General features: G+C 42.6%; 21 non-coding genes across 21 annotated transcripts; 19 read left to right on the top strand and 2 right to left on the bottom strand.

Annotated features, from left to right (window-relative positions):
- The first annotated feature begins 8,222 nt into the window (after nucleotides 1–8,222).
- Nucleotides 8,223–8,293, top strand: TRNAG-GCC (transfer RNA glycine (anticodon GCC)). The gene has a single exon. It is a non-coding gene; the product is annotated as a tRNA-Gly (tRNA).
- A 29,855-nt stretch (nucleotides 8,294–38,148) lies between these two features.
- TRNAG-GCC (transfer RNA glycine (anticodon GCC)) lies at nucleotides 38,149–38,219 on the top strand. Its single transcript has one exon. It is a non-coding gene; the product is annotated as a tRNA-Gly (tRNA).
- A 9,120-nt stretch (nucleotides 38,220–47,339) lies between these two features.
- TRNAR-CCU (transfer RNA arginine (anticodon CCU)) lies at nucleotides 47,340–47,412 on the top strand. The gene has a single exon. It is a non-coding gene; the product is annotated as a tRNA-Arg (tRNA).
- A 1,670-nt stretch (nucleotides 47,413–49,082) lies between these two features.
- Nucleotides 49,083–49,153, top strand: TRNAG-GCC (transfer RNA glycine (anticodon GCC)). The gene has a single exon. It is a non-coding gene; the product is annotated as a tRNA-Gly (tRNA).
- A 2,891-nt stretch (nucleotides 49,154–52,044) lies between these two features.
- TRNAR-CCU (transfer RNA arginine (anticodon CCU)) lies at nucleotides 52,045–52,117 on the top strand. The gene has a single exon. It is a non-coding gene; the product is annotated as a tRNA-Arg (tRNA).
- Nucleotides 52,118–53,789: 1,672 nt separating this feature from the next.
- On the top strand, nucleotides 53,790–53,860 carry TRNAG-GCC (transfer RNA glycine (anticodon GCC)). Its single transcript has one exon. It is a non-coding gene; the product is annotated as a tRNA-Gly (tRNA).
- Nucleotides 53,861–56,485: 2,625 nt separating this feature from the next.
- TRNAR-CCU (transfer RNA arginine (anticodon CCU)) lies at nucleotides 56,486–56,558 on the top strand. The gene has a single exon. It is a non-coding gene; the product is annotated as a tRNA-Arg (tRNA).
- Nucleotides 56,559–58,253: 1,695 nt separating this feature from the next.
- TRNAG-GCC (transfer RNA glycine (anticodon GCC)) lies at nucleotides 58,254–58,324 on the top strand. The gene has a single exon. It is a non-coding gene; the product is annotated as a tRNA-Gly (tRNA).
- A 2,522-nt stretch (nucleotides 58,325–60,846) lies between these two features.
- TRNAR-CCU (transfer RNA arginine (anticodon CCU)) lies at nucleotides 60,847–60,919 on the top strand. Its single transcript has one exon. It is a non-coding gene; the product is annotated as a tRNA-Arg (tRNA).
- A 2,615-nt stretch (nucleotides 60,920–63,534) lies between these two features.
- TRNAG-GCC (transfer RNA glycine (anticodon GCC)) lies at nucleotides 63,535–63,605 on the top strand. Its single transcript has one exon. It is a non-coding gene; the product is annotated as a tRNA-Gly (tRNA).
- Nucleotides 63,606–66,479: 2,874 nt separating this feature from the next.
- TRNAR-CCU (transfer RNA arginine (anticodon CCU)) lies at nucleotides 66,480–66,552 on the top strand. The gene has a single exon. It is a non-coding gene; the product is annotated as a tRNA-Arg (tRNA).
- Nucleotides 66,553–69,157: 2,605 nt separating this feature from the next.
- On the top strand, nucleotides 69,158–69,228 carry TRNAG-GCC (transfer RNA glycine (anticodon GCC)). The gene has a single exon. It is a non-coding gene; the product is annotated as a tRNA-Gly (tRNA).
- A 2,583-nt stretch (nucleotides 69,229–71,811) lies between these two features.
- Nucleotides 71,812–71,884, top strand: TRNAR-CCU (transfer RNA arginine (anticodon CCU)). The gene has a single exon. It is a non-coding gene; the product is annotated as a tRNA-Arg (tRNA).
- Nucleotides 71,885–82,784: 10,900 nt separating this feature from the next.
- TRNAG-GCC (transfer RNA glycine (anticodon GCC)) lies at nucleotides 82,785–82,855 on the top strand. Its single transcript has one exon. It is a non-coding gene; the product is annotated as a tRNA-Gly (tRNA).
- A 2,941-nt stretch (nucleotides 82,856–85,796) lies between these two features.
- TRNAR-CCU (transfer RNA arginine (anticodon CCU)) lies at nucleotides 85,797–85,869 on the top strand. Its single transcript has one exon. It is a non-coding gene; the product is annotated as a tRNA-Arg (tRNA).
- Nucleotides 85,870–87,995: 2,126 nt separating this feature from the next.
- Nucleotides 87,996–88,066, top strand: TRNAG-GCC (transfer RNA glycine (anticodon GCC)). The gene has a single exon. It is a non-coding gene; the product is annotated as a tRNA-Gly (tRNA).
- A 5,780-nt stretch (nucleotides 88,067–93,846) lies between these two features.
- Nucleotides 93,847–93,919, top strand: TRNAR-CCU (transfer RNA arginine (anticodon CCU)). The gene has a single exon. It is a non-coding gene; the product is annotated as a tRNA-Arg (tRNA).
- An 8,514-nt stretch (nucleotides 93,920–102,433) lies between these two features.
- Nucleotides 102,434–102,504, top strand: TRNAG-GCC (transfer RNA glycine (anticodon GCC)). The gene has a single exon. It is a non-coding gene; the product is annotated as a tRNA-Gly (tRNA).
- A 2,893-nt stretch (nucleotides 102,505–105,397) lies between these two features.
- On the top strand, nucleotides 105,398–105,470 carry TRNAR-CCU (transfer RNA arginine (anticodon CCU)). The gene has a single exon. It is a non-coding gene; the product is annotated as a tRNA-Arg (tRNA).
- Nucleotides 105,471–123,865: 18,395 nt separating this feature from the next.
- Nucleotides 123,866–123,936, bottom strand: TRNAG-GCC (transfer RNA glycine (anticodon GCC)). The gene has a single exon. It is a non-coding gene; the product is annotated as a tRNA-Gly (tRNA).
- Nucleotides 123,937–127,167: 3,231 nt separating this feature from the next.
- On the bottom strand, nucleotides 127,168–127,240 carry TRNAR-CCU (transfer RNA arginine (anticodon CCU)). Its single transcript has one exon. It is a non-coding gene; the product is annotated as a tRNA-Arg (tRNA).
- Nucleotides 127,241–144,179: the final 16,939 nt, after the last annotated feature.

Below are 144,179 nucleotides of genomic sequence, written 5' to 3'. Positions count from 1 at the left end.
CTCATCTGCTCCAGGCAAAGAAATATATATATTTTTTACGTCAATCCCTCGCAAGATAAAGAAGACGCACTTAGACAAAAATCAAAATCCGAACGGATATAAAGCATAGAAAAATAACCTATTAGGAGAATAATTTACATTATTTTACCTATCATCTATTCTTCTATTGAGACTTTCGTTTTAGGCATATTGAAAGGAACTGAATGACTGAAGCTCCCTAATGACCAAGGTCATTCAGTGTGTTGAAGGTGGAAGAGGGAAGGGGAAGGGGAGAGATAAGAATAATGACAAGTAACTGCAGAATTACCTCTGCTTCCGTGTAAACGATTGCCCGGTTTCCAAGAATTGACCCAGATAGCAAACAATAGCTCCTACCTGTTAGAAACATTCCATACACTACTTTATAATGGTTATTCAGTAGTATATTCCAGTCTATCCTGAAAAAAATGTCTAGAGCTTATTCTGATTTTTATAATACGAAATTAAAATGAAAATTACCAAAATATGCCGTTATAATGATATTTTGTTGAAAATATGCCATAAAACTTAAGAAAGCCTAAATATGCATTTGTATGCCCAATAAAACATGTTTAATTTTGATCATCATGCTTGGAAACGTGTTGAAAATACAAGACTATAAGATATAATGTTAAGGGAAAAAATATGACTGGTCATAGAAATCCGCCCCCTAGTAATTAGTAACTGTGGCCATTTATAGCTGAATAGACTTCTGTGTGTGTGTGTGTGTGTGTGTGTGTGTGTGTGTGTGTGTGTGTGTGTGTGTGTGTGTGTGTGTGTGTGTGTGTGTGCATTTATTGGGTCATCCAGAAAATAAATTGAGTAACGAAACAGACGGAGTTTTATTCGCAACAATATTCTATGTTTGTTGGATAGTTAGAAAGTTGTTGGTGTGCTATGTATTCTAGAGTTTTTAAGAGCGTCGATTACATACCTACTGTCCATTGCTCAACGTCTTCAGATGGTGATCTTTTTAAGGGAATAAGACTAACGCAGCTTTCCACACAGAATAAAACGTGCCAGTCATATGATTCAATATATGTATTACTAGCAGAAGTACCCGTTCTTCGTACGGGTTGTCAGAAACTGGCTTTAGTTACTCATACTATCGGTGTGACTGACTTCTTTAGATATTTATATCACTGGTGTATTTACTTAAGTACGTAGAAATTATTTGTCAAGTTTGGAATTATAGTGTATCTTCTTCTTCTTTTCTTCATGGGGCCTCTAAATATTAGTTCTTAATTAGCGTCGACCTCTAAGACCTTTTTCTACCATGATTTTCCTTCATTCCCACCTAGATATACATGCTCCCTTCACAAAGCTGCAGCTTTAGTGTAAGTATACTTCCGCTAGATAGTACCACAAATATAAATATTATTGAAAGTATTCGTTTGATCCGACATTTCGTAACTAATATAAATGATCAAGGAAATACGCGATGCATAAAAGGAACTACTATAATTGTCGAGAATTATAATTCTCATGTCGCACATCATATCTGCGTATAAATGGTGAGAAATTTTTTCAAGTCAGTTGTGTACAGTATATAGGTTTTCATGGTTACAATGATCGTAAAAGTGGACCAAAATATCGGCACTAATAACATCAGTGATACTACTACTCCATTATTTGATAGAAAATAGTTTAAACTATAGATAACAACATTACATTACACCCCTACACATACGGTTGCCGTCAGGAACGGCATCCAGGCGTAGAACAGGGTCAAATTCCCATGTGCTACGCAGTTCGCACCCGCAACCCCACAGGCGTGGATAAAGCGATAGAAGAAGAAGATAGTCATTTTAAAAATTCACCCGCTTTTTATATTCTTTTCATCCCTTTAAGTGGCTTTTCAAAGAAAGTATGTTCATTTTTAAAGGAGATTCCATGTACCAATTTTAAAATCTGTAATTCATTTTTTGAGATATATGTATCCTGACATAAATACTCCTCCCTCACTTCTTTTCACACCCCTCCCCCTTAAGTGGATTTTCTGAAAACGAATATTTGTGTTCTTTTATTTTTAACGGGAATTCCAAATATCAATTTTCATGTCTGTAACATGTTAGGTTTTTGTGATTTATTGTAGATAATTTCGCTGCTGTAGAATCTCTAAAGAACCCGAGAAACAAGGAAATGCCATTTGGTCCTTGCTTCAATGACGGTGAAATCCTGACATTCACCTCCCAGCGGTAGAGAGGGGGCAACGACTGCATATAAAAATAATATTTTATATGCGGGCGGCTAATGAATGAAGGGACCTATTATCTCCCGGGATAAGGAGATCCCCTATACCAAGTGCCAACAGTCTCTTTGAGAGTGGATGAGCGGGTATGGGTAAGGGCACTCTATTGTCCTGGGGACAAGAAATTGTTCCCAAAGGATATTATTCTGTAAATTATGTGAGGTAAAAGTTACTGCCGAAAAACGCTTCTCTGTGCAACAACACTGTAATACTGTAAAACGTAAGAATTGTGTAACTAGATATTCTGCACTCGAAAATAGGCAACGTCTGCTATTCGAAACCCCGACATCAAGTTCTCAGAGTTCACAATTTTCACAAGATCTCATCAAGATGATGGTTTCGTCTAACATCCCTTTAAAGAAACTTAACAGTCGAAGCTTCAGACAGTTTCTTGAAAAATATACAAAGCATCCTGTTCCCAACGAATCTACTCTCAGGAAGGACTATCTGACCCCTTCTTATGAAGAGATGTTGAATATAATAAGGCGTGGCGTGGGAGACAGTAAGATATGGGTTTCAATAGACGAGACCACAGATGTGGGTGGAAGATATGTAGCAAATGTGATCGTTGGCACGCTGAAGGAAGACTGGCCTGGAGATACATTCCTCCTGACATGTGAAGTGCTAGAGAAGACAAACCATTCCACCATTGCAGTTCTCTTCGACAATTCAATGAATCTGTTGTAGCCAAACGGGGCAAAGAGAGAGCACAGTTTTCTATTTGTAACTGACGCTGCTCCGTATATGGTGAAGGCAGCCAAGGGACTTAAAATGCTATACCCGAAAATGATACATGTGGCATGTCTTGCACATGCCTTGCATAGGGCAGCTGAAGAAGTTAGAAGTAGCTACCCTGAAGTTGATAAATTAATATCGAACTGTAAGAAAGTGTTTGTCAAAGCTCCGCTTCGCGTTCAGAAATTTCAAGAAGAAGCACCTTCACTACCCCTACCTCCCAAGCCAGTTATAACGCGATTCAAATAACATATGTTTTGTGTATAAATTAAAACTGATTGAATATTGAACAGTGAAATTAACTGTAGTGTTTACGTCTTCCACAGAGTCCGTCCTTGCCTAGGAGTATGCAGTGTAACCTTAACAAGTTCATCATTTTAGTTGATTTTGGGTTTAAAGATTTCGAAGAATTAAACATTTTAAACATTTTTTAAACTGTAAATTAATTTCAGCCTGTAGCAGTCGTAATAAAAGTGCTTCTATGTAACGTAGATGCTATTCATTAAGTCATATTTTGAATTTTATAGGTCATATTTTTATGTTTTTAGGTCATAAGTGCATACATATTTCATACATTTTTAGGTCATAGAAATCCGCCCCCTACTAATTACTCTCTATCTATATGCCCCTCTTCCTTGCGGCACAGCAGGCGGTCCAGTCCGTTGCTCTATCTGCGGACGGTTAATCCTTATTTTTACTTCTCCAAGTCTAGTCACCTCATAGAGCAGCTGTGTGTAGACCGCTTGGTCTGAACGACGGATTACGGACCACTCAACACACGATGACTGATCGTTAATAATAATAATAATAATAATAATAATAATAATAATAATAATAATAATAATAATAATCGTATGGCCTCAGCTACCGCGTGCAGACATTTAAATTTGACGCCATCTGGCTGTCTGTTCGTCAATTTCGACGTTCCGTTTTACTCTATGCCCATTAGATGGCAGACCGTGTAAACCGAAACTCTCTTGGGCGTCTATGGCTGAGATTTTAATGAATTTTTACATGCCGACATGGAGTGTCGAATAAACTTTTTTCCGCCCTTCAAAAATCCGACTACCTCTGCCGGGTTTGAACCCGCTATCTTGGAATTCGGAGGCTGACACTCTACCACTCATCCACAGAGGTTGCTACTGATCGTTGATTCGACCCCAGAGACAGTCCAGTAATTCACATATTCACATGCAGTGAACAACGAAATAGCAACAGCTTAACAGCATTAGACAGCAGGACGTTACACACAGCAGCGAATATTAACACAGTTCCATTTACCCTCCCACTCACGATAACGGTTCCTCTCGCTGATTCACGGCGATCCTCAGCCCGCAGAAATACACAAACACACAGTACTCTCAGGTAGTACACGTGTTCCGTTCCGTCTTCTCCAGCCCACCTACTCACTGGATTCTCCTACACCATAACAACAGGTCCTCGTTCAGACCTCGGTGGGACACTAGTGACAGCCAACACCTCTGTCGCCCTCAGCCCAGTCACTAAACCTCGACACAGTGAGTCTCACACTGACTTCACGACGGATTCCAATACTGATCCCGAATCCAGCACTAACTCTGTCTCCACCACGGAGCTCAACACTGACTATAGCTCCACCACGGAGTCCAACTCCTACCCTAGCTCCACCGCGGATCCCAACTGTGACTGACCGTCCGCTGCTAGCCTCCCTTTTTATAGCTCGGGTGATTTGAGCCAGAATTTTCGCGAGGTGACTAGATGCAGAAAATGTCTGAGCTCAACACTGACTATAGCTCCACCACGGAGTCCAACTCCTACCCTAGCTCCACCGCGGATCCCAGCTGTGACTGACCGTCCGCTGCTAGCCTCCCTTTTTATAATTCGGGTGATTTGAGCCAGAATTTTCGCGAGGTGACTACATGCAGAAAATGTCTGTTGAATCTCCAAGAAACTCATAGGTAGGCCGGCTGACGAGAACAATGCACGGAAAGGCCGACCGCACACCACAAGCCGGCTGAGAGATCCCAGGTCATGTGAGTCACTACCCCTTCCTGGAAGTACCGAAAGGAGCTACCACGGGGCTGGCATGTAACAATGTTCTTGATGAACACCAGGCTGGTTTCCGACGCAACCATAGAACTATAACCATACTACTTAAGGTTACAAACGACATTCGAAATGTGATGGACAGAAGACAAGTTTCAGTCCTAGCTTTTCTTCTTTTCTATTTTGACTCAGTTGACACAGACATACTACTTTTCAAACTGTTTAATCTTTATCTTTTGACAAACAGTCTCCAATGGATGAACTTATACCCCCACGGTCGTCAGTAGTATGTAAGAAGTAACGATAATGAACAGTTACCCTGGTGACCCGTGAAAGCTGGGGTCTCACATGTGTCTGTCCTCGAACCACATCTATTTTCCGTCTATATCAATGATATTACGTCATCGGTCAGCAGCTGATGACACCAAATGCTGTCGACCACGTACAATTACCGTATATCTGCACTATGAACCGGAAAGGCTAAGTGATGAAACTCAGAGTATAGTTATTTGATTTTACTGACAAGCATGGACCTAGACTAAACGTAAAATTTCAAGCAATAGTTATTTCTCACCAATTACTTTATTCAAGAACCATAAACAACGTTACCTTACCAAAAATTTGCCTAGAAAATTCATCAATTGATTTCGGTGACTCCGTTAAAGATCTTGGCATTATCACAGACCAATCATCTTTTACGGAAGCAGTACATTATCAGTGTTTTCGGAACAGTGTTGGTTATGCTTACTTCCCTCAGAAGATTCCAAAATATTAAATGAACGTTTCATTTTCACTTTGACATCACATCATTTCGACTACTGTGATGGCGTGTACAATGACCTATTATTATTATTATTATTATTATTATTATTATTATTATTATTATTATTATTAGTATTAGTATTGTTCCGGAGTATCTGTGGAATGCAGAGGTGAAAGAAGGTGCGGGCTGGAATAGGTCTATCCACAAAGCTGAGATATGAATTAAAATTGCATTAAAGGTTATATTTTTGAAAATATCAAAACTTAACAATTTTCACATAAAATTTCAACAAATAACAATTCAGATCAGGTACAAGACCAGGAAAGCCAAGATTTAGAGACAATTTTACAATCTGGGCCTCGAGCCCTAGTTTTTACAATTTCTGAGCTCTCAGCTCACAACCACATATTTACCAAAGGGCAGAAAACCCCTTGCTCGAACCTTTGAATATCAAGCCTCTCTGAGGCCTTTTACCACAATTAAAAGAGCTGACCCGCTCTCAATGTCCTGAGCCTATCAAAGGCCACAACAGACTTTACCATTAACTGCCCTCAAGGCACACTTACAAAGAAACAGGGGTATCTTGTACCCAACCTACTGGGCCTTAGTAGAAAAATAACAGGTTAAGTTAATGGCCCAAAATGCAAAATGAATGGAGGCGAGAATTTGCACTCCTACATGAAACTTCTTAAAACCTACGAGGCACTAGGCCGATGAAGCAGGGGCTATTCCCAAACTATGGAGGTGACTCGTATACAGAATAAATTTAACACATTAAGGAAGAGTAGAAAAACGGTTACGAAAACGTAGTCACCTCAAATCAAAAATGAAGGGGAGCTCTAGAGGGTAAAGCACTCTCTAGCCCAGATTTACAGTTAAAGATAAATGAAGTTTTTACAGAATTCTACATGTTTAAGAGATAGGTTACATGGTAAAGGTTTCGGACCTTCCCCATGGGTAAAACTGCTGAGCTAGCAAGAAATAAAGATGTTAAGCGGCCATTACCTTATTGAAGATTGCTGCCTGAAGAAAGAGGCGCTTCCCGCCTCCTGTTACACGTCCAGACATTAAGTTAACTGTTGATGATGTGGCCGAGAGACAAGAAAATCAGCAGTTTTTATACCCTCGAGGAAAATTCGAGACCTTTCATGAATAAAACAGCCACATCCACATGCTTGTATCGGCTGGCTAAAATTTACACATCAAAATTGAAGAAGAAAGAGACGATTGGTCAAAAAATAATTACAGAAATAATTGATTGGCTAACTTCAAAACTGGCGGAAAGAAAAGATTAATATTGCCAACCCACAAATGAAAGAACGAAATTTAGTTATAGGAAAACTTATGAGTACAAAATATCTTCAAGAAAAGTTTCTTCACTTCGCACCAGGGTGCATGATTATAGTTTTTAGTAGAGACATCTATAAGAGAATGTCCACACTTCTTGATCAATGGAAAACAAAACAAGTGGAACTCCACACAGTATTAACAACACAAAATTTACTGTAGTGACATCTTCTGAGACATTAATGAGTTGATCCAGTTTTTAAAGTTCAGAGTTTCTCCTGTAGAGGAGTACTTTAAGGCGGAAAATTCAAATGTGCGGCGTAGAGGTGTACCAGCCGGTACAATTATTATTATTATTATTATTATTATTATTATTATTATTATTATTATTATTATTATTATTATTATTATTATTATTATTATTATTATTATTATACTGGGCTTGGCAGACTGATGTACTGTAGTAGCACCTTCTGTCTCAGCGAGGAAAGGAGAGGGAAAGTATCTGACTCCTCGTTTCCCTCGTAAACCTGTCTATGGTACTTGTTGAGGATCCAACTAGCTTCCGAGTTGAAGGCTTAATATATCATTATCATTATGTTCATATTTCTATGATTACGTGTAGGGATGTTACGTGTATGCAGTACTGTACGGATGTATGTTTGCACGACGTATTTACGCACCACTGCAGTATGCTGTATACCGTATAAGGTTAATTTTCCTTCATACACAGGCATACCAAAATGAACGCAATGGAAATTGTTCTATTGGACTGCATATCCATGCGGGGCTGGAAGGTGTGACTAGTCTTAAGGAAAATAATAGACAGGAGGATCATTGAGATACGAGGTATTGCTTCTTAGGCGTCGATATGGATTAAAAAAACACATGAAAATTGTGAAATATAATTATTATCGTGTGTCTGAAATTCTTTAGTTACCAAATCACTCTACGATGTTCAAAAGTCATCAAACCAGACTAATGAAAAACAAACTATTAGTGTCCATTTTCATTGACTGGGAATAGCTGAGGTGTGTTCTTGAGTTACTCGCGATATGTTGTATCGCTTCATACAGGCAACTGCGAACTAAACGTGTCAGCATTCCTTACCTTAGAAAGTAAACATTTACAGCAGAGGGCAAAGCATCGGTGGTTCAGTGGTAGAATGCTCGCCTGCCACGCGGGCGGCCCGGGTTCGATTCCCGGCCGATGCAATTTTTTTATTTCATTTCCCTAGCACGATACTTAACAAAATTGCTTGTTGCTTGTTGTTTTAAGGGGCCTAACATCGTAGGTCATCGGCCCTTTAACAAAATTAAACCCATGTGTTTACAGACTCCTTTTAAGCTAATGCCTGAAGTACAAACTGAGATGAGTTATAAGAAAAAAAAATCAACGTAATTGATTATTACTAATGGAATGATCCGTGTAGCATACAGTAATTATATAATAATACACTGATGGTCCCTCAGTGGAGGAAATGACTCTGAAACACATCATGCAGCGTCTGTTCTCCATGTTCAGGGCGACTGCAAACAGCGCCTGTTCTCCATGTTAGGGACGGCTGAAAAAATGCAAAAGGCAACGAGAAACCACTGCATCATACTTTCCAAGATAGGCAACCATGGATAGGAGTCAAGATAAGGATTTTTTACTGATCATGGGCTTCGGAACCCAAGATCCGGCAGAGGAGGAAATCCAACAAACAGCAATTCCCCTCAGGTCGTTAGTATACCAAATCCTTGTTACAAAATCCACAAAAACTTGATAAATGTAGATTTTTGGAATGTGAGGACACTTTTGAGAGTGGGAAAATTAGAAGAGCTAAAAAATGTGATGAGAAGGAACGATATCAATATTCTAGGTATATGCCAAAGCAAGGTGGCAGGGTAATGGAAACTTCTAATCTGAGGGAATTCAGAATTATTTACAGCGGAGGAGAAATATCTGGATTGAACGGAGTAGTACTAATCATAAGTGCAAAGTTCTCACGTAATGTACAGTAATAAACACTTATCACATCAGTGACAGGCTGTTGATGATAAAGCTGTGTAGTTGGCCTACAGACTTGGTTGTCATCCAGGGATACTTTCCCACATCCGCCCATGGTGACGAACAGGTAAAACTATTGTATAAACAAATCGACGATCTATTCAAGCTGACCAATGACAAAGACAATGTGTTATTAATGGGTGACTTCAAAGCAGTGGGTGGCTTACACAATGACAAGAAAAACACAGGAAAATTTAGTTTAGGAGAAACGAACCATAGGGGTGGGAGACTCTTAGAATTCTGTGAACGACACGAAATGTTAGCTACAAATACACTCTTTCAAGTGCATAACAGAGAGCACCACATAACATCAGACGATTCCAGATCGATTACATTTTAGTGAAACAACGTTACCGGAATAAAGTTACATCTAGACACAATTACCCAGGCCCAGATGTTGACAGTGACCATAATCTTGTCCTAGCTAAATTCAATACCCAGCTAAGAAGAATGCAGAAAACCAAAAAACCAAGTTAGCATTTGGATTATCTAAATAATGAAGAAACTACGCAACTATTCAAAGAGAAGACCACTGAAGTGACAGCAAGACATCGAGAAGAATTAAGAGGTTGGATCAAGATAAAGGATGGAATAGTAGAGGCTGCAAATGTGGTTTTAGGTAAGAGAAAACTGGAGCAAAGAAAAAAAAACGCTGGATGACAGATGATATATTAAATCTTATAGAAGACGGGAATAAACTTCGGAAAGAAAATAAATTGGAAGACTATAAAACATTAAAAAATCGGATCACAAGTAAATGTAGAGAGGAGAAAGAAAAGTGGGCAAAAGAAATAGCCGAATAAATTGAAAATGATACAAGGAATGGAAGACAGAATCAGGCATAGCATAAAATTAAATCCCTTCAGTACAAACCTAAAACAAAATCCACTCTGCTGAAGGACAAGGATGGAAACCTAATGGTGGATAATGAAGACGTATGTGAACGTTGGAAGAATTTATAGAAGAATTGTACGGTGATAAAATAAAAATCAGAGATATAAATGAGTTAACATGAGGATAGGGATAAAATGGGTCGTCCGATAACTAGGCAGGAATTTGAGAAAGGCCTGTCAAGATTAAAAGAGGGAAAGGCAGCAGGTACTGATAGTATAACTTCAGAACTTTTGAAAACTGCTGGTTCGTACATGAAGGATTATCTTTCTAATGTCATTGCATTGTGCTATAAAACAGGAGAGATGCCAGATGACTTTAGTAAAAGCGGAACAATTACCGCCCCAAAAACAGGAAATGCTGTGGTATATAGTAGTTATAGAACGATCTCAATCGTATCCCATGCCTCAAAAGTACTCTTCAATATAATAAAGAACAGGCTAAAACTTAACATATAACAGTACTTACATGATGATCAATTTGGTTTTAGACAAGGCAATGGAACGGGAGGAGCAATCCTTGCATTAAGAATGATACTGGAAAGAAGGTTAGAAGTGAACAGAAAGGTGTTTATAGCATTCATTGACTTGGACAAAACTTTTGGCATGATCAACTGGGAACTATTGTTTAAATGTACGAAGAAAGTAGGAATTGACTAGAAATATAGGAGGCTCATCTATAAAATTTGCCAGAACGAGTGTACGAATGTAGTGGTGAATGGATGTACAAGAACGGCAAGAATTAAGAAAGGAGTGAGGCAGGATTGTCCAATCTCACAATACCTTTTCAGTTTGTTTATTGAAGAAGCAATGTGTTTTAAGGGAAAGGACTAAACGAATAAAGACCGAGCTCGATAGTTGCAGTCGCTTAAGTGCGTCAGTATCCACTATTCGGAAGATAGTGGGTTACAACCCCACTGTCGGCAGCCCTGAGGATGGTTTTCCGTGGTTTCCCATTTTCATACCAGCTGTACCTTAATTAAGGCCACGGCCGCTTCCTTCCCACTTCTAGCCCCTTCCTGTCCCATCGTCGCCATAAGAACTAACTGTGCTGTGCGACGTAAAGCAACTTGTAAAAAAAAAAAAAAAAAAAAAAAAAAAAAGGAAATGGGAAAAGAATCCACAGTATTAGGTTTGTTGATGACATTTCCACAGTAGCAGACTCTTAGAAGAAATGAAATACAGTGTTGACTGTTCTGTGTGATACATTGAAACATTAGACTTAAAATCAATATTACGAAAACCAAAATTTTAGTTGTGAACAATGATGGCAGGCAAGTTAATACAAACATAATAAGAAAATACCAAATTAGAGCAAGTGCATCTTTTCTGTAACTTAGAAAGCATTAACAATGAAGGCAATAGAAGCACCAAGGAAATTTAAAAAGAAAAGGAATAACTCTTGCTAAACAGCCATATGAAAATAAAATAAGTCCTTTAACAAATACCCATATAAGTTTAAAAACATGAAAGGCTTTTCTAAATCATTTCTCTCGAGTGTACTAATTTAAGAATTCCCCCTCCCCCCCCCCCCCCGCTCTACTCTATTGACCTCCTGAAACTGAGTGGGCCCCGTTCCAGTCCTCGTAACACGTTTCTCAAATTTTGTGGCAGAGCCTGGAATCGAACCCTTGCCTCCGGGGGTGGCAGCTATTCGTCCTGACCACTACACCACAGAGGCGGACACCTGCGTTTCCTTAGTTACCAAATCACTCTACGCTGTGCAAAAGTCATCAAATCTGACTAACGAAAAATTATTCTGTGGTCATCTTTATTGACTGCGAATAGCTGAGGTGTGTTCTTTAGTTATTCGCGATATATTCTGTCCCTGTGAACTAAAATCAGCTGGTTTTTGAAGGCAGTGTAGGCGGTAAGAACGGTAACGGTAGACCAAGGTATGAATAAAACAAGCATATTACAGCAGAATCCGCCTCTGTCGTGTAGTGGTTAGCATGATTAACTGCCACCCCCGGAGGCCCGGGTACGATTCCCGGCTCTGCCACGAAATTTCAAAGGTGGTACAAGGGCTGGAACTGGATCCATTCAGCCTCGGGAGGTCAACTGAGTAGAGGTGGGTTCCATTCCCACCTCAGCAATCGTCGAAGTGCTTGTCCGTGGTTTCCCACTTCTCCTCCAGGCAAATGCAGGGGTGATACCTAAATTAAGGCCACGGCTGCTTCCTTCCCTCTTCCTTGTCCGCCCCTTCCAATCTTTCCATCCCCCCACAAGGCCCCTGCTCAGCATAGCAGATGAGGCCGCCTGGGCGAGGTACTGGTCATACTCCCCAGTTGTATCCCCCGACCCAATGTCAGCTCGGTTTGTTCTGGGTGATTTCCGACAAAAGAGTAGCGTTACAAAAATGTTGCAATGTTTGGGTTGGGAAGAAGTGGGAGAAAGAAGACGAGCTACTCGACTAAGTGGTATGTTCCGAGCTGTCAGCGGAGAGATGGCGTGGAATGACATTATTAGACGAATAAGTTTGAGTGGCGTCTTTAAAAGTAGGAAAGATCACAATATGAAGATAAAGTTGGAATTCTAGAGGCCAAACAGGGGCAAATATTCACTTATAGGAAGGGGAGTTAGGGATTGGAATAACTTACCAAGGGAGATGCTCAATAAATTTCCAATTTCTTTGAAATCATTTAAAGGCTAGGAAAACAACAGATAGGGAATCTGCCACCTGGGCGACTGCCCTAAATGCAGATCAGGATTGATTGATTGATTGATTTATTGATTGATTGTCTGAGTCATCAGTCCATAGACTGTTTATGCAGCCCTCCATGCCACCCTATCCTGTGCTTATTCGTAACTATCGCATCCTACATCTGTTCTAATCTTTCTATCTTAACATGTTTACCCTCCAGGGTCGGTTTTTTTCCTCCCACTCAGCGAGGGATCCCACCTCTACCGCCTCAAGGGCAGTGTCCTGGAGCTTCAGACCTGCTAATCTGAACAGGAGCCTTGGTGGGGGATGGGAAGATGGGAAGGGATAGACAAGGAAGAGGGAAGGAGACGGCCGTGGCCTTTAGTTAGGTACCATCCCGGCATTTGTCTGGAGGAGAAGTGGGAAACCACGGAAAACCACTTCCAGGATGCCTGAGGTGGGAATCGAACCCCCGCTCTACTCACTTGACCTCCCGAGGCTGAGTGGACCCCGTTCCAGCCCTCATACCACTTTTCAAATTTCGTGGCAGAGCCGGTAATCGGGCCAGGACCTCCGGGGGTGGCAGCTAAACACACTAACCACTACACCACAGAGGCGGACAATTTGATTTATATAAATTCAAAATTAGTAGTAATAGCAGTTGTGTTTGTGGAGAAGAAGAAACTGCAACTCACCTTAATTTTGATTGTCAATTCTTCAGCAAAGCTAGATATATTTTGGAACAACGCTTAAATTGTTGTACAGTAATGTTAGTCAAACCTATTTTTAGGATGTTTCACAAGTTCTGTTGTCTGAATGATTGTTTTAAGTTTATACAGTTTATTTTTAGAAACAAAATAAGAATAGTTTTTCCTTTTCTCCCAGTTTAGTTAATTTGTGTTTTTCATGGATAATAAATAAATAAATAATAAATGTAAACATTTGCAAACTAAAAAGAATGCAAATAAACAGTAATAATGAAAAGGTTTTGATTTTTTTTAAAGTGAAGGTTGTACCTTATTACCGTGTATGGCCTCTTCTGGCATTGTACATGTATTTGACACGGTGCAGCATACTTGCGATCAGGACATTGAGGTCATCTGGAGGGGGAAAATCCCATTCCATCCGAACATCTATACATATAAAGTAGCTTGTCCTGACTGACTGACTGATTCATCATCGCCGAGCCAAAACTACTGGACATAAAGAAATGAAATTTTGGATATATATTCATATTAAGATGTAGGTGCTCGCTAAGAGAGGATTTTTGGATATTCCGTCGCTAAGGGGGGGAAAAGGGGGGTAAAATTTTAAAATTAGTGTGTCTATATCTCAAAACTTTAAAAGTTTACAGATGTGAAAATTTGTATTTAGAATCTCCTTTAAAAATAAGGAAACAGGTATTTTTTTGTTTTGAGACAATCCCAATAGGAGGGGTTAAAAAGGGTGAAAAGTGCGTTGAATGCCTTTAATCAGGATACCGGTACTTATATCTCAGAAACTAAAGATATTACAGACCTCAAAATTGGTACTTTTGATCGCTTTCAAAAATAAAGAAACACGTATTTTTTGTTTTTGAAAAATCCAATTAATGCGAGGGTGAAAAGGGGGGTGAATTTTTAAAATGAGTGCATTTATATCTCAAAAGTTTTTAAGTTTAGAGATGTAAAAATAGGTATTTAGAATCTTCATTAGAAATAAAGGAACACGTATTTTTTTGTTTTCGGAAAATCCCAACAGGATGGGTGAATAGGGGTGAAAAAGGGGTTGAATGCCTTTAAAGAGAATACTTATATCTTAGAAACTGAAGATATTACAGACCTGAAAATTGGTGTTTGGGATCTCCTTTAAAAATAAAGAAACGCGTATTTTTTTGTTTTTAGAAAATCCAATTAATGGTGGGGGGTAAAAGGGGGGTGATTTTTTAATATGAGTGTATCTATACATCAAAACTTTTAAAGTTTATAGATGTAAAAATTGGTATTTAGAATGTCCTTTAAAAATAAAGAAACACGTATTTTTTGTTTTCGGAAAATCCTAATACGAAGTGTGGAAAAGGGTGAAAAACAGGTTGAATGCCTCTAATGTGGCTACTTATATTTCAGAACCTGAAGATATCACAGACCTGAAAACTGGTATTTGGGATCTACTTTAAAAATAAAGAAACAGGTATTTTTTCGTTTTGGGAAAATCCAAATAATGGGGGGTGAAAAGGGGGACGAAGTTTTTAAAATGAGTATATCTATATCTCAAAACTTCTAAAGTTTTTAGATGTAATAATTTGTATTTAGAATCTCCTTTAAAAATAAACAAACATGTACTTTTGTTTTCGGAAATACCACTTGGGTGTAGGGGGTAGTTAATAATGACTGAAAATGGTGTTGAATTCTTTTAATTAGGCTACTGATATCTCAAAAATGAAGATGTTACAGACGTGAAATGTGATATTTGGAATCTGCTTTAAAAGTAAAGAAACACGTATTCCCGGAAAATCCAATGAAGGGGGGGGGGGTTAAAGAATAGAAAAATTAATTGACTTATTTGTATGAGAATACATAAGCTAATAAAAACTAATGTTGTTACAGACGTGAAAATTGGTATTTGGATCTCCTTTATAAACAAAGGAAAACGCGTTTTTGGGGGGAAACCATCTTGGGGTGTGGGGGGGGGGGAGTGAAAAGGAGTTGAATTCCTTTCGTGAGGACACATAAATCTAAAACTGAAGAAGTTAGAGTCGTGATATTTGGTATTTAGAAGACCCTTTAATATTAAAGAAACAAGTATGTTTTGCCGGAAAATTCACTTAGGGGGAGGGGGAGGAGTTTGAAAGGAAGTGAAAAAAGTGAATTAATTTTATGGGGACACTTATATCTCAAAACTGAAGGTAATAGACGTGACCACATTGGTGTTTGGAATCTCCTTTAAACATAAAGAAGCACGCCATCTTTTCATTCTTTTGGGGGGGGGGGTAAATAAACTTAACAGCGGTGGGTTGTAAAAGGACGGAGACCAATTGATTTTACTGTTCGCAATGTACTTACAAGGAGCCTCCGTTGCTCAGGCGGCAGCGCGCACATTGTCAACAATTACAATGGCAGCAGATGTAAGTTACCGCCAAGTAGCGGTCTTGCATCTTGCTGTGGGGTCCAGAACATCTATACTAATAATAATAATAATAATAACAATAATAATAATAATAACAATAATAAAAATAATTCTTCTGGACCGTCGCCAAATGTGCGGATCCCGCTGGAAACGGGTCCTGGACGGGTAATGACTAATAATACAGTCCGGCCGCGGGTTCAGTACCTCCAAGGCACTCAAGAAGACACCACGCCGGTTCTCCTGAAGGATTTGATCCATATCAAAAATGCTTATAGGAAAAGATGGCAAAGATTTAGGGACCCAACTGACCGGGTGGAATACTTGGACCTAGCCCGGGAAGTACGAAATCGATTGCTGGAAAGAAAGATTGAAAAATGGGAGGAAACTTGCCGTAATTTATTAGAAAACGAGTCAGATCGCGAATTTTGGCGGATTCTCGCAGTAAACGAGTCAGATCGCGAATTTCAGTATAATACCGTAGCGAAGCACGGGTATCTTGCTAGTCTATATATATAAAATAACTTGTCCTGACTGACTGACTGATTCATCATCGCCGAGCCAAAACTACTGGACATAAAGAAATGAAATTTTGGGGATACATTCATATTAAGATGTAGGTGCTCGCTAAGAGAGGATTTTTGGATATTCCTTCGCTAAGGGGGTGAAAAGAGGGGTGAAATGTTAAAATGAGTGTGTCTATATCTCGAAAGTTTAAAAGTTTACAGATGTAAAAATTGGTATTTAGAATCTTCTTTAAAAATAAGGAAACACGTATTTTTTTGTTTTCAGAAAATCCCAATAGGAGGGGTGAAAAAGAGTGAAAATGGGGAAAAATGGGTTGAATGCCTTTAATCAGGATACCGGTACTTATATCTCAGAAACTGAAGATATTACAGACCTGAAAATTGGTATTTTTGATCTCCTTTAAAAATAAAGAAACACGTATTTTTTTGTTTTTGGAAAATCCAATTAATGGGATGGTGAAAAGGGGGTGAATTTTTAAAATGAGTGAATCTATATCTCCAAACTTTTAAAGTTTGCAGATGTAAAAATTGGTATTTAGAATCTTCATTAAAAAAAAAGAAACACGTACTTTTTTTGTTTTCGGAAAATCGCAATAGGAGGAGTGAAAAGGGGTAAAAAAGGGGTTGAATGCCTTTAATGAGGCTACTTATATCTCAGAAACTGAAGATATTACAGACCTGAAAATTGGTGTTTGGGATCTCCTTTAAAAATAAAGAAACACGAATTTTTTGTTTTCGGAAAATCGCAATAGGAGGAGTGAAAAGGGGTGAAAAAGGGGTTGAATGCCTTTAATGAGGCTACTTATATCTCAGAAACTGAAGATATTACAGACCTGAAAATTGGTGTTTGGGATCTCCTTTAAAAATAAAGAAACACGAATTTTTTGTTTGTGGAAAATCCAATTAAGGGGGGGAGAAGGGGGGTAATATTTTAAAATGAGTGTATCTATATCTCAAAACTTTTAAAGGTTATAGATGTGAATTGGTATTTAGAATCTCCTTTAAAAATAAAGAAACACGTATATTTTGTTTTCGGAAAATCCTAATAGGAAGGGTGGAAAAGGTTGAAAAATGGGTCGAATGCATTTCATGAGTCTACAGTACTTATATTTCAGAACCTGAAGATATTACAGACCTGAAAATTGGTGTTTGGGATCTTCTTTAAAAATAAAGAAACACGTACTTTTTTGTTTGTGGAAAATCCAATTAATGGGGGGGGGGGAGTGAAAAGGTGGTGATTTTTTAAAATGAGTATATCTATATCTCAAAACTTTTAAAGTTTATAGATGTAAAAATTGGTATTTAGAATCTCCTTTAATAATAAAGAAACACATATTATTTTGTTTTCGGAAAATCCCAATAAGAAGGGTGGAAAAGGGTGAATAATGGGTCGAATGCCTTTATTGAGTCTACTTATATTTCAGAACCTGAAGATATTACAGACCTGAACATTTGTATTTTGGATCTACTTTAAAAGTAAAGAAACACGTATTTTTTTCGTTTTTTGAAAATCCAAATAATGGGGGGGGGGTGGTGAAAAGGGGGGTGAATTTTTTAAAATGAGTGTGTCTACAACTTAAAACTTTAAAATTTACAGATGTAAAAATTGGTAGTTAGAATCCCCTCTAAAAATAAAGGAACACGTATTTTTTTGTTTCCTGTAAATCCTAATAGGAGGGGTGTAAAAGGGTGAAAAATGGGTTGAATGCCTTTAATGAGGATACATATATCTCAGAAACGAAGGATATTACAGAACTGAAAATTTGTATATGGGATCTCCTTTAAAAATAAAGAAACGCGTTTTTTAGTTTTTGGAAAATCCAACTAATGGCGGTTAAACAGGAGTGACAAATTGGGGTGAATTTTTTGAAAGACTATATCTACAGATTATCTTGGAAACGTAAAATGTTACAGAAGTAAAAAGTGGGTGTTTGGAATCTCCTGTAAATGTAAAGAAACAGAGGCGATTTGTTTTTGGAAACTCCACTTAAGGGGAACTCAAAAGGGGTGAAATTTTAAAATGAGAATTTTTACAGTATATCTAAAAAAACTTAACATGTTACAGAAGTGATAAATGGTATCTTTTATCTCTATTAAACATAAAGAAACGTGTATTTTTAGTTTTCGGAAATACCACTTGGGTGGAGGGGGGGTTAAAGTGACTGAAAATGGTGTTGAATTCTTTTAATTAGGCTACTGATATCTCAAAAATGAAGATGTTACAGACGTGAAATTTGATATTTGCAATCTGCTTTAAAAGTAAAGAAACACGTATTCTCGGAAAATCCAATGAAGTGTTGGGGGGGGGGGGGGGGTGAAAGAATTGAAACATTAATTGTCTTAATTGTATGAGAATACATACATCTAATAAAAACTAAAGTTGTTACAGACGTGAAAATTCGTATTTTGATCTCCTTTAAAAACAAAGAAAAACGCGTTTTGGGGGGAAACCATCTTGAAGGGCGGGAGTGTAAAGGAGATGAATTTCTTTCATGAGGACACATAAATCAAAAAGTGAAGAAGTTAGAGTCGTGATAATTGGTATTTAGAGGATCCTTTACTATTAAAGAAACAAGTATTTTTAGCTGGAAAATTCACTTGGGGGGGGGGGGGGCGGGGAGTAGTGTGAAATGAAGTGAAGAAAGTAAATTATTTTTATGGGGATACTTATATCTCAAAACTGAAGGTAATAGACGTGAACATTGGTGTTTGGAATCTCCCTTAAACATATAGAAACAAGCCTTCTTTTAATTTTTTTTTTGGGGGGGGGGGAGTGGGGTGGTAAATAAACTTAACGGCGGTAGGGTGTAGAAGGAGGTGAGACCAATTGATTTTACTGTTATTAATGTACTTATAAGGATCCTCCGTTGCTCAGGCAGCAGCGCGCTGGCCTCTCACAACTGGGTTCCGTGGTTCAAATCCCGGTCACTCCATGTGACATTCGTGCTGGACAAAACGGAGGCGGGGCAGGTTTTTCTCCGGATACTCCGGTTTTTCGGCCATCAGCCATTCCAGCAACACATAATAATAATAATAATAATAATAATAATAATAATATTCCGGACCGTCATCAAATGTGCGGACCGCGCTGGAAACGGCTACTGGACGGGTAATGACTAAGAATGCAGTCCGACCGCCGGTTCAGTGCCGCCAAGGCACCCAATATAACACCACGCCGGATCTCCTGAAGGATTTTATCCATATTAAAAACGATTATAGGAAAATATGGCAAAGATTTACGTACACAACTGACCGGGAAGAATACCTGAGCCTAGCCCGGGAAGTACGAACTCGATTGCTGGAAAGGAAGATTGAAAAATGGGAGGAAACGTGCCGTAAAATAAGAGAAAACGAGTCAGATCGCGAATTTCGGCGGATTATATATCTAAAACAATAAGCATTCAATTATAAATTTCAGTATAATACCGTAGCGAAGCACGGGTATCTTGCTAGTCTCTAATGAAATGTGAGAGTGTCTGTGGAAGTCGTGGACGATCAAAAACAGCCATTTTCAACCTGGAAAATCGTTTCATGTCCGTAGAATTAGCTGGACAAATCATAAAGTTGATGTGTGCTCTCACATGATGTCCTCACTGACGCACCTGGTTGAGAACGAGCTTTGCAGTCGGCGAAAATGAATTCACACATTCATCCCTGAAGAGTTGTGCAAATGATCGAAGAATTTCTATCGTATACCGCTAGGCAATAAACGTTCTTAGAATTTGCATCAAAGGTGTACGCCGGCCGCGTGTAATCCCAACCGAAAACATAGTACCACCACCTCCAAATGAATGCACCTCTTGAACATGTTGGTACTTTCCACCGCGACCTTTATGTCTTCACGCCCTTTGCGGTCGTGTACCTGGGCTAAGTGATATCCTTGTTTCACCTGCAAACATAACACAACGCCATTCATCCAAACCCCAATTAACCCTTTGTTTACAGAATTATCTTCTATATACTAAAAGAGTTTACTAAAACAGCTTTGGCAAATCCATCCATCCGCTCTATTCAACCGATTTACTTCATTTTTGTTTTATTCTCTTCGGAATTATTTGCCGGTGAATTATGAACCATTGATAGGTCTCTAAGTTCAGTCAACTTTCAGCAATCATAAAATCAAATCATGAAATGATCACTCCAACAATTGGAGGCGTAGTCTTACCCTAACCCACAATACATTCTGTACTTAACAGGTTGCTAAGCGACCAGCACTTGGAGACGCAGCTTATCAAAGAAAAAAAAATAGGTTAATATTCATTCGATTGTTAAATATGCTACATTTTTATTTATTTAGTCTGATTCAGGACACCCTAGATTTGCCATAAGACACAGAATAATACACAATAACAATTTTGAGGGAAGATAAAAAAGATTAATGTTTAAAAAATAGGTTACAATTAATACAATTAATAGGTTACAATTAACCATGTTAAATGGCATGAACTCCATATAAATGGTGACGAAGAATCGAAACGGAATATTTGATGAGTGAGACGACTATCTCATCTTGTAGGCTTCTCGCTAGTTTACATTTTTGTCGCCATGTGACGAAAGATTTGGGAATTGTTCCCCTCGCGCCAAAGAAAAGTCCAGTCACCGTAATTTTTTAAGGTTATACGACTCAAGAAAGAAAGGGATGGTTGGATTATAGATATCCTTTTTCTCATTGTCTACGTCAGTCGGCTGAGAGACTGAAGATTCAAAGCGTACCGTAGGATCAATAATTTCTGCTTCGTTCCTCCCTCTGCCAATCGCTATAATATCAATCCTGCGAGTGCCGCCTCCTTCGGCGAGGCAGTGGAGTTCTTCGTACACTTCTAGATTTTTGAGACGAAGAGCATTAGCAATCAGGTTTCTGATGATGTTATGTTATGTTGTTGACAATTGCTGCACATATCCTAGTATTGGCATGCTTCCCGGCAACCAGAAGAAACTTCAATAATGTCAGAATTTTAATAATTTTAATATTTTAAAATAAAATGTTCAACTTTTCCAGCCTTTTTAACTGTAATCACTGTTTCCCTTATAAATTCCAAGTTTACAAGAATTTTCGCACTTTTCCTTTTTTAAAGTGTGTATCAAAACTCCAGCTACAAAATGAACCTCAATCATTAACATAGACTGTGATTTGGATTTTTTCTTCACGTTTTTATTCTGAGCACTATAAAATATTAATAGCTTTTTTAATAAAAATGTTATATAAAATCGAATTTAAATCCTATTGATCTGAATGAGGTACAGATTGTAGTACAACATTATGGGAGGAAACTCTGAAAAAATCATAATTATCCGTGAATCAGAAAAAGAGTTATGAAAAAAACCGTGATATATTGTTAAAAAGGCGGGAAATTTTGAACATTTTATTGTAAAATGTTATAATTAGAATTTTGACATTATTGAAGTTGCTTCTGATTGCTCTTACGCATGCCAATCCTGGGGTATGTGCAGCATTTGTCAACAACGTTTGTAGCATTTATAACAATTGAATGAATATTTTCCCCGTGTTGAGCTAGGTCTCCCCCCATGTTCTGACATATGTGATTTTCATCCCTAGTGATGTCATTGAATGCAGCCATGTTTGATTACTATCTGCCAAGCCAGATATTATACACTTCCTCTGATCACGGAAGAATACTACATTATTCCCTGCTAGATACCTTTGATTCACTAACCTTTCCCAGCTTCCCATAGTATGGTTCCAGTGTATGGGACCCTCACCAGGATTACTTGATTCAAGAACTGGAAAGAATCCAAAGAAAACCAGCTCGATTTGTTCTGGGTGATTTCCGACAAAAGAGTAGCGTTACAAAAATGTTGCAAAGTTTGGGCTGGGAAGAATTGGGAGAAAGAAGACGAGCTGCTCGACTAAGTGGTATGTTCCGAGCTGTCAACGGAGAGATGGCGTGGAATGACATTCGTAGACGAATAAGTTTGAGTGATGTCTTTAAAAGTAGGAAAGATCACAATATGAAGATAAAGTTAGATCAAGAGGACAAATTGGGGCAAATATTCATTTATAGGAAGGGGAGTTAGGGATTGGAATAACTTAACAAGAGATATGTTCAATAAATATCCAATTTCCTTGAAATCATTTAAGAAAAGGCTAGGAAAACAACAGATAGGGAGTCTGCCACCTGTGCGACTGTCCTAAATGCAGATCAGTATTGAATGATTAAGGCATCAACTCTTCCAAATATATTCAAGAGATGGCAGAGCGTTCCTGATAACTTACATGCTGCTAAGAGAAGAAAGTCTACGTACAACCCAACGACATTAAAAATATAGACTGCTAATCTGATGGCCATCTTTGAATAAGCTTGAATCATTGACAACCATGACACTTGAAGGCAAAACATATGCTTATTAGGCTATTAATTCAGTAGAATAAAGTCAGGCGAGGATTGACCAGAGAGGTCTGATAGAAATATTAAAGCGATGAAGCTGGTAGAATACCGTATGTGGAAGAAATGCCTGTAAGCAGTATTCATCCATGGGAAACAGGTAATAACCGTCCAGATATTATTGTGCGAGTTTTCCCCACGAAAGTTAAAGAACTACTACGACTAATTCATGAAGTGCAAATCTTTGGTACAGTTAGGGCATTTCTGTACACAGTGGAATTCCAAAAACGCGGTCTGCCCCACGTTCATTTACTACTGACGTTTGAAGAGGATTGTAAATTTCGAAATCCAAGTGATATTGATAAGGTTGTGTCAGCAGAAATTCCAGATCCTTCGAATAAAGAACTATTTGCTGGTGACAACGCGTATGGTCCATGGTCCATGCGGTCATCTCAACCCCTGTTGCGTTTGTATGGCAAATGTAAGAAAGATTTTCCCAAGTCATTTCTTGAGGAGACAAAAGAAAATGGAAATGGCAATCCACTATATAAACGGCCAGATAATGGACGAACTATACAAAACGGATTCGGGGATAGCATGTTGAAATAGGAAATCAGTTCATCGTTCCCTACAATCCTTTCCTTTAACAATACTTCCAAGCCCACATTAACGCAGAAATCTGCTCAAGTGTTCGCAGTATTAAATATATATTATACATAAATGTCTGCAAAGGCCATGACTGCTGTAATGTACACGTAGCTGCAGAAGATAATAGGCTTCACCATGATGAAATCTCTCACTTCTTGAAAGCCATATATGTTGGTCGATCAGAAGCTGCATGGAGGATATTTGCGTCCTCTATGCATGATCAATCACACACTGTAGATTGTTTGTCAGTTCATTTACCAGACTCCCAAAATGTCTTTTTTTAAAGACAATGCTCCTGATGATGCGTTAATTCAAGCACAGTTACGTAGGCCTAGTACCAAGTTGATTGCATGGTTCAAGTTGAACAGTAATCCAGATACACTAAATCCTTATATATATCCGGAGACGCCAGTACATTATACACGGAAGGGCAATCAGTGGCACAAACGGAAGAAGATCATACTGTAGGTCACATGTGCATTGTTTCACCATTTGATCAAGAACGGTATCACTTACGTTTATTACTATTCCATGTAGTAGGTGCTACCTGTTTTCAGGATTTAAGTGTACATTCTACTTTCAAAGCAGCAGCCGTAGCAGGTGGCTTAACAGTGAATGACTCTGAATGGCATAATTGTTTGAAAGAGAGAGCTTCATTTCAAATGCCATTTCAGTTGCGACAGTTATTCGCTTACATACACGTTTTTCTGATACCATGTGATGTTTTTATTTTGTGGCACCTCTTTAAGGATTATTTATCTGAAGATTACTTGCATTCTTACCCTGAAGACGTTGCATATCAGCTGGCTCTTCAAAAGATCTCTGAAACACTTAAGCTGCATGCATTTTCTGTCTTCTTTTGATCTGCCCCCCATAGACAATTTGTTGGTGAACATGGAAATAAAAACTTGGAAAAAAATTATGAACAGGAAAATTTCAGGAATTTGGTGGTAAAAGCAAATGAGAACAACGTGCCTTCATGGATGAAATTAGAGAGTTGATATCAAGGTTTGATCCAAAAGTGAGTAATGCTTACTTCTTGCTATTTGCTTTACGTCGCACCGACACAGATATGTCTTATGGCGACGATGGGATGGGAAAGGCCTAGGAAGTGGAAGGAAGCGGCCGTGGCCTTAATTAAGGTACAGCCCCGGCATTTGCCTGGTGTGAAAATGGGAAACCACGGAAAACCATCTTCAGGGCTGCCGACAGAGGGGCTCGAACGTACGATCTCCCGATTACTGGATACTGGCCGCACTTAAGCGACTGCAGCTATCGAGCTCGGTGCTTACTTCTTAGACGGTCCAGGTGGCACTGGAAAATTTTTTGTGCACCAGTGTTTAATAGGTCTTTGTGAACAACTTGGAATCGACGTTATTTCTGTAGCATGGACTTTAACTGCTGCAAAGTTACTACCTTGTGGTCGTACTGTTCACAGCCGTTTCTAATTGCCTTTAAATTTACATGAACATTCAGTATCGATGCTAAAAGTTGTGTTAGTACATATATCACACCCCCGAATTATATGTAGAAGTTATAGATATTATTGTTAGTATTCGATTTATTATTATTATTATTATTATTATTATTATTACTATTATTATTATTATCAGTATTTCATTTGTATATTTTGCCATTTATATTGGTAAGCTGGAAGATATCCACATATGTAGGTATGAGTAATTTGTTTTGCATGAGTGGGAAAACATTGCTTTAATAACTCTGGTAATTTGAATGAGTCATATGGCTACCCCAGTGTTTGTTGTGATGTACTTGTGTCGGGAAATTCATGAGTCATGTATATATCCCAGCCTGATGAGATGAGCTTGTTGTTGTATTAGGAAAGTTTGGTGATTCATGGAATATACCCCAGAGTTTGTTATTGTCTTGGGAGGAAGAAGTAGTTCAGGGCTTGGTCTTGACAAGAGGTTCACTCATGATTGGTGGGCAAGCACCAATCCAGACGTCTCATCTGAGAGGAGGGGATGTTGATGTCTATAAAGGTTGATCATACGGTGGCAACCTAAGACATTGTATGGGACATTGTAAGGGTGATTGTAAAGGTGAAGGTAAAGGAACGAGAAGGAAGATAACTACAACTACAAATACAACTGACGCACTGTACGGGAAGGAAGTGGTGCTGATACACGGTACTGGAATGACACGGCTGCAATGGACTGGACTTCAAACGTTCGTGGAGCGTAGTCTTGTTATGTTCGTGGAAAGTGGCTGATTGTGGAGAGTGCTTGCGCATTAAGTATTGTAGCACTTGTGGAGGCCTAGCATTATATGTTGGTGAAAGCTATCTCAGACTTTCCGTAAATTTATATGTTGAGGATCGACAGACGTGTGTATATATCTTTACAACAAGTGTTAAAATATGTGAACACAGTAGTACAAGGTACAGTATCTGTGTGATGTGATAACTGCCGATTATGAGAATCGGTAAGTCGAATTGATATAGAGACAGTGAAGGGTATTTATCTTCATACATGTACATTGTTCATCGGACTATCTACAAATGGTAGCTTAGTTCTCGCTTTCGTTTTCCCACGATTTTCATTATTATTGTTGTTGTTGTTGTAAATATGGAGTCTTCCAGCAATATTTTATGTGTGTATTATATGTATAATGTTGTATGTTGATGAGGTGCTCATGCACGGAATTTGTTAAGAATATAGTTAGCTATTTTAGAATCAGTGTTATTGATGAACCTAGGTGCAGTTCCTACCTAATTAGTCGTTTTCAGGAGGTTAGGTAAGGCCTGCAGCAGATGTACCAGTACGCAGCATTATGTACACGCCCTGGGATATAAAGTTTATCATGCTCTTATCTAAATTCGAGGGATCCATTCTGGTGAACTCTGGCGCCCATACTACGGACATTTCGGTTAATTATGCTTATTAATTTTATTAAGTTTTGAGTAATTTATTTATATATTTTTATTCATGATTTTGTTTATTTATTATTCATCAAAAAAAGTTACAAAGTGAACAGTAAAGAAGTACATCTTATTCGATCCGCCAGTTTAATTATTTGGGATGAAGCAACAATGACCAATAAGCATTCTTTAATGTGTGTAAACAGAATTTTTAAGGACTTAATGAATACTGCTCTGACTTATGGTGGAAAAATCATAGTATTAGGATGCGATTTTAGGCAAATATTACCTGTTGTGCCTCATGCGTCACGAGCTACGGCAGTTCAGAACTCGATTACATTCTCTCCTCTTCACTCTTCGCGAAAACATGCGCACCAAGCCTGAGGAGTATGAATTTGCGAACTTTTTGTTAGACATAGGTAATGACTAGTATAATTCTATAGATGGCGATGATTACAATGTCATTGATTTACCTATTTATTTGGTGTCAACAAGAGATATCGTGACTGAAACTTATGGCCAAGACTTTTCAGCACTGCAAAATTCTTCTTCTCCTTCTTAATCAGTTTACCCTCCAGGGTTGGTGTTTTCCTCGGACTCAGCGAGGGATCCCATCTCTACCGCCTCAAGGGCAGTATCCTGGAACGTGAAACATTGGGTCGGGGATACAACTGGGGAGGAGGACCAGTACCTCGCCCAGGCAGCCTCACCTACAATTCTGAACAGGACTTAGGTAGTAATAATAATAAAACATTTCACTTACAACTCATTTATGTTTGTCCTTAAGCAACAGTTCAAATGCAGTCTGCTAACATATAAATCTGAATTTTAAAGTACCGAGGTAGTGTAATGAAATAAAAACTGCATCGTTCGGGAACCGATCCCGTGCATCCGCGTGGCAGGCGAGCATTCTACCACTGAACCACCGATGCCTGCCAGGGTCGTGCTGTAACTGTGTCCTTTCTGCACCCAGAAATGCCGACAGGTTTAATTTGCAGATGCCTATATGGAGCGATACAATACATTGCGTGTAACTCAAGAACACTCCTCAGGTTTTCGCAGTCAGTGCAGATGACCAGAGATTAGTTTACTTTTCAATAATCCGGTTGGACGAATTTTCACAACGCCGCTTCCTTCCTTCTTCCTTGAATGTCCCTTCTAATCTTCCCATCTCTCAACAAGGCCCCTGTTGAGTACGACGTTATAAGGCGTCGGCGGGTCAGTGTTAGAATGCTCGATTGCCACGCGGGCGGCTCGGGTTCGATTCCCGGCCGATGCAATCTTTATTTCATTACCCTAACTGGATGCATAAAAATTCAGATCAATGTTTAGTAGACTGCATTTAAGCTGATACCTGATGAACAAACTGAGATGAGTTGTAAGGAAAGAAGTCATCGCCACGGATTAGTACTACCTAATGGATTTGCCCGTTTAACACAATTACAAACGTTGAAACTAAGTTTGTAATGTCAAGGATTCAATACAGTTACAAAGTTTAAATTTCTTTAAACGCTCTTTGTTCGGAACGTCGACCTGTGAAGTTTTTCTTGCCCCACTTGCACCAGATGTGAGGAACCAGCATATATTATGTAAATGGCGGAAGTGTAAAGTGTTGAATGTGAGAAAAGGAACGTTAACGACGACACAAACACCCAGTCCCCAGGCCAGGGATAATAATCATTTACAATTAAAAACACCTGAACCGGCCGGGAATCGAACCCGTGGCCACCTCGTGACAGACAGTTATAAAGTTACAGTAATTATATCACAGAGACACACAAAAGCTGGTCATGGAAGTTTTCTTTCTTTCTTTCTTTATTTATTTCTTTCCCCCTTTCTTAATCTGTTTACCCTCCAGGGTTGGTACTTCCCTCAGAATCTGCCAATAATCCCACTTCTACTCCCTCAAGGGCAGTGTCCAGGAGCGTGAGGCTAGGGTCTGGATTAAAATTGGGTACCCCCTCGTGTGTGCTTCTACAATTGTAGGGGGCTAACTCTGGTTACCCTCTTCAATTGAAGATCCTCTTCGTGGTGAGGGGGACTAGTAGCTCCTTTCTTGCGATGCCGAACGGAGCCCCATTGGGTAACCGTTCGGTATACAAGGAGGAGGAAGCTAAAGCACCGCCCAACCCTAAGGTGTAATGCGACCCGTGCCGATGGGGTGCATGGCACATGGGAGATGTGCCTTGAACGGAGCCTTCGAGATACTTGGCGCCCTCTCGAAGTAAGTAGCCTTACCCAGGTATGTGGGGCTCTGCCTGGGCGGACATATATTTCCCTAGCTACTCGTGGGACTTGAATGAATACGGTAGCCATCCATAAACCGGAGAACTCTTCTGGGGCCTCCGAGAGAAACACCAGTACAACAACAACCGAAGGGGACTCTTCGGAGATACCCTCGGACAGTTCATCTTCGACAATTAGAGGGCTCACTCAAGAGGTGGGCGAACTACAGGTCCAGAAGAAGAAGAAGAAGAAACAGCGCTCTGGCGCTGAGAAGAGGAGATATAAGAAGGCCTTAAAGGCTCGGGAGCAGGCCAAAGAGGGCTTAACTCCGGGAGCTGAGGGGCCTTCCAATACCACGACAGTAACAACTGTGGGGGGATCCAATGGGCACAAGAGGCGGGACCCTGAAAAGGGCTCTGCTTCTAGGGCACAGAGGACCCCACCTACCAAGATGCCAGCGGGGAAACGACTTTTGTCGGGGGGAACCCCAGAAGAAGACCGGCAGACCCGCAAAATCCCAAAGTGGAATATGCCAGGATAGCTAAAGCTGGGATCAGGATGGCCATAGTACCTGTAGGATATCTTGACCAGCAGCTAACCGAGAAACAGGTGGAAGCTGTGGAAGAGGCTATCACCAATCTGATAGATGAGCTTCCGGAGCAGGGGCCCATTAAGCCTCAGTTCCTGGATTGCTATCTGTCGAGAGGTGCGGCCGTCATTATAGCAGTCAACGACGAGACTTTAGCATGGCTTTCCAGTCTTGTTACAGGTATACAACCGTGGGAAGGAGCCAGGCTCACAATTGTGGGCATGGGTAAACTTCTTTCCTACAAGAGAGTCATGGTCTGGACACCAGGACAACCAAAGGACAATAACGTCTTTTTGGGAAGAATGGCACGCCAGAACCTTGGCTTAAATCCCACCAGCTGGAGGGTTTACGACCGCAAGGAGGAGAAGAGAGGTGTCCGACTTGTGGTCAGCATGGACTCCAGAGACGTGGAAAAAGTGTTGGGGAAGAAGATCTTCTGCGGGGTGCATGTGGCTACCTTCACCTTGGTGGAGAGCAAGCGTGACAAGCAGAGGACTAACCCCACCACAGACAATACCGAAAGCAACAGGGGCGAAGAGCGGGAGCCCGGACAGGAACCTGGCCCAGCCAAGCCTCAAGACTCATCGCGGGAGACGGAGCTGCACGTTCCGGAGACCGCATAAGGTAAAGTATTGCATGAAGGTAAAGAATGATTACTTTCATACAAGCAAATATACAACATTGCATAGCGGCCTCTAGGGTACTTATTAGAAGTATCCAGAAGGGCAGGTTTTCGGTCGCCCTGATACAAGAACCCTGGCTTAGACAGGGGCATATCATGGGACTAAAATGTGCAAGTTTCACTTTATTCAGTGGAATAGCAGAGAAGAAGCCTAGAGCATGTATACTAGTTAAAGATCACAACGCCTGGGCTATACCATGCTTCATTACTAGAGACCTGGTAGCAGTCCTAGTGAGATATGAAGAGGGCGGACAGCCAAAAGATTTGGTTGTCTGCTCTGCATATTTCCCAGGAGACTCTGAATCTCCACCCCCGCCGGAGGAGTTCAAGAGACTGGTGATATACTGTAGGAAACAAGGATTAAACCTCATAGTAGGATGTGACGCCAATGCTCATCACAGCATTTGGGGAAGTAAATATACAAACCGAAGGGGAGAGCACCTCATAGAATTTCTATGTACACCTGATCTTGAGATCATGAACATTGGTGATACCCCTACCTTCATTAATAATAGGAGTGAGGGGATCATAGATCTTACCCTGGGTTCCATGGGAATCATACAGGAATTTGAAGACTGGAAAGTTTCTTAGGAGCCTTCCTTGTCAGATCATAGACACATTGTGTTTTATATAGAGGGCTCCCTCGAGATCCCATCTTATAGAAACCCTAGACGAACCGATTAGACGTCTTTTAGGGAGGACGTGAGGAGGGGACTGGAGGGAGGACCCTCAAATATAATTAAAAACAAAGAGGAGCTGGAGCTCAGTGTGAGTTTTCTCACACGGACACTGGTTACCTCTTATGAATTAAACTGCCCTATTGTTAAGGCAAAAAGAGTAACAGGAAGCTTCAAGTTGAATAGTTATCTTGAACACATGAGGAGAAATACACGAAGGCTCTGGAATAAATACAGGGAACTTCAGGATCAAGAAAGCCTGGATTCTTACAAAGAATCACAAAGAAGGTACAAGTCAGAAGTCAAAAAGGCTTCTAGGAAATTTTGGAGACAGTTTTGTGACTCCATTGAAAGTCAACATGAAGCGGCAAGGCTTCATAAAATTTTAACCTTGGATAGAAGGGCAAGGCTGGGCTCACTGGAGTCGCCTTCGGTTGGATACACATCCACAGAGAGGGAGACCCTGAACTTACTGCTTGATACCCACTTTCCAGGTTCGGTAGTCACGAATAGTGAGGTAGAATCGAGCGGATCCTTCAGACCCGATAAAAGTGGCTGGAAGGAAGCCGCAGAGATTGTTACCCCAAGAAGGGTTAAGTGGGCATTAGAATCCTTTGCCCCTTACAAAAGCTCAGGGGTGGATGGGATCTTCCCGGCACTTCTTCAGGAAGCTGGGGAGGGGGTCCTTATATCATACCTGGTCCGAATCTTTAGAGCCTGTCTCACTATGGGGTACGTGTACTCCTTGTGGCGTCAGGCGAAGGTGGTGTATTAACCTAAACCCGGAAGGTCTTCATATACTAGACCTAAGGATTATAGACCCATTAGTCTAACGTCTTTTCTCATTAAGACCTTGGAAAGACTGGTGGATAGACATATCAGGGAGAAAGTATTAAAAGACTGGTGGATAGACATATCAGGGAGAAAGTATTAAGAGACTTTCCCCTGCATTCCCATCAACATGCATATCAACCAGGGAAGTCGGTTGAGATGGCACTACACCAGCTAGTTTCTAGGCTGGAGAGTGCCTTGGATCAGCAACAACTTGCTATGGTTGTATTCCTAGATATAGAAGGGGCCTTTAACTATCCATCCATGGAGCGTAGTCTAGAGAGAAGAGGAGTAAGCAGTATGCTCATAAAATGGATTATGGCCTCACTGCAGGGCCGTCAAGTTCTGTTTACCCTCAACGCAGTAATGTTGAGAGCTAATATAGAAAGGGGGTGTCCACAGGGAGGAGTATTATCATCAACATTATGGTGTCTGGTAGTGGATGAACTACTTACCAGGTTAAATGTTGGAGGAATATACGCCCAAGGCTATGCAGATGACATAAGCCTGATGGCGGTAGGAAATTTCCCCAGCACGGTTTCCGAGCTCGTACAGAGCTCTACGTAGGGTGGAAAGATGGTGCCACGAGACAGACTTGTCGGTTAATCCCGATAAGACGGAGCTCGTGGTATTTACCAGGAGGAGGAGGAGGCTAGACGGACTGTCAGAGCCTTTCCTATTTGGGAAAAAATTAGTTAAGACAACCTCAGTTAAGTTCCTAGGGATAATCCTTGAGGCAAGACTGAGTTGGAAGAAACATAGATTATAAGGTGGATAAGGCTCCCAAGATTATGTGCGCCTGTCGCAGGGCCGTCGAGAAGACTTGGGGCCTAAGACCTAAGGTAGTCCAGTGGCTCTATATCTCTATTGTACGGCCCACGATCACCTATGCATCTTTAGTCTGGTGGCCAGGTTCGGAGAGTAAAACTGTGACCACCAAGTTAAACAGTGTCCAAAGACTTGCGTGTCTAGGAATAACTGGGGGACTGGATACTACACCATTATGTGCAATGGAGGCCATCCTAGGTTTTCCCCCCTTACATTTATATGTTAAGGTAATAGCGGGAATGAGTGCCTATCGCCTCTGGTCACTCGGAGGATGGTCCTTCAAAAACCCGAATAGAGGTCATGCCTCTATTCTTACAAGGCTTCACCAGACTTGCCCTATGACAATGATGATCGAGGATCTGATGAAGCCTAGCTTTAATTTGAATTATAAATTTACAATGGTGATACCCACAAGGGAGGAGTGGGCCGCGGATGCTGGGGCCCGTCTTAAGTCTGGGGGCTGTACATGGTACACAGATGGATCGCGAACGGAGACGGGCACAGGCGCCGGGGTCTGGGGGCCTAAGACAAGGCTCTCCCTTCCTATGGGTAAATATGCTGCTGTTTTCCAGGCTGAGATATACGCAATACTAGCCTGTGCTGTATATATATGGAATATGCCTGGACACAGAAGACGCATCACTATTTGCAGTGACAGCCAGGCAGCGCTAAAAGCACTATGTGCAGTTAAAACAACATCAAAACTGGTATGGGAATGCCAAAGGATGTTAGATCAGCTGTGTGAATTTAGCTCAGTTACCCTGTTATGGGTTCCTGGGCACACAGGTATCAGTGGAAATGAAGAAGGTGACAAACTAGTGAAACAAGGCTCAAAAGGTTCTTTCAAAGGACCAGAGCCTTTCCTGGGAGTATCACTCCGAAGCGTGAGAATGGTAATATCCCAGTGGACAAACCAGTCTCACTTAGATATTTGGAAGAGGTTCACTATAGCAAGGCAGGCACGTGAAGTTATCAAAGGGTCTAGCCAAAGTTATAAAAAGGTCCTAATGAATTTGAATAGGACCAGAATGAGAATGGTAGTTGGACTGTTGACAGGCCACAATACCTTACAGAGACACCTACACATCATGAAAATCACGCAGGATCCGATGTGTAGAAGATGCGGTAAGGAGTAGGAGACCTCCGCGCAGGTGTTATGTCAGTGCGAGGCTCCTGCAAGCACTAGACATCGATACCTTGGTTCACATTTTGTGAGCCTGAAAGACATCAGGAATGCCAATATCCGGACACTGGTATCCTTTATAGGAGCACTAGGGCAGGACTAGGAAAAACCCGTTTAAGGGGCACAAAGGGTCTTCATAGACCTACGTGTGGAGCTCTGCGAAGACAGGGCTCACCCTTTTCTTATCTATCTATCTATCTATCTAATTGGGTAGGATGACGAGTTACTCGCCCGCGTGCCTTACCTGCTATGGAAGGGATGAGCAAGAAGGGGAAGGAAGCAGCGGTGGCGTTAGCTTAGTACCACCCCGTCGTACGATTGGAGAAGAAGGGGTAAACAATAGAAAACCCCTTCGAGAATGCTGAGGTGGGAATCAAACCTCCCTGTACTCATGTGGCCTCCTGAGGCTGAGTGGAGCCCGTTCCAGCCTACGTACAACTTTTCAAGTTTCGTAACAGTGCGGGGAATCGAACCCAGGCCTCTGAGTGTGCCAGCTAATGATGTTACTTGTAAGTTATATATTTTGTTGCGGGTGATACCATATTTAGTTGAGAAGTGAACTACTCCTTTCTACCGTCTCTAAACTAACACAGTATCGGCCATGTCTTTGGTAGGAAAGATTTACAATGATTTGGTTTAAGTTCCGAAGTGAGGAAGTTTGGTTTTATCTTTCCCCTTTGCTTTACGTGGCAATGAAACAGATAGATCTTATTGCGACGATGGGATAGGAAAAGCGTAGAAAATGGAAGGAAGCGGCCGTGGCCTTAATTATGTACACCCCAGCATTACCCTGGTGTGAAAATAGGAAACCACGGAAAACTATCTTCAGTTCTGCCCACAGTGCCGTTCGAACCCACTATCTCTCGAATCTGAACTCACAGCTGCGCGCCCAAAACTGCACAGCAAACTCGTCCGGTTTCTTCTTTTCTTCTTGTTCTTAATCCGTTTAGCCCCCAGAGTTGGTTTTTCTCTCGGAGTCAGAGAGGGATCCCACCTCTTCCACCTAAGGCCAGGGCCCTGGAGCTTGAGGCATTGGGTTCGGGATAAACAGGGAGGATGACCAGTACCTCGCCTCGGCGGCCTCACCTGCTATGCTGAACAGGGGCTTTGGTGAGGGATTGGAATTTTGGAAGCGATAGACGAGGATGAGGGAAGGAAGCGACCGTGGTCTTATGTTAGGTACCGTCCCGGCATTTGCCTGGTGGAGAAGTGGGAAACCACGGAAAACCACTTCCAGGATAGCTGAGGTGGGAATCGAAACCAGCTGTACTCAGTCTACCTCCCAGGATTGAGTGGACCCCGTTCTAAAAATCGTACCACTTTCCAAATTTCGTGGCAGAGCAGGGAATCGAGCCCGGGCCTCCGGCTGTGGCAGCTAATCACTCTAAACACTACACCGCAGAGGCGGACAACCCGCCCGGTTTAAAAAGTAAGAATAAGCACGTTCCCAGGTCAGAGAAAATATCAGAATTGAGTACCTGAACATTGATATTGTAATGCTCACAGAGTTAATATTACAGTTTCTTTAGGTAACGTCCGATTAAATTAATACAGTATGTTTTAACTGTCAGCATTTGTGGTGTGGTGGTTAGAGTGATTATCTGCCTCGAAATTACAAAAGTGGTGCGAGGCCTGGCAGGGGCCCCACTCTGTTCTGGGAGGTCAATTGAGTAGAGGGAGCTTCGATTCCCACCTCTGCATTCTCAAAGGGGTATCCATGGTTTAGCACTTCTTCTACAGTCAAATACCGGGGTGGTAACTAACTTAACGCCACGGCTGCTTCCTTCTTCGTCTTTGCCCATCACTTCCAACCTGCAAATCAATCACCCCCCCCCCCCAAGTCGCATTTCTACATGGCATGTAAGACCACGTGGGCGAGTTACTGGTCCTCCTTCCCAGATGTAACAACGACCCAAAGCATCACGCTAAAAGACACTGCCCTTGATGCAGCAGAGGTGGAATCCCCTGCTGTCTCCGAAAGAAAAACCGACCCTGAAGGATAAACAGATGAAAAAGAACATATTTTCATTCCTTACGCACGTGCAAGGGAGTTAAGAAAGGTTGTAAATGCAAAACTCCATCTCAGGTAGTTTATGTGTAACATGTTCTTCTTCTTATTCTAATAACCTTACATCACTGGTCCCCCTTCCCAGTTGTATTCCCCGAAACAAAGTCTCACACTCCACTTCACTGCCCTTGAGGCGGTAGAGGAGTGAATCCTGGCTTAGTCCTACGAGAAAAACAAATCCTGGAGGGTGTAATTGATTAGAAAGAAAGAAAGGAAGAAAGAGAAAAATGTTTGGAGTTTCCTTAATTTTCTCATTTTTGTATATACCCAATTAGCTCCTGTTGAACTGCATCGTTTTGGTAAAGTGACAAGCGCCCCTGTGCCCTAATGGATAAGGCATCGGTCTCCTAAACCGGGGATTGAGGGTTCGAGTCCCACCGGGGGTGATTTTCGCTTCTGATAAATTTTTAAGTTAGGGGTGTAAACGTTAAAGTTCTTATCTATTCCATTTATGTAGGTGACTAATTCGCTTGTTCCTCTGTGCCTGAATAACAGTTAGTAGCTGGAAGCTGACGTCCGCGAAAAGCCGTGTTTAGATTTCCGGTACTTCCGTAATTACCGAAAGACCGGTATGTCGCTGAAGTGGTACATGCATCATACCAGAACTACAGGTATACCTGAAGAGCTGCATCAAGTTGAAACGGGGACACGAAATTTCATCTTTATCTTTGTTGTTAACGATCCTAAACTAGAATTTCGGTTATTAACATTATTATTATCATTATTATTATTATTATTATTATTATTATTATTATTATTATTATTATTACTATTATTATTATCATCATCATCATCATCATCATCATCATCTGTTTACCCTCCAGGTTCGGCTTTTCCCTCGGACTCAGCGAGGGATCCCACCTCTACCGCCTCAAGGACAGTGTCCTGGAGCTTCAGACTCTTGGTCGGGGGATACAACTGGGAGGAATGCCCAGTACCTCGCCCAGGGGGCCTCACCTGCTAAGCTGAACAGGGCCTTGCGGAGGGATGGGACGATTAGAAGGGATAGGCAAGGAGGAGGGAAGGAAGTGGCCATGGCCTTAAGATAGGTACCATCCATGCATTCGCCTGGAGGAGAAGTGGCAAACCACGGTAAACCACTTCAAGGATGCCTGAGATGGGAATCGAACCCACCTCTACTCAGTTGACCTCACGAGGCTGAGTGGACCCCGTTCCAGCCCTCGTACAACTTTTCAAATTTCGTGGCTGCGCCGGGACCTCCGGGTGTTGCAGCTAATCACGCTAACCACTACACCACAGAGGCGGACATTATTATTATTATTATTATTATTATTATTATTATTATTATTATTATTATTATTATTATTATTCCGTTGAAGAATTTACTCAGCATTCTTTCCAGTAGTGTACATATACTGATCTCTAATGTTGAAATAACCGAGCTCCATAGCTTCAGTCGCCTAAGTGCGGTCAGTATTCAGTATTCATGAGATAGTATGTTCGAACTCCACTGTCGGCAGCCCTGAAAATCTATTTCCGTGGTTCCCCATTTTCACACCGTGCTAATGTTGGGTCTCTACCTTAATTTAGGCCACGTTCGCTTCCTCCCCACTCCCAGCCTTTCCCTGTAACATCGTCGTCCTAAGATCTATCTGTGTCGGCGCGACGTATTGTAACTAGCAATTTTCAAAAAAAATGTTTATGTCTAATAATGGAAGTGGGACTGAAATACATCTGGATGTGGCAGTGATCGAAATTATTAAACCCAGATATGCGCTGTTAATGGTTTTAGAACAAGAATGCTAAACTATGTCGCATGTTGCCCATACACCTTACCAGAGGAAGAGAAGCAGTACTTCGCACAGGAGGCCTATGGTGAACAGGGGCTCTGGGGATGGAAGATGGGATGGGAAGACAAGGAGGAGGGAAGGAAGCAGAAATCATGTACCTTCTTCGCATGTGCATTGAGGATAAGTGGGAATCCAGGGAAAACCACTTGGAGCATGCCTGAGGTTTGTATGGAGCTCCCATCTGGGCCTACTCAGATGACCTCCCGAAGCTGCGTGGATCCCTTTGCCAAGCCCTCCTACCACTTTTACAAATTTCGCGGTGGAGCCGGGAATAAAACGCGATCCTGCGGGGAGGTCATGGCAGCTAATAGCACCAACCGCTACATACCGAGGTGGACTACAACTACAATTATTCTTACTATTCTGGGCTTGTCTGACTGATGTACTCGAGTAGAATCTCATATCTCAGCGAGGAAATTACAGGGAAACTATCTCACTCCGTGTTTCCCCAGTATTCCTTTCCAATGGAGCTTAAGCTGCACTCAGCCTCGGGAGGTCAACTGAGTAGAGGTGGGTTCGATTCCCACCTCTGCCATCCTGGAAGTGGTTTTCCGTGGTTTCCCACTTCTCCTCCAAGCGAATCCGGGATGGTACCTAACTTAAGGCCACGGCCGCTTCCTTCCCTCTTCCTTGCCTATCCCTTCCAATCTTCCCATCCCTCCACAAGGCCCCTGTTCAGCATAGCAGGTGAGGCCGCCTGGGCGAGGTACAGGTCATACTCCCCAGTTGTCTCGACCGACCGAGAGTCTGAAGCTCCAGGACTCTGCCCTGGAGGCGGTAGAGGTGGGATCCCTCGCTAAGTCCGAGGGAAAAACCGAACCTGGAGGTTAAACAGATGATGATGACTCAACATATGAAATGGAAAGCTAATAGTGACATTCCTGACTTATCAAATTATTCCGCCTTGTGAAAAAATGCATCCAAAGTAAATTATTCTGTGGTCGTCTTCAATGACTGCGAATAGCTGAGGGTTTTTTTTTTTTGAGTTACTTGCAATGCATTTATTACTCCGTATAGGCATATGGTAACTAAACCTGTCAGCATTCCTTTCGTAAAATGTACACCATTACAAAACAATGGTAAGGGGCATCGGTGGTTCAGTGGTGGAATGCTCGCCTGCCACGCGGGCGGCCCGGGTTCGATTCCCGGCCGATGCAATTTTTATTTCATTACCCTACCTCGATGCTTTTAAATTCAGAGCAATGTTTAGTAGACTGCATTTAAGCTGATACCTGAAGAACAAACTGAGATGAGTTATAAGGAAAGAAGTCATCGTCACGGATTACTACTACCTAATGGATTTGCCCGTTTAACACAATTACAAACGTTGAAACTAATTTTGTAATATCAAGGATTCAATACAGTTACAAAGTTTTAACTTTTTTAAACGCTCTTTGTTCGGAACGTCGATCTATCAAGTTTTTTTCTAGCCCCACTTGCACCAGATGTGAGCAACCAGCGTATATTATGTAAATGGCGGAAGTGTAAAGTGTTGAATGTGAGGAAGGGAACGCTAAGCATGACACAAACACCCAGTCCCCAGGCCAGGGATATTAATCATTTACTATTAAAAACTCCTGAACCGAACGGGAATCGATCCCGTGGCCACCTCGTGACAGACAGTTACAAAGTTACTGTAATTATATCAGAGAGACACACAAAAACTGGTCATGGTAGTTTCCTTTCTTTCTTTCTTTCTTTCTTTCTTTCTTTATTTATTTATTTACTTCTTTCCCTCGTTCTTAATCTGTTTACACTCCAGGGTTGGTACTTCCCTCAGAATCTGCCAGGAATCCCACTTCTACACCCTCAAGGGCAGTGTCCTGGAGCGTGAGGCTTTGGGTCAGGATTAAAATTGGGTAGGGTGACGAGTTACTCGCCCATGTTGTCTTACCTGCTATGGAAGGGATGGGCAAACAAGGGGAAGGAAGCAGCCGTGGCGTTAAATTAGGTACCATCCCGCCATATGACTGGAGAAGTAGGGGTAAACCACGGAAAACCCCTTCGAGGATTCTGAGGTGGGTATCAAACCTCCCTATACTCAGTTGGCCTCCCGAGGCTGAGTGGAGCCCGTTCCAGCCTACGTACCACTTTTCAAGTTTCGTAGCAGAGCGGGGAATCGAACACAGGCCTCTAAGTGTGCCAGCTAATGATGTTATTTGTAAGTTATATATTTTGTTGCGAGTGATACCATATTTAGTTGAGAAGTGAACTACTCCTTTTTACCGTCTCTAAACTAACACAGTGTCGGCGATGTCTTGAGTAGGAAACTATTGGATCCCACACAAGATTTACAATGATTTGGTTTAAGTTCCGAAGCAAGGACGGTTTTTTCTTTTCCTTTTGCTTTACGTGGCAATTAAACAGATAGGTCTTATTGCGACGATGGGAGAGGAAAGGCCTAGAAAGTGGAAGGAAGCGGCCGTGGCCTTAATTAAGGTACAGTCCCAGCATTTGCGTGGTGTGAATAAAGGAAAGCACGGGAAAGTATCTTCAGTTCTGCCGACAGTGCCGTTCGAACCCACTATCTCCCGGATCTGAACTCATAGCTGCGCGCCCAATACTGCACGGCAAACTCGTCCGGTTCCTTCTTTTCTTCTTGTTCTTATTCCGTTTACCCTCCAGGGTTGGTTTTTCTCTCGGAGTCAGAGAGGGATCCCACTCTACCAACTCAAGGGCAGGGTCCTTGAGCTTGAGGCACTGGGTCCGGGATAAACAGGGAGGATGACCAGTACCTCGCCTCGGCGGCCTCACCCGCTATGCTGAACAGGGGCTTTGGTGTGGGATTGGAATTTTGGAAGGGATAGACGAGTATGAGGGAAGGAAGCGGCCGTGGTCTTTTGTTAGGTACCGTCCTGGCATTTGCTTAGTTGAGAAGTGGGAAACCACGGAGAACCACTTCCAGGTTGCCTGAGATGGGAATCGAACCCAGCTGTACTCAGTCTACCTCCAAAAACTGAGTGGACCTCGTTCCAAACATCGTACCACTTTCCAAATTTCGTGGCAAAGCAGGAAATCGATCCCGGGCCTCCGGCACCGCAGAGGCGGACAACCCGCCCGGTTTAAAAAGTAAGAATAAGCACGTTCCCAGGTCAGAGAAAATATCAGATTTGAGTACCTGAACATTGATATTGTAATGCTCTCAGAGTTAATATTAAAATTTCTTTAGGTAACATCCGATTAAATTAATTCTGTATGTTTTAACTGCCCGCCTTTGTGGTGTGGTGGTTAGCGTGATTAGCTGCCAATCCCGAAGGCGCGGGTTTGGTTCCCTGTTTCGCCACGAATTTTCAAAAGTGGTGTCAGGCATGGCAGGGGGCCCACTCTGTTCTGGGAGGTCAATTGAGTAGAGGGAGCTTCGATTCCCACCTCTGCATTCTCAAAGGGGTATCCGTGGTACCTAAATTAACGCCAAGGCTGCTTCCTTCTTCGTCTTTGCCCATCACTTCCAATCTGCCCATCAATCGCCCCCCCCCCTCCCCAACCCACAAGTCGCATTTCTACATGGCATGTAAGAGGACGTGGGCGAGTTACTGGTCCTCCTTCCCAGATGTAACAACGACCCAAAGCATCTGGCTAAAAGACACTGCCCCTTTTTTTTTTTTTAATTTATTTGGCTTTTGGTCCATCGACCATACAGCCAGCAAAAACATTACAAATTCACAAGTCACACAGTAATATATATACATATGACAGACACAGGAATGAAATGACATAAATGACAGACAGAAAAATCGCCTGAAAGTCTCTTTCACTTCACAAACTCCTGGATGTTCTGAAATTTACTTTCTTTTTTTTTTTTTAACTGACTAAAATCAATATAAATGTCTGGTAAAATAAGAGCGGTCAAAAAGATACAAATTATATATTTAAAACGCTATATTTGAGAAATTGTGCTGAAGTCACTTACATTCTCTGTTTGATAGGAGAAAGAAAAACTGGCACGCTGGTTAGAGACAGTCTCCTTCACACACATATGCCTTGGATATTCTGACACTCACAATTCATGATTTGCACTTTTTTTTTTTTTTTTTCTGAACATGACGAAAACCATTACAAATTTTTGATTAAGAGAGGTAAAAATAAAATTAAAAGGACACTAATTAGATATTTAGATCACTATTTTTGAGAAATTCGGCTAAAATCGCATATACTCTCTGGTTGGCAGAAGCAAGAAGAGCTGGCACACTGGTAGGAAATGGAGTTCCAATTTTAATCAATTTTGAGAGCATTACTGATCGTGCAGTACTGTACTTTGAACAAACAAATACAACGTGATTCAAATCTGCGACACACGGAGGGTCATACTCACACGTGGGAGAGTCCAACACTTTTATACGGTAGAGATGGTCGGCGTAACATCCGTGTCCGAGTCGCATGCGTATGAGGGATGTGATGTGACGTCTGGCCAGTTTGATGCTATCGAACCATGGTTTGTTAGGGATATTAGCTTGAAGTGCGGCATAATATCGTCCTTTGTGCAGATCCTGTGTATTCCATTCCGTTGACCATTTTCTTTGAGCTTTCATACGGATAATGGGGAGAAAGTCTGTATAAGGGAGTTGGATGGCTCGTAAGTTGGTTGCAGTTGTACTTTGTTTAGCGAGGAGGTCTACTGTTTCATTGTGTTCGATACCAGCATGTCCCTTGATCCATAGAAAGTGAACTATTATTCCTCGGAGTTCTGCATTTCTCACTAATTGCAGAATGTCAAGGATGTACTTATTAGTCTTTGTGGTCCAGTCAGGTTGTTTTAAACGTTGTAATACGCTGAAGCAGTCTGTTAGGATGAGAATTTTCTGGAATTGTTGTGAGGTACCATAAATTATAGCTGCTTGAATTGCTAGCATTTCCGCTGTGTAGATGGAAGTTGGCTCTGGTAGGGACCGTTGTTCAGTAACTGCTGTTAATGGGCAATAGTAAGCATATCCTACTCCTTCTGAAGTTTTGGAGCCGTCTGTGTAGATGCATGTGAACTCTGACCAAGCTGTTTGTAAGAGTACCTTGACTGAAGTGTTCATATTCGTCCCTGCACTCACTGTATCAGATATAGAGAAAGTGTTCGGTGGTGAGGATATGAGCTCATAGTCGTAGCAAAAGGCAGGTACTGAGGCGCCCTTGAGTACAAGGGGGGAAATATACCGTAATTCATGGTAGCTCGTCACCAGCAGTGGAGTGCGAAAATTTCGTAAGTGCTGATATGAATTTATTAATCTACTGAGGGTAAGTACTTTAGTAAAAAGTGGATGGTTGATCTGGGTAGCTCGGCGTAGGAAGAATATATCTGATAGCATCTGTCGTCTGATTGAAAGTGGCATTTCGATGGCTTCGACTAAGAGAGCGTTCGTGGGTGAAGAGTTCATAGCTCCTAAACAGAGCCTGATCGCCCGATACTGAAGGACATCAAGTTTGCGAAGAACATATTTTGGTGCGTTGCCGAAGAAAATGCTTCCGTAATCCAGGACCGGTCGAAGAAGGGCACGATAGAGTGTTAACATAGTGGACGGGTCTGCTCCCCACCACGTGCTAGTAACAGCTCGAAGAACATTGAGCACACGTCCGAATTTTGTTGTTACGTGGTTGATATGTCGACTCCAAGTCAGACGCCTGTCTAAATACAGACCCAATAATTTTGCTGTTGTCTGAAGAGGAAATGAATATGGACCGAGTCGAATGAAAGGTGATGCAATTGACTGTTGTTTCCTGGTAAATATTACCACTGAAGATTTAGCTTCCGAGAGACTGAATCCATTTTGAAATGTCCATGTGGAGAGGGCCTTTGCTGCATCGTCAAGCCATAATCGTGTGACCCAGAAGCAGGATGAGGACGCGTAGAGGCAGATATCGTCTGCATACTGGAGGATCTTAATGTTTGATTGGAATATGGTGTCTAGGTCGGCCGTATACAGAGCGTATAGTAAAGGACTAAGGATGGCACCTTGTGGTAAGCCTTTCGTTACTATTCGTGGTCCGTAGAGTGAGTTGTCACGTCGACGGATATATATCATACGTCGTTGAAATAAGGCATGAATCCCACGAAGATAAACTTCGGGCAGACCCAGTCTGTGCATTTTGCGAACAAGAATTGGTATAATGACGCTATCGTAGGCTCCTGATATGTCTAAGAATAAAGCTGTAAGGAATCCTTGTTTAAGAAAGGTCATCTCGATATCTGTTGTGAGGAGACTTAAATTATCTAGTGTGCTTCTTGATTTACGAAATCCATATTGAGAGGTAGATAAGATGTTGTTGTGTTCTAACCACCACTCTAATCTAAATTTTAATAGCCTTTCAAAGGTCTTACAGACGCAAGATGACAAAGCTATCGCTCGATAGGAAGCAGCTTCCTCTGGATCCTTCTCTGGTTTCAAGATCGGTACAATGATCTGTGTAGTCCAGTCATTAGGGAAAATACTTTGCGACCAGAACTCCATAAAAAGTTGCAATAGAATAATCTTAGCATTTAATGGTAGGTGGGCTATCATGGCGTATTGGATTTGGTCAATTCCTGGAGCAGTATTGGATGTATTTTTAAGGGCTGCTGTAAGTTCTCGAAAGGTGAAAGGCTGCAGGAGAATACGGTGTGGCATTTGTGAAGAGCTTGTAGGTGGGAATTCCGGGTCATCAAATGATGTTGTAGGTGGGGCTATGGAATCGGCGAAGTCATCGATCCAGCAGCGCAGTGGTTTTGGGAAGGTTCGTTTCCTCTTAAATCTGTTTATCATGGACCATACCTCGGGGAGCGGTGTTTCTTTATTCATCTTCTCACAATATCCCTTCCAACTATTTCTTTTTTGTCGTTTTAAGAAACGCTTCACTTCGGCGTCCATTTTCCTGTATGCAATATAGTTCTCCCACGTTGGGTAGCGTTTATAAGTACTAAATGACTGTCGACGTCTGGCAATCATTTTTGAGCATTCTGCAGTCCACCACGGGGCCGGTACGCGCTTAGAAGGGTCAATTGGCCGTCGTTGTGGGATGGCTAGCGATGCTGCGATGTTGATGATGCGTATAAATGCTTCATATTTTTCTAATGGATTTGGAATGTTATGTACTGTATCTAAATTAGCTTCGACACTATTTCTGTATTTAATCCAATCTGCTCTTTGAACATTCCACTTTGAAGTAGGTTGATGTAAGGCCGGTGTGTGTGGCTGTATAGTGGAAATTTCTATTGGGTAATGGTTGGATCCCATAGTAAATGATAGAGTTTTCCATTGATAATCTGTAGCTATTGATGAGGAGCAAAGTGTAAGATCTATTGCAGATTTTCTTTGGCCTGGGACTGGTACTAGGGTTGGCGATCCGTCGTTGAGGATAAATAAATTGTTATCTTCAATTAGATCTAAAAGAGTGTTCCCATAGACGTCATTTATTTCGCATCCCCAGACAGTATTGTGTGCGTTGCAATCTCCGCAAATTAGGTATGGAGCTTCTAGGTGACTAATTAAGTAGTTCCATTATCTTACGCTAATTATTGTCCTTGGGGGGCAGTAGATTGAAACGACCGTGAGATGTCTCTGAAGCACTTCCACTCGGGCTGCAACTACTTGAAAACTTTTTATGTTTGCATGATCTATAGGGATGTAATTAAATGGTATTGCAGATTGGATAAATATTGCCACGCCTCCTTTTCCATCTTCTCTGTCGTTGCGTAAAATGTGATATCCTCTGTATGTCACTACTACTCCGGGCCGAAACCAGGTCTCACTGATGATAGCAATCTGGATGTTTCGGGTATATAACTCTCGTTGTAAGGACTCTCGATTTGCATTAGCAGATCTCGCATTCCATTGTAAAAATTTAAAGGCCATCTTCACACTTGAAAACGTTAGTGATCATTTGACGTATTGCATCTGGATGTAAAGTATTTGATGGTGAGGACTGTATGTGGGATAGTATCGTTATGATTATGGTAAATATTTGTTCAATTAGTTGGGAGTGCTTTTGGTTGGGCGGAATATGCTTGAGGTGCGGTGCTGGAGGGTAGGGATTGTGAGAGATAGGCGTTACTGGTAGGTGATGGGGTATAAAAGTGCGTTCGGATATTGAAGGAAATATTGGATGGCGCACGGGAGTAGGCGGGGCACGAACAGGTCGCCGTGGTTGTTCGATGGGGTTATGCAGGGTAAGTTGACGAGTTGTAGCCTGTGCTGTGGAGGTCACTTGGGCTGGTATATGAACAGTTGGCGCTGATGCTGTATGACCCGTGCTATGTAAATGCTGTTCTTGGGTAGGGGAAACATCATGAAAAATTCCAGTCTGTTGTAATACATTTGAGTTAGATGTAGGTAAAGAAGGGAATTCTTCTTGACTTCGCCAACGAGGGACAGATTGGTTTACTGTGGACGCATATGTCCTGTTGTGGAACAAGTGAAGAGCGGCCTCCTGTGTGATGTTATTGTGAGCCATGACGTGTTTAACGTAAGTCCACTTCTTGTATTCCGGGCAGTCTTTATCTGTCGACAGGTGTGCAGCGTGACAGTGTACACAGTAAGGAGGTATGCTGTCCGAGCACTCTCGAATTGAATGGGGCCCTGTGCACCGACTGCAGCGTACTGCAGAACGGCAAGCTGAAGAAACGTGGTTATATCTGAGACATTTTTGACACTGAATGACAGGTAAAACATATGGTAATACTGCACATCTTGTTCCGTGTATATAAACATATTCTGGCAGACACTGAGTGCGGAAAGTAAGTAAGCAGACAGGTATTGGTCTTGACATTGTCTGCCCATTTGTAACATTTTGCTTTGTAAAACGTTTAACTTTTACTACAGGGAAGGCACTCTGTATTTCCTGTATTATTTCCTCCTCGCTAAGTGTGACGTCAACGTCCTTGATTATACCCTGTCTGTGCACGGTGTGATGCGGTATGTAAAGATCTAAATTCCTCTGCTGTAGGAGTTTTGATTCCACAAGGCGATTCGCTGCAACGCCAGTGGTAGTTTCAATACGTAACCTGTTCTTCCCTATAGGAGTGATATTAACTATGTCCTGCTTGCAGGCAAGACGTTCACTAAATATCATTCTTCCCACGGACATGGGATGCAAATTTCCAATGGACTGTTCTAAACTTTCTAATATTACGTAGTAAGGGCCATTATCTAGGCGGCTGTAACGGTTAGTATTATTTCTTAGGTTTTTGTTGTTGTTGTTGTTGTTGCTGCTATTGTTGTTTGGATGAGGAGAAGAATGACTAGACAACTGAGATGGAATATTATTGGGTCGGACATCGGAATTTGAGGTGACTATACTCTCCGAGGTTTCTGTAGTTTCAGAGCTAGAATTCGAATCAAGTAACATTAAGTTACTTTCGATCTCATGACGGTCATTTGAGCAGAAACGCTTAGTTTGAGGATCTAATTCAGTATTAAAATAAGATCGATTGTTCTCAATACCTGTGCTGTTAGGAGACTGTAGTGGTAGAGTAGTTGACATACTCACACCCGGTCCGTATGTCAAGTTGCCTTGGAGGTGCTGCTGTGGGAATTCCCGCTGCTGGGGCTGTTGCTGTTGTTCACACAATGGGGTAGCAGTTGGTTGAAAGTTGACGGGGTGTTGTTGAGGGTCTCCATAACAAGTCTGTAATGCCATGTTTAAAACTTGACCGGTGTCAGGAGGTTTCTCCATTGCTGGAGATGAGTGAATAAATTATAATTCTGTAATAGTACACTTGTTATACTGGCACTTGATAATGAATTAAAATGAACACACACACTTTTGTTCACACACGTTCACCGAGTCGCTCGGCTAGCACTAGACGATGCGTGCGCTTGCTACGGCTACCTAAGCCAAACTGCCACACTGCCCTTGATGCAGTAGAGGTGGGATCCCCCGTTGAGTCCGAGGGAAAAACCCACCCTGGAGGGTAAACAGATGAAAAAGAACATATTTTCATTACTTACACACGTGCAAGGGAGTTAAGAAAGGTTGTAAAATAATGCTAAACTCCACCTGAGGTAGTTTATGTCTAACTTGTTTTTCTTCTTCTAAATCTAGTAATCTTATAGCACTGGTCCCCCTCCCCAGTTGTATTCCCCGACGCAAAGTCTCACACTGCAGGTCACTGCCTTGAAGCGGTAGAGGAGTGAATCCTGGCTTAGTCCTACGAGAAAAACAAATCCTGGAGGGTAAACCAGATTAGAAAGAAAGTAAAAGAAAGAAAGAAAGAAAGAAGGAAAGAAAAAAATGTTTGGAGTTTCATTAATTTTCTAATTTTTGTATATAATCATTTAGCTCCTGTTGAACTGCATCGTTTTGATAAAGTGTCAAGCACCCCTGTGGCCTAATGGATAAGGCATCGGTCTCCTAAACCGGGGATTGTGGGTTCGAGTCTCACCAGGGGTAATTTTTGCTTCTGATAAATTTTTAAGTTAGGGGAATAAACGTTGAAGTTCTTAGCTATTCCATTTATGTAGGTGACTAATTCGCTTGTTCCTCTGTGCTTGAATAACAGTTAGTAGCTGGAAGCTGACGTCCGCGAAAAACCGTGTTTAGAGTTCCGGTACTTCCGTAATTACCGAAACACCGGTAATGTCGCTGAAGTGGTACATGTATCATACCTGTACTAGAGGTATACCTGAAGGGCTGCTTCACCGTGAAACAGGGACACGAAATTTCATCTTCTTACTTTGTTGTTAACGATTCTAAACCAGTACCTCGGTTATTATTATTATTACTTTTATTATTATTATTACTATTACTATTATTATTATTATTATTATTATTATTATTATTATTATTATTATATTGAAGAATATGCTCAGCATTACTTTATAGTAGTGTACGTATACTGGTCTCTAATGTTGAAAAACCGAACTCGATAGCTGCAGTCGCTTAAGTGCGGCCAGTATCCAGTATTCGTGAGATAGTATGTTCGAACTCCACTGTCGGCAGCCCTGAAAATGATTTTCCGTGGTTTCCCATTTTCACACCAGGCTAATGCTGGGTCTGTACCTTAATTAAGGCCACGGGCGCTTCCTCCCCACTCCCAGCCCTTCTCTGTCCCATCGTCGTCATAAGATTTATCTGTGTCGGCGCGACGTAATGTAACTAGCAATTTTAAAAGAATGTTGAAGTATGTCTAATAATGGAAATGGGACTGAAATGCATCTGGATGTGACAGTGATCGAAAATATTAAACACAGATATGTGCTGTTAATGGTTTTAGAACAAAAAATGCTAAACTATGTCGCATGTTGTCCATACACGTTACCAGAGGAAGAGAAGCAGTACTTCGCACAGGCGGCCTATGGTGAACAGGGGCTCTGGGGATGGAAGATCGGATGGGATGACAAGGAGGAGGGAAGGAAGCAGAATTCAAGTACCGTCTTGGCGTTTGATTTGAGGATAAGTGGGAATCCAGGGAAAACCACTTGGAGCATGCCTGAGGTGTGTATGGAACTCCCATCTAGGCCTACTCAGATGACCTCCCGCAGCTGAGTGGATCCCTTTGCCAAGCCCTCCTACCACTTTTTCAAATTTCGCGGTGGAGCCGGGAATCGAACGCGATCCTGAGGGGAGGTCATGGCAGCTAATCGCACTAACCGCTACACCAAAGAGTTGGAATACTACTACAATTATTCTTATTATTCTGGGCTTGTCTCACTGATGTACTCCAGTAGAACCTCATATCTCAGCGAGGAAATTACAGGGAACCTATCTCACTCCGTGTTTCCCCAGTATTCCTTTCCAATGGAGCTTAACATGTAATACATGATATTTCTTGAGGATTCAATCTGCTTACTGGTTGAAGACTCAACATATGAAATGGAAAGCTAATAGTGAAATTAAATAATTGTTGTGTGTCTGACATTCCTGACTTATCAAATCATTCCACCTTGTGAAAAAATGCATCCAAAGTAAATTAATCTGTGGTCGTCTTCAATAACTGCGATTAGCTGAGTTTTTTTTTAGTTACTCGCAATGCATTGTATTACTTCGTATAGGCATATGCAAACTAAACCTGTCAGCATTCCTTGCGTAAAATGTACACCATTACAAAACAGCGGTAAGGGGCATCGGTGGTTCAGTGGTAGAATGCTCGCCTGCCACGCGGGCGGCCCGGGTTCAATTCCCGGCCGATGCAATTTTTATTTCATTACCCTAACTCGATGCTTTAAAATTCAGAGCAATGTTTAATAGACTCCATTTAAGCTGATACCTGAAGAACAAACTGAGATGAGTTATAAGGAAATAAGTCATCGTCACGGATTACTACTACCTAATGGATTTGCCCGTTTAACACAATTACAAACGTTGAAACTAATTTTGTAATATCAAGGATTCAATACAGTTACAAAGTTTTAACTTTTTTAAACGCTCTTTGTTCGGAACGTCTAGCTATCAAGTTTTTTTCTAGCCCCACTTGCGCCAGATGTGAGGAACCAGCGTATATTATGTAAATGGCGGAAGTGTAAAGTGTTGAATGTGAGGAAGGGAACGCTAAGCATGACACAAACACCCAGTCCCCAGGCCAGGGATATTAATCATTTACAATTAAAAACTCCTGAACCGGCCGGGAATCGAACCCGTGGCCACCTCGTGACAGACAGTTACAAAGTTACTGTAATTATATCAGAGAGACACACAAAAACTGGTCATGCTAGTTTCCTTTCTTTCTTTCTTTCTTTCTTTCATTCTTTATGTACTTCTTTCCCTCTCTCTTAATCTGTTTACACTACAGGGTTGGTACTTCCCTCAGATTCTGCCAGGAATCCCACTTCTACTCCCTCAAGGGCAGTGTCCTGGAGCGTAACGCTTTGGGTCAGGATTAAAATTGGGTAGGATGACGAGTTACTCGCCACGTTGTCTTACCTGCTATGGAAGGGATGGGCAAACAAGGGGAAGGAAGCAGCCGTGGCGTTAAGTTAGGTACCATACCGCCATATGACTGGAGAAGTAGGGGTAAACCCCGGAAAACCCCTTCGAGGATTCTGAGGTGGGTATCAAACCTCCCTATACTCAGTTGGCCTCCCGAGGCTGAGTGGAGCCCGTTCCAGACTACGTACAACTTTTCAAGTTTCGTAGCAGAGCGGGGAATCGAACACAGGCCTCTAAATGTGCCAGGTAATGATGTTATTTGTAAGTTATATATTTTGTTGCGAGTGATACCATATTTAGTTGAGAAGTGAACTACTCCTTTTTACCGTCTCTAAACTAACACAGTATCGGCGATGTCTTGAGTAGGAAACTATTGGATCCCACACAAGATTTACAATGATTTGGTTTAAGTTCCGAAGTAAGGACGGTTTTTTCTTTTCCTTTTGCTTTACGTGGCAATTAAACAGATAGGTCTTATTGCGACGATGGGAGAGGAAAGGCCTAGAAAGTGGAAGGAAGCGGCCGTAGCCTTAATTAAGGTACAGCCCCAGCATTTGCGTGGTGTGAAATTAGGAAAGCACGGGCAACTATCTTCAGTTCTGCCGACAGTGCCGTTCGAACCCACTATCTCTCGGATCTGAACTCATAGCTGCGCGCCCAATACTACACGGCAAACTCGTCCGGTTTCTTCTTTTCTTCTTGTTCTTATTCCGTTTACCCTCCAGGGTTGGTTTTTCTCTCGGAGTCAGAGAGGGATCCCACTCTACCAACTCAAGGGCAGGGTCCTTGAGCTTGAGGCAATGGGTCCGGGATAAACAGGGAGGATGACCAGTACCTCGCCTCGGCGGCCTCACCCGCTATGTTGAACAGGGGCTTTGGTGCGGGATTGGAATTTTGGAAGGGATAGACGAGTATGAGGGAAGGAAGCGGCCGTGGTCTTTTGTTAGGTACCGTCCTGGCATTTGCTTAGTTGAGAAGTGGGAAACCACGGAGAACCACTTCCAGGTTGCCTGAGATGGGAATCGAACCCAGCTGTACTCAGTCTACCTCCAAAAACTGAGTGGACCTCGTTCCAAACATCGTACCACTTTCCAAATTTCGTGGCAAAGCAGGAAATCGATCCCGGGCCTCCGGCACCGCAGAGGCGGACAACCCGCCCGGTTTAAAAAGTAAGAATAAGCACGTTCCCAGGTCAGAGAAAATATCAGATTTGAGTACCTGAACATTGATATTGTAATGCTCTCAGAGTTAATATTAAAATTTCTTTAGGTAACATCCGATTAAATTAATTCTGTATGTTTTAACTGCCCGCCTTTGTGGTGTGGTGGTTAGCGTGATTAGCTGCCAATCCCGAAGGCGCGGGTTTGGTTCCCTGTTTCGCCACGAATTTTCAAAAGTGGTGTGAGGCATGGCGGGGGGCCCACTCTGTTCTGGGAGGTAAATTGAGTAGAGGGAGCTTCGATTCCCACCTCTGCATTCTCAAAGGGGTATCCGTGGTACCTAAATTAACGCCAAGGCTGCTTCCTTCTTCGTCTTTGCCCATCACTTCCAATCTGCCCACCAATCGCCCCCCCCCCTCCCCAACCCACAAGTCGCATTTCTACATGGCATGTAAGAGGACGTGGGCGAGTTACTGGTCCTCCTTCCCAGATGTAACAACGACCCAAAGCATCTGGCTAAAAGAACCGGCCCTTGATGCAGTAGAGGTGGGATCCCCCGTTGAGTCCGAGGGAAAAACCCACCCTGGAGGGTAAACAGATGAAAAAGAACATATTTTCATTACTTACACACGTGCAAGGGAGTTAAGAAAGGTTGTAAAATAATGCTAAACTCCACCTGAGGTAGTTTATGTGTAACTTGTTTTTCTTCTTCTAAATCTAATAATCTTATAGCACTGGTCCGCCTCCCCAGTTGTATTCCCCGACGCAAAGTCTCACACTGCAGGTCACTGCCTTGAAGCGGTAGAGGAGTGAATCCTGGCTTAGTCCTACGAGAAAAACAAATCCTGGAGGGTAAACCAGATTAGAAAGAAAGTAAAAGAAAGAAAGAAAGAAAGAAGGAAAGAAAAAAAATGTTTGGAGTTTCATTAATTTTCTAATTTTTGTATATAATCATTTAGCTCCTGTTGAACTGCATCGTTTTGATAAAGTGTCAAGCACCCCTGTGGCCTAATGGATAAGGCATCGGTCTCCTAAACCGGGGATTGTGGGTTCGAGTCCCACCAGGGGTAATTTTTGCTTCTGATAAATTTTTAAGTTAGGGGAATAAACGTTGAAGTTCTTAGCTATTCCATTTATGTAGGTGACTAATTCGCTTGTTCCTCTGTGCTTGAATAACAGTTAGTAGCTGGAAGCTGACGTCCGCGAAAAACCGTGTTTAGAGTTCCGGTACTTCCGTAATTACCGAAACACCGGTAATGTCGCTGAAGTGGTACATGTATCATACCTGTACTAGAGGTATACCTGAAGGGCTGCTTCACCGTGAAACTGGGACACGAAATTTCATCTTCTTACTTTGTTGTTAACGATTCTAAACCAGTACCTCGGTTATTATTATTATTACTTTTATTATTATTATTACTATTACTATTATTATTATTATTATTATTATTATTATTATTATTATTATATTGAAGAATATGCTCAGCATTACTTTATAGTAGTGTACGTATACTGGTCTCTAATGTTGAAAAACCGAACTCGATAGCTGCAGTCGCTTAAGTGCGGCCAGTATCCAGTATTCGTGAGATAGTATGTTCGAACTCCACTGTCGGCAGCCCTGAAAATGATTTTCCGTGGTTTCCCATTTTCACACCAGGCTAATGCTGGGTCTGTACCTTAATTAAGGCCACGGGCGCTTCCTCCCCACTCCCAGCCCTTCTCTGCCCCATCGTCGTCATAAGATTTATCTGTGTCGGCGCGACGTAATGTAACTAGCAATTTTAAAAGAATGTTGAAGTATGTCTAATAATGGAAATGGGACTGAAATGCATCTGGATGTGACAGTGATCGAAAATATTAAACACAGATATGTGCTGTTAATGGTTTTAGAACAAAAAATGCTAAACTATGTCGCATGTTGTCCATACACGTTACCAGAGGAAGAGAAGCAGTACTTCGCACAGGCGGCCTATGGTGAACAGGGGCTCTGGGGATGGAAGATCGGATGGGATGACAAGGAGGAGGGAAGGAAGCAGAATTCAAGTACCGTCTTGGCGTTTGATTTGAGGATAAGTGGGAATCCAGGGAAAACCACTTGGAGCATGCCTGAGGTGTGTATGGAACTCCCATCTAGGCCTACTCAGATGACCTCCCGCAGCTGAGTGGATCCCTTTGCCAAGCCCTCCTACCACTTTTTCAAATTTCGCGGTGGAGCCGGGAATCGAACGCGATCCTGAGGGGAGGTCATGGCAGCTAATCGCACTAACCGCTACACCAAAGAGTTGGAATACTACTACAATTATTCTTATTATTCTGGGCTTGTCTCACTGATGTACTCCAGTAGAACCTCATATCTCAGCGAGGAAATTACAGGGAACCTATCTCACTCCGTGTTTCCCCAGTATTCCTTTCCAATGGAGCTTAACATGTAATACATGATATTTCTTGAGGATTCAATCTGCTTACTGGTTGAAGACTCAACATATGAAATGGAAAGGTAATAGTGAAATTAAATAATTGTTGTGTGTCTGACATTCCTGACTTATCAAATCATTCCACCTTGTGAAAAAATGCATCCAAAGTAAATTAATCTGTGGTCGTCTTCAATAACTGCGATTAGCTGAGTTGTTTTTTTTTTTAGTTACTCGCAATGCATTGTATTACTTCGTATAGGCATATGCAAACTAAACCTGTCAGCATTCCTTGTGTAAAATGTACACCATTACAAAACAGCGGTAAGGGGCATCGGTGGTTCAGTGGTAGAATGCTCGCCTGCCACGCGGGCGGCCCGTGTTCAATTCCCGGCCGATGCAATTTTTATTTCATTACCCTAACTCGATGCTTTAAAATTCAGAGCAATGTTTAATAGACTCCATTTAAGCTGATACCTGAAGAACAAACTGAGATGAGTTATAAGGAAATAAGTCATCGTCACGGATTACTACTACCTAATGGATTTGCCCGTTTAACACAATTACAAACGTTGAAACTAATTTTGTAATATCAAGGATTCAATGCAGTTACAAAGTGTTAACTTTTTTAAACGCTCTTTGTTCGGAACGTCTAGCTATCAAGTTTTTTTCTAGCCCCACTTGCACCAGATGTGAGGAACCAGCGTATATTATGTAAATGGCGGAAGTGTAAAGTGTTGAATGTGAGGAAGGGAACGCTAAGCATGACACAAACACCCAGTCCCCAGGCCAGGGATATTAATCATTTACAATTAAAAACTCCTGAACCGGCCGGGAATCGAACCCGTGGCCACCTCGTGACAGACAGTTACAAAGTTACTGTAATTATATCAGAGAGACACACAAAAACTGGTCATGCTAGTTTCCTTTCTTTCTTTCTTTCTTTCTTTCATTCTTTATGTACTTCTTTCCCTCTCTCTTAATCTGTTTACACTACAGGGTTGGTACTTCCCTCAGATTCTGCCAGGAATCCCACTTCTACTCCCTCAAGGGCAGTGTCCTGGAGCATAACGCTTTGGGTCAGGATTAAAATTGGGTAGGATGACGAGTTACTCGCCACGTTGTCTTACCTGCTATGGAAGGGATGGGCAAACAAGGGGAAGGAAGCAGCCGTGGCGTTAAGTTAGGTACCATACCGCCATATGACTGGAGAAGTAGGGGTAAACCCCGGAAAACCCCTTCGAGGATTCTGAGGTGGGTATCAAACCTCCCTATACTCAGTTGGCCTCCCGAGGCTGAGTGGAGCCCGTTCCAGACTACGTACAACTTTTCAAGTTTCGTAGCAGAGCGGGGAATCGAACACAGGCCTCTAAATGTGCCAGGTAATGATGTTATTTGTAAGTTATATATTTTGTTGCGAGTGATACCATATTTAGTTGAGAAGTGAACTACTCCTTTTTACCGTCTCTAAACTAACACAGTATCGGCGATGTCTTGAGTAGGAAACTATTGGATCCCACACAAGATTTACAATGATTTGGTTTAAGTTCCGAAGTAAGGACGGTTTTTTCTTTTCCTTTTGCTTTACGTGGCAATTAAACAGATAGGTCTTATTGCGACGATGGGAGAGGAAAAGCCTAGAAAGTGGAAGGAAGCGGCCGTAGCCTTAATTAAGGTACAGCCCCAGCATTTGCGTGGTGTGAAAATAGGAAAGCACGGGCAACTATCTTCAGTTCTGCCGACAGTGCCGTTCGAACCCACTATCTCTCGGATCTGAACTCATAGCTGCGCGCCCAATACTACACGGCAAACTCGTCCGGTTTCTTCTTTTCTTCTTGTTCTTATTCCGCTTACCCTCCAGGGTTGGTTTTTCTCTCGGAGTCAGAGAGGGATCCCACTCTACCAACTCAAGGGCAGGGTCCTTGAGCTTGAGGCAATGGGTCCGGGATAAACAGGGAGGATGACCAGTACCTCGCCTCGGCGGCCTCACCCGCTGTGCTCAACAGGGGCTTTGGTGTGGGATTGGAATTTTGGAAGGGATAGACGAGTATGAGGGAAGGAAGCGGCCGTGGTCTTTTGTTAGGTACCGTCCTGGCATTTGCTTAGTTGAGAAGTGGGAAACCACGGAGAACCACTTCCAGGTTGCCTGAGATGGGAATCGAACCCAGCTGTACTCAGTCTACCTCCAAAAACTGAGTGGACCTCGTTCCAAACATCGTACCACTTTCCAAATTTCGTGGCAAAGCAGGAAATCGATCCCGGGCCACCGGCACCGCAGAGGCGGACAACCCGCCCGGTTTAAAAAGTAAGAATAAGCACGTTCCCAGGTCAGAGAAAATATCAGATTTGAGTACCTGAACATTGATATTGTAATGCTCTCAGAGTTAATATTAAAATTTCTTTAGGTAACATCCGATTAAATTAATTCTGTATGTTTTAACTGCCCGCCTTTGTGGTGTGGTGGTTAGCGTGATTAGCTGCCAATCCTGAAGGCGCGGGTTTGGTTCCCTGTTTCGCCACGAATTTTCAAAAGTGGTGTGAGGTATGGCGGGGGGCCCACTCTGTTCAGGGAGGTCAATTGAGTAGAGGGAGCTTCGATTCCCACCTCTGCATTCTCAAAGGGGTATCCGTGGTACCTAAATTAACGCCAAGGCTGCTTCCTTCTTCGTCTTTGCCCATCAGTTCCAATCTGCCCATCAATCGCCCCCCCCCCCCCCCCACATGTCGCATTTCTACATGGCATGTAAGAGGACGTGGGCGAGTTGCTGGTCCTCCTTCCCAGATGTAACAACGACCCAAAGCATCTGGCTAAAAGACACTGCCCTTGATGCAGTAGAGGAGTGAATCCTGGCTTAGTCCTACGAGAAAAACATATCCTGGAGGGTAAACCAGATTAGAAAGAAAAAGAAGGAAAGAAAGAAAGAAAGAAGGAAAGAGAAAAATGTTTGGAGTTTCCTTAATTTTCTCATTTTTGTATATAATCATTTAGCTCCTTTTGAACTGCATAGTTTTGATGAAGTGTCAAGCGCCCCTGTGGACTAATGGATAAGGCATCGGTCTCCTAAACCGGGGATTGTGGGTTCGAGTCCCACCAGGGGTAATTTTTGCTTCTGATAAATTTTTAAGTTAGGGGAATAAACGTTGAAGTTCTTTGCTATTCCATTTATGTAGGTGACTAATTCGCTTGTTCCTCTGTGCCTGAATAACAGTTAGTAGCTGAAGCTGACGTCCGCGAAAAACCGTGTTTAGAGTTCCGGTACTTCCGTAATTACCGAAACACCGGTAATGTCGCTGAAGTGGTACATGTATCATACCTGTACTAGAGGTATACCTGAAGGGCTGCTTCACCGTGAAACAGGGGCACGAAATTTCATCTTCTTACTTTGTTGTTAACGATTCTAAACCAGTATCTCGGTTATTATTATTATTATTATTACTTTTATTATTATTATTACTATTATTATTATTATTATTATTATTATTATTATTATTATTATTATTATTATTATTATTATTATTATATTGAAGGATATGCTCAGCATTACTTTATAGTAGTGTACGTATACTGGTCTCTAATGTTGAAAAACCGAACTCGATAGCTGCAGTCGCTTAAGTGCGGCCAGTATCCAGTATTCGTGAGATAGTATGTTCGAACTCCACTGTCGGCAGCCCTGCAATGGTTTTCCGTGGTTTCCCATTTTCACACCAGGCTAATGCTGGGTCTGTACCTTAATTAAGGCCACGGGCGCTTCCTCCCCACTCCCAGCCCTTCCCTGTCCCATCGTCGTCATAAGACTTATCTGTGTCGGCGCGACGTAAGGTAACTAGCAATTTTAAAAGAATGTTGAAGTATGTCTAATAATGGAAATGGGACTGAAATGCATCTGGATGTGACAGTGAGCGAAAATATTAAACACAGATATGTGCTGTTAATGGTTTTAGAACAAAAAATGCTAAATTATGTCGCATGTTTCCATACACGTTACCAGAGGAAGAGAAGCAGTACTTCGCACAGGCGGCCTATGGTGAACAGGGGCTCTGGGGATGGAAGATCGGAAGGGATGACAAGGAGGAGGGAAGGAAGCAGAATTCAAGTACCGTCTTGGCATTTGATTTGAGGATAAGTGGGAATCCAGGGAAAACCACTTGGAGCATGCCTGAGGTGTGTATGGAACTCCCATCTAGGCCTACTCAGATTACCTCCCGCAGCTGATTGGATCCCTTTGCCAAGCCCTCCTGCCACTTTTTCAAATTTCGCGGTGGAGCCGAGAATCGAACGCGATCCTGCTGGGAGGTCATGGCAGCTAATCGCACTAACCGCTACACCACAGAGGTGGACTACTACTTCAATTATTCTTATTATTCTGGGCTTGTCTCACTGATGTACTCGAGTAGAACCTCATATCTCAGCGAGGAAATTACAGGGAAACTATCTCACTCCGTGTTTCCCCAGTATTCCTTTCCAATGGAGCCTAAGATGTAATATATGATATTTCTTGAGGATTCAATCTGCTTACTGGTTGAAGACTCAACATATGAAATGGAAAGCTAATAGTGAAATTAAATAATTGTTGTGTGTCTGACATTCCTGACTTATCAAATCATTCCACCTTGTGAAAAAATGCATCCAAAGTAAATTAATCTGTGGTCGTCTTCAATAACTGCGAATAGCTGAGGTTTTTTTTTTTTTTTAGTTACTCGCAATGCATTGTATTACTTCGTATAGGCATATGCAAACTAAACCTGTCAGCATTCCTTGCGTAAAATGTACACCATTACAAAACAGCGGTAAGAGGCATCGGTGGTTCAGTGGTAGAATGCTCGCCTGCCACGCGGGCGGCCCGAGTTCGATTCCCGGCCGATGCAATTTTTATTTCATTACCCTACCTCGATGCTTTAAAATTCAGAGCAATGTTTAGTAGACTGCATTTAAGCTGATACCTGAAGAACAAACTGAGATGAGTTATAAGGAAAGAAGTCATTGTCACGGATTACTACTACCTAATGGATTTGCCCGTTTAACACAATTACAAACGTTGAAACTAATTTTGCAATATCAAGGATTCAATACAGTTACAAAGTTTTAACTTTTTTAAACGCTCTTTGTTCGGAACGTCGACCTATCAAGTTTTTTTTCTTGCCCCACTTGCACCAGATGTGAGAAACCAGCGTATATTATGTAAATGGCGGAAGTGTAAAGTGTTCAATGTGAGGAAGGGAACGCTAAGCATGACACAAACACCCAGTCCCCAGGCCAGGGATATTAATCATTTACAATTAAAAACTCCTGAACCGGCCGGGAATCGAACCCGTGGCCTCCTCGTGACAGAGAGTTACAAAGTTACAGTAATTATATCACAGAGACACACAAAAACTGGTCATGGTAGTATCCTTTCTTTCTTTCTTTCTTTCTTTCTTTCTTTATTTATTTATTTACTTCTTTCCCTCTTTCTTAATCTGATTATACTTCAGTGTTGGTACTTCCCTCAGAATCTGCCAGGCATCCCGCTTCTACTCCCTCAAGGGCAGTGTCCTGGAGCGTGAGGCTTTGGGTCAGGATTAAGATTGGGTAGGATGACGAGTTACTCGCCAACGTTGTCTTACCTGCTATGAAAGGGATGGGCAAAGAAGGGGAAGGAAGCAGCCGTGACCTTAAATTAGGTACTATCCCGTCATATGACTGGAGAAGAAGGGGTAAACCACTGAAAACCCTTTCGAGGATTCTAAGGCGGGTATCAAACTTCCCTATACTCAGTTGGCCTCCCGAGGCTGAGTGGAGCCCGTTCCAGCCTACGTACCACTTTTCAAGTTTCGTAGCAGAGCGGGGAATCGAACCCAGGCCTCTAAGTGTGCCAGTTAATGATGTTATTTGTAAGTTATATATTTTGTTGCGAGTGATACCATATTTAGTTGAGAAGTGAACTACTAATTTTTACCGTCTCTAAACTAACACAGTATCGGCCATGTCTTGAGTAGGAAACTATTGGATCCCACACAAGTTTTACAACGATTTGGTTTAAGTTCCGAAGTAAGGACGGTTTTTTCTTTTCCTTTTGCATTACGTGGCAATGAAACAGATAGGTCTTATTGCGACGATGGGAGAGGAAAGGCCTAGAAAGTGGAAGGAAGCGGCCGTGGCCTTAATTAAGGTACAGTCCCAGCATTTGCGTGGTGTGAATAAAGGAAAGCACGGGAAAGTATCTTCAGTTCTGCCGACAGTGCCGTTCGAACCCACTATCTCCCGGATCTGAACTCATAGCTGCGCGCCCAATACTGCACGGCAAACTCGTCCGGTTTCTTCTTTTCTTCCTGTTCTTATTCCGTTTACCCTCCAGGGTTGGTTTTTCTCTCGGAGTCAGAGAGGGATCCCACTCTACCAACTCAAGGGCAGGGTCCTTGAGCTTGAGGCACTGGGTCCGGGATAAACAGGGAGGATGACCAGTACCTCGCCTCGGCGGCCTCACCCGCTATGCTGAACAGGGGCTTTGGTGTGGGATTGGAATTTTGGAAGGGATAGACGAGTATGAGGGAAGGAAGCGGCCGTGGTCTTTTGTTAGGTACCGTCCTGGCATTTGCCTTGTTGAGAAGTGGGAAACCACGGAAAACCACTTCCAGGTTGCCTGAGATGGGAATCGAACCCAGCTGTACTCAGTCTACCTCCCAAGACTGAGTGGACCTCGTTCCAAATATCGTACCACTTTCCAAATTTCGTGGCAAAGCAGGAAATCGAACCCGAGCCTCCGGCTGGGGCAGCTAATCACACTAAACACTACAATCACTTCCAATCTGCCCATCAATCGCCCCCCCCCCCACAAGTCGCATTTTTACATGGCATGTAAGAGGACGTGGGCGAGTTACTGGTCCTCCTTCCCTGATGTAACAACGACCCAAAGCATCAGGCTAAAAGACACTGCCCTTGATGCAGTCGAGGTGGGATCCCCCGTTGAGTCCGAGGGAAAAACCGACCCTGGAGGGTAAACAGATGAAAAAGAACATATTTTCATTACTTAAGCACGTGCAAGGGAGATAAGAAAGGTTGTAAAATAATGTTAAACTCCATCTGAGGTAGTTTATGTGTAACTTGTTTTTCTTCTTCTAAATCTAATAATCTTAGAGCACTGGTCCGCCTCCCCAGTTGTATTCCCCGACGCCTAGTCTCACACTGCAGGTCACTGCCTTGACGCGGTAGAGGAGTGAATCCTGGCTTAGTCCTACGAGAAAAACAAATCCTGGAGGGTAAGCCAGATTAGAAAGAAAGAAAAAACAATAAAGAAAGAAAGAAAGAAAGAAGGAAAGAAAAAAATGTTTGGAGTTTCCTTAATTTTCTCATTTTTGTATATAATCATTTAGCTCCTGTTGAACTGCATCGTTTTGATAAAGTGTCAAGCGCCCCTGTGGCCTAATGGATAAGGCATCGGTCTCCTAAACCGGGGATCGTGGGTTCGAGTCCCACCAGGGGTAACTTTTGCTTCTGATAAATTTTTAAGTTAGGGGAATAAACGTTGAAGTTCTTAGCTATTCCATTTATGTAGGTGACTAATTCGCTTGTTCCTCTGTGCCTGAATAACAGTTAGTAGCTGGAAGCTGACGTCCGCGAAAACCCGTGTTTAGAGTTCCGGTACTTCCGTCATCATCATCATCATCATCTGTTTACCCTCCAGGTTCGGTTTTTCCCTCGGACTTAGCGAGGGATCGCACCTCTACCGCCTCAAGGGCAGTGTCCTGGAGCTTCAGACTCTTGGTCGGGGGATACAGCTGGGGAGTATGACCAGTACTTCGCCCAGGCTGCCTCACCTGCTACGCTGAACAGGGGCCTTGTGGAGGGATGGGAAGATTGGAAGGGACAGGCAAGGAAGCGGCCGTGGCCATAAGTTAGGTACCATCCCGGCATTCGCCTGGAGAAGAAGTGGGAAACCACGGAAAACCACTTCCAGGATGGCTGAGGTGGGAATCGAACCCACCTCTACTCAGTTGACCTCCCGAGGCTGAGTGGACCCCGTTCCAGCCCTCGTACCACTTTTCAAATTTCGTGGCAGAGCTGGGAATCGAACCCGGGCCTCCGAGGGTGGTAGCTAATCACGCTAACCACTACACCACAGAGGCGGACCCGGTACTTCCGTAATTTTCGAAATACCGGTAATGTCACTGAAGTGGTACATGTATCATACCTGTACTAGAGGTACACTTCACCGTGAAACAGGGATACGAAATTTCATCTTCTTACTTTGTTGTTAACGATTCTAAACCAGAAACTCGGTTATTTTTATTATTACTTTTATTATTATTATTATTATTATTATTATTATTATTATTATTATTATTATTATTATTACTGTTACGGAGTATTCCGTGGTAGTTAGAGGTGAAAGAAGGTGCGGGTGTGAACAGGTCTCAAGCTACGAAATTAGAGTTCATGTAAAATTTAACAAGGTTATATTCTCTTTATAAAATCAAAAAAAAAAAAAAAAAAAAAAATAACAAGCATGGCAGGTACAGAGTAGCAAGGGTGCACCATTGTTGATCTTCAGTAGTGTCCTCTAGAAGAGAAAGTTCACACTTCTTACGACAGGTAAAAGAAAAATACATCAAAAATGACCCAGTTCAAAAACTCCAAAATTTCCAAGTAGTGACATCTTCTGAGAAACTTGAAAATTAATACCATAGATAAAGTTCGGACTTCCTCCAGCAGAGGAGTTTCAACTGGCGCAAATTTTAAATAAGCGGCGTGGAGGTGTACTGCCCGGTACAATTACTATTGTTGTTGTTATTATTATTATTATTTTTATTATTATTAATATTATTATTATATTGAAGGATATGCTCAGCATGACTTTATAGTAGTGTACGTATACTGGTCTCTAATGTTGAAAAACCGAACTCGATAGCTGCAGTCGCTTAAGTGCGTCCAGTATCCAGTATTCGTGAGATAGTATGTTCGAACTCCTATGTCGGCAGCCCTGAAAATGATTTTCCGTGGTTTCCCATTTCCACACCAGGCTAATGCTGGGTCTGTACCTTAATTAAGGCCACGGGCGCTTCCTCCCCACTCCCAGCCCTTCCCTGTCCCATCGTCGTCATAAGACTTATCTGTGTCGGCGCGACGTAATGTAACTAGCAATTTTAAAAGAATGTTGAAGTATGTCTAATAATGGAAGTGGGACTGAAATGCATCTGGATGTGACAGTGATCGAAAATATTAAACACAGATATGTGCTGTTAATGGTTTTAGAACAAAAAATGCTAAACTATGTCGCATGTTGTCCATACACGTTACCAGAGGAAGAGAAGCAGTACTTCGCACAGGCGGCCTATGGTGAACAGGGGCTCTGGGGATGGAAGATCGGATGGGATGACAAGGAGGAGGGAAGGAAGCAGAATTCAAGTACCGTCTTGGCATTTGATTTGAGGATAAGTGGGAATCCAGGGAAAACCACTTGGAGCATGCCTGAGGTGTGTATGGAACTCCCATCTAGGCCTACTCAGATGACCTCCCGCAGCTGATTGGATCCCTTTGCCAAGCCCTCCTACCACTTTTTCAAATTTCGCGGTGGAGCCGGAAATCGAACGCGATCCTGCTGGGAGGTCATGGCAGCTAATCGCACTAACCGCTACACCAAAGAGTTGGAATACTACTACAATTATTCTGGGCTTGTCTCACTGATGTACTCGAGTAGAACCTCATATCTGAGCGAGGAAATTACAGGGAACCTATCTCACTCCGTGTTTCCCCAGTATTCCTTTCCAATGGAGCCTAAGATGTAATATATGATATTTCTTGAGGATTCAATCTGCTTACTGGTTGAAGACTCAACATATGAAATGGAAAGCTAATAGTGAAATTAAATAATTGTTGTGTGTCTGACATTCCTGACTTATCAAATCATTCCACCTTGTGAAAAAATGCATCCAAAGTAAATTAATCTGTGGTCGTCTTCAATAACTGCGAATAGCAGAGTTTTTTTTTTTTTTTTTTAGTTACTCGCAATGCATTGTATTACTTCGTATAGGCATATGCAAACTAAACCTGTCAGCATTCCTTGCGTAAAATGTACACCATTACAAAACAACCGTAAGGGGCATCGGTGGTTCAGTGGTAGAATGCTCGCCTGCCACGCGGGCGGCCCGGGTTCGATTCCCGGCCGATGCAATTTTTATTTCATAACCCTACCTCGATGCTTTAAAATTCAGAGCAATGTTTGGTAGACTGCATTTAAGCTGATACCTGAAGAACAAACTGAGATGAGTTATAAGGAAAGAAGTCATTGTCCCGGATTACTACTACCGAATGGATTTGCCCGTTTAACACAATTACAAACGTTGAAACTAATTTTGCAATATCAAGGATTCAATACAGTTACAAAGTTTTAACTTTTTTAAACGCTCTTTGTTCGGAACGTCGACCTAACAAGTTTTTTTTCTTGCCCCACTTGCACCAGATGTGAGAAACCAGCGTATATTATGTAAATGGCGGAAGTGTAAAGTGTTCAATGCGAGGAAGGGAACGCTAAGCATGACACAAACACCCAGTCCCCAGGCCAGGGATATTAATCATTTACAATTAAAAACTCCTGAACCGGCCGGGAATCGAACCCGTGGCCACCTCGTGACAGAGAGTTACTAAGTTACAGTAATTACATCACAGAGACACACAAAAACTGGTCATGGTAGTATCCATTCTTTATTTATTTATTTATTTACTTCTTTCCCTCTTTCTTAATCTGATTATACTTCAGTGTTGGGTCTTCCCTCAGAATCTGCCAGGCATCCCGCTTCTACTCCCTCAAGGGCAGTGTCCTGGAGCGTGAGGCTTTGGGTCAGGATTAAGATTGGGTAGGATGACGAGTTACTCGCCAACGTTGTCTTACCTGCTATGGAAGGGATGGGCAAAGAAGGGGAAGGAAGCAGCCGTGACCTTAAATTAGGTACTATCCCGTCATATGACTGGAGAAGAAGGGGTAAACCACTGAAAATCCTTTCGCGGATTCTAAGGCGGGTATCAAACTTCCCTATACTCAGTTGGCCTCCCGAGGCTGAGTGGAGCCCGTTCCAGCCTACGTACCACTTTTCAAGTTTCGTAGCAGAGCGGGGAATCGAACCCAAGCCTCTAAGTGTGCCAGCTAATGATCTTATTTGTAAGTTATATATTTTGTTGCGAGTGATACCATATTTAGTTGAGAAGTGAACTACTAATTTTTACCGTCTCTAAACTAACACAGTATCGGCCATGTCTTGAGTAGGAAACTATTGGATCCCACACAAGATTTACAATGATTTGGTTTACTTTCCGAAGTAAGGACGGTTTTTTCCTTTCCTTTTGCTTTACGTGGCATTGAAACAGATAGGTCTTATTGCGACGATGGGAGAGGAAAGGCCTAGAAAGTGGAAGGAAGCGGCCGTGGCCTTAATTAAGGTACAGTCCCAGCATTTGCGTGGTGTCAATAAAGGAAAGCACGGGAAAGTATCTTCAGTTCTGCCGACAGTGCCGTTCGAACCCACTATCTCCCGGATCTGAACTCATAGCTGCGCACCCAATACTGCACGGCAAACTCGTCCGGTTTCTTCTTTTCTTCCTGTTCTTATTCCGTTTACCCTCCAGGGTTGGTTTTTCTCTTGGCGTCAGAGAGGGATCCCACTCTACCAACTCAAGGGCAGGGTCCTTGAGCTTGAGGCACTGGGTCCGGGATAAACAGGGAGGATGACCAGTACCTCGCCTCGGCGGCCTCACCCGCTATGCTGAATAGGGGCTTTGGTGTGGTATTGGAATTTTGGAAGGGATAGACGAGTATGAGGGAAGGAAGCGGCCGTGGTCTTTTGTTAGGTACCGTCCTGGCATTTGCCTTGTTAAGAAGTGGGAAACCACGGAAAACCACTTCCAGGTTGCCTGAGATGGGAATCGAACCCAGCTGTACTCAGTCTACCTCCCAAGACTGAGTGGACCTCGTTCCAAATATCGTACCACTTTCCAAATTTCGTGGCAAAGCAGGAAATCGAACCCGAGCCTCCGGCTGGGGCAGCTTATCACACTAAACACTACACCGCAAAGGCGGACAACCCGCCCGGTTTAAAAAGTAAGAATAAGCACGTTACTAAATTGGTATTGTAATGCTCTCAGAGTTAATATTACAGTTTCTTTGGTAACATCCGATTAAATTAATTCTGTATGTTTTAACTGTCCGCCTTTGTGGTGTGGTGGTTAGCGTGATTAGCTGCCAATCCCGAAGGCGCGGGTTTGGTTCCCTGTTTTGCCACGAATTTTCAAAAGTGGTGTGAGGCCTGGCAGGGGGCCCACTCTGTCCTGGGAGGTCAATTGAGTAGAGGGAGCTTCGATTCCCACCTCTGCATTCTCAAAGGGGTATCCGTGGTACCTAAATTAACGCCCAGGCTGCTTCCTTCTTCGTCTTTGCCCATCTCTTCCAATCTGAACATCAATCGCCCCCCCCCCCGCCCACAAGTCGCATTTTTACATGGCATGTAAGAGGACGTGGGCGAGTTACTGGTCCTCCTTCCCAGATGTAACATCGACCCAAAGCATCAGGCTAAAAGACACTGCCCTTGATGCAGTAGAGGTGGGATCCCCCGTTGAGTCCGAGGGAAAAACCGACCCTGGAGGGTAAACAGATGAAAAAGAACATATTTTCATTACTTACGCACGTGCAAGGGAGTTAAGAAAGGTTTTAAAATAATGCTAAACTACATCTGAGGTAGTTTATGTGTAACTTGTTTTTCTTCTTCTAAATCTAATAATCTTATAGCACTGGTCCGCCTCCCCAGTTGTATTCCCCGACGCCTAGTCTCACACTGCAGGTCACTGCCTTGAAGCGGTAGAGGAGTGAATCCTGGCTTAGTCCTACGAGAAAAACAAATCCTGGAGGGTAAACCAGATTAGAAAGAAAGAAAAAAAAAAGAAAGAAAGAAAGAAAGAAGGAAAGAAAAAAATGTTTGGAGTTTCCTTAATTTTCTCATTTTTGTATATAATCATTTAGCTCCTGTTGAACTGCATGGTTTTGATAAAGTGTCAAGCGCCCCTGTGGCCTAATGGATAAGGCATCGGTCTCCTAAACCGGGGATTGTGGGTTCGAGTCCCACCAGGGGTAATTTTTGCTTCTGATAAATTTTTAAGTTAGGGGAATAAACGTTGAAGTTCTTAGCTATTCCATTTATGTAGGTGACTAATTCGCTTGTTCCTCTGTGCCTGAATAACAGTTAGTAGCTGGAAGCTGACGTCCGCGAAAACCCGTGTTTAGAGTTCCGGTACTTCCGTAATTACCGAAATACCTGTAATGTCGCTGAAGTGGTACATGTATCATACCTGTACTAGAGGTACACCTGAAGGGCTGCTTCACCGTGAAACAGGGATACGAAATTTCATCTTCTTACTTTGTTGTTAACGATTCTAAACCAGAAACTCGGTTATTTTTATTTTTACTTTTATTATTATTATTATTACTGTTACGGAGTATTCCGTGGTAGGTAGAGGTGAAAGAAGGTGCGGGTGTGAACGGGTCTCAAGCTACGAAATTAGAGTTCATGTAAAATTTAACAAGGTTATATTTTCTTTATAAAATCAAAAAAAAAAAAAAAAAAAAAAAAAAAATAACAAGCATGGCAGGTACAGAGTAGCAAGGGTGCACCATTGTTGATCTTCAGTAGTGTCCTCTAGAAGAGAAAGTTCACACTTCGTACGACAGGTAAAACAAAAATACATCAAAAATGACCCAGTTCAAAAACTCCAAAATTTCCAAGTAGTGACATCTTCTGAGAAACTTGAAAATTAATACCGTAGATAAAGTTCAGACTTCCTCCAGCAGAGGAGTTTCAACTGGCGCAAATTTTAAATAAGCGGCGTGGAGGTGTACCGCCCGGTACAATTACTATTATTATTATTATTATTATTGTCGCCTCTGTGGTGTAGTGGTTAGTGTGATTAGCTGCCACCCCCAGAGGTCCGGGTTCGATTCCCGGCTCTGCCACGAAATTTGAAAAGTGGTACGAGGGCTGGAACGGGGTCCACTCAGCCTCGGGAGGTAAACTGAGTAGAGGTGGGTTCGATTCCCACCTCAGCCATCCTCGAAGTGGTTTTCCGTGGTTTCCCACTTCACCTCCAGGCGAATGCCGGGATGGTACCTAACTTAAGGCCACGGCCGCCTCCTTCCCTCATCCTTGCCTATCCCTTCCAATATTCCCATCCCACTACAAGGCCCCTGTTCACCATAGCAGGTGAGGCCGCCTGGGCGAGGTACTGGTCATACTCCCCAGTTGTATTCCCCGACCAAGAGTCTGAAGCTCCAGGACACTGCCCTTGAGGCGGTAGAGGTGGGATCCCTCGCTGAGTCCGAGGGAAAAGCCGAACCTGGAGGGTAAACAGATGATGATGATGATGATGATTATTATTATTACTATTATTATTATTATTATTATTATTATATTGAAGGATATGCTCAGCATTACTTTATAGTAGTGTACGTATACTGGTCTCTAATGTTGAAAAACCGAACTCGATAGCTGCAGTCGCTTAAGTGCGTCCAGTATCCAGTATTCGTGAGATAGTATGTTCGAACTCCTATGTCGGCAGCCCTGAAAATGATTTTCCGTGGATTCCCATTTCCACACCAGGCTAATGCTGGGTCTGTACCTTAATTAAGGCCACGGGCGCTTCCTCCCCACTCCCAGCCCTTCCCTGTCCCATCGTCGTCATAAGACTTATCTGTGTCGGCGCGACGTAATGTAACTAGCAATTTTAAAAGAATGCTGAAGTATGTCTAATAATGGAAGTGGGACTGAAATGCATCTGGATGTGACAGTGATCGAAAATATTAAACACAGATATGTGCTGTTAATGGTTTTAGAACAAAAAATGCTAAACTATGTCGCATGTTGTCCATACACGTTACCAGAGGAAGAGAAGCAGTACTTCGCACAGGCGGCCTATGGTGAACAGGGGCTCTGGGGATGGAAGATCGGATGGGATGACAAGGAGGAGGGAAGGAAGCAGAATTCAAGTACCGTCTTGGCATTTGATTTGAGGATAAGTGGGAATCCAGGGAAAACCACTTGGAGCATGCCTGAGGTGTGTATGGAACTCCCATCTAGGCCTACTCAGATGACCTCCCGCAGCTGATTGGATCCCTTTGCCAAGCCCTCCTACCACTTTTTCAAATTTCGCGGTGGAGCCGAGAATCGAACGCGATCCTGCTGGGAGGTCATGGCAGCTAATCGCACTAACCGCTACACCACAGAGGTGGACTACTACTACAATTATTCTTATTATTCTGGGCTTGTCTCACTGATGTACTCGAGTAGAACCTCATATCTGAGCGAGGAAATTACAGGGAAACTATCTCACTCCGTGTTTCCCCAGTATTCCTTTCCAATGGAGCCTAAGATGTAATATATGATATTTCTTGAGGATTCAATCTGCTTACTGGTTGAAGACTCAACATATGAAATGGAAAGCTAATAGTGAAATTAAATAATTGTTGTGTGTCTGACATTCCTGACTTATCAAATCATTCCACCTTGTGAAAAAATGCATCCAAAGTAAATTAATCTGTGGTCGTCTTCAATAACTGCGAATAGCTGAGGTTTTTTTTTTTTTTAGTTACTCGCAATGCATTGTATTACTTCGTATAGGCATATGCAAACTAAACCTGTCAGCATTCCTTGCGTAAAATGTACACCATTACAAAACAACCGTACGGGTCATCGGTGGTTCAGTGGTAGAATGCTTGCCTGCCACGCGGGCGGCCCGGGTTCGATTCCCGGCCGATGCAATTTTTATTTCATTACCCTACCTCGATGCTTTAAAATTCAGAGCAATGTTTAGTAGACTGCATTTAAGCTGATACCTGAAGAACAAACTGAGATGAGTTATAAGGAAAGAAGTCATTGTCACGGATTACTACTACCTAATGGATTTACCCGTTTAACACAATTACAAACGTTGAAACTAATTTTGTAATATCAAGGATTCAATACAGTTACAAAGTTTTAACTTTTTTAAACGCTCTTTGTTCGGAACGTCGACCTATCAAGTTTTTTTCTTGCCCCACTTGCACCAGATGTGAGGAACCAGCGTATATTATGTAAATGGCGGAAGTGTAAAGTGTTCAATGTGAGGAAGGGAACGCTAAGCATGACACAAACACCCAGTCCCCAGGCCAAGGATATTAATCATTTACAATTAAAAACTCCTGAACCGGCCGGGAATCGAACCCGTGGCCACCTCGTGACAGAGAGTTACAAAGTTACAGTAATTATATCACAGAGACACACAAAAACTGGTCATGGTAGTATCCTTTCTTTCTTTCTTTCTTTCTTTCTTTCTTTCTTTCTTTCTTTCTTTCTTTCTTTCTTTCTTTCTTTATTTATTTATTTATTTATTTATTTATTTATTAATTTACTTCTTTCCCTCTTTCTTAATCTGATTGTACTTCAGTGTTGGTACTTGCCTCAGAATCTGCCAGGCATCCCCCTTCTACTCTCTCAAGGGCAGTGTCCTGGGGCGTGAGGCTTTGGGTCAGGATTAAGATTGGGTAGGATGACGAGTTACTTGCCAACGTTGTCTTACCTGCTATGGAAGGGATGGGCATAGAAGGGGAAGGTAGCAGCTGTGACCTTAAATTAGGTACCATCCCGTCATATGACTGGAGAAGAAGGGGTAAACCACTGAAAACCCTTTCGAGGATTCTAAGGCGGGTATCAAACTTCCCTATACTCAGTTGGCCTCCCGAGGCTGAGTGGAGCCCGTTCCAGCCTACGTACCACTTTTCAAGTTTCGTAGCAGAGCGGGGAATCGAACACAGGCCTCTAAGTGTGCCAGCTAATGATGTTATTTGTAAGTTATATATTTTGTTGCGAGTGATACCATATTTAGTTGAGAAGTGAACTACTAATTTTTACCGTCTCTAAAGTAACACAGTATTGGCCATGTCTTGAGTAGGAAACTATTGGATCCCACACAAGATTTACAATGATTTGGTTTAAGTTCCGAAGTAAGGACGGTTTTTTCTTTTCCTTTTGCTTTACGTGGCAATGAAACAGATAGGTCTTATTGCGACGATGGGAGAGGAAAGGCCTAGAAAGTGGAAGGAAGCGGCCGTGGCCTTAATTAAGGTACAGTCCCAGCATTTGCGTGCTGTGAATAAAGGAACGCACGGGAAAGTATCTTCAGTTCTGCCGACAGTGCCGTTCGAACCCACTATCTCCCGGATCTGAACTCATAGCTGCGCGCCCAATACTGCACGGCAAACTCGTCCGGTTTCTTCTTTTCTTCCTGTTCTTATTCCGTTTACCCTCTAGGGTTAGTTTTTCTCTCGGAGTCAGAGAGGGATCCCACTCTACCAACTCAAGGGCAGGGTCCTTGAGCTTGAGGCACTGGGTCCGGGATAAACAGGGAGGATGACCAGTACCTCGCCTCGGCGGCCTCACCCGCTATGCTGAACAGGGGCTTTGGTGTGGGATTGGAATTTTGGAAGGGATAGACGAGTATGAGGGAAGGAAGCGGCCGTGGTCTTTTGTTAGGTACCGTCCTGGCATTTGCCTTGTTGAGAAGTGGGAAACCACGGAAAACCACTTCCAGGTTGCCTGAGATGGGAATCGAACCCAGCTGTACTCAGTCTACCTCCCAAGACTGAGTGGACCTCATTCCAAACATCGTACCACTTTCCAAATTTCGTGGCAAAGCAGGAAATCGAACCCGAGCCTCCGGCTGGGGCAGCTGATCACACTAAACACTACAATCACTTCCAATCTGCCCATCAATCGCCTCCCCCCCCCCCCCCCACAAGTCGCATTTTTACATGGCATGTAAGAGGACGTGGGCGAGTTACTGGTCCTCCTTCCCTGATGTAACAACGACCCAAAGCATCAGGCTAAAAGACACTGCCCTTGATGCAGTAGAGGTGGGATCCCCCGTTGAGTCCGAGGGAAAAACCGACCCTGGAGGGTAAACAGATGAAAAAGAACATATTTTCATTACTTACGCACGTGCAAGGGAGTTAAGAAAGGTTGTAAAATAATGCTAAACTCCATCTGAGGTAGTTTATGTGTAACTTGTTTTTCTTCTTCTAAATCTAATAATCTTATAGCACTGGTCCGCCTCCCCAGTTGTATTCCCCGACGCCTAGTCTCACACTGCAGGTCACTGCCTTGAAGCGGTAGAGGAGTGAATCCTGGCTTAGTCCTACGAGCGAAACAAATCCTGGAGGGTAAACCAGATTAGAAAGAAAGAAAAAAAATAAAGAAAGAAAGAAAGAAGGAAAGAAAAAAATGTTTGGAGTTTCCTTAATTTTCTCATTTTTGTATATAATCATTTAGCTCCTGTTGAACTGCATCGTTTTGATAAAGTGTCAAGCGCCCCTGTGGCCTAATGGATAAGGCATCGGTCTCCTAAACCGGGGATTGTGGGTTCGAGTCCCACCAGGGGTAACTTTTGCTTCTGATAAATTTTTAAGTTAGGGGAATAAACGTTGAAGTTCTTAGCTATTCCATTTATGTAGGTGACTAATTCGCTTGTTCCTCTGTGCCTGAATAACAGTTAGTAGCTGGAAGCTGACGTCCGCGAAAACCCGTGTTTAGAGTTCCGGTACTTCCGTAATTACCGAAATACCGGTAATGTCGCTGAAGTGGTACATGTATCATACCTGTACTAGAGGTACACCTGAAGGGCTGCTTCACCGTGAAACAGGGATACGAAATTTCATCTTTTTACTTTGTTGTTAACGATTCTAAACCAGAAATTCGGTTATTTTTATTATTACTTTTATTATTATTATTATTATTATTATTATTATTATTATTATTATTATTACTGTTACGGAGTATTCCGTGGTAGTTAGAGGTGAAAGAAGGTGCGGGTGTGATCGGGTCTCAAGCTACGAAATTAGAGTTCATGTATAATTTAACAAGGTTATATTTTCTTTATAAAATCAAAAAAAAAATATAATAATAACAAGCATGACAGGTACAGAGTAGCAAGGGTGCACCATTGTTGATCTTCAGTAGTGTCCTCTAGAAGAGAAAGTTCGCACTTCTTACGACAGGTAAAACAAAAATACATCAAAAATGACCCAGTTCAAAAACTCCAAAATTTCCAAGTAGTGACATTTTCTGAGAAACTTGAAAATTAATACCGTAGATAAAGTTCAGACTTCCTCCAGCAGAGGAGTTTCAACTGGCGCAAATTTTAAATAAGCGGTACAATTACTATTGTTATTATTGTTACCGTGTTTTTGCGGTAGTTAGAGGTGAAAGAAGGTGCGGGTGTGAACGGGTTTCAAACTACGAAATTAAAGTTACTGTAAAATTTAACAAGGTTATATTCTCTTTCCAAAATTCAGAAATAACACAAAAGACAGGTACAGAGTAGCAAGTCAACAAAATGTAGTTACAATATTTACTGGATTTGGGCTTCGCGCCCCGACTTCACAATGCATGGGCAATCAGCCTAACCTTACTTCAAAATAAGTATTAACAGAGGGGCAGAAAACCCCATTCATGCTCAGGAGCACTTGCTCCAAATTACACAGAAAAGCCTCCTCGAGGCACACAACACTCAATTTTCAAGAAAGAGCCACACACTCTCAAACTTTAAGCCTCTCAAAGGCCACACCAAACTCCACCTTCAAGTTGTCCTCTCAGGACATGGACACAGGGGTAACATACCCAACCTACTGAGGTCTGTTAAATGAAAAAGGTTAATTACATGACCTCTAAAATAACAATGTGAGAGGAGGCGATCTGCACTCCTAATGTATTTGTTTCAAAACCTAATTTGGCTCTGTATCGAGTGTGATTATCATCGACAAACTTATGGAGAATCCCGTTGAAGTAATTGTACCGTTCTGCTTTCTTCTCTATTTCTGAGTGCTCGGCGGTACCCGGTTGTAATTTCCGCTTGAAGAACTCGATCAATTTCCCTGTTTCCGGATATCTTTCCTGCTCCTCCCCTACAATTTTCAACTTCTCTAGAGTGACATGATCTTCGTCTTCCAGCTGGATGTGAAAAACGGAAGTTTCGCTGGGATTCGGGTTTCGACTTAGTGCATCTGCAATAATGTTGTTCTTTCCAGCACAATGCTCTATTGTTAAGTCAAATTGTTGGACGAAAAGACACCAACGATTGACCCTTTCGCTCGTCATGGTCGACTTGAGCAGGAAAGTTAATGCCTTATGGTCTTTCCGAAGGACAATGGGGAAGCCATAGATATACTTCCGCCAATGACGTAGGGCTGTGACGATAGCCAACATCTCGAGTTCATTCACTGTGTATTTGAGCTCGTGAGTTCTCAATTTACGGCTCATAAATGCCAGATACGTGATTTTTGGTTGTGCCTCCGGGTCTTCTTGGTACAATACAGCACCGATCCCAATTTTCGATGCGTCTATTTGCACAATGAATTTCTTAGAATAATCTGGGTAACCTAATTTGATGCTGTTGGCGAGGAGTTCCTTCGTCTTATTGAAAGCGGCTTCGCATTCCTCGTCCCACTTCCAACGGTTATTTTTCTTTAGCAAATTTTTGAGGGGTGCTACGACTTCGGTATACCCAGGACAGTGATCAGAGAAGAAATTACAGATCCCTAAAAATTGCCGAACGTGCTTGACCCTAGTTGGTCTTGGAAAGTTTTGAATTGCTTGAATTTTGACGGGGTTTGGGATCACGCCATCGGAGTCACTCACGTGTCCCAAAAACAAAATACTCCTTTGACAGTACTGTGACTTTGGAAGGTTGACTTTAAAGTTGTTTCGATCCAGATCGAGCAAGAGCTTCTTGATCTTTTCGAGATGGTCCTCGACTGTCTCAGATGCCACCAAAATGTCATCGATGTACCTTACCGTAAATGCCTTTACCTCGTCGCTAAGGTTTCTATCGAGAGCTCGGATAAGAGCAGATCCCGCGTTCATAATGCCGAACGGAAGCCGATTGAAGACGTATGTCGTTTGGTCAAACATAAACCCAGTCAAAATTTTGGTCTTCGGGTCTAACTCTACGTGATGAAAAGAGGAAGTTAGGTCGACCCCAGAAAACAACTTCATATGCCGAAATTTCTTCAGGATGTCTTTGATACAGGGGGCTTGATCATACTCGGGGACTAAGCGTTTATTAATAGCCCTCGCGTCAAGGCAAACGCGAAGAGACCCATTCGCCTTTTCGACAATTACGAGTGGGTTCAGGAAAGGCGTTGGGGACTTCATAATTAAACCACTAGCCTCCATCTCGCCAATGATTTTACTGACTGTGTCATGATACTTTTCTGGTACCGGATACGGGCGTTGCCTAAATGGTTCCCAATTGTTGACTACCAAGGTATATTGAAAGTTTGGGATCTTCCCCGGTCGTGAACCGAAAACTTCTTTACATTGTTCTAAAATTTTGAGTAATTGGTCCTTTTCATTTTCCCCAATTTTGGCTTCATGAATTTTCCCTTGAATGGTTGAATCCAACGATGGTTCCTCTTCTGTCTCCAATGCTGCGATTGTCATTCCAGATTCCTCAAAGACTTTGTGGCAGATTTCGTCCAATCCTATCCCGCTTTCTTCTCCCTCCGTGTTTCTTGAACAGATCTGTGTCGTCCAAATTCTTTCCTCGGTTTCTAAGTGCTCAAAATCATTTAACTTCATCTCGGTTTGGGCCGAATCAAATTTTAAACAAATTTCGTTTGTCTCCATATTAATATGGGCTTTATATTCCCTTAGGAAATCTGAACCGATGATGATATTATATTCAATTTTGGTTAGAACGATAAATGGATGGGAAACAATATTCTTCCCAATCTCCAGGTCCAGATACGCTTGGCTATTGCAGATTGTCGTCCCGTCCGGAATTACTCCACGAACCTTGACATTTGATATTGGGATAACCGGGATATCATTTTTGGATTGAAGTTCTTGTAATAGAATTCTAGAGACAACGCTCACGCTGGCTCCCGTGTCCACAAGACAACGGATTCGAACCCCGTTAACCCTGATGTAAATAACGGGTAGTTCTCTTATGACCTTAATGTCTGTTTTCAACTGTTCCTCCAGTAAATCATCAGCTTGCACCACCCAGGTGTCTATCGTAATGACCGTCCATGACGTCTCCTGAGGATCGATAGCTTCCGAAAATCCGGCTATCTCCTCGCTTAGTATGTGGGCTTTTTTTAAGGCGATTCCCCTCAGTGGCCTCATACTCTGGCGCACAGGGGTTCAACCTCCCTTGATTCGCGTTATGCTGCTGTAACGCAAGGCTCTCTGCCCCTTGACACTCATTTGTTTGGGAGAGTTGCCTTATGGGCTGCTCCCATATGTCTCCATTACTTCGCGCCTCGCGCAGTTCTTTAAGGTACCGTTGAGATTCCTTCTTACGGTTGTTCTGGTCTCCCTGACGATAATCTCCCAGTGGTTGCGGATTCCTCTCGTTTCTAGTTTGCCATTTCGGATAGGGTCGCCGGTCCTTACGGTAATTATCTCTCGTATAGGATTGCCGACCATAACTAGGCTTATCCTCTCTCCACGGACGAGGATTCCACCTACTATCCCTTGAATGGTTATTTGTAGCGTACAACTCCCGCGTACTTGTCCCTTGGTCCTTTTGACCGACCGAATTAGCATTTCCTTGGCAGTTCACGATATTTACCATTTCAGTTTGCCTGGTCCGCATGTGCTGGCCACCTGACGTCTGATCCAGATGGCGTGACACTTGCTCCATCTCAACAGCTGTTTTTACATCTGCCGCTATCAAAATACGCTGCACGTCAGCGGGAAATTGTTTTGTGAGCGCTGCTAATAGTTCGCCTTCTGCCGGAGGGTTGTCCAACTCCCTCATCTTCACTAGCTGTCCTGTGAAGTACTCGCAGAAGCGCGTTGGTCCCGTCATCGAGTACCGACGTGAGTACAGTTCGAGGCGCAAACCCTGCTGCGTTTGTATTCCCCAATACTTATCTAAGAATGCCCTCTTAAAGCTTTCGTACCCGTCGAAGCAGTATCGAAATGCTTGGAACCATACAAGGGCCTGGTCCTCTAAAAATTTCTCGACAACCCGTAGTTTTCGTTCAGACGAGATCCGGTTATCGCTCATGTAACCGTCCATCTCGATCAGGAATTTCTTTGGCGTCATATTCCCCCCGGGTTTGAAACGTTTCGGTTTGTCGTCCGCCATCTTCACCATGTTATAGATGGGGATGGGTTCGACAGGAAGAAAAGTTGAGTTATGGCCTGGTGTCCCCGCTATCTGATCTTGACTCATACTCATTTTCTGGAAGAGTCCTGATCTTTCGGATTCGGGCTTTGTGTCGAACGGATTAAATTGACTTGGTTTCAATGGGCTAAATTCCTTCCCAACTTCCCGAAAATCCTTCCCTACTTTAATTTTCCCAAACTCTTCCTTTAATTCCTGAATTATGGCGTCGTGGGTGTCTACTTTGAGCTTGACCTTCTGGGTCCGATGTGACAAATCCTCGATCCTGTCTGAAATTTTATCGTCCCTCTTGTCGATTTCTTCCCGGATCGCGGTAATGTTTTCGGACGTTAGCTCTCTCTCTTCTGCTACACGCAGTTCGATCGTGTCAGTAAACTCCTGTCGTAACGCTTCGGCTTTATGGCGTACGTCATTCAGCTTCATCTGGGTCTGGGATATTTCCCTAGTTATTGCCTCAGTTTCCCTACGCTGATTTTCCTGGTATTCAACTGTCGCCTTCATATGTTGGTCTAACTGCTCCGCGACACTTGTGCTTTGAGCCTCAACACAGTCAATGCGTTCTATTGCCGTATCCATGGTCTTACTGATCTCCTCCTGCTTTGCCTCAACGCTCCCTACTCGTTCTTCTAAACGTTCGGTTATCTTAATGCAGCGTTCCCGATCGACTCTCAATTGTTCGACCAATTCGTCCTGCCGCTCATCGATTCGCTCTAATCGCTTATTAATTTCTTCCCTTCCTACCTTACACTCTGTCTGTACCTGGTCTATCATTTCTTTGATGTTTTTTGGGCCGATGACCTTCGATGTTAGGCCCCTTAAAACAACAAGCAGCAAGCTTTGATGTTTTCCTGAACGTTTCCAATAGCCTGACTCAGTTTTTCCGTCATCTTTTCCTGAATATCCTCACTATTTTGATTCAGTTTTTCCGCTAAATTATCCTGAATACTTTCACTCGTTTGAATCAATTTTGCCTGCATGTCCTCGCTATTTTGCTTCAATTTTGCTTGCATGTCCTCGCTATTTTCCCGCATCAGTTCCTTCATACCCTGCATATCTTCGCTACACTTATTTAATTTGGCCTTCATGTCCTCACTCAACTCCCGTAAGAGTTCCCTGAATACTTCCATATCCATCGTAATACAACTGTTTTCATTAAAATGAGACCCCCTTCACCTTCGGACCTTGGACCTCGGGTTGATAGACACACAAAACAATGTTCATTCAAGAATGCGTTCCCCCCGTTCAATCAAAACATTAATTCCAAAACATCGCCTCAAATACGGCTAACTCGAAGTTGCCTAACCTGTACACCCCTATTTCACCGAGTGCATAACCAGGTTTTAAAAACATAGCCTTTTTCATCAATAATCAATTTTGAACAAATTAATCACGCGCGCATTAAATTACCAACACAGGTGGTATATGCCAATAAAACAGGTCATCGTCCAGCATTGAGGCAGATACACCCGATACAATAGGTCATACCGTCCCAAGACTTTCCGCCTGAAACCTAATTTATTGCCATTTCATAATCAGCTCAATGGCCTGAGGTTACCCTTGCTAAATCACGAGAAATCTACCTTAACACGTAACTAACATTCACTACTAGCAATGAGGCCTACATCAAACAGTACCTTCCGACTCATACCCACGAATACGATTACCTGAAGGGTATCGATATTCATTTTTCCCCAGATTCTGGAAAATCATTTCATTGTTTCCTGGACTCGATTGAATCCTTATTTACCTTCCGGGTACGTCCATTGCTTTGAATGACCATCATGGTTATTGCAATGATAATAATAATAATAACCACGACATACCGAAAAATTCCTCAAATTAACATTATTTATTTACTTAGTCATTCAGATTTTTCCTACTGTTCCAATTACGTGCATCCAAGTATGAAATAAATCAGTTCCTTGTCATAATTGGCCATTCCTATCCATTTTAACTTAGGCATATGTGCCATGCGCCCAATAAAAGAAAAAATTAAAATCCGAAAAAACCTACCGAAAATGCCGAAAATGCCTACACGCAAATGCCGAAAATGCCGAAAATGCCCCACGTTGGGCGCCATATGGAACCTTTCCCACCGTCCCCCATGACTCATGGGACCATGTGACAACAAACCAACCCTTTCGGGTCACGAACACATGGGACCATGCTCCACGGAAGTCGATAGTCAAGGGATCTTTTTGGTCTGTGCCGATTTCTCCTCATTGGGATTGTATACTTAATCCACTCACATGAGCAGTTATCAGCCATACGACTCAGCTAGATCACAGCTACTCTCCCGTTCCTGAGGTCAGAACACGGACTCCTCAGGGCCGAAGAACGTTCGCGGCATATAGAGGCTATCAAACATAAGCTATCTTAAAGGCCTACAATGAACGGAAGAGGATTCTGGATGCATGTTTTTCGGTAGAGATAGGCATGAAATCGTTTAGAACAATTTACTATTCACTCGGTGAAATATACAAAATTTACATACACTCTTGATCCTTTTTACACAGTTGATATCAGCAATCACTTACTTTAGCAGCGGAAAAATCCGGGCTGCCATTGACATCAGATGTTACCTCCACATTCCACAGACCAAAATCTATGTGGACGGCAACGTTAACTGGTACTCTCTCTAATCCAATTTAAATTTCCCTTTTGACACAGACGTAAATATCCATATCCCTCTCTACCAAAACAGAGAATTACCGAGAGGTTATTAATATGATCTCATCTTTTCACATACTATCACTTCGAATTGCCTGTGTCCTATATTGCTTACATAACTATTACATTAGTTTGGATGTATGCTACACAAATTGTTTTGTGTATTATCGCGATTTGTTTTGTGCGTTCCATCCCCCGGTTACCATAAACCACTTGAATACGACATACACAATAAAATGACCCTATCATATTCACAAAAACAAAACAAGCCATGTTCCCCCCAATGCGAGTATTCCATGGGACTGAATCCCGTATTACACATTAGACTCTATCTACACAAAAGAAAAATGTCCGCTTTTGAATGGTCGGCTAACTTAAGAAATCACGAAAGTAAATATAAAAAAACATAATTAATCCGAACATTCTGACCATATCAGAAATCCGTCATTAAAACACGGAGAAAGAAAAAGTAATAGACTCAAGTCTTCCATATAAAATTAAACACAGACTTGAACAACGAACTATCACTTGCAATCACTACCAGTGGACTTTCACGAAGTCTAGATTCAAATCGACATCGATTATAAGTAAACAAAACACTTCCTGGAAAAGAAATATATCAAACACATGTATCAATAAAGACAATAGCTGTAATTAACCCGTTGTAACCCGCTGTCTTAGCGAGCTGTTGATCACTGCTGTGCCCACACGAGGTTCGAACCTGAGACTCTGGTCGTCTCCATCCAGGGTACTGTAACCAAGCCCTAATTAATCTAATCATGTATCGAACAGTCATAACAAAAATAAACATCTATATTGCTCTGTGGGTCATGGTCTACGGTGTGGCAATTAACGAACTCGCTGTCTTTATTCACAAAAGAAAACAGAATGTTGGCCGGACCAACCTTTCTGCCAGTATTCATTACTCCCTGTTCCAGACGCTCCCCCTTCTCTCAGCCGTAATTTATGACTGACACTTGTCCCCATGGTCCGGAGACTCAAGACACTATTCAACCTGCTTCAACCTAGGATTTTTCTCTCTGTGTCCATCAAATTAATTCATTAGAAACTGGCGCATTTTATTCAATGCTCGGACCAGCCCACATACATTCAGTACACGAGAATCATTTCTCGAATTCGACCGTTAATTCACATTTCATTCTCTCATATCTCTGGGGGTCTGGAGTTCGACTCGTATCTTCTCTCCTTCCAAAAGTCCACCATCCGTTAGCCACTGACCACAGCCATACTCCTATTTCTCCGCCTCTGAGGCGAGAGTGTGTACCTATCAGTTACTACCCTATTGCTCGAAATCTATCGGTATAAATCATCAATCAAAATACCTTCGATAAAATAATAATAATAATAATAATAATAATAATAATAATAATAATAATAATATTAATAATAATAATAATAATGAAATTAATTTAAATTATTAAATCCTTCCAAACCACTAACAGACCTTCTACATCTAACCCCAATAGTGTAGTGGAGGACAGGGGTTCAAACCTCGGCACTTCATTTCTTGACCATCTTCAGTTGCAGCCAAAACTTATATTATCATGCAACAAACTCTACCTTTACGAACATAGTGCTGATTCTAGCCCAAGCCTTTTCTCTCATACGGGCACTCGTTGATGACTCTGTCACCTCGCTAGTCCCTGTCTAACTTAGGCAATAGCTCAGATGAGGTCTACATTATTAATCTACATAGCACTCTACTCCTTTTCCCCTCAATACCTTCTCAGCACTAAATAAACAAAATATGATAACATGCAAATATATCCACTAAAAGGGGTCCCATATTCTATACACTAACACAGGATCACTCCCTTCCCATATCTAATTAATTAAATGAAACAAAAATGAATAAAAGGATTCCCGACCATTCTTGGGCGGATTAAATCTATTTATATACGTTATTTTAACCCTATACTTCATGACTATTATTTACAAAGGGAAATACTAGCATTGGAGAAGAAAACATAACTTTGTACTCAACGGTTGCTGTCTTCGGCCTGGTCCGGAGATTCCGGAGGCCTACCCATGTTGGATTACTCCATGGCGTTGGATCCTGGAGTCCTGGAGTTCAGAAGTTCCATATCTTGTCTCGCGTAATCCATTTTAATAGCACACGGATCACTGAAATTAGATTGTAATTTACATAATTTATCAATTTCTTGCACACGTGTTACCATTCACTCCTATTACTTCTTTGGCTACCCACTGCCAGTTACATGGAGATGAATATACCGGCTACTTTCAGCTAGTCTACCCGAATTGCACTGTTAAGCCGGACATTCCCAGCATCCGTATGATGCAGAACTCTCTACCCCTATCTTCTGTATGGTTTACTAGTTCAGGAACACTCCTCACTAGATGTTAATCAGTTAATAATCTGACCTGCGCTTTGTTCAGAAACAGCGTGGATTTATACAGTTTTTTTTTGTTCTCCTACAGAAATTCTGCTTACTATCCAGTAGTTGTTATACAAAATCCTACTTCATATTTCACGCAGTCTTAGTCTATTTTGCAACCGATATCTTAAGTACATCTCATTACCGTAATCGTCTGTTGCCTATCACAAATTATAAGCGAAAAAACTGAAAATTTCCACACCCGCTTTGTTCACACAGTATACAATGGAGCGGTAATTCGATAGCGAAACGACCGTCGTTTCCCGTCGAAAGCTCCTCAACGACTGCTGAAGCTCCCTGGAAGTGCAAAAACTTATACTAGCCCCGGCAGTAGGGGCGGTTTAGTGACTTCATCCCCACTCTTATTTCGACTCCTCCTGGATAAACCAGCCTGTCGAAATTAGCAATACGCTAGACTGTGTGACTTGGTTATGCACAACAAGTACGCTATGCCATGCGGAATAGGATATGTTCGGCGGATCTGCCGTAATTAATTTATCATCTTGGAGGGGAAGTAGGGAATCCCCGAAGGCATTTGGTTTTTCACTAGGCGTCCGTACGCTATGAGTGTTATATAAGTTGTTTACCAACGCCTTTCGCTTGGAGAGTATTTTCTACCAGAACTCCTGACTTTATAATTCCACCAAAATTCAGCACACTACTCTAACGGGTGCAGTATTGTTAATTAAGCCTTATTTATGCCGAAAATGCATTAAATCTTGCCCGATCGCTTTGGCATCGCTGTACACTGGCATATGTTTTCCAATATGGAGTCGCTAAATAGTGCTCTTCTCCTGCTTCTTCTATGACGTGTGCCTAGTTCGGGGATTCTTTAAGCCACCCAGTGGGCGGGTGAAGGCGCCTCTCTGGCGGGCTTCGTATTGCACAACCTGATGATACCACCAGCCTCCACACAAAGAGAGCTTGCTGCCAGCTTCCTTACCAAGCATATCACCTGAAACAAATATTAATTGTGCCGATACGGTCACAATATGCAAACTAAACCTGTCAGCATTCCTTGCGTAAAATGTACACCATTACAAAACAACCGTAAGGGGCATCGGTGGTTCAGTGGTAGAATGCTCGCCTGCCACGCGGGCGGCCCGGGTTCGATTCCCGGCCGATGCAATTTTTATTTCATTACCCTACCTCGATGCTTTAAAATTCAGAACAATGTTTAGTAGACTGCATTTAAGCTGATACCTGAAGAACAAACTGAGATGAGTTATAAGGAAAGAAGTCATTGTCACGGATTACTACTACCTAATGGATTTGCCCGTTTAACACAATTACAAACGTTGAAACTAATTTTGTAATATCAAGGATTCAATACAGTTACAAAGTTTTAACTTTTTTAAACGCTCTTTGTTCGGAACGTCGACCTATCAAGTTTTTTTCTTGCCCCACTTGCACCAGATGTGAGGAACCAGCGTATATTATGTAAATGGCGGAAGTGTAAAGTGTTCAATGTGAGGAAGGGAACGCTAAGCATGACACAAACACCCAGTCCCCAGGCCAGGGATATTAATCATTTACAATTAAAAACTCCTGAACCGGCCGGGAATCGAACCCGTGGCCACCTCGTGACAGAGAGTTACAAAGTTACAGTAATTATATCACAGAGACACACAAAAACTGGTCATGGTAGTATCCTTTCTTTCTTTCTTTCTTTCTTTCTTTCTTTCTTTCTTTATTTATTTATTTAATTACTTCTTTCCCTTTTTCTTAATCGGATTATACTTCAGTGTTGGTACTTCCCTCAGAATCTGCCAATCATCCCGCTTCTACTCCCTCAAGGGCAGTGTCCTGGAGCGTGAGGCTTTGGGTCAGGATTAAGATTGGGTAGGATGACTAGTTACTCGCCAACGTTGTCTTACCTGCTATGGAAGGGATGGGCAATGAAGGGGAAGGAAGCAGCTGTGACCTTAAATTAGGTACCAACCCGTCATATGACTGGAGAAGAAGGGGTAAACCACTGAAAACCCTTTCGAGGATTCTAAGGCGGGTATCAAACTTCCCTATACTCAGTTGGCCTCCCGAGGCTGAGTGGAGCCCGTTCCAGCCTACGTACCACTTTGCAAGTTTCGTAGCAGAGCGGGGAATCGAACCCAGGCCTCTAAGTGTGCCAGCTAATGATGTTATTTGTAAGTTATATATTTTGTTGCGAGTGATACCATATTTAGTTGAGAAGTGAACTACTAATTTTTACCGTCTCTAAACTAACACAGTATTGGCCATGTCTTGAGTAGGAAACTATTGGATCCCACACAAGATTTACAATGATTTGGTTTAAGTTCCGAAGTAAGGACGGTTTTTTCTTTTCCTTTTGCTTTACGTGGCAATGAAACAGATAGGTCTTATTGCGACGATGGGAGAGGAAAGGCCTAGAAAGTGGAAGGAAGCGGCCGTGGCCTTAATTAAGGTACAGTCCCAGCATTTGCGTGGTGTGAATAAAGGAAAGCACGGGAAAGTATCTTCAGTTCTGCCGACAGTGCCGTTCGAACCCACTATCTCCCGGATTTGAATTCATAGCTGCGCGCCCAATACTGCACGGCCAACTCGTCCGGTTTCTTCTTTTCTTCCTGTTCTTATTCCGTTTACCCTCCAGGGTTGGTTTTTCTCTCGGAGTCAGAGAGGGATCCCACTCTACCAACTCAAGGGCAGGGTCCTTGAGCTTGAGGCACTGGGTCCGGGATAAACAGGGAGGATGACCAGTACCTCGCCTCGGCGGCCTCACCCGCTATGCTGAACAGGGGCTTTTGTGTGGTATTGGAATTTTGGAAGGGATAGACGAGTATGAGGGAAGGAAGCGGCCGTGGTCTTTTGTTAGGTACCGTCCTGGCATTTGCCTTGTTGAGAAGTGGGAAACCACGGAAAACCACTTCCAGGTTGCCTGAGATGGGAATCGAACCCAGCTGTACTCAGTCTACCTCCCAAGACTGAGTGGACCTCGTTCCAAATATCGTACCACATTCCAAATTCCGTGGCAAAGCAGGAAATCGAACCCGAGCCTCCGGCTGGGGCAACTAATCACACTAAACACTACACCGCAAAGGCGGACAACCCGCCCGGTTTAAAAAGTAAGAATAAGCACGTTCCCAAGTCAGAGAAAATATAAGATTTGAGTACCTGAACATTGATATTGTAATGCGCTCAGAGTTAATATTACAGTTTCTTTGGTAACATCCGATTAAATTAATTCTGTATGTTTTAACTGTCCGCCTTTGTGGTGTGGTGGTTAGCGTGATTAGCTGCCAATCCCGAAGGCGCGGGTTTGGTTCCCTGTTTTGCCACGAATTTTCAAAAGTGGTGTGAGGCCTGGCAGGGGGCCCACTCTGTCCTGGGAGGTCAATTGAGTAGAGGGAGCTTCGATTCCCACCTCTGCATTCTCAAAGGGGTATCCGTGGTACCTAAATTAACGCCAAGGCTGCTTCCTTCTTCGTCTTTGCCCATCACTTCCAATCTGCCCATCAATCGCCCCCCCGCCCCCCCACCCACAAGTCGCATTTTTACATGGCATGTAAGAGGACGTGGGCGAGTTACTGGTCCTCCTTCCCAGATGTAAAAACGACCCAAAGCATCAGGCTAAAAGACACTGCCCTTGATGCAGTAGAGGTGGGATCCCCCGTTGAGTCCGAGGGAAAAACCGACCTTGGAGGGTAAACAGATGAAAAAGAACATATTTTCATTACTTAAGCACGTGCAAGGGAGATAAGAAAGGTTGTAAAATAATGCTAAACTCCATCTGAGGTAGTTTATGTGTAACTTGTTTTTCTTCTTCTAAATCTAATAATCTTATAGCACTGGTCCGCCTCCCCAGTTGTATTCCCCGACGCCTAGTCTCACACTGCAGGTCACTGCCTTGAGGCGGTAGAGGAGTGAATCCTGGCTTAGTCCTACGAGAAAAACAAATCCTGGAGGGTAAACCAGATTAGAAGGAAAGAAAAAAAAAGAAAGAAAGAAAGAAAGAAGGAAAGAAAAAAATGTTTGGAGTTTCCTTAATTTTCTCATTTTTGTATATAATCATTTAGCTCCTGTTGAACTGCATCGTTTTGATAAAGTGTCAAGCGCCCCTGTGGCCTAATGGATAAGGCATCGGTCTCCTAAACCGGGGATTGTGGGTTCGAGTCCCACCAGGGGTAACTTTTGCTTCTGATAAATTTTTAAGTTAGGGGAATAAACGTTGAAGTTCTTAGCTATTCCATTTATGTAGGTGACTAATTCGCTTGTTCCTCTGTCCCTGAATAACAGTTAGTAGCTGGAAGCTGACGTCCGCGAAAACCCGTGTTTAGAGTTCCGGTACTTCCGTAATTACCGAAATACCGGTAATGTGGCTGAAGTGGTACATGTATCATACATGTACTAGAGGTACACCTGAAGGGCTGCTTCACCGTGAAACAGGGATACGAAATTTCATCTTCTTACTTTGTTGTTAACGATTCTAAACCAGAAACTCGGTTATTTTTATTATTACTTTTATTATTATTATTATTATTGTTATTATTATTATTATTATTATTATTACTGTTACGTAGTATTCCGTGGTAGTTAGAGGTGAAAGAAGGTGCGTGTGTGAACGGGTCTCAAGCTACGAAATTAGAGTTCATGTAAAATTTAACAAGGTATATTTTCTTTATAAAATAAAAAATAAAAAAAAATAACAAGCATGGCAGGTACAGAGTAGCAAGGGTGCACCATTGTTGATCTTCAGTAGTGTCCTCTAGAAGAGAAAGTTCACACTTCTTACGACAGGTAAAACAAAAATACATCAAGAATGACCCAGTTCAAAAACTCCAAAATTTCCAAGTAGTGACATCTTCTGAGAAACGTGAAAATTAATACCGTAGATAAAGTTCAGACTTCCTCCAGCAGAGGAGTTTCAACTGGCGCAATTTTTAAATAAGCGGCGTGGAGGTGTACCGCCCGGTACAGTTACTATTGTTATTATTATTATTATTATTATTATTATTATTATTATTATTATTATTATTATATTGGAGGATATGCTCAGCATTACTTTATAGTAGTGTACGTATACTGGTCTCTAATGTTGAAAAACCGAACTCGATAGCTGCAGTCGCTTAAGTGCGGCCAGTATGCAGTATTCGTGAGATAGTATGTTCGAACTCCTAAGTCGGCAGCCCTGAAAATGATTTTCCGTGGTTTCCCATTTTCACACCAGGCTAATGCTGGGTCTGTACCTTAATAAGGCCACGGGCGCTTCCTCCCCACTCCCAGCCCTTCCCTGTCCCATCGTCGTCATAAGACTTATCTGTGTCGGCGCGACGTAATGTAACTAGCAATTTTAAAAGAATGTTGAAGTATGTCTAATAATGGAAGTGGGACTGAAATGCATCTGGACGTGACAACGATCGAAAATATTAAACACAGATATGTGCTGTTAATGGTTTTAGAAAAAAAAAATGCTAAACTATGTCGCATGTTGTCCATACACGTTACCAGAAGAAGAGAAGCAGTACTTCGCACAGGCGGCCTATGGTGAACAGGGGCTCTGGGGATGGAAGATCGGATGGGATGACAAGGAGGAGGGAAGGAAGCAGAATTCAAGTACCGTCTTGGCATTTGATTTGAGGATAAGTGGGAATCCAGGGAAAACCACTTGGAGCATGCCTGAGGTGTGTATGGAACTCCCATCTAGGCCTACTCAGATGACCTCCCGCAGCTGATTGGATCCCTTTGCCAAGCCCTCCTACCACTTTTTCAAATTTCGCGGTGGAGCCGGGAATCGAACGCGATCCTGCTGGGAGGTCATGGCAGCTAATCGCACTAACCGCTACACCACAGAGGTGGACTACTACTTCAATTATTCTTATTATTCTGGGCTTGTCTCACTGATGTACTCGAGTAGAACCTCATATCTGAGCGAGGAAATTACAGGGAAACTATCTCACTCCGTGTTTCCCCAGTATTCCTTTCCAATGGAGCCTAAGATGTAATATATGATATTTCTTGAGGATTCAATCTGCTTACTGGTTGAAGACTCAACATATGAAATGGAAAGCTAATAGTGAAATTAAATAATTGTTGTGTGTCTGACATTCCTGACTTATCAAATCATTCCACCTTGTGAAAAAATGCATCCAAAGTAAATTAATCTGTGGTCGTCTTCAATAACTGCGAATAGCAGAGTTTTTTTTTTTTTTTAGTTACTCGCAATGCATTGTATTACTTCGTATAGGCATATGCAAACTAAACCTGTCAGCATTCCTTGCGTAAAATGTACACCATTACAAAACAACCGTAAGGGGCATCGGTGGTTCAGTGGTAGAATGCTCGCCTGCCACGCGGGCGGCCCGTGTTCGATTCCCGGCCGATGCAATTTTTATTTCATTACCCTACCTCGATGCTTTAAAATTCAAGCAATGTCTAGTAGACTGCATTTAAGCTGATACCTGAAGAACAAACTGAGATGAGTTATAAGGAAAGAAGTCATTGTCACGGATTACTACTACCTAATAGATTTGCCCGTTTAACACAATTACAAACGTTGAAACTAATTTTGTAATATCAAGGATTCAATACAGTTACAAAGTTTTAACTTTTTTAAACGCTCTTTGTTCGGAACGTCGACCTATCAAGTTTTTTTCTTGCCCCACTTGCACCAGATGTGAGGAACCAGCGTATATTATGTAAATGGCGGAAGTGTAAAGTGTTCAATGTGAGGAAGGGAACGCTAAGCATGACACAAACACCCAGTCCCCAGGCCAGGGATATTAATCATTTACAATTAAAAACTCCTGAACCGGCCGGGAATCGAACCCGTGGCCACCTCGTGACAGAGAGTTACAAAGTTACAGTAATTATATCACAGAGACACACAAAAACTGGTCATGGTAGTTTCCTTTCTTTCTTTCTTTCTTTCTTTCTTTCTTTCTTTCTTTATTTATTTATTTATTTACTTCTTTCCCTCTTTCTTAATCTGTTTATACTTCAGTGTTGGTACTTCCCTCAGAATCTGCCAGGTATCCCACTTCTACTCCCTCAAGGGCAGTGTCCTGGAGCGTGAGGCTTTGGGTCAGGATGAAAATTGGGTAGGATGACGAGTTACTCGCCCACGTTGTCTTACCTCCTATGGAAGGAAGCAGGCGTGGCGTTAAATTAGGTACCATCCCGCCATATGACTGGAGAAGAAGGGGTAAACCACGGAAAACCCCTTCTAGGATTCTGAGGTGGGTATCAAACCTCCCTATACTCAGTTGGCCTCCCGAGGCTGAGTGGAGCTCGTTCCAGCCTACGTACCACTTTTCAAGTTTCGTAGCAGAGCGGGGAATCGAACCCAAGCCTCTAAGTGTGCCAGCTAATGATGTTATTTGTAAGTTATATATTTTGTTGCGAGTGATACCATATTTAGTTGAGAAGTGAACTACTCCTTTTTACCGTCTCTAAACTAACACAGTATTGGCCATGTCTTGAGTAGGAAACTATTGGATCCCACACAAGATTTACAATGATTTGGTTTAAGTTCCGAAGTAAGGACGGTTTTTTCTTTTCCTTTTGCTTTACGTGGCAATGAAACAGATAGGTCTTATTGCGACGATGGGAGAGGAAAGGCCTGGAAAGTGGAAGGAAGCGGCCGTGGCCTTAATTAAGGTACAGTCCCAGCATTTGCGTGGTGTGAATAAAGGAAAGCACGGGAAAGTATCTTCAGTTCTGCCGACAGTGCCGTTCGAACCCACTATCTCCCGGATCTGAACTCATAGCTGCGCGCCCAATACTGCACGGCCAACTCGTCCGGTTTCTTCTTTTCTTCTTGTTCTTATTCCGTTTACTCTCCAGGGTATGTTTTTCTCTCGGAGTCAGAGAGGGATCCCACTCTACCAACTCAAGGGCAGGGTCCTTGAGCTTGAGGCACTGGGTCCGGGATAAACAGGGAGGATGACCAGTACCTCGCCTCGGCGGCCTCACCTGCTATGCTGATTAGGGGCTTTGGTGTGGGATTGGAATTTTGGAAGGGATAGACGAGTATGAGGGAAGGAAGCGGCCGTGGTCTTTTGTTAGGTACCGTCCTGGCATTTGCCTAGTTGAGAAGTGGGAAACCACGGAAAACCGCTTCCAGGTTGCCTGAGATGGGAATCGAACCCAGCTGTACTCAGTCTACCTCCCAAGACTGAGTGAACCTCGTTCCAAATATCGTACCACTATCCAAATTTCGTGGCAAAGCAGGAAATCGAACCCGGGCCTCCGGCTGTGGCAGCTAATCACACTAAACCCTACACCGCAGAGGCGGACAACCCGCCCGGTTTAAAAAGTAAGAATAAGCACGTTCCCAAGTCAGAGAAAATATCAGATTTGAGTACCTGAACATTGATATTGTAATGCTCTCAGAGTTAATATTACAGTTTCTTTCGGTAACGTCCGATTAAATTAATACAGTGTGTTTTAACTGTCCGCCTTTGTGGTGTGGTGGTTAGCGTGATTAGCTGCCAAACCCGAAGGCGTGGTTTGGGGTCCCTATTTTGCCACGAATTTTCCAAAGTGGTGCACGGCCTGGCAGGGGCCCCACTCTGTTCTGGGAGGTCAATTGAGTAGAGGGAGCTTCAATTCCCACCTCTGCATTCTGAAAGGGGTATCCGTGGTTTACCACTCCTCCTCCAGTCAAATATCGGGATGTTACCTAAATTAACGCCACGGCTGCTTCCTTCTTCGTCTTTGCCCATCACTTCCCATCTGCCCGTCATTCGCCCACCCCCCATCCAAGTCGCATTTCTACATGGCATGTAAGAGGACGTGGGCGAGTTACTGGTCCTCCTTCCCAGATGTAACAACGACCCAAAGCATCACGCTAAAAGACACTGCCCTTGATGCAGTAGAGGTGGTATCCCCCGTTGTGTCGAGGGAAGAAACGACCCTGGAGGGTAAACAGATGAAAAAGAACATATTTTCATTACTTACGCATGTGCAAGGGAGTTAAGAAAGGTTGTAAATGCTAAACTCCATCTGCGGTAGTTTATGTGTAACTTGTTTTTCTTCTTCTAAATCTAATAATCTTATATCACTGGTCCGCCTCCCCAGTTGTATTCCCCGACTGAAAGTCTCACACTCCAGGTCACTGCCTTGAGGCGGTAGAGGAGTGAACCCTGGCTTAGTCCTACGAGAAAAACAAATCCTGGAGGGTAAACCAGATTAGAAAGAAGGAAAGAAAGGAAGAAAGAAAGGAACAAGGCCAGAATTCGCCGGCACAGCTATGACGACATACTTACGGGACCTCCTTGGAAGGAGGGGTTTCGGGTGGGGAGAAGTCAAAACATACTGAAGAAATTTCGCATTTACTTTCTACGTCTTCACCTTCTTTCAACTTCCGCCTGTATTTCATCGGCGTCCATTTAACCTAATTTATACGTACTTATTCCACTTACATATTCGCATACTATACTCATTTTACTTACCTGTCATAAATTCCTGGCGATAGGTCGTCTTGAACCAGCGATCTCCAACTCCGTAGTTCATCAGCTTACCCACTCAGCTAACATATTACTTGATAATTAGAGGTGTAAACGATGTATATAGAGATACATATAGTACATTACCAGTAATAGAGATGGCATTGCAAAGTAATTAATAATTACCCCCAAAAGATGACTCTGTCGTCTCTCTCTCAACTGTTGCCAACTTAACTTCTACGAGGAACAAGAATACATCAAACTCAAATCATCATCAACATCATCATCATCATCTGTTTACCCTCCAGGGTCGGCTTTTCCCTCGGACACAGCGAGGGATCCCACCTCTACCGCCTCAAGGGCAGTGTCCTGGAGCTTCAGACTCTTGGTCAGGGATACAACTGGGGAGAATGACCAGTACCTCGCCCAGGCGGCCTCACCTGCTATGCTGAACAGGGGCCTTGTGGAGGGATGGGAAGATTGGAAGGGATAGACAAGGAAGAGGGAAGGAAGCGGCCGTGGCCTTATGTTAGGTACCATCCCGGCATTCGCCTGGAGGAGAAGTGGGAAACCACGGAAAACCACTTCCAGGATGGCTGAGGTGGGAATCGAACCCACCTCTACTCAGTTGACCTCCCGAGGCTGAGTGGACCCCGTTCCAGCCCTCATACCACTTTTCAAATTTTCGTGGCAGAGCCGGGAATCGAACCCGGGCCTCCGGGGGTGGCAGCTAATCACGCTAACCACTACACCACAGAGGCGGACTCAAACTCAAATCACGAGTTTCAATACCGGCACTGTGATTATTGTTTGAAGAGGGAGTACAACTAAATAACAGACGAAAACAAACCAGTCGTGTGTCGTGTCTCCAGCTATGTTATAGTCGTGATTACTGTCTTAAGAGGAAGTAGGCTTACAACTAGAAGAAAGCAATTGAGTTGTGTGTCCAGCTCTGTCATAGTCGTGATTATTGTTTTAAGAGGAAGTATTACTAGACAGAAACAATCGAGTTGTGTGTCCAGCTCCGTAATAGTCGTGATTATTGTTTTAAGACGAAGTACAACTAGCCAAAACAACTCCTGTTTGGTGCTGTATCCATACTAGTAATTATAATTTTAAGAGGGAGTACATCTACGTAAACACAAGAAGTCCATCTTCTGTCCACTCCTCTGTCAACTTATGGTGAGTACCCATATATTCATATCCTGTCTCAGTGATTGCAGTATACTCGTATGTATAGTGCTGCCTTCCCATTCGTGACGTGATCACCAAAAGTGTACTTCCAACAACAGTCGCTGAATTAGCAATGCTGTCGCACCTAACCGAACCTAACCTATCCTCTCACTACCAGTGGTTTTCTTTGGATCACAACGTAACCTGTCACTATCAGTGGTTTTCCGTGGATCACTCCGTTCAATTAGCAATGCTGTCGCACCTAACCAAACCTAACCTAACGTGTCACTACCAGTGGTTTTCGGTGGATCACAACCTAACCTGTCACTATCAGTGGTTTTCGGTGGATCACTCCGTTCAATTAGCAGTGCTGTCGCACCTAACCAAACCTAACCTAACGTGTCACTACCAGTGGTTTTCGGTGGATCACAACCTAACCTGTCACTATCAGTGGTTTTTGGTGGATCACAACCTAATCTTCACTATCAGTGGTTTTCGGTTGATCACTCCGTTCAATTAGCAATGCTGTCGCACCTAACCAAACCTAACCTAACGTGTCACTATCAGTAGTTTTCGGTGGATCACTTCGTTCAATTAGCAATGCTGTCGCACCTAACCAAACCTAACCTAACGTGTCACTATCAGTAGTTTTCGGTGGATCACCCCGTTCAATTAGCAATGCTGTCGCGCCTAACCAAACCTAACCTAACGTGTCACTACCAGTGGTTTTCGGTGGATCACAACCTAACCTGTCACTATCAGTGGTTTTTGGTGGATCACAACCTAACCTTCACCATCAGTGGTTTCCGGTGGACCACTCCGTTCGATTAGCAATGCTGTCGCACCTAACCAAACCTAACCTAACGTGTCACTACCAGTGGTTTTTGGTGGATCACAACCTAACCTGTCACTACAAGTGGTTTTCGGTGGATCACTACCTAACCTGAAACTATCAGTGGTATTCGGTGAAACACAACTGCTTTCGTAAGGGATGCTAGAGACCTGTTGGTCTCTTCGCGGTTCTAACCTGGGGGCTTCCCTTTGTTTGTCCCCAGACCGATGGTTTTGCCACTAGCCGGACCTAACCAAACGAGACCAATGCTTTTCGTACTTGCCGGACGTGCTTAATACTCCTAAAGTTTTCGCGACATCAAGTCAGCCCCATCATATCGTACCGTTAATACCTATTTCACGAACCAACTAGTCAAGTTGTAACCCAATCTAGTGCCTGTAAATTGTGTTACGCAGTCTCAAACAGCAAAATATAACAGACCATTAATTCATACATTTAGCGGCCGCTACAAGTCCCTTCGAATTATCCGCCATGCCTACAAACATCAGCTCGCCAAACACGTCATATATGACGTCATATAGACGCACAAGCAGCGGCCGTGGAGCCCGTGCTCGCCCGTGCCGGCGGATCCTGGACTTATACCGAAAGAAAGAAAGAAAGAGAAAAATGTTTGGAGCTTCCTTAATTTTCTAATTTTTGTATATAATCATTTAGCTCCTGTTGAACTGCATCGTTTTGATAAAGTGTCAAGCGCCCCTGTGGCCTAATGGATAAGGCATCGGTCTCCTAAACCGGGGAGTGTGGGTTCGAGTCCCACCAGGGGTAATTTTTGCTTCTGATAAATTTTTAAGTTAGGGGAATAAACGTTGAAGTTCTTAGCTATTCCATTTATGTAGGTGACTAATTCGCTTGTTTCTCTGTGCCTGAATAACAGTTAGTAGCTGGAAGCTGACGTCCGCGAAAACCCGGTGTTTAGAGTTCCGGTACTTTCGTAATTACCGAAAGACCGGTAATGTCGCTGAAGTGGTACATGTATCATACCTGTACTAGAGGTATACCTGAAGGGCTGCTTCACCGTGAAACAGGGACACGAAATTTCATCTTCTTACTTTGTTGTTAACGATTCTAAACCAGAAACTCGGTGGATGTACCCTGAGATACCGCTCCCCCGCACTATGAGAGGAGTAGTGGAGTTGAGGCACGGCGAATATACAGGTCGCGGGCGAGTTGCAGGTTGTGCGCCGCACATCAGCCTTGGCCGGGAGGAGGACTCCGGCTCGCCGTACACTGGTTGGCCTCACTGGAGAGGGGTGGGCCCTTACCCCACCTCAGTGGCGGTACGGCGCCGCGCTGCTGCGGGAGCACTGAAACATTAAAGCTCGGCGGCAGAATTTTGTAGGACCATAATTATTTTAGGGTACAGTCTTTGTGGCGAGGTTGAGGGGCCAGCGGCGAGGAAATATTTATTTCATTTAAAAGCCACTGTGTGTTGTTGAGCAGGAGACGGGAGCGTGGTAATGGCCATGGTAAGGACAAGATGGCAGTTTAACTGGTCGGGGAAGGTTTACAATAAATGCTTACACACAAGGGACCTGACTCCATGGGCAGAAGGCCTCAAAATGCAACACCCCCCCCCCAAAAAAAAATATAACCTTCCGAATACTTTCAAAAATGTTAAAGCAAATATAAAATCTGCTACGTTAGCGCGGAAGCTACACAGGTTTCACCTGCGACAGATGAACCCTAAATATCCTCTCGGTGGCTGGATTGCTTAGTAATAAGGTAACGGGAGTAAGTAAATCGAGAATAATACACGGCCCATGAAATCTGGGGGCAAGCTTGCCCGCGGGAACAAGATTTTTGACCATCACCTGGTCACCTACCTTCAAATTGGTGGGTCTCCGTCCACGATCATATCTTTCCCTAACTTTTTCATGAGACACTTTAAGATTGGCTTTAGCCTTCTTCCAAAGATCTTTAATATTATCTGGATCTATTGTCTCGGGTAGAATGTCACACAGAGACCAGAGGTTAGAGAGCGGCGTGTTGGGAACAAACTTGAACATCAGCGAAGCTGGAGTAAATTTATGTGATTCATGAACAGCCGAGTTCAAAGCAAAAGCTAACCAATGCAGGGACGTGTCCCACCTAGAATGATCTTCATGATGATAGGCAATAAGGGCCGACCTGAGATTACGATTAACCCGTTCAGCCAGAGACCGTTGAGGATAATAAGCAGAAGTTGTCACATGAGAGATGGACAGGCCAAAATAGAATTTACGAAATAGATTAGATGTGAAAGCCTTAGCATTATCAGACACAATATATTGACACAGACCAAAAGAAGCAAAGATTGAATTTAGACAAGTAATGGTGGACTGAGCGGTAGCCAGCTTAGTCGGAAATAACCAGGAAAATCTAGTAAAACCGTCTACATATACAAAGATGAACTTGTTGGCATTCTTCTTTGACTGGGGGAAGGGTCCTACGTAATCGATGTAGAGACGTTCCATGGGGCGCAACGCTTGATGAGAAGACAAAAGGCCTATCTTGGTGGACATAGTTGGTTTACTAAGCAAACAAGATTTACAAGCCTTTACTAGTTCAGGGATTTCACCGTCCATACCTTTCCAGATGAACCTTTCACGAATCTTCTCACGAGTTTTAAAGATGCCTAGATGCCCCTCTAATGGGGTCTCATGATAGTACTTGAAGATCATAGGTACAAGAACAGCTGGAACGACAACTTTCATCATCTTATCATGCTTCGAAGGGCAACATAAAACCCCATTCCTCAGTACATAAGGGACGACGTGTTCCCCAGAAGAAAGAGTTTCCATTATCGGAGCCAGCGTCGGAACTTCACGTTGATATTTCTCAGTGTCCCTAAAGAGCATGGGAGCATCTGTTAAGATGGCATTAACCTCAGATATTATGGACTCGGGAGGTGACGAACTATCGGCCGATTCATGGGTCGCGACGTCATTGGAAAACATACGGCTGAGTCCGTCTGCGACAACATTTTCAGTACCTCTGATATGCCTAACGTCAAATTGGAATGCCGAAGTTCGGATTGCCCACCGGGCTATACGACCAGTACGACGCGGCCTACCTAAGACCCATCTTAGGGCTTGATTATCCGTCTCCAAGTCGAATTTGACATGTTCCAGATAGAGACGGAACTTTTCTAAGGCAAATAAGACTGCCAAACCTTCGAGCTCATAGATGGAATACTTGGATTCTTGAGCCGATAGATTCCTAGAGGCATAGGCAATGGGTCGTCTCCCTAGTTCAGTCTCTTGAAGAAGGACTGCAGCTACCGCCGACGACGACGCGTCGGTTTGGACGATGAATTTTTTTGGAGAAATCGGGCATAGACAGAACAGGGGCATTACACAGAGCTAATTTAAGATCTTCAAAAGCGGCTTGTTGAGAAGGTCCCCACTCAAATTTGATGCCTTTCCTACGAAGAAGGTTCAAGGACGCCGCTCTATTAGCGAAGTTAGGGATAAACTTCCTGAAGAAATTCACCATACCAATGAACCTGGCGATCCCTTTGATGTCCTTGGGAGGTTTAATATCACGGATGGCCTGTGTTCTAGAATGATCGACAGCAACACCATCGGGCGAGACAATATGCCCTAGGAATGACATTGAAGACTTAGCGAAGGCGACCTTGGACAACTTCACAGTTAACCCAGCCTTACGAAGGCGATTAAGAACTTCTCGCAGATGATCTAGATGTTCTGCAAAAGTCTCCGAAAATACGACGACATCATCAAGATAGTGATACAAGTACTCGAATTTGATGTCGGAGAAGACCCTATCTAGCAGTCTAGTGACTACAGCTGCTCCCGTGGGGAGCCCGAAAGGCACGCGGTTGTATTCATACAATTCCAATCCGTGGCAAAAGCTGTAAGGTGTTTAGACTCTTCAGCTAGGGGAATTTGATTATAGGCCTGATTCAGTTCCAAGATAGTAAAGAATTTAGCTTTACGAAACCATGAAAAACAAGAATGAAGGTCAGGAAGGGGCACAGATTGCAACACCACCTTCCGATTGAGAGCCCTATAATCAATCATCGGCCTGAAGCCACCTTGGGGTTTCGGGACTAGAAAAATAGGTGAAGAATAATACCATCCTTTAACATTTGATCAACGATTTTTTTCAGATCCTTCATTTTAGGTGGAGATAGCCTATATGGTGGAAAACGGACAGGAATCGAATCCGTGACCTCTATTTTGTATTCAATAAGGTCAGTAACACCAAGGGTATCAGAGAACACCTCTGGAAACGACTGACAGAACTTACGAATACTATCAGCCTGCTCCTCAGGTAGATGTCTAAGGTCTAACAACATCTCATCCTCGGTAGGCGAAATAGATGCACATGATGCAGAATTACATTTCAATAAGGGGATTTTACAATTAGACGCAAATTTGAAAGTGCAAGATCGAGCACAAGACCAGTGTGAGAAATGAAGTCAGCTCCCAATATAATGGGGCAAGACAAGTGCTTGGCCACAAACAATTTAACTTTCCAAGTAAATTTAAAAATACGAATTTTGGCTTTTAAGGAACCTAAAATTTCTAATGGAGAAGAATTTGCCGAAACATATTGAACAGGAGATGAGCAATAGTCAGGAAGTTTACAAATAGATTTCAATTTCGAATACCATTGAGCCGAAATAATTGAACAAAAACTGCCTGAATCTAAAAGAGCAGTTACAGGTTCATTATTTAACTCAATTTTGAGAAAAGGTACGGGTGCGGGGCAGTCCGCCGCAATCCTAAGACATTCTTTGGGGCATTCAAAAGATAAATTTGAAGACTGAATTTTCCCTGAATTTTCGACCTGTTTACCTGGGGCTGAGCCTCGGGAAGGTGGATTAGTCGACTCAGCCGAACCCACTAGTGACTTTTGATTGTTGTTGGAAGTTGCACCCGAAGTTGAGCAAGAGGGGGTGCTGTTGGTATTAGGGCAGTTCTTGGCAATATGGGAGAACGCGGCGCATTTAAAACAGCCTTGTGATGAACCTGCTCCACTATTTGTCCTACTCGATTTGATCAATGGACATTTATTGCGAAGATGGTCAGGCGACCCGTAAGCATAACATTTACGGGGTGTGACTGATCGGCGAGGTGGAGGCCGAGGATTACTAAAAGAAGGAGGGGGTTCTTTCGTGACACGCAAGGAATCGGCGTATCTAACTCCATCGGCCGACACAGCCATAGCTTCTAGCTCAGCGTAAGTTTGCGGACGCGACGCAAAACACAAGTATGATCGGTGAGGTGGAGAAATACCTTTTACAATAGCCTGAACAATTTGATCTTCAGGAAAATGAAGAGCAAACACCCTGGTATAGAATTTAATGTCCTGTATGAAATCAGCAAGATTTTCATCCAGTCTCTGTACTCGATAATAGTACTTCTGAATTAGAGATGACCTCGCACGAGCAGGAATGAAATTTGCAAGAAGGTGTGCATGAAAATCTTCAATAGATGACTGTTCAGCTATTGCTCTAACAATTTTGTCCGAGAGAACACCAATTGCATAGGGATAAATTATCTGCAAAATTTGACACGGAGAAAGAGAAAAAACAAGAGCATGGTCCTGAAACTCAACTAAAAACCGTAAAAATGCAATTACGTCACTGGTAGAGTTAACCGAAAACTTAGAGATACCTCTAAGCAACATAGCTAATGGATGGGGTAAACTGCTGAAACCAGGAGACGTAGTAGGAAGGGGCCTAAGTGGCGGAGAAGCAGATTCAGAAGGAGCATTATCTAACACGAAGGGTGGAATGGACTTGCGACGATCTGACACTGATTCTGATGGGGCAGATGTTCGTTGTGTGGTCGCCTCAGTATCCTTTCCTTCCTCTTTAGAGGAATCCTCCACATTTACTATGTTTACGATCATAGGCTGGTCGATTTTGGAAGTCGCAGATCCAGATAACAACTGACTAACCTTACTAGACATTTCGGACAAGTTTTCAGCAAGGGCACTAGCTTCCTTACCCTGAAGGTCATTTAACTTCAGAGACAATAGATCACACACCCTATTATAAAAGTGGTACAACCTAGCCTGTACTCTTTTCAGTTGATTAGGTGATGGATCATTTTCTTCAAAAAAAACTAACTACAGATGCTAGCTCAGTAGTATTATTATTGATCGTGGAGAGAGCGTCGTCAATCTCTTTCTCTCCCAAAGTCGGGATGGTAATAGGCAAATCAAGGGAATCTTTTAGCTTATTGGAGTCGACTGCAACCGTGCCTCCAGATTGAACATTTCTGAGAGATAGTTCGTAAATTAATTCCTCTTTACGCAAATAGAAAGGATGAAGAACCTCACGAGGGCCGGACATGCTGACAAAAAATTAAACAATTTTGAAAAACGAAAAGGAAAAATCCAGCAACAGAGAAAATTGTTAGAGTTCGAATCAAAGCAATGTTTAGCCGTCAAAAGGGGCTAAATTGAGACCCATTCAACCACGCTCTGCTACCACTTATTACGGAGTTTTGTGGATGTGCAGAGGTGAAAGAAGGTGCTGGGATGAACAGGTCTCAATCTACGAAATTAAAGTTAATTTAAAATTTAACAAGGTTATATTTTCTTTTCAAGATTAAGAAATAACATATATAACAGGTACTCAGTAGCCGAAACACAAATCGAGAATGTACAATTACAGAGTTACAGAATTTGGGCTCCGAGAGCCAGACACACAATTCTTGAGCTATAAGCCCAACCTTACGATATACAGGATTCAACAAAGGGGCAGAAGACCCCAATCATGCCCAGAAGCACTTGCTCCCAATTACACAGTAAACCCTCCTTGAGGCACGCAGAAAACAAAATTTTAGAAAGAGCAACCCGCTCTTAAGTTCAAGCCTATCAAAGGCCACACCAAACTCCACGTTCAAGCTGTCCTCCAAGGACATATACACAGGGGTAAAAATACCCAACCTACTGAGGCCTATTCAGTGAAGAAACATAAATATTACAAGGCCTCCACAATACCAACTTGAGAGGAGGCGAAACTGTACTCCAAATACGCCTTATTAAAACCTACTTGGCACTAGGCCTCTAATGCAAGGGCTAATCCCATACTAAAGAGGTGACTTATAGAAGGAGACAATTTACATTACGTTAAGGAAGAAACGGTTGTGAAAATAAGTTCACCTCAATGCAATATGAGTGGGAGCTCAAGAGGGTTAAGCACTCTCTATCCCAATATGTAGTTTAAAAAGATAGAATTGATACCAAGTGTCTTTACATTTTAGGGGAACGTTACATGGTAAAAGGCTTCGGACCTGCCCCGAGAGTTAAACTGCTGAGCTAGCAAGAAAAGAAGTTATTATACGGCCATTACCTGTTGTTGAACTGCTGCCCGAAGAAAGAGGCGCTACCCGCCCCCTGCTATGTACTTTACACACTGAAAGATAGTACTGAAGTGGCGCAGAGACCCGAAAATCAGCAGTTTATATCCTCTCGTGGAAAGTTCGAGGCGTTTCAGGAATGAGAACACCCGCCCACAAGCCTTTTATTCGATAATGGCAAAAACTACTACACTAGACGAAGAAGAAACACCTTATTGGAGGAAAATTATTTACAGAAATTCCTTATTGGTCAAATTCAAAACTGACGGAAAGAAAGGGTTGATATTGCCAACTTAAACAATGACTGAAAGAAATTTAACAAAGAACAATCTTATGAACCCAAAATTTCTCCAAAAACACAGTTCATTCACTTCGCACTAGGGTGCATAATTGTAGTCCTTCAGTAGTGCCATCTAGAAGAGAATGTTCGCACTTCTTGCTACAGATAAAACAAAACGAATCGAAACTGACATAGTTCAGAACACTTCACAATTTAAAGTAATGACATCTTCTGAGAAATCGTTGAATTAGTATGGAAGTTAAAGTTCAGGCTTCCTCCAGTAGAGGAGTTTCAACAGGCGCAAAGTTTGAATTAGCGGCGTGGAGGTGTACCACCCGGTACAACTGTTATTATTATTATTTTATTATTATTGAAACTATTATTATTATTATTATTATTATTATTATTATATTGAAAGATATACTCAGAATTTTTTCTAGTAGTATACGTATACTGGTCTCTAATGCTGAAGTAACCGAACTCGATAACTGCAGTCGCTTAAGTGCGGCCAGTATCCAGTATTCGTGAGATAGTATGTTCGAACTCCACTGTCGGCAGCCCTGAAAATGGTTTTCCGTCGTTTCCCATTTTCACACCAGGCTAATGCTGGGTCTGTACCTTAATTAAGGCCACGGGCGCTTCCTCCCCACTCCCAGCCCTTCCCTGTCCCATCGTCGTCATAAGACTTATCTGTGTCGGTGCGACGTAATGTAACTAGCAATTTTAAAAGAATGTTGAAGTATGTCTAATAATGGAAGTGGGACTGAAATGCATCTGGATGTGACAGTGATCGAAAATATTAAACACAGATATGTGCTGTGAATGGTTTTAGAACAAAAATGCTAAACTATGTCGCATGTTGTCCATACACGTTACCAGAGGAAGAGAAGCAGTATTTCGCACAGGCGGCCTATGGTGAACAGGGGCTCTGGGGATGGAAGATCGGATGGGATGACAAGGAGGAGGGAAGGAAGCAGAATTCAAGTACCGTCTTGGCATTTGATTTGAGGATAAGTGGGAATCCAGGGAAAACCGCTTGGAGCATGCCTGAGGTGTGTATGGAACTCCGATCTAGGCCTACTCAGATGACCTCCCGCAGCTGAGTGGATCCCTTTGCCAAGCCCTCCTATCACTTTTTCAAATTTCGCGGTGGAGCCGGGAATCGAGCGCGATCCTGCGGAGAGGTCATGGCAGCTAATCGCACTAACTGCTACACCACAGAGGTGGACTACTACTTCAATTATTCTTATTATTCTGGGCTTGTCTCACTGATGTACTCGAGTAGAACCTCATATCTCAGCGAGGAAATTACAGGGAACCTATCTCACTCCGTGTTTCCCAAGTATTCCTTTCCAATGGAGCTTAAGATGTAATATATGATATTTCTTGAGGATTCAATCTGCTTACTGGTTAAAGACTCAACATATGAAATGGAAAGCTAATAGTGAAATTAAATAATTGTTGTGTGTCTGACATTCCTGATTTATCAAATCATTCCACCTTGTGAAAAAATGCATCCAAAGTAAATTAATCTGTGGTCGTCTTCAATAACTGCGAATAGCTGAGGTTTTTTTTTTTGTTACTCGCAATGCATTGCATTACTTCGTATAGGCATATGCAAACTAAACCTGTCAGCATTCCTTGCGTAAAATGTACACCATTACAAAACAACCGTAAAGGGCATCGGTGGTTCAGTGGTAGAATGCTCGCCTGCCACGCGGGCGGCCCGGGTTCGATTCCCGGCCGATGCAATTTTTATTTCATTACCCTACCTCGATGCTTTAAAATTCAGAACAATGTTTAGTAGACTGCATTTAAGCTGATACCTGAAGAACAAACTGAGATGAGTTATAAGGAAAGAAGTCATTGTCACGGATTACTACTACCTAATGGATTTGCCCGTTTAACACAATTACAAACGTTGAAACTAATTTTGTAATATCAAGGATTCAATACAGTTACAAATTTTTAACTTTTTTAAACGCTCTTTGTTCGGAACGTCGACCTATCAAGTTTTTTTCTTGCCCCACTTGCACCAGATGTGAGGAACCAGCGTATATTATGTAAATGGCGGAAGTGTAAAGTGTTCAATGTGAGGAAGGGAACGGTAAGCATGACACAAACACCCAGTCCCCAGGCCAGGGATATTAATCATTTACAATTAAAAACTCCTGAACCGGCCGGGAATCGAACCCGTGGCCACCTCGTGACAGGCAGTTACAAAGTTAGTGTAATTATATCACATAGACACACAAAAACTGGTCATGGTAGTTTCCTTTTTTTCTTTCTTTCTTTCCCCCTGTCTTAAAATGTTTACACTTCAGGGTTGGTACTTCCCTCAGAATCTGCCAGGAATCCCACTTCTACTTCCTCAAGGGCAGTGTCCTGGAGCGTGAGGCATGGGTCAGGATTAAAATTGGCTAGGATGACGAGTCACTCGCCCACGTTGTCTTACCTGCTATGGAAGGGATGGGCAAACAAGGGGAAGGAAGCAGCCGTGGCGTTAAATTAGGTACCATCCCGCCATATGACTGGAGAAGAAGGGGTAAACCACGGAAAAACCCTTCGAGAATGCTGAGGTGGGAATCAAACCTCCCTATACTCAGTTGGCCTCCCGAGGCTGAGTGGAGCCCGTTCCAGCCTACGTACAACTTTTCAAGTTTCGTAGCAGAGCGGGGAATCGAACCCAGGCCTCTAAGTGTGCCAGCTAATGATGTTATTTGTAAGTTATATATTTTGTTGCGAGTGATACCATATTTAGTTGAGAAGTGAACTACTCCTTTGTACCGTCTCTAAACTAACACAGTATCGGCCATGTCTTGAGTAGGGAACTATTAGGTCCCACACAAGATTTACAATGATTTGGTTTAAGTTCCGAAGTAAGGACGGTTTTTTCTTTTCCCTTTGCCTTACGTGGCAATGAAACAGATAGGTCTTATTGCGACGATGGGAGAGGAAAGGCCTAGAAAGGGGAAGGAAGCTGCCGTGGCCTTAATTAAGGTACAGACCCAGCATTCGCGTGGTGTGAAAAAAGGAAAGCACGAGAAACTATCTTCAGTTCTGCCGAGAGTGCCGTTCAAACCCACTATCTCCCGGATCTGAACTCATAGCTGCGCGCCCAATACTGCACGGCCAACTCGTCCGGTTTATTCTTTTCTTGTTGTTCTTATTCCGTTTACCCTCCAGGGTTGGTTTTTCTCTCGGAGTCAGAGAGGGATCCCACCTCTACCAACTCAAGGGCAGGGTCCTGGAGCTTGAGGCATTGTGTCCGGGATAAACAGGGAGGATGAGCAGTACCTCGCCTCGGCGGCCTCACCCGCTATGCTGAACAGGGGCTTTGGTGTGGGATTGGAATTTTGGAAGGGATAGACGAGTATGAGGGAAGGAAGCGGCCGTGGTCTTTTGTTAGGTACCGTCCTGGCATTTGCCTAGTTGAGAAGTGGGAAACCACGGAAAACCGCTTCCAGGTTGCCTGAGATGGGAATCGAACCAAGCTGTACTCAGTCTACCTCCCAAGACTGAGTGGACCTCGTTCCAAACATCGTACTACTTTCCAAATATCGTGGCAAAGCAGGAAATCGAACCCGGGCCTCCGGCTGTGGCAGCTAATCACACTAAACACTACACCGCAGAGGCGGACAACCCGCCCGGTTTATAAAGTAAGAATAAGCACGTTCCCAAGTCAGAGAAAATATCAGATTTGAGCACCTGAACATTGATATTGTAATGCTCTCAGAGTTAATATTACAGTTTATTTAGGTAACGTCCGATTAAATTAATACAGTGCGTTTTAACTGTCCGCCTTTGTGGTGTGGTGGTTAACGTGATTAGCTGCCAGTCCCGAAGGCGCGGGTTCGGTCCCTTGTTTTGCCTCGAATTTTCAAAAGTGGTGCGAGGCCTGGCAGGGGGCCCACCCTGTTCTGGGAGTTCAGTTGAGTAGAGTGAGCTTCAATTCCCACCTCTGCATTCTCAAAGGGGTATCCGTGGTTTACCACTTCTCCTCCAGTCAAACATCGGGATGGTACATAAATTAACGCCACGGCTGCTTCCTTCTTCGTCTTTTTCCATCACTTCCCATCTGCCCGTCAATCGCCCACCCCCCATCTAAGTCGCACTTCTACATGGCATGTAAGAGGACGTGGGCGAGTTACTGGTCCTCCTTCCCAGATATACCAACGACCCAAAGCATCAGGCTAAAAGACACTGCCCTTGATGCAGTAGAGGTGGGATCCCCCGTTGAGTCCGAGGGAAAAACCGACCCTGGAGGGTAAACCGATGAAAAAGAACATATTTTCATTACTTACGCACGTGCAAGGGAGTTAAGAAAGGTTGTAAATGCTAAACTCCATCTGAGGTAGTTGATGTGTAACTAGTTTTTCTTCTTCATCTTAATCTAATAATCTTACATCACTGGTCCGCCTCCCCAGTTGTATTCCCCAACTCAAAGTCTCACACTCCAGGTCACTGCCTTGAGGCGGTAGAGGAGTGAATACTGGCTTAGTCCTACGAGAAAAAGAAATCCTGGAGGGTAAACCAGATTAGAAAGCAAGAGAGAGAAAATGTTTGGAGTTTCCTTAATTTTCTCATTTTTGTATATACCATTTGGCTCCTGTTGAACTGCATCGTTTTGGTAGCATGACAAGCGCCCCTGTGGCCTAATGGATAAGGTATCGGTCTCCTAAACCGGGGGTTGTGGGTTCGAGTCCCACCAGGGTTAAATTTTGCTTCTGATAAATTTTTAAATTAGGGGTATAAACGTTAAAGTTCTTAGCTATTCCATTTATGTAGGTGACTAATTTGCTTGTTCCTCTGTGCCTGAATAACAGTTAGTAGCTGGAAGCTGACGTCCGCGAAAACCCGTGTTTAGAGTTCCGGTACTTCCGTAATTATCGAAAGACCGGTAATGTCGCGCAAGTGGTACATGTATCATACCTGTACAACAGGTATACCTGGAGGGCTGCTTCACCTTGCAACGGGGAAACGGAATTTCATCTTCTTACTTTGTTGTTAAGGATTCTAATCCAGAAACTCGGTTATTATTATTATGATTATTATTATTATTATTATTATTTTGAATGATATATTGAACCCGAGTGACTTAGGCCCATTGTCAGTCATGATTTGATTGGTAAAATAATATATGGTACATTTATTGGAATACAGAAGTGTAGTTGAAAATATTTCGCTTATGTAGTGTCGAAATCGGAGCGAAGGAAGGACGACAGACTGGAGCCTGACGGATTAGCTCGACACGACAACTTTTAGCTACTTCACAGCAGGGAATATCATTAGTTGGCGAACAAGGAAATACAGAGTCCACAAATAAGTCTTGGTCAGAAAGAGAAGGGGGAGAGTCATACAAAGGAAACTCACAACATGAGTAATAACTTGGGATATTTTTGGCAGGACGGAAATTCCGGGAGCTCGTGGAAAATTACAGGGGCTGCGTGTACGTTCGCTGGCCTAAGTTCGAGCAGGTGGAGAGTTAAATCACGTGACCGCTTGCCGGCCAATCGTAAAAATTTAATGGAAGGCTCAGGGATACCATCTTAAGGAATGATGGATGAGATATTTTCGTAACTACAAAAGTATTCAGTAATAAATTATTGTGAGTACACGGATGGATGTGATGAATTTATTAGATGTCACGCATGGAAAAATAATCAATAATTATTGGCAAATTAAATAAATTGAAGGCTGGATTTCTTGGAAACCAGACAGCTTGAATGTCATTGGCTGAAAGAAGACCACCTTGTAAGGGACGCTACCGAAGGCGCGAAATGTGAGGAGCTAAATCCACCCGTATCTCCTAAATCTGTGATCACCAGGAGTTCATATTTAATCCAGCAGATATGCTAGCGGAGTGGATTAATTTGATGTAAATTTTAACTTCCAATTCGGAGTGCAAGTACCGATATTAAAAATCCACCCCCTCCCTCAGGGGTATGACGTCAATGAATCCGCGGGAAAAAGGCTTCATCCATATATACGGGGCAAGGGATCCTCGCCAACACACTTGAAGTGAATCTCGGGAGCTGAATTGACGGTCGCGGTACACTTGAATTGAATATCGGGAGCTGAACTGTTGGTCACCGATAACTTAGAATTCTACGGACGTACAGTCATTTAATGGCGCGAGCATCCGCCAGTGTTTGTAAAATGTGATCGCGCTCAAGCAAAATGAACTAGAAATAGTTAACGTAGGACAGTGTTTGTCATTTATGAATATCAGTGATGTAAAGTAATTACACTGCAAGAGAGTAGTATAAAGTATATCACCATAAGTACGTACATAACAGACTGTGTGACGAACAGTACTTTCAGGGAATAGTAGCCTGTACTTTGCTATATCGAACCGATATCATGAACACGTCAAGAATGCCGTATGAATCGGGCGTATCGCGACGGGCGTAAAAGTTGACACCTCGTCGTACGTGTCCAGGTCCATTGTGCGGTAGTTGGACGAAGATTAAATAGTGTAAATATTAAATTCTTGGGTCTAGGATAGTAATTTGTTGTATCCAAGTTAAAGTATTCAGTGTTAACGTTGTAAATGGTGAAGGTTTGTGGTAATCAAGATATCAGTGTAAAATGGTAATGTGCCAGGAAATCTTTTGTGGAACTACGCCATCAAGAATGGAGGAGTAAAACGCAGAGAGGGGCTGGAGGAGCCTCTCATCTGCAAAGCTGTAATGGAATACCGATAACTAAGATGAGTACTAAATTGTAAATAATATTTGGGAAATGTTATCGTGATGGGAAAAATGGGAATAATTTGATTATACTTGGTTACCTTCTGCAACAAGATGGGTCGCTTAACGACCCCATCCTAAATTTGTAGCACGGACAGTAGTAAATAATAATAATGTAAATAATCGGGTCTTTTATGTATTCAGTTTGTTGGAGATGTAAATTTGTATATATAGTGTAGTACGTTAAGTCATGCATGCATTCATATTTCTTTGTAGTCAATAATTATCTTTACGTTTGATTTTGGTTATGGTAGTTAAATAAGACCCGATGTGTGTTTTCTGTTTTATCATTTTAACGAGCTATGTAATGACATGGAAGGAAAATCCAGCTTCGCCATACCAGTTGTGTTTTGTTGTAATTAATATGGTCATATTTCATAGTGAAGTTGTTAAATTTGTGAGATGCGATTAATATAATATTCAAAGTAAATCATATCTGGAGTGTTTAGTGCCAGAATAAATCGAGTTTGTGAAAGGGGTTATGCGTTAAACATATTAAGAGTGAACTACCGTGTAACAGGCGAAAATAATTATTTTTTTATTAATAATAATAATAAATAAATAATATAACTACTTTTTTTGAAGAAGATTTTTTTATATAATTTGGATATAATAATAATTCATCTGATATTGGAATATTTAGTGAGCAGTGCGTAATAATAAATTTATGTGATCAGGTGTTGAGTTTATTGGGAATCATTTAATGATGGGAGGTCGTTTTTAATTCGGAATTAAAGTGCGTGGTAATTTAATTTGATCAATTAATAATATTGAAATGTAGATTGGTGCTAATAATCCGTACATGTTATGAACGTGTGGTTTAAATTACGGTCCAATATTTTTTTTACGTATAAATGTCGTGTCTTAAAGTTGCGATTCATTAGCCGAAAACGTAGGCCTAATATTACGAAACCATGATTGTCGAATTTTGGTAAATATAATTTCAAGATGTTACGATTATTTGTGGAAAATGAACTAAGGCGTAGATCAAAATGAGATAGAAAATGTTAAAGAATCTGCAGTCAGATAATAAAAGGTCGTACGATGTCAGAAATGAATAAATAAGTCAGTTGATAATTCTGTGAGAAATAAATGAATCGAGGAATATTGAGATAGAGAGGAAAATAAATTCCGTACGAGAGACACTTAGGATATTGATATGAGTGTAAAATGTACGGGCAGTGTCACAGAGAAATACTGAGTTACGCAGCGGGTAGCATTCGAACCCGTGACAGCATGTACGAAATAAATAGACTGCACAGCTATTCGTTGAGATACAACGGATCTAAGGATAATGAGAGTTCAGATTCCACATAAATGGTCGTATATTGTATTCATTGTAATGACGAGCGAGGACAATCATGAAATCGTGATAATAATAATAATAAATATTGCAGATAAAGGATTGGACCGCCTTAATTAATCGAGCGTTGATAAAGATGTTAAACGAGAATCTAAATGATAATATGCAACCGATAATAATAATAACAATGTAAGGACGATGTTAAATCATCGCGGTCAGATTAATAATAATTGTCATAATAATAACAGTAATGATGCCGTTGGTTGATCAGTGAAATAATTATAATTGCGACCGATATCTTAATATATTTGGCGGAAGTGACCGGTCCATTAATAATAATAACCTCTTAAGTGACGTGAATAATGATAATAATATCTTGAGTCACCTATTCATTAATAATAATAATAATCACAAGAGGGATATAATAATAATAACAGTAATAACGATTTGTGTTTGCATCCCGCATAATAATGACGATATTAATCCAACGTGACAGTGCCAGGAACCGTTGATAATAATAATAATAATAATAATAATAATAATAATTTCAAGGATGGTAATTTCATGAATATTCTGACGATCGTGGATTAAATTGTTTGGTGACAACATCCCTCTATTCGTATGTTGAATAATAAGCATGATAATATTAGAGTCATTTGGTACCTCGTTATCGTACGGCTTCCGCATGGGACGATGTGACAGTAATACTTGGCGTGTTTGTTTACTTCGCTCGCGATGCGAGGGGGGGCCATTGCCACGGTATTTCCCAACCGCTTCTCGTTATCTCATCTGTGTCAGTAGTCTGTTGAGGCTACTTTGCAACATTTCAAATCACATGTAAATAAAATGTAAATGCTAATTCAGTGGTATGGCATCAGCTGGATATCGTAAGATAGGAACTGTCCGTGTAATCCATTTTTCGTAATTCATGAGAAACATTACCCAGTCCGAGTACCGGTCTCGGAAAAATGTATATAGCCGGAGTACATCATCTTAGTTAAATCGGGAAGCCGACCGTAACATGGGTTATGCTCGGGCTCCCGATAGAAGGAAGCTATATCTTTGAACAACGGTTCGATTCAAATGGAATCGATCCGTAAATTATACCTCCAAAATGTCATTTTATTTCAGAAGCAACGCAGCAAGATATTGATACCACTTGCGGTATGGCAAGTGATTTGTGTATGTAACATGTGTGGAAATTTAAATGTCGTTGCCAAATGTATCAAAGTTTCATACGTCAGATGGCGTAATAAACCGCCCCTTCTGGCAAATTATTTCAAAGGAAACCACTCTCATAATCTTTTTATTGTAGTTAGATGATGCCTTTTTTAAATTAACAGTCACTTCCTAGTCCTATCATGGAGTCCTTAAATTCAAGTTTACAATCGAGCCTTCCCCATTTTAATTTTAAATTGCTCCGTTCATTCCCGTGTTCTATTATGCCGTTATATATATATTTGATGATTTAAATAATGAACCGACACCCCTGAGATAAATGCTAGTCTGGGACTCGGGAGGTGGACGGGTGCAAAATGGCGCCCAGCGTGGGGCTTTAAGAACGGCAGAGAGGGCCTAACAAAACAAGGGAAGAACTACGAGTCATGTTGGTTGACATCAGTAAAATGATGACCAATTGTAGGACATGTTACAGTTGGGCCAGAAGCAAAATAGCTTGCCCAACGTGTTGCTTGAAGAACGGCAGAGAGGCCAATATCATTGCTAATCAATTGTAAAATTTTTATACTTTTTTTTCAAAGTTTATATTTTTAAATTTTTGATTTTTTTATTAATTGATGACCTCATCACGGTCAAGTGTGTGTTCACTTGTAACGTAATATCATGCTAGAGTAAGGTTAGTTTCGAACGGAGCTAGATTTGACTAGTGCATTATTATAATCCATTGCTAATCTCTTCAAGTTTGGCAATGATTCAAAATTCAATAAGCTCGAAGATTTGATGTTTCTCTTTTTTCCATATGAAATTTAATATTATTTTGGTAATTCAGGACTCCATTTAAATGTCATTGGACATGAGATGAATATTATAAACAGTTGTTTAGGAAGGCTTGAAATGGTAAAAATATTACTGAGCACCAGTTCAAGTTATTATTTAAAAAGAGGTTGAGATGGTATAAATTAAAATTAACGTATTTCAGGGCAGGAGATTTCCAACTTCATCGTTGTTTTAAATATTGTTGTTGTTGTCATATTGGAGCGGTTTATTGTGAAATCTTAGGCGCAAGCCAGCATTCAAGTTGAATGACCTGCAAATGTAAACAAGTTTTAAAGTCAAAATTTTTTTTGTTAAATGAAAGTTAGTATAGGGGTATAATGTCATAGGATAGGGCCTAGACCCAATAGCGTATTCCTTCGTGTGCAGCAAGGTGAGAGGCCGATCGGCCCTTTTGTTTTCTCAAGAAAAGTTATAATGTCTGACGACGGTGGGGAGCGATCCCAGGACATAGTGGTAGATGGACAGGGAGAGATGAAAGCTCTCACGTTAGAGGACTTAATGCAAGCGTTGGCTGCAAGTATTGGTCCAATTAAACATGAACTTGCAGAACAAATGCAGGCCAATAGTGTTTCAATTAAACATGAACTTGCAGAACAAATGAAGGTTAATAATGTTTCATTAGGGAATAAAATAGATCAAGTGCAGGCTGATAGGATTTCAGATAAACAGGAAATTATTCATAAGATAGACCAAGTACAGGCTGCGTGTGAAGTTAATAAAACAGAACTCAAGGCACAGATAGATGCAGTTCAGGCCGCGAGCGTAGCGATGGGACAAGAACTTAGGGACCAATTAACTCAAGTCCAGGAAGCATGTCACTTCGCGAAAGATGAATTAAAAGTGCACATGGATGCGTACATTACCATCGTTAATGAAAAGGTTGACCGCGTTAGAGATGAGGCTCAAATGGAACGGGCAGAAATTAAGGAGAAATTGAACGCTAGTGTCAAGGAAATCGCCGCTCTACGATTAACTGACAGACAAGACATAGAATCACACATAGAGGAAATTCGGGATGAATGTCGGAAGGAGAATGACATCGTCCGGGTACAAGTAGAAGTAAAATGCACGCAGATAGCTGGCACCTTGGATAAGCATGACAAGGGCATGAACGAGTTACGTGGGGAAGCTGCACGTACACTTGTGATCGTAGCAGGACCGAAAAACAAAGTCGAAGAACTAACTATAAATTTAGAAGACCGTAGCCAGAGAATAACCAAATGCGAAGACGCAAACTTAGCGTTATTCCAGCGGACGGAAGACTTAATTGAACAGGGCCAATCATTCGCCGACACGGAAGTTCGCCTATTAGAACAGTGCAAGGCGTATAATGGGCAAAATTCCGGCAATAAAGAAAGGTCAAGTAGTAATCCCGACGGAATGGATGACCTCCGAAAAGACTTGGAGATGTTGAAGGCTAGGTTGGAACCGTCAGCGTCTAGCCAAGACTTTAACCTCCAATATCGCGAATACGAACCCCATGATAACCAGGGGATTCATAAGAAAGGGGGCCTATCCCAAGCTGACACAAACGGTTTCAAGTTTGAGAACAGAGATGGGTCGTCTACGTCATCGAATGCTATCCCGACATCGGTGGTACACGTCATTAAGATGTCTGATGACAAGCCACCAAGGTTCGATGCCCGTGGGCATATCACCCCGAAAGGTTTCATCCGGGAAATCGCCGGTTATATAAATGAGAATAAGATACCAGTAGAGCGACAACTGCGAACGGTCGAGAAATTCCTAGACGGAGCACCAGCTGTATGGTTCAGGGCTTTCTTGTATACCTTTGAAGATTTTGAAGGATTTCGGCGGGCTTTTCTCCAAAAGTTCTGGAGTATTCAGGAACAGCAGGAGTTAAGACTGGAAGTATACTCCAGACGATACTCAACATCTTCACCCACGAAATTCTCAGATTACTTTGTGGCACAATTTCACAAGCTACGAGAGCTTCATAATCCAATGAGCGAAACAGAATTGATTAGCGCCATTGGAAAACAATTGCCATTCGAGGTCCAACGAATGATGATAGCGTCAAATGTCCAGACAGCTGTCGAAGCGGAGGCTTTATTACGTCAATTAGACCTCACAACGCATCATTCGAACCCGAGACAAATTAGGGGCAGGGACCAACAGGTGAATAATATCGAACGGACAATCGAACCGAAGACCACTAGTACGAAAAACCAGGGAACTAGTACTGATCCGGAACCTCGTCGAGCATATAATACGGAGTGGAAGCCGCGACAATGGACGAGACCAAGGTATTTTGCGGAAGGCAACCGGCAAACCAACCAGGGGAACTTTCGAGCTGACAGGGGATACCGTGGATTCCAGAAAAGTAATTATAGGCCGTATCCAGCTAGGAATCAAGGGAACCCGAGATATTACCAGGGAGGATCTCGTCAGGATGAGGATGACCGATATCAAGAGTCTAGGCGGTTCATAGAAGAGCTGAACAAGAGAAAATGGAAGGAGGCGATCCATGATCGAGGCCGTGATGAGGAAGCGACAGGAGCGGAGAGCTTGCAATTCCAAAGAGCAAGGAAAGGGAGCAGCGACTTGAACCCGAATGCACCGACGTTCGATTTGGGACCAGGAAACAAAAGGATGTGACTAGAAGCAGAGGATGAACGAGAGGAAGCAGATGACGAGCCGGAAGAAGATGATGTCGAAGAAGATGATGAAGAAGAAGACGGAAGGGAAGAAGAAGTCCAAGTAATCCATACACCAATTGAAACAAGGCCATGTCCAGAGTGTGGAGAGATAGACAGCGACGTGCAGGAATTTGTCAATACGATCCATCAAAACGAAAGACAGAACGAGGAGTTAAGAATCAGGAACCAGATGTTGAGAGACGAAATCAATAGCCGTCGCAGAACAGAGGATCCGATGTCAAATCATGATAGTGACGATATGAATACATCATTAAAAAAATCTCATGATGCTCACTAGATTTTTTTACCTGGGCAAGAGGAAGATGAACCCGAGTGACTTAGGCCCATTGTCAGTCATGATTTGATTGGTAAAATAATATATGGTACATTTATTGGAATACAGAAGTGTAGTTGAAAATATTTCGCTTATGTAGTGTCGAAATCGGAGCGAAGGAAGGACGACAGACTGGAGCCTGACGGATTAGCTCGACACGACAACTTTTAGCTACTTCACAGCAGGGAATATCATTAGTTGGCGAACAAGGAAATACAGAGTCCACAAATAAGTCTTGGTCAGAAAGAGAAGGGGGAGAGTCATACAAAGGAAACTCACAACATGAGTAATAACTTGGGATATTTTTGGCAGGACGGAAATTCCGGGAGCTCGTGGAAAATTACAGGGGCTGCGTGTACGTTCGCTGGCCTAAGTTCGAGCAGGTGGAGAGTTAAATCACGTGACCGCTTGCCGGCCAATCGTAAAAATTTAATGGAAGGCTCAGGGATACCATCTTAAGGAATGATGGATGAGATATTTTCGTAACTACAAAAGTATTCAGTAATAAATTATTGTGAGTACACGGATGGATGTGATGAATTTATTAGATGTCACGCATGGAAAAATAATCAATAATTATTGGCAAATTAAATAAATTGAAGGCTGGATTTCTTGGAAACCAGACAGCTTGAATGTCATTGGCTGAAAGAAGACCACCTTGTAAGGGACGCTACCGAAGGCGCGAAATGTGAGGAGCTAAATCCACCCGTATCTCCTAAATCTGTGATCACCAGGAGTTCATATTTAATCCAGCAGATATGCTAGCGGAGTGGATTAATTTGATGTAAATTTTAACTTCCAATTCGGAGTGCAAGTACCGATATTAAAAATCCACCCCCTCCCTCAGGGGTATGACGTCAATGAATCCGCGGGAAAAAGGCTTCATCCATATATACGGGGCAAGGGATCCTCGCCAACACACTTGAAGTGAATCTCGGGAGCTGAATTGACGGTCGCGGTACACTTGAATTGAATATCGGGAGCTGAACTGTTGGTCACCGATAACTTAGAATTCTACGGACGTACAGTCATTTAATGGCGCGAGCATCCGCCAGTGTTTGTAAAATGTGATCGCGCTCAAGCAAAATGAACTAGAAATAGTTAACGTAGGACAGTGTTTGTCATTTATGAATATCAGTGATGTAAAGTAATTACACTGCAAGAGAGTAGTATAAAGTATATCACCATAAGTACGTACATAACAGACTGTGTGACGAACAGTACTTTCAGGGACTAGTAGCCTGTACTTTGATATATCGAACCGATATCATGAACACGTCAAGAATGCCGTATGAATCGGGCGTATCGCGACGGGCGTAAAAGTTGACACCTCGTCGTACGTGTCCAGGTCCATTGTGCGGTAGTTGGACGAAGATTAAATAGTGTAAATATTAAATTCTTGGGTCTAGGATAGTAATTTGTTGTATCCAAGTTAAAGTATTCAGTGTTAACGTTGTAAATGGTGAAGGTTTGTGGTAATCAAGATACCAGTGTAAAATGGTAATGTGCCAGGAAATCTTTTGTGGAACTACGCCATCAAGAATGGAGGAGTAAAACGCAGAGAGGGGCCGGAGGAGCCTCTCATCTGCAAAGCTGTAATGGAATACCGATAACTAAGATGAGTACTAAATTGTAAATAATATTTGGGAAATGTTATCGTGATGGGAAAAATGGGAATAATTTGATTATACTTGGTTACCTTCTGCAACAAGATGGGTCGCTTAACGACCCCATCCTAAATTTGTAGCACGGACAGTAGTAAATAATAATAATGTAAATAATCGGGTCTTTTATGTATTCAGTTTGTTGGAGATGTAAATTTGTATATATAGTGTAGTACGTTAAGTCATGCATGCATTCATATTTCTTTGTAGTCAATAATTATCTTTACGTTTGATTTTGGTTATGGTAGTTAAATAAGACCCGATGTGTGTTTTCTGTTTTATCATTTTAACGAGCTATGTAATGACATGGAAGGAAAATCCAGCTTCGCCATACCAGTTGTGTTTTGTTGTAATTAATATGGTCATATTTCATAGTGAAGTTGTTAAATTTGTGAGATGCGATTAATATAATATTCAAAGTAAATCATATCTGGAGTGTTTAGTGCCAGAATAAATCGAGTTTGTGAAAGGGGTTATGCGTTAAACATATTAAGAGTGAACTGCCGTGTAACAGGCGAAAATAATTATTTTTTATTAATAATAATAATAAATAAATAATATAACTACTTTTTTTGAAGAAGATTTTTTTTATATAATTTGGATATAATAATAATTCATCTGATATTGGAATATTTAGTGAGCAGTGCGTAATAATAAATTTATGTGATCAGGTGTTGAGTTTATTGGGAATCATTTAATGATGGGAGGTCGTTTTTAATTCGGAATTAAAGTGCGTGGTAATTTAATTTGATCAATTAATAATATTGAAATGTAGATTGGTGCTAATAATCCGTACATGTTATGAACGTGTGGTTTAAATTACGATCCAATATTTTTTTTACGTATAAATGTCGTGTCTTAAAGTTGCGATTCATTAGCCGAAAACGTAGGCCTAATATTACGAAACCATGATTGTCGAATTTTGGTAAATATAATTTCAAGATGTTACGATTATTTGTGGAAAATGAACTAAGGCGTAGATCAAAATGAGATAGAAAATGTTAAAGAATCTGCAGTCAGATAATAAAAGGTCGTACGATGTCAGAAATGAATAAATAAGTCAGTTGATAATTCTGTGAGAAATAAATGAATCGAGGAATATTGAGATAAAGAGGAAAATAAATTCCGTACGAGAGACACTTAGGATATTGATATGAGTGTAAAATGTACGGGCAGTGTCACAGAGAAATACTGAGTTACGCAGCGGGTAGCATTCGAACCCGTGACAGCATGTACGAAATAAATAGACTGCACAGCTATTCGTTGAGATACAACGGATCTAAGGATAATGAGAGTTCAGATTCCACATAAATGGTCGTATATTGTATTCATTGTAATGACGAGCGAGGACAATCATGAAATCGTGATAATAATAATAATAAATATTGCAGATAAAGGATTGGACCGCCTTAATTAATCGAGCGTTGATAAAGATGTTAAACGAGAATCTAAATGATAATATGCAACCGATAATAATAATAACAATGTAAGGACGATGTTAAATCATCGCGGTCAGATTAATAATAATTGTCATAATAATAACAGTAATGATGCCGTTGGTTGATCAGTGAAATAATTATAATTGCGACCGATATCTTAATATATTTGGCGGAAGTGACCGGTCCATTAATAATAATAACCTCTTAAGTGACGTGAATAATGATAATAATATCTTGAGTCACCTATTCATTAATAATAATAATAATCACAAGAGGGATATAATAATAATAACAGTAATAACGATTTGTGTTTGCATCCCGCATAATAATGACGATATTAATCCAACGTGACAGTGCCAGGAACCGTTGATAATAATAATAATAATAATAATAATAATAATAATTTCAAGGATGGTAATTTCATGAATATTCTGACGATCGTGGATTAAATTGTTTGGTGACAACATCCCTCTATTCGTATGTTGAATAATAAGCATGATAATATTAGAGTCATTTGGTACCTCGTTATCGTACGGCTTCCGCATGGGACGATGTGACAGTAATACTTGGCGTGTTTGTTTACTTCGCTCGCGATGCGAGGGGGGGCCATTGCCACGGTATTTCCCAACCGCTTCTCGTTATCTCATCTGTGTCAGTAGTCTGTTGAGGCTACTTTGCAACATTTCAAATCACATGTAAATAAAATGTAAATGCTAATTCAGTGGTATGGCATCAGCTGGATATCGTAAGATAGGAACTGTCCGTGTAATCCATTTTTCGTAATTCATGAGAAACATTACCCAGTCCGAGTACCGGTCTCGGAAAAATGTATATAGCCGGAGTACATCATCTTAGTTAAATCGGGAAGCCGACCGTAACATGGGTTATGCTCGGGCTCCCGATAGAAGGAAGCTATATCTTTGAACAACGGTTCGATTCAAATGGAATCGATCCGTAAATTATACCTCCAAAATGTCATTTTATTTCAGAAGCAACGCAGCAAGATATTGATACCACTTGCGGTATGGCAAGTGATTTGTGTATGTAACATGTGTGGAAATTTAAATGTCGTTGCCAAATGTATCAAAGTTTCATACGTCAGATGGCGTAATAAACCGCCCCTTCTGGCAAATTATTTCAAAGGAAACCACTCTCATAATCTTTTTATTGTAGTTAGATGATGCCTTTTTTAAATTAACAGTCACTTCCTAGTCCTATCATGGAGTCCTTAAATTCAAGTTTACAATCGAGCCTTCCCCATTTTAATTTTAAATTGCTCCGTTCATTCCCGTGTTCTATTATGCCGTTATATATATATTTGATGATTTAAATAATGAACCGACACCCCTGAGATAAATGCTAGTCTGGGACTCGGGAGGTGGACGGGTGCAATATTCAGCATTTCTTTCTAGTAGTGTACGTATACTGGTCTCTAATGTTGAAGTAACCGAGCTCGATAGCTGCAGTCGCTTAAGTGCGGCCAGTATCCAGTATTCGTGCGATAGTATGTTCGAACTCCACTGTCGGCAGCCCTGAAAACTGTTTTCCGTGGTTTCCCATTTTCACACCAGGCTAATGCTGGGTCTATACCTTAATTTTTTTTTTTTGCTAGGGGCTTTACGTCGCACCGACACAGATAGGTCTTATGGCGACGATGGGATAGGAAAGGCCTAGGAGTTGAAAGGAAGCGGCCGTGGCCTTAATTAAGGTACAGCATTTGCCTGGTGTGAAAATGGGAAACCACGGAAAACCATCTTCAGGGCTGCCGATAGTGGGATTCGAACCTACTATCTCCTGGATGCAAGCTCACAGCCGCGCGCCTCTACGCGCACGGCCAACTCGCCCGGTGTGTACCTTAATCGAGGCCACGGGCGCTTCCTTCCCACTCCCAGCCCTTCCCTGTCCCATCGTCGTCATAAGACCTATCTGTGTCAGCGCAACGTAATGTAACTAGCAATTTTAAAAAAATGTTGAAGTATGTCTAATAATGGAAGTGGGACTGAAATGCATCTGGATGTGACAGTGATCGAAAATATTAAACACAGATATGTGCTGTTAATGGTTTTAGAACAAAAATGCTAAACTATGTCGCATCTTGTCCATACACGTTACCAGAGGAAGAGAAGCAGTACTTCGCACAGGCGGCCTATGGTGAACAGGGGCTCTGGGGATGGAAGATCGGATGGGAAGGCAAGCAGGAGGGAAGGAAGCAGAATTCAAGTACCGTCTTGGCATTTGATTTGAGGATAAGTGGGAATCCAGGGAAAACCACTTGGAGCATGCCTGAGGTGTGTATGGAACTCCCATCTACGCATACTCAGATGACCTCCCGAAGCTGAGTGGATCCCTATGCCAAGCCCTCCTACCCCTTTTCAAATTTCGCGGTGGAGCCGGGAATCGAACGCGATCCTGCGGGGAGGTCATGGCAGCTAATCGCACTAACCGCTACACCACAGAGATGGACTACTACTACAATTATTCTAATTATTCTGGGCTTGTCTGACTGATGTACTCGAGTAGAACCTCATATCTCTGCGAGGAAATTAAGTTAGGTCATCATCATCATCATCATCATCAGTTTACCCTCCAGGTTCGGCTTTTTCCCTCGGACTCAGCGAGGGATCCCTCCTCTACCGCCACAAGGGCAGTGTCCTGGAGCTTCAGACTCTTGGTCGTTGGATAAAACTGGGGAGTATGACCAGTACCTTGCCCAGGCGGCCTCACCTGCTATGGTGGACAGGGGCCTTGTAGGGGGATGGGAAGATTGGAAGGGATAGGCAAGGATGAGGGAATGAAGCGGCCGTGGCCTTTAGTGAGGTACCATCCCGGCATTTGCCTGGAGGAGAAGTGGGAAACCACGGAAAACCACTTCCAGGACGGTTGAGGTGGGAATCGAACCCACCTCTACTCAGTTGACTTCCCCAGGCTGAGTGGACCCCGTTCCAGCCCTCGTACCAATTTTCAAATTTCGTGGCAGAGCCGGGAATCGAACCCGCACCTCCGGGGGGTGGCAGCTAATCACGCTGACCACTACACCACAGAGGCGGTCTGTTAAGTTAGGTACCACCCCAATATTACACGGCTGCTTCCTTCTTCGTCTTGCCCATCAATCGCCTCCTCCCCTCCCCCCCCCCCCCTCAAGTAGCATTTCTACATGGCACGTAAGACCACGTGGGCGAGTTACTGGTCCCCCTTCCCTGATTTAACAACGAACCAAAGCATCACACTAAAAGACACAGCCCTTGATGCAGTTTCTGGTTTAGAATCGCTATCAACATAGTCAGAAGAAGATATTTCCTACCCCCGTTTCATGGTGATGCAGCCCTTCAGGTATACCTTGTAGTGCAGGTATGATACGTGTACCACTTCAGCGACATACCGGCCTTTCGCTAATTACGGAACTACCGGTAATTTAAACACGGGGTTTCGCAGGCTTTAGCATCCCCCCTAACCTAAAAAGTTATCAGAAGCAAAAACGACCCCTGGTGGGAACCGAACCCACAATCACGGGTTTAGGAAACCGATGCCTTATCCATTGGGCCACAGGGGCGCATGTCACTTTACCAAAACGATGCAGTTCAACAGGAGCTAAATGGATATATACAAAAATGAGAGAATTAAGGATACTCCAAACTTCTTTCTCTTTCTTTGTTTCTAATCTGTTTTAGCTTCCTCGATTTGTTTTTCTAGTAGGTCTAAGCCAGGATTCACTCCTCTACCGCCTCACGGCAGTGACCTGGAGTGTGAGACTTTGAGTTGGGGAATACAACTGGGGAGGAGGACCAGTGATATAAGATTATTAGATTAAGAAGAAGAAGAAAAACAAGTTACACATAAACTACCGCAGATGGAGTTTATCATTTACAACCTTTCTTAACTCCCTTGCACGTGCGTAAGTAATGAAAATATGTTCTTTTTCATCTGTTTACTCTCCAGGGTCGTTTTTTCCCTCGACACAGCGGGGGATCCCACCTCTACTGCATCAAGGGCAGTGTCTTTTAGCATGATGCTTTGGTTCGTTGTTTCATCTGGGAAGGAGGACCAGTAACTCGCCCACGTCCTCTTACATGCCCTGTAGAAATGCGACTTGGGGGGGGGGGGGCGATTGATGGGCAGATGGGAAGTGATGGGCAAAGATGAAGAAGGAAGCAGCCGTGGCGTTAATTTAGGTACCATCCCGATATTTGACTGGAGGAGAAGTGGTAAACCACGGATACCCCTTTGAGAATGCAGAGGTGGGAATCGAAGCTCACTCTACTCAACTGACCTCCCAGAACAGAGTGGGACCCCTGCCGGGCCTCGCACCACTTTTGAAAATTCGTGGCAACACAGGGACCCCAAACCCGCGCCTTCGGGATTGGCAGCTAATCACGCTAACCACCACACCACAAAGGCGGACAGTTAAAACATACAGAATTAATTTAATCGCACGTTACCTAAAGAAACTGTAATATTAACTCTGAGAGCATTACAATATCAATGTTCAGGTACTCAAATCTGATATTTTCTCTGACTTGGGAACGTGTTTATTCTTACTTTTTAAACCGGGCGGGTTGTCCGCCTCTGCGGTGTAGTGTTTAGTGTGATTAGCTGCCACAGCCGGAGGCCCGGGTTCGATTTCCTGCTTTGCCACGAAATTTGGAAAGTAGTACGATGTTTGGAACGAGGTCCACTCAGTCTTGGGAGGTAGACTGAGTACAGCTGGGTTCGATTCCCATCTCAGGCAACCTGGAAGCGGTTTTCCGTGGTTTCCCACTTCTCAACCAGGCAAATGGTAGGACGGTACCTAACAAAAGACCACGGCCGCGTCCTTCCCTCATACTCGTCTATCCCTTCCAAAATTCCAATCCCACACCAAAGCCCCTGTTCAGCATAGCGGGTGAGGCCGCCGAGGCGAGGTACTAGTCATCCTCCCTGTTTATCCCGGACCCAATGCCTCAAGCTCCAGGACCCTGCCCTTGAGTTGGTAGAGGTGGGATCCCTCTCTGACTCCGAGAGAAACACTAACCCTGGAGGGTAAACGGAATAAGAACAAGAAGAAAGGAATAAACCGGACGAGTTGGCCGTGCAGTTTTGGGCGCGCAGCTATGAGTTCAGATCCGGGAGATAGTGGGTTCGAACAGCACTGTCGGCAGAACTGAAGATAGTTTCCCGTGCTTTCCTATTTTCACACCACGCGAATGCTGGGGCTGTACCTTAATTAAGGCCACGGCAGCTTCCTTCCACTTTCTAGGCCTTTCCTCTCCCATCGTCGCAATAAGTCCTATCTGTTTCATTGCCACGTAGAACAAAGGGAAAAGTTAAAACCGTCCTTACTTCGGAACTTAAATCAAATCATTGTAAATCTTGTGTGGGATCCAATAGTTTCCTACTCAAGACATGGCCGTTACTGTGTTAGTTTTGAGACGGTAAAAGGAAGCAGTTCGTCCGCCTCTGTGGTGTAGTGGTGAGCGTGATTAGCTGCCACCCCCGGAGGCCCGGGTTCGATTCCCGGCTCTGCCACGAAGTTTGAAAAGTGGTACGAGGGCTGGAACGGGGTCCACTCAGTCTCGGAGGTCAACTGAGTATAGGTGGTTCGATTCCCACCTCAGCCATCCTGGAAATGGTTTTCCTTTTTTTCCCCACTTCTCCTACAGGCGAATGCCGGGATGGTACCTAACTTAAGGCCACGGCCACTCCCTCCCCTCTTCCTTGCGTATCCCTTCCAATTTTCCCATCCCTCCACAAGGCCCCTGTTCAGCATAGCACGTGAGGCCGCCTGGGCGAGGTACAGGTCATACTAACCAGTTATATCCCCCGACCAAAAGTCTGAAGCTCCAGGACACTGACCTTGAGGCGGTAGGTGTGGGATCCCTCGCTTAGTCCGAGGGAAAAACCGAACCTGGAGGGTAAACAGATAATGATGATGATGATGATGAAAAAGGAGTAGTTCACTTCTCAACTAAATATGGTATCACTCGCAACAAAATATATAACTTACAAATAACATCATTAGCTGGCACACTTTAAGGCCTGGGTTCGATTCCCCGCTCTGCTACGAAACTTGAAAAGTGGTACGTAGGCTGGAACGGGCTCCACTCAGCCTCGGGAGGCCAAATGAGTGTAGGGAGGTTTGATTCCCACCTCAGCATCCTCGAAGGAGTTTTCCGTGGTTTACCCCATCTTCTCCTAATTTAACGTCACGGCTGCTTCCTTCCCCTTGTTTGCCCATCCCTTCCATAGCAGGTAAGGCAACGTGGGCGAGTGACTCGTCATCCTACACAATTTTAATCCTGACCCAAAGCCTCACGCTCCAGGACACTGCCCTTGAGGGAGTAGAAGTGGGATTCCTGGCAGATTCTGAGGGAAGTACCAACCCTGTAGTGTAAACAGATTAAGAAAGAGGTAAAGAAGTAAATAAAGAAAGAAAGAAAGAAGGAAAGAACCTCCATGACCCGGTTTTCGGTGTCTCTGTGATATAATTACAGTAACTTTGTAACTGCCTGTCACGAGGTGGCCACGGGTTCGATTCCCGGCCGGTTCAGGAGTTTTTAATTGTAAATGATTAATATCCCTGGCCTGGGGACTGGGTGTTTGTGTCATGCTTACCGTTCCCTTCCTCACATTGAACACTTTACACTTCCGCCATTTACATAATATACGCTGGTTCCTCACATCTGGTGCAAGTGGGGCAAGAAAAAAACTTGATAGGTCGACGTTCCGAACAAAGAGCGTTTAAAAAAGTTAAAAATTTGTAACTGTATTGAATCCTTGATATTACAAAATTAGTTTCAACGTTTGTAATTGTGTTAAACGGGCAAATCCATTAGGTAGTAGTAATCCGTGACAATGACTTCTTTCCTTATAACTCATCTCAGTTTGTTCTTCAGGTATCAGCTTAAATGCAGTCTACTAAACATTGTTCTGAATTTTAAAGCATCGAGGTAGGGTAATGAAATAAAAATTGCATCGGCCGGGAATCGAACCCGGGCCGCCCGCTTGGCAGGCGAGCATTCTACCACTGAACCACCGATGCCCTTTACGGTTGTTTTGTAATGGTGTACATTTTACGCAAGGAATGCTGACAGGTTTAGTTTGCAGATGCCTATACGAAGCAATACAATGCATTGCGAGTAACTAAAAAAAAAAAAAAAACCTCAGCTATTCGCAGTCATTGAAGACGACCACAGATTAATTTACTTTGGATGCATTTTTTCACAGGGTGGAATGATTTGATAAGCCAGGAATGTCAGACACACAGCAATTATTTAATTTCACTATTAGCTTTCCATTTCATATGTTGAGTCTTCAACCAGTAAGCAGACTGAATCCTCAAGAAATATCATATATTACATCTTAAGCTCCATTGGAAAGGAATACTGGGGAAATACGGAGTGAGATTGGTTCCCTGTAATTTCCTCGCTGAGATATTAGGTTCTACTCGAGTACATCAGTCAGACAAGCCCAGAATAATAAGAATAATTGTAGTAGTAGTCCACCTCTGTGGTGTAGCGGTTAGTGCGATTAGCTGTCGTGACCTCCCCGCAGGATCGCGTTCGATTCCGGGCTCCACCGCGAAATTTGAAAAAGTGGTAGGAGGGCTTGGCAAAGGGATCCACTCAGCTGCGGGAGGTCATCTGAGTAGGCGTAGATGGGAGTTCCATACACACCTCAGGCATGCTCCAAGTGGTTTTCCCTGGATTCCCACTTATCCTCAAATCAAATGCCAAGACGGTACTTGAATTCTGCTTCCTTCCCTCCTCCTTGTCATCCCATCCGATCTTCCATCCCCAGAGCCCCTGTTCACCATAGGCCGCCTGTGCGAAGTACTGCTTCTCTTCCTCTGGTAACGTGTATGGACAACATGCGACATAGTTTAGCATTTTTGTTCTAAAACCATTAACAGCACATATCTGTGTTTAATATTTTCGATCACTGTCACATCCAGACGTATTTCAGTCCCACTTCCATTATTAGACATACTTCAACATTCTTTTAAATTTGCTAGTTACATTACGTCGCGCCAACACAGATATGTCTTATGACGACGATGGGACAGGGAAGGGCTGGTAGTGGGGAGGAAGCGCCCGTGGCCTTAGTTAATGTACAGAGACAGCATTAGCCTGGTGTGAAAATGGGAAACCACGGATAACCATTTTCAGGCCTGCCGACAGTGCAGTTCGAACATACTATCTCACGAATACTGGATACTTGCCGCACTTAAGCGACTGCAGCTATCGAGCTCGGGTACTTCAGCATTAGAGACCAGTATACGTACATTACTAGAAAGAAATGCTGAGTATATCCTTCAACATAGTAATAATAATAATAAGTGTACCGGGTGGTACACCTCCACGCCGCTTATTTAAAATTTGCGCCAATTGAAACTCCTCTGCTGGAGGAAGTCTGAACTTTATTTAAGGTGTTAATTTACAAAGTTTCTCAAAAGATGTCAACACGTGGAAATTTTGTACTTTCTGAACTGTGTTGTTTTCGACGTATTTTTGTTTTGCTTGTAGTAAGAAGTGTGAACATTCTCTTCTAGAGGACACTACTGAAGAACTACAACGATGCACCCTAGTGCGAAGTGAAAGAACTTTTTTTTTTGGGAGAAAATTTAATTTCATAAGTTTGTTCTTTGCTCAATTTTTTCAGTCATTGTTTAAGTTGGCAATATTAACCCTTTCTTTCCCCTCGTTTTGAATTCAGCCAATCCCGAATTTCTTGAATTAATTTTTCACCAATAATATGTTTCTTCTTCGTATTGTGTAGGGGTTTTCTTTATCCACCAATAAAATGATTGTGGGCGGGTGTTTTCCTTCCTGAAACGGCTCGAACTTTCTGCGAGAGTTTATAAACTGCTGATTTTAGGGTCTCTGTGCCACTTCTCTACCATCTTTCAGTGTGTATAGTACATAGCAGGGGGCGGGAAGCGCCCCTCTCTTCGGGCAGCAGTTCAACATCCAGGTAATGGCCAGTTAATAACTTGTTTTCTTGCTAGGTCAGCAGTTTAACTCTCGGGGCGGGTCCGAAGCATTTCCACCATGTAACTTCCCTAAAATGTAAAGACTCCTTGTATCTATTCTCTTTTAAGCTACATATTGGGATAGAGAGTGCTTAACCCTCTCGAGCTCCCACTCATATTGCTTTGAGGTGAACTTATTTCTCACAACCGATTCTTCCTTAATGTAAGGTAAATTGTTTCCTTCCTAAGTCGCCTCTTTAGTATGGGATTAGCCCTTGCATTAGCGGCCTAGAGCCAGGTTAGGTTTTTAACAAAAGGTATTAGGAGGGCGGATCGCCTCCTCTCAAATTGTTATTTTAGAGGTCATGTAATTAATCCTTTTCTCACTTAATAGACCTCAGTAGGTTGGGTATTTTAGCCCTGTGTCTATGTCCTGAGAGGACAACTTGAAGGTGGAGTTTGGTGTGGCTTTGAGAGGCTTAAAGTTGGAGAGCGTGTGTCTCTTTCTTGAAAATTGAGTGTTGTATGCCTCGAGGAGGCTTTTCTGTGTAATTTGGAGCAAGTGCTCCTGAGCATGAATGGGGTTTTCTGCCCCTCTGTTAAATCTTATTTTGAAGTAAGGTTGGGCTGATTGCCCAAGAATTGTGAAGTCGGGGCGCGAAGCCCTAATCCGGTAAATATTGTAACTATACTTTTGTTGCCTTGCTACTCTGTACCTGCCATGCCTGTTATTTCTTAATTTTGAAAAGAAAATATAGCCTTGTTAAGTTTTACATTAACTTTAATTTCGTAGCTTGAGACCCATTCACACCCGCACCTTCTTTCACCTCTAACTACCACGGAATACTCCGTAACAATAAGAATAAGAATAAGAATAAGAATAAGAATAAGAATAAGAATAAGAATAAGAATAAGAATAAGAATAAGAATAAGAATAAGAATAAGAATAAGAATAAGAATAATAACAAAAGTAATAATAATAATAACCGAGTTTCTGGTTTAGAATCGTTAACAACAAAGTAAGAAGATGAAATTTCGTGTCCCCGTTTCAAGGTGAAGCAGTCCTTCAGGTATATCTGTTGTACAGGTATGATACATGTACCACTTGAGCGACATTACCGGTCTTTCGGTAATTACGGAAGTACCGGAACTCTAAACACGGGTTTTCGCGGACGTCAGCTTCCAGCTACTTACTGTTATTCAGGCACAGAGGAACAAGAGAATTAGTCACCTACATAAATCGAATAGGTAAGAACTTTAACGTTTATACCACTAACTTAAAAATTTATCAGAAGCAAAAATTACCCCTGGTGGGACTCGAACCCACAATCCCCGGTTTAGGAGACCGATGCCTTATCCATTAGGCCACAGTGGCGCTTGTCACTTTACCAAAACGATGCAGTTAAACAGGAGCTAAATGGGTATATACAAAAATGAGAAAATTAAGGAAACTCAAAACATTTTTCTCTTTCTTTCTTTCTTTCTTTCTTTCTTTCTAATCTGATTTACCCTCCAGGATTTGTTTTTCTCGTAGAACTAAGCCAGTATTCACTCCTCTACCGCCTCAAGGCAGTAACCTGGAGTGTGAGACTTTGAGTTGGGGAATACAACTGGGGAGGCGGACCAGTGATGTAAGATTATTAGATTAAGATGAAGAAGAAAAACAAGTTATACATAAACCACCTCAGATGGAGTGTAGCATTTACAACCTTTCTTAACTCCCTTGCACGTGCGTAAGTAATGAAAATATGTTCTTTTTCATCTGTTTACCCTCCAGGGTCAGAGGTGAAAGGAGGTGCGGGCTGGAATGGGTCTAGCTACAAGTCCTAAAGATGAATTTAAATTTTAAATAAAGGTTATATTTTCAATAGACAACAAGAGTTAACAAAAGTTTATATAGAATTTGAAAACTTAAGAAGTCAATCAGGTACAAGACCAGAAAAGCACGGATTTAGATACAAATTAATGATCTGGGCTTCAAGACCTACCTTTTACAATCTCTGAGCTCTCAGTTCACAACCACAAAATAGCAAAGGGCAGAAAACCCTTAATTACATGGAGCATTAGCTCCCATCTTTACATCTCAAGCCTCTCTAAGGCACTTTTACCACAACACCATAAAGAGCTGACCCGCTCTCGATCTTTCAAGCCTATAAAGGCAATAACAGACTTTTACACAAACTGCCATCAAGGCATACTGAAGAAACAGGGGTATCTCGTACCCAATCTACTGGGCCTTAGTGTGCAAATACTAGGTTACTTTAAATGGCCCAAAACAAAAAAGATGGAGGCGTGAATTTGCACTCCTAAATCTACATTTTAAAACCTAAGTGGCTCTAGGCCGATACACAGGGGCTAATCCCTAGCTAGGGAGGTGACTCGTGTGAGGAAACTTTAATACATTAAGGAAGAGAAGAAACGGTTAAGAAAAAGTAGTCACCTCAATTTCAAATGAAGTGGAGCTCGAGAGGGTAAAGCACTCTCTATCCCCGAATTAAAGTTCAAGAAAACTGAAATTTACCAGGAGAAGGGTTTACATGTTTAATAGTTTACATATTAAAGGTTTCGAACCTTCCCCGGGAGTTAAACTGCTAAGCTAGCAAGAAATAAAGATGTTAAGAGGCCATTACCTTGATGAAGAGCTGCTGCCTGAAGAACGGGGCGCTAGATGTTACTGAAGTGGCCCGGAGACAAGAAAATCAGCAGTTTTCATACCCTCACGGAAAATTCGAGACCTTTCAGGGGTAATTATTCTTTCTTTCTTTATTATTATTTTTCTCTAGATCACAGTAAACAAATACCAAATTGATCCGTTGAATGAGAAAAATAACAGCGTTCAACTTTAGCCACACACACAAACCTCTACTAACTTTAAAACAAACAGACATAGTTAATATACATACAAAGAAAGAAAAGAACACCACAGATTATAGGCAAAGACAAAAAGAAAAGAATACCACATAAAAACCTACTGTCCGGCCGAGTCATCACCCCTGGTGAGAAGAAGGCCGCCCTCCCGATGATGACCCGACCGGCCCTGCCCTTGGAGACCTCCTGAAGGCTCCACGATCTAACCAGATGACAACGTTTTCCCTCCCACCATTCCATTTCTAAACGTACCCCTTGGACATGCCATGAAGTCCGTCGGATACTCCAGATATGTGACTCCCTCTGATAGGGTCACCCAGTAGTCATCCTCAGTGTTTTCATGTCATGTCCCGCTTAAGTATATTTGTCTTAGGCCCTTCACCACCCCGACTTCTTACGGGTGAGTCCTCCTCACCCTTGTCCCTCTTTCCTTGCCATCTACACCATCATTTCTCTATACTTCTTCTGCACCACCTTCCAGCATAAAATTCAGCCTTAAATAATCACTTCAGAAATACCCAGCCCTTACCGTTACGACCACCCTTACATAATAAACGACATATAAACAAACAAATGGCCCACGGTCAATTCCCTCGAGGAACCGTTAGCCCTAGAGAGAAGAAAAAAAGACAAAAAGAAAGGCCAGCGCATACATAAAAATAAACATGGAATACCATATATGCAATCCCGGAGCAAGACTACACCTTCTACCCAACTGTCCTTGTCGACACGGCACATTCCATCAGCGCCATTGTTCTTCTGCTTGACCTACTCCGGATTGCTGAGCCCAGAAAACCTTACCTCACCCGCCGTGTCTGTGTTTACATTTTTCCCCTCCTGTTGCAACTTCATCCTTGCTTCATCTTTGCTTAACCATGCTTGATCTCATTCAAATACCGATCCATACTCAACATTAAATTTGCCATCTCGTCCACAAAACCACAATTTCCCAACTCTCACAAATACATATAGAACCCTATGTACTACTTCTCTAAAACACCATATAGTTAAAAAAATATATCTCTACCATCTATTCTCGATCTCCACATTATAGCAATAAATACACCACACACCACTCCATCTCTACAGTTCCGCCACAAATTAACCTTACCCCTATTTCCAATACCTACACATCAATAAATCCTACAACAACAATACATATACCACCTCTTGCTCTTAAATTCCATACCAACACATCTACCATCACTCTACCAACATCCACTTATGATTTCATTCCTTACTAACAATTTACTCGTAATTCAACACCCACACACCGTTAACTCATCACTCTCACACTCCCATCTTCACTCACTCATACCAAGCTCTCTTATACCATCACTTCTCCATCATCACATTTCAACCTCCACAATCATGACTCTGCTTCCTCTCCACACTCCTCATTATACATCCAATTACAACATCACTTCTCCATCACCACATTTCAACCTCCACAATCCCAACTCTACTCACTCTCAATATTCACATATTTCATCAATAAATAGCCCTCCACAAACTACACATTATACAACCAATTTCAGCTTCTAACATCACTATTCAAAACTCTAATGTTTTTACTTCGCGTAATAACACCCCCTTCATTTCCACCTGTACCCCACATGTCTGTCAATTTTTTATTCCTTCCTGCTTCTCTACGACCTCTCTTGGCCGCCATTTCATCACTATCTTCACTCTGTTGACTTTCTTTGCCACCAACTTCAGGTCTCTTCAGGTCCCTTAAGCTTCTGCTCCTCCCTCTGCTCCTACTCAGGTCAAGACTCTCCCAAGTTGTCTCTGACCTTGCCCTTTTCCCCTGCGCTTCCCTTACTACACTGCCTTCACTTTCCTGCCTTTCCTCTTCACTGTTTCTGGTCACATTTTCACTTGGTACCTCTCAATATTCACATATTTCACACAGTACACTGTTACTTTTAGTATTTTGCCTCTCTTCCCCACTGATCGCAGCACTTCTCTCTTTTTCTTCGTCTTGTTTTGTCTTACCTTCTAAGTCCATCAAACTATTCACAGTCCAGATTCTCTTCCAGTTGCTGCCTGACACCACCAGTTCTTGTCCTTTGATAGTTGCTCTCAGCCCCTGATTTATAGCTAGAATCCTGTGCTTTCTAAGTATTTTTTCATTCCTAATCGCCTCCCTTCCCACGTCTCTCTTAATCCATATTTTTTCCCTCTGCACATTACCCGCATTGCCTATCACAGCATCAGCCATCAGCGTAGAAAATAGTTGAACTTTGTTCGGCCTGTTGCCCCTAATTCTTCCCACTCTCTGCACATCGTCTATGTCCACTTTACTAAAATTAACTTTCAATTTTCCCTGTATTAAGTCCACTACTTTATAGGTTGTAAGCACTCCGTCTTCTCTCCGCTCCTCCGGCTCACCATATATAAATAGGCACTTCTTCCTTCGATTTAAAGTGTTAACCTCCACTTCTGCTTTCAGTTTCTGCGTCTCCTCTTCTAATCGTCCTATTTTTCTCTCAATGTTGTCACTTCTTCGGTGTTACTCCTCACTTGAGATGTTATATCGTCAGTCCTTTCCCGTAACTATACCTTCATTTTCTCAAATTCCCTAGTTTGTTCTTGAATCATATTCAGTTGCTCAAAGGGGCAGGCTTCTTCAACCACTTCTTTTACTAGGCTTCTGAATTCTTCAAAGTCTACCCATTCCTCGTTTCTACTAGATGTCGGACCTGGGTTCAGCTCGACCCCCAATCCATAGCAACATCATAACCATCGCCACGGAAAGCAATAATTCTCCCTTAATCTCCATTTCCATTTTACACCCACCTGATATCACTTCTTTCTTCTTTCTCCCCTGCCATCTTCATATAGCAGCTCTATATTGTTCCACACCAATCATTGTCGATGCAACTCCACACAACCTTCCAGCACTCAGCACTCTCTCTCCCTACTCCCACTCCCGGGACCCACCACACTATACGTCCGCGCTCGACCGTGGCTTAAGCTGAACTGAAGTCGGGGGTAATTAAGACCCGCCCTCTTAACTTTATTGGATAGCTTAGAGCTACATATCTATATCGAAGAAGACATACATGATTGGCTGAGAATTAATTAAAGAAATTCGGGATTGGCTAAGTTCAAACCTGGCGGAAGGAAGGATTAATATTGCCAACCCAAAAATAAAAGAACAAAACTTAGTAAAGACAACAACTTTTGAATACAAAATTTCTTCAAGAAATTTCATTCCTTTGCACCAGAGTGCATGATCAAAGTTTTTTTTTGAGACATCTGGTAGAGAACGTCCACACTTCTTGAACAATGACAAACAAAAACACATCAAAATTCACACAGAGCCATCTTCTGAGAAACTTTTGAGTTAGTTCAGTTGTTAAGGTTCTGGATTTTTCCAGTAGAGAAGTTTCAATTGGCGCAAGATTTGAACTAGCGGCGTGGAGGTGTATCGGCCGGTACAATTATTATTATTATTATTATTATTATTATTATTATTATTATTATTATTCCCTTGAAGAATTTACTCAGCATTTCTTTCTAGTAGTGTACGTATACTGGTCTCTAATGTTGAAATAACAGCTCGATAGCTGCAGCCGCTTATGTGCGGGCAGTATCCAGTATTCGTGAGATAGTATGTCGAACTCCACTGTCGGCAGCCCTGAAAACGGTTTTCCGTTGTTTCACATTTTCACACCAGGCTAATACTGGGGCTGTACCTTAATTAAGGCCACGACCGCTTCCTCCCCACTTCCTGCCCTTCCCTGTCCCATCGTCACCATACGACCTATCTGTGTCGGCGCGACGTAATATAACTAGCAATTAAAAAAATGTTAAAGTAAGTCTAAAAATGGAAGTGGGACTGAAATACAACTGGAAGTGACAGAGAACGAAATTATTAAACACAGGTATGCACTGTCAATGTGTTTTAGAACAAAATTGTTAAACTTTGTCGCATGTTGTCCTTACACGTTACCAGAGGAGGAGAACCAGTACCTCGCACAGGCGGCCTATGGTGAACAGGAACTCTGGGGATGGAAATTCAGATGGGATGACAAGGAGGAGGGAAGGAAGCAGAATTCAAGTACCGTCTTGGCATTTGATTTGAGGATAAGTGGGAATCCAGGGAAAACCACTTGGAGCATGCCTGAGGTGTGTATCGAACTCCCATCTAGGCCTACTCAGATGACCGCCAGAAGCTGACTGGATCCCATTGCCAAGCCCTCGTACCACTTTTTCAAATTCCGCGGTGGAGCCGGGAATCGAACGGGATCCTGCTGGGAGGTCATGGCAGCTAATCGCACTAACCGCTACACCACGGAGGTGGACTACTACTTCAATTATTCTTATTATTCTGGGCTTGTCTCACTGATGTACTCGAGTAGAACCTCATATCTCAGCGAGTAAATTACAGGGAATCTATCTCACTCCGTGTTTCCCAAGTATTCCTTTCCAATGGAGCTTAAGATGTAATATATGATATTTCTTGAGGATTCAATCTGCTTACTGGTTGAAGACTCAACATATGAAATGGAAAGCTAATAGTGAAATAAAATAATTGTTGCGTGTCTGACATTCTTGACTTATCAAATCCTTCCACCTATCGAAAAAATGCATCCAAAGTAAATTAATCTGTGGTCGTCTTCAATGACTGCGAATAGCTGAGTTTTTTTTTTTAGTTACTCGCAATGCATTGTATTGCTTCGTATAGGCATCAGCAAACTTAACCTGTCAGCATTCCTTGAATAAAATGTATACAATTACACCGCGACTTCATCGGGCATCGGTGGTTCAGTGGTTGAATCCTCGCCTCCCACGCGGGCGGTACGGGTTCGAATCCCGGCCGATTTAATTTTTATTTCATTACCCTACCTCGATGCTTTAAAATTCAGAGCAATGTTTAGTAGACTGCATTTAAGCTGATACCTGAAGGGCAAACTGAGATGAGTTATAAGGAAAGAAGTCATCGTCATGGATTAGTACTACCTAATGGATTTGCCCGTTTAACACAATTACAAACGTTGAAACTAAGCTTGTAATATCAAGCATTCAATACAGTTCATCATCATCATCATCTGTTTACCCTCCAGGTTCGGCTTTCCCCTCGGACTCAGCGAGGGATCCCACCTCTACCGCCTCAAGGGCAGTGTCCTGGAGCTTCAGACTCTTGGTCGGGGGATACAACTGGGGAGAATGACCAGTACCTAGCCCAGGCGGCCTCATCTGCTATGCTGAAGAGGGGCCTTGTGGGGGGATGGGAAGATTGGAAGGGTTTAGACAAGGAAGAGGGAAGGAAGCGGTCGTGGCCTTAAGTTAGGTACCATCCCGGCATTCGCCTGGAGGAGAAGTGGGAAACCACGGAAAACCACTTCGAGAATGGCTGAGGTGGGAATCGAACCCACCTCTACTCAGTTGACCTCCCGAGGCTGAGTGGACCCCGTTCCAGCCCTCGTATCACTTTTCAAATTTTCGTGGCAGAGCCGGGAATCGAACCCGGACCTCCGGGGGTGGCAGCTAATCACGCTAACCACTACACCACACAGGCGGACTTCAATACAGTTACAAAGTTTTAATTTTTTTAATTGCTCTCTGTTCGGAACGTCGACTTACCAAGATTTTTTGGACCGTATGTGTGGAACCAGCGTATATTATGTAAATGGCGGAAGTGTAAAGTGTTGAATGTGAGGAAAGGAACGTTAAGGACGACACAAACACCCAGTCCCCAGGCCAGGGATATTAATCATTTACAATTAAAAACACCTGAACCGGTCGGGAATCGAACCCGTGGCCGTCTCGTGACAGGCAGATGTAAAGTTACAGTTATTATATCACATAGACACACAAGCTGGTCATGGAAGTTTTCTTTCTTTCTTTCTTTCTTTCTTTCTTTCTTTCTTTCTTTCCTTCTTTCTTTCCCTCTTTCTTAATCTGTTTAACCTCCAGGGTTGGTACCTCCCTCAGAATCTGCCAGGAATCCCACTTCTACTCCCTCAAGGGCAGTGTCATGGAGGGTGAGGCTTTTGGTGGGGATTAAGATTGGGTATAGCTGAGACGGGCAACCCGTACCCAGCGGCATTCAAACAGTTCGGCAAACGTTTGATCCCCCTGGCCACTCACTGTCCTTGCAGGGGGTGATTTATGACGGCAGTGAGCTTTAAAACGGAATTTCGTATTCCCCATCAGAAATCCTCACAGCTCTGTTGCCAATGCACCTCTTGTTAAATAGTCGTCAGTCTCTTTTTTGAGCTAAGGCAATTCACACTTGCTTTGTTCGCTGTTTGAAAGTGTTTGGATTATTTGTTTGCTTCGTTAAGTTCGGGAAGTGTGCTGCTTTTCACTTCGCTTCGTGCAGTAATGTGGAGACCGTTGGAATCACACCTGGAAATTATCGCATCAGAAAATCCTGAATTAAATCTGCCAGTGCAGGCAAACGATCTTCAACCGAGCACCAGTAACAGTGATGTTCGACCGAGTAGTACTGGTTCCGTGTCCGCGAGTGATACTCAGCCGGGTAGCAGTGGTTCCGCACCCGCGAGTGATATTCTATTTTTTTTGTTGCTATTTTGCCTTACGTCGCACCGACACAGATAGGTCGTATCGCGACGATGGGAGAGGAAAGGCCTAGGAAGTGGAAGGAAGCGGCCGTGGCCTTAATTAAGGTACAGCCCCGGCATTTGCCTGGTGTGAAAGTGGGAAACCACGGGAAACCATCTTCAGGGCTGCCGACAGTGGGACTCGAACCCACTATCTCCCGATTTCTGGATACTGGCCGCACTTGAGCGACTGCAGCTACCGAGCTCGGTCGAGTGATATTCAGCCGGGTAGTAGTCGTTCCGCGGAGAAAAGAAAGGCGACTAAACTTTAAGTAAGCTAAGTCAACGGCTGGTATGTAACGCATACGAATACGTTATGAAGAACAACGTTCGCAAGGGTTATATTTCTGAGACAGCTAAATGTTGAAACTTAACAGGAAAACTATAAGTAAAATAGTAAAGTGGGGACCTACAACTCCAATAATGTATAATAATAATAGGGTTATCTTTAATAAAATTGATGATTTTTGCTGTGATTTGGTGAGACGCGAGGTATATGGATTCTTTACTAAAGGTAAGTCACCAACCGTACAGGAACTGTTAAAACATTTGAAAAATGTGTGTGGCTTTCCTTATGAAAAAAACTACGCTACGACAGCTGTTGATAAAACTTAGGTTTTGTTTCCGTATTCTGAGGAAGAAACAGATTGTAATGGAATCTGCTAGAATAGTAGCTTGGCGATATAAATTAATAGACCGTCTCCGGAAGTTGCATTCCGAGGAGTGCTGAGTTGTCTATCTAGATGAAACATGGTACGATACTCATGACATTGTGAAGAAAGGGTGAGATGATGGAACTTGTAATTGCAAACTGAAAGCACGTATTATGGTATTGCATGCTGGAGGCAGTGAGGGCGTTACGTCTTATGAATATAGCATATGTATTAAGTCTTACACCATCTCCCTAGTACCGTGTGTAGCCACCATCTAAACGGGTTCGATTCCTAGTCAGGTCGGTGATTTCCTGTAGCTCGAACTTTAGGTGTTTTTTGAATTTAACTCACACTCATTTATGATACAGCAGTCCACAGGAAAGAGTGCTGTGTTCGATCCCCATCATGTATATCGCGAAGTTTTTTTTTCGGTTCTGAACACAAGGTTTTAGACTATAATTCATGTCAACTATATTGTAAGCTACTTAGCTTCGAGCTTCAAATATGCTTCCCAATATTACACCTCTAGTCCCATACACTGCCTCCATCTTGTTCCAAGTTCAGCTCCAAGACCTAAGGTCGCCTTCCAATGTTACAATCCTATGAATAAAGCACATAAGTCTTCAATCATGTCCCTAGTCCTAATAGTACAAAGTGTAGGTGCTAAGCTCGTGGTGGGGAAGGGTAAGCGTTTAGGTTAACACCTGATCTGCGTGCGGTTAAACCTGCACAGTTAGCTAGGATGTAAAGTTATGTCCTAGCTGGTGTAGGGAAGGACAATCGGCATACGAAAGTTACAAGTTGTGAGCCCCTGAGGCAGGTCTCTAGTTAAGTCTATACGAATAGAGTATATCAGCCATCTTGCCCAGCAGTCTTTTCCCAGGTTCTCGAAATTTAGGCTCGAGGTCATCTAGCCGCTAAATCCTTCTCGGAAGTTAAGAGCCCGCTCCCTGGCACCCCTTTTAGTAGTTTCTTACAGCAGTATTCCATCAGGTTGATTGAAATATTTCAGATTCTTTTAATTATAGGCTGGGTTAGGGATTTTATTAGATACAGGCTCCTTGGCTGTATGATTAGTATACTGACCTTAGGATTACAAGGCCTTGGGTTCAATTCCGGATGGATCGTGATTTTAACTGCGTATGATTAAGTTGTCTGGCTTGGGAAATAAGTGTTTCCGTCTTAATAAACTTCTCTTCATCAACATAAAACAAGGGCTTGGGTTCAATTTTCGGCTAGGTCGTGATTATAATAATGTTAATGTTATTGGCTTTACGTCCCACTAACTACTTTTACGGTTCTTGGAGACGCCGAGGTGCCGGAATTTAGTCCACATGAGTTTTTTTACGTGTCAGTAAATCCACCGACAGGAGGCTGACGTATTTGAGCACTTTCAATACCACCCGACTGAGCCAGGATCGAACCTGCCAAGTTGGGGTCAGAAGGCCAGCGCCTCAACCGTCTGAGCCACTCGGCCCGACAGGTCGTGATTTTAGCTGCGCATGATTACGTTTTCTGGCTTGGGAACTAAGTGTTTTCGTCGTGTTGATCCAAGTATATTGAGAAAAGAAGTCAAGAAGGAGAAGAAGAAGAAATAACCTGTTTTGTATTCTACTTTCCGTGTTTGAAACCATTGTGATGCCTTATCTTAAAAATTATGTACTGCTTTGATCGAATCAGCCCGCCTATTAGCCATGATCGTTAAGGCGTTAAAGTCTAAACGGTCTGACACCGAGATTAGCCGGTTCGAGTCCCACATTGGTCGAAAAAACTTTCACCATCAGAATGTTAGCTGGTAGGGTAGAGGAGTTGGTGGCATACAATTTCTAATCACTAGATTGTGTGCTAAAAGCCTGGATTAAATTTAAAACCTCTCCACAGTGCTCATATGGAGTGAGGGCATATGGCGCTGTTGATGGTGATTCGTCCATCGTTAAGCTTTGAGCAGACCCCTCGGCGCTATTCGAGGGGAGTAGGTTATGTGACGGCACCGGGCTTCACCCTCTCCCTTCCTACTGTCATATATCACGTCATTCATATCATGTCATTGACTCCTCTGATGAGGTTGACGTCAGGCTCTTTTTTGAACCGGGGCTTGGGACCGACTTGGCATCGGATTTAGCACCCTAGGTATGAATAAGGACGTAGAAGTGGGATTTTAAAGAGTTTGAAATTTTTTAGGGCTTTGTGACATTGTGGATACTCGATCCACTACTAGACACAGCTGAAACCAACACGACTTGGTGACTGATTGAAAAGGTTATGCAACATGTATGAATTTTAAGAGAAATAGCTGGAAGAGGATATGGTGGCCCCTCATCCTTTTTGAACCGGGCTTTGTTCCGGCTTGGCAGCGGATTTAGCATGGCTGATAAAAATAATAGGTCATAAGTGACAAGTTGTGAGCCCCTGAGGGAGCCCTCTAGTTAAGTGTAAACGAATAGATTATAGCAGCTATCTTGCATTGTAGTCCTTGCTTCAGTCCTCCGAAAGGTAGGCTGATAGGCTAAAACTAATAGGTCATAAGTTAGGAGTTGTTAGCCCATGAGGTATCTCTCCAGTTAGGACTATACGAATAGAGCATAGCAGTTATCTTGCATAGCAGCCCTTGCCTCAGTTCTCGAATGTCAGGCTGATAAAACTACTAGGTCATAAGTTAAAAGTTGTGCGCCCTTCAAGTAGCTCTGTAGATTTAGGCCTGGGAGATCGTCATCATAGTAGCGAGACCTGTAGTACCGTCAGCGCTAACAAGCTTTGATCTGTACCTATAGCCCCTGCAGTTCTCTCAAGTCAGGTGTCTTGCATCAGAACACATTGTCAGCATTCCTTTACTACAACAGAAGGGAAAAATAAAACTTAGCTTACAAAGTCATTCTTTTTCTACTGACTTGCACATGTCCCCACATTTATTATAGTCAGTACACCTTCATCATATACACATTTCAATCGGGGTGAGGATATTTGAATTGCACTTAAGCTCTTTAGTTTTGAGTTTATGTCAACTCCACGTCCAAATCCTTAGGAGTGGCATTTACTCTGTTCCCCTAGGGCGGAAGTGTCCCCTACAACAGTTGGCCAACGAGGTTAGAAAGACGATAGCTTAGCACACAACATGCCTAGACTCAGCTAAAAAAACCGAGTTCGCCAATGTAGACGCAACAACAGCACAGGTTGTTCGGCTCCTACCAAAGACAAGGGTGCCCCTCGAGGAGCTTTACACTGCTAGAAACCCACCACGTCAGAATGAAGTGTCCTACAAGAGTTGGCCACAGAGGTTAAATAGACGACAGCTTAGCACACAACATGTCTAAACTCAGCTAACGACCCCTAGTTCACCAGTGCAGACACAACAACAACAACACAAGTTTCTCGACTCCTACCTAAGGCAAAGATGCCCCCCCCCCCCCTCTGGAGGAGTTTTACTCTGCTCGACCCAACCACCCCGGAATGAAGTGTCCTACAAGAGTTGGCCAAGGGAGGTTAGACAACAACATAGAATACATCAAGCGTAGACTCAGCTAAAGACCCTTAATTTGCTAACCCATGCTCTCTCAGGTCAGGCACCGCTTTTAGTTGCCTCTTTCGACAGTATTCCATAAGATTTTCTGAAGGTGTATGAGGTCGTAGCGCGTGGCTAGATGTGGATTGCGCGTGGCGGCCATCTTGCGCAGTAGCCCCTGCGCCAGCTCCCCAGAGTTAGTTCCATAAGAGCACGTTTGTAGCCGCCATCTTGCGCATTAGCCCCTGTGCCAGCTCTGTCTTATTATCCCTACTGCTTTCAAATAGCAGAGCATGTGAAAAGTGTGGCCGTGAGGTTAGATTATTAGTGAATAAGAAGCTCAATCGTATAGCATTTTTATGTCGTCGGCAAGTACAAGGAGTTCGGGAATGTGGTTGGTATGGCAGTGCTCGAAAAAATACTTTTTTGGTGACTCTATATTAAACTTGTACCAAGTAGGTTGTTTTGCAGTCCTTTGGTGTACCTTACTTAAACCATTGGGGCCTATTATCAAGCTCGAACTGGGTCTTGCTGACGCTAAAATCGTCGGTGGTGCAGCTTTTGCCGCGAAGTTTGTGTGGCATGGGTTGACGCTAATAAGAAAAAGAACGGTGGACCCGGCATTGTTGTTGAAATTGAGAATCTAAATTCGGCAAATCGAAATACCACAGAGGCAGGCATATCGAAGGCCAATGGTTATTCGGAGTGGTTGAGAGAGATAACCACTAGAACTTCTTTGTAGTACCAGTGGAAAAAAGGGATAGAGAAACTTTGCTGGCGGTGATCAAAGAGGGGATATCATCCGTAACAGTCATCATTTCGGACTCTTGGAAGGCCTACGACTGTCTTGAGCACGAGGGATTTGTGCATCTTCGCGTAAACCACTCTATTCAGTTCGTCGACACGAGCAAGAGTGGTAAAGTTAACAGGGGAAACAGAAGGGTCATGCCAAACGACAGGTCTGCCGTGCCACTGCCTTCGTAATGTCCAGGCCGTACTGTACCTCTGATGACGTCACGCTTTGGGGGGAACTTGAAGGCGATACGCTTACGCTCCGCTTGAATAACACACTCGTTTAAATTACTTAAAGAACTGTTAACACCTTATAAAACCAAAACCTATCGTCAAATATTTGTTAATTCTGACATACAATGCATATTCTTCTCCGTAACGTTCTATTTCTCGCGTATATACGTTCGTTTGCGTGAGTACAGCCTAACATTTTAGGACATATTCTTGCGATTTTATCCATTTTCTGGTCAACTGGAACATTCACATCATACACACTGACAGAAAACATGCAGCCAATTATCATACTATTTATTACAAATATAAATTATTTCTGTACCTCACTGTTTCCACTTCATGAACACTGCAGCTTTCCTGGACCTCTTACAGGAAGTTACACCAGTAAGGAGTAGGTCTGCTCTCTTTGAAGCACTTTGTTGAATACACAAGTCGGTGTGAATTTTGGAAAAATTATTTAAAAACATATTCACCCAAATATATATACACTGTCCGGCCAGGTCTTCCAATTTCTTCCCGCAGTCACAAATGACTAGGGAATCTGCCAACTGCATTGACTCCAAAGCCAAGGATTTTGTGACACACTTAGGATTGTCTGAATTTAGAAATACCATCTTATATGTATCTGACACTAACACACAAAATACTTTGTACACCTCAATTCTAAGTTCTATTGACATGTCTGATGGATACTTTAAGCCCCCTCGATTTAGGAAATTCAGATATCTTACTTCTGGAGATAATTCATATATAAGATCTGAATCTGTCAGAAGATAAAATTTACATAAATCACACTGCTGTTTGATACTCTTTTTTTTTTGTTGCTATTTGCTTCTCGTCGCGCCGACACAGATAGGTCTTACGGCGACGATAGAACAGGAAAGGTCTAGGAATGGGAAGGAAGTGGCCGTGGCCTTAATTAAGGTACAGCCCCAGTATTTGCCTGGCGTGAAAATGGGGAACCACGGAAAACCATCTTCAGGGCTGCCGACAGTGGGGTTCGAACCCACTGTCTCCCGACTACTGGATACTGGCCGCACTTAAGCGACTGCAGCTATCGAGCTCGGTGATACTCATAAATAAGACTTGCATTTTCAAATACACCGAATTCAGATAAGCCATAGGTCTGATTACATAAAAATACAGGACCTACTTAATGGGACCCATGTTTATGACATAATAAAAAAAATTACCTCACCATCTGGACGTGACACTCTTATTTCTCTCAGGATGTGATTTTCAGGAAAGTGCTTGATACACACAACTGTGTTTTGATTAACTATTAAATTCTCCCTGGGAATAGCCTTCTTCCATAACTAAACTAGTTCTTCATCAAAAGGAAACACAAATACCGGAGTGTACTCTCCTTGTTTATAATTGGCTTTGCAGCTAGGCACATAGCAACTCTAAGGCATGGTGATTTCCCTCACTGATCATCTTAATTGAAGTATATACAATTCGTGGTTAATAATAAAACACAGAATGCAGAAACTCAATTAATTTTACACTATAAATATAACTTTACACAAATAAACTACAAAATTAAAACACCGAAGAACGATCTTTTTAACCTATAGCTTCACATAAATACACGCTCACACTAAGTTTTCTTCACTAATTCATTCATTCATTCATTATTTATTTACCATAAACCTTTACAGCATCTATGGAAGGTCAGGGGAAAAGGACAAGCCCCCTACACGTTGTGCCCCCTGACCTTTGAAATAATTACCTAAATCCTAAAGTAAAACCGTCATATACACTATTTACAGGTAAAGTAACAAAGTATAGCCTAATATATACATATTTCTCATTTATACAACCTTTCACTCCCTCATTCATTCTTCCACATGTTCACATGCATTTTCTCACCGTATGTGCTTCTTAACATAACATTTAACTATATTTACATTTCTGCATTTAATGTCGGCGGGTAGATCGTTCCAAAGCCACGCTGAACGAGCAAAGAAACCTAGTCTGTAGGACTCAGTTCGCGCAAAGGGGGGTATAAGACACACCCCTTTGCCTCTACGGACGGAGCTGTAAGATAAGGAGAGCCGAGGGAATGGTGAAAGGTGAATGGCCCCTGTGAGGGATTTGTGTAAGAAGGTGATGTCGCTTTGTTTACACAAGGAGGGAAGACGGGCAGCTGTTCTTGTTAATTAGTCGTTCAGCGCGACGTTGGATTCCTTCTAGTTTGTGAAGGTTAGCTGCAGTAGTAGGGTGCCAAGCAGGTAGACCATACGTTAGTATAGGTCTCACTAGTGTCAGGTAAGCCGTCCGTATAGCATTTGACTTGCAACCACGGAGGCTTCTATGCATAAAACCGAGCACCCTGGCAGCTTTGCATCTCACTTCCTCTGTTTGTGCGTTCCATTTTAGTTGTTCAGAAATGGTTATTCCTAACAAATGCATAGTTTTAACTCGCACAATATGTACATTATTAATGTTATATATACATTCTACTGGGTGTCGAGACCTACTTAACCTAATATATTTACATTTGCCAGCATTAATGTTGAGACCGTTGACGTAACACCACACCGCTATAGTGTCCAAGTCCGACTGTAACCTCAGGCAATCCTCTGCGCATTGTATATCCCTGTACAATACTGTGTCATCAGCGTACTGAGCTATGGTTGAGGTCACACATTTAGGTAAATCAGAGACAAATGCATTAAATAATAAAGGTCCAAGGACGGTGCCTTGACATACTCCTGAGGTTACTTTAACGGTCGATGATCGAACTCCATCAAACACAACACGTTGTGTTCGTCCCTCGAGAAATGACCGCAACCATGCCAGTACACTTCCCCTAACATTCATCTGTCTTAATTTTAACAAAAGTCGTTCATGAGGGATTTGATCAAAAGCTTTAGCCCAGTCCAAAGCCACGCAGTCAACCTGAACAATTTTAGATTTCTCCAGAGAGAACTGCCACTCATCAATAACCTTTGTTAATAAAGTATTACAGGATCTTCCTGGAAGAAAACCGTGCTGGCTTTCACTTAGCAGATTACCTTCCCGGAAGTATTCCCGTATATTAGAGGCTACCAGTCGTTCCATACATTTACATACGTGGGATGTGAGAGACACTGGCCGATAGTTGTCAATGAGTGCTTTGTCCCCTTTCTAGAAAATTGGAACTACATCAGCACACTTCCAATCTTGGGGTAGTGATCCACAGTGAAGCGACAGGTTGAATAGTTCGCAGAGAGATGGTGCCAGTGACTCAGCGCAGTCATGGAGTATACGACTGGGTATTTCATCAGGGCCGCTCGCCGCATGGGGTCGAATCCTCTTCAAACTTGCTAGCACCTCAAGTTCCGAGAAGTAGAGGCTGGTGAGAGGGAGGGGTGGTACGGGTGTGTTGGTTATATACATGTCCCCAGCTGATTGTGCCTGGGAGAAATTCTCTTTAAATTTGTCACTGAAGGCTGAGGCAATGTCTGCGGGCGTGGAGATGGATTTCCCGTTAGCTTGAAAGGAGCATGGTGCAGCGCTGCCACAGTTCCTTTTTAGTAGCTTCCACAGCTCTTTGGTATCTGAGCAAGCCTTGTGAATGTACTGATCGTAAGCCTCCTTGATCCTATTCTTAGTGTCTTTGCGTGCGGATTTGTACTTTTCCCACGCTTGTTCCGTTTGGCACTGTTTCCACTTTTTGTATAGATTGTTCCGTTTCCTTATTAA

The sequence above is a fragment of the Anabrus simplex genome, chromosome 1 (assembly GCF_040414725.1).
Source record: "Anabrus simplex isolate iqAnaSimp1 chromosome 1, ASM4041472v1, whole genome shotgun sequence".
In the NCBI taxonomy this organism is placed as follows: domain Eukaryota; kingdom Metazoa; phylum Arthropoda; class Insecta; order Orthoptera; family Tettigoniidae; genus Anabrus; species Anabrus simplex.
The sequence above is the reverse complement of the archived record's forward strand: the minus strand, read 5'-3'. Positions and strand labels throughout refer to the sequence as shown.